At 40.7% G+C, this 144179-nt stretch overlaps 2 protein-coding genes and 1 long non-coding RNA gene across 12 annotated transcripts; 2 read left to right on the plus strand and 1 right to left on the minus strand.

The window, feature by feature from the left end:
• Positions 1-12750: 12750 nt before the first annotated feature.
• On the plus strand, positions 12751-65717 carry rhobtb4 (Rho related BTB domain containing 4). 8 transcript variants are annotated; one of them, XM_054775064.1, is made up of 14 exons: positions 12851-12913; positions 13371-13454; positions 37847-37953; positions 38129-38373; positions 49089-49290; positions 49426-49529; positions 53368-53553; positions 53712-54531; positions 55183-55402; positions 56999-57117; positions 58585-58735; positions 58825-58913; positions 59007-59112; positions 60505-65717. In XM_054775064.1, exons 4-14 carry the CDS (start codon positions 38345-38347, stop codon positions 60681-60683), a joined length of 2205 nt encoding a protein of 734 aa, XP_054631039.1. In that variant the 5' UTR covers positions 12851-12913; positions 13371-13454; positions 37847-37953; positions 38129-38344; the 3' UTR covers positions 60684-65717. The 8 variants fall into 8 exon arrangements, with proteins under 8 accessions (XP_054631037.1, XP_054631038.1, XP_054631039.1 ...); XM_054775062.1 differs by lacking the exons at positions 37847-37953; positions 38129-38373 and adding an exon at positions 26355-26438 and having other exon boundaries at positions 12751-12913; XM_054775063.1 differs by lacking the exons at positions 37847-37953; positions 38129-38373 and having other exon boundaries at positions 12752-12913.
• Positions 13487-24860, minus strand: LOC129180515 (uncharacterized). Its single transcript, XR_008570163.1, has 3 exons — positions 24557-24860; positions 22875-23024; positions 13487-15612 (listed from the first exon to the last, which is right to left on the minus strand). It is a non-coding gene; the product is annotated as an uncharacterized LOC129180515 (long non-coding RNA).
• An 8329-nt stretch (positions 65718-74046) lies between the features above and the next one.
• Positions 74047-111876, plus strand: si:dkey-40c11.2 (drebrin-like protein). Of its 3 annotated transcripts, none has more exons than XM_054775071.1 (16): positions 74049-74440; positions 95946-96001; positions 96131-96243; positions 97772-97846; positions 102658-102795; positions 103534-103611; positions 103699-103850; positions 104045-104099; positions 105575-105649; positions 105729-105837; positions 106236-106763; positions 107106-107540; positions 107632-107727; positions 107811-107938; positions 110672-110723; positions 110824-111876. In XM_054775071.1, the coding sequence occupies exons 1-16, from the start codon at positions 74349-74351 to the stop codon at positions 110958-110960; spliced, it is 2319 nt and encodes a 772-aa protein (XP_054631046.1). In that variant the 5' UTR covers positions 74049-74348; the 3' UTR covers positions 110961-111876. The 3 variants fall into 3 exon arrangements, with proteins under 3 accessions (XP_054631048.1, XP_054631046.1, XP_054631047.1); XM_054775072.1 differs by having other exon boundaries at positions 74051-74440; positions 107109-107540; XM_054775073.1 differs by lacking the exon at positions 97772-97846 and having other exon boundaries at positions 74047-74440.
• The last annotated feature ends 32303 nt before the right edge of the window (positions 111877-144179 follow it).

Here is a 144179-nt window from a genome sequence, read left to right on the forward strand (position 1 = left end):
TTACTGTTTTTCGTGACGACAATATTGGTGTTCTCTTTTTAGCACAATACAGTCATAATTAAATAATAAATGATCGCTGTTGCGTGGTTGACTATGGCGTATTATTATTCCAAAAATATTGAAAGGCAAATGTACATGTAGTATGCTGCCCATTAGCCGTCAGTAATGTTCCATTATTGAGACATGACATTAGAGTACCGTCACAGTGCATGGAGGCGACATAATAGTGTGAAAAGAAGTTCTCCTACCAATCGGTGTGGAAGTGGTACATTTTTGGCTTTTTTTGTCCTTCTTCCTCACTTCGTTTTAAAACCTTTATTAAGAATTAGAATACAGTAAATAAATTGGAGAGTCTAACGATTTAGCTCGCTATCTTGCTAATGGTTAAAGCCATAGCCATCTTTTGGGTCCCTGCAGTGATCCCGTAGCCTGTGCATTACAATTAAGCAATGCGGTGTAAACAAAGAATAATAGGAGTGTAAAGGTGATGACAGGGGTGTTATTACATGTCTACAGAGCTCTAATAATGGTAAAAATTTTATTTACAAAGTCACAAATAGGTTTTCCATGCTCTAACTACAAAAACGTTCCATTTGTTAATAAAATTCCCTTATCGCGTTCGGGTTTGTAACCAATTAACCACAATAAACGAGGATGACTGTATTTAACAAGTATTTAAGTATATAGACAAAAGATAATAATAATCATACAAAATATGAATATTTGTGCGCTATACTATTCTGTGAGTTTTCCAAAGGTTGGCACACTTTGAGCCCCCCTTAGAGAATAGAATAAGGTTTGAGGCTCCCTTATTCCTAGAAAAACTGATTTTCTGAACCATTTTCTGCTCACTCAAGACTCTGTTAGTTACTCTGTTACACTCTTACTATAGGAACTTACTTACTAACTACCCAAGATCGTCCTCTATGGTGAACTCTCCACTGGGCACCGTGACAGAGGAAGACCAAAGTGGTATAAAGACTCTTTGAAAAAATCCCTGTCTACCTGCCACATCGACTATTGACAGTGGTCAATCCTAGCTGCAGACCAAGGGGCTTGGCGGCGCGCTGTCCACCAGTCCGTCTCCTCCTTTGAGAGCAACCGCAGGGCTACCATCAAAGAGAAGCGCAGTAGGAGAAAGAACTGTGTAGTCACAGCACCAACTCCAGATTCGTCATTCCCCTGGCCGAGTGTGCCTGTCACGAATCAGCCTCGTCAGCCACCAGCGCGCCTGCGCTAGACGTGGTCAATACCCCTAAAATCTTCGTTCGCGAAGCCAAGCTAAGAGAGAGACTATAGGAACTAACTATTTTGTTTTTGGTTTGAAAATCTAAAAAGTTTTTTTTTTGCTGTGCCACACTGAAGTCTTCTTGCGCCTCACACTTTTATTGAAATAAATCATACGTTGTACTTTTTACCACTCTGTCATATGTCATCATTCACAGTCAATCAGAGCACTCGACTATATTGAATCTGCGGATTAAGTCTTAGTTAATCAATGTTGACCAATCAGTTGTTTAAAGAAGCACCAAAATTAAGCAAGTACATGTAGATGTATTTTTCACTTTTGAAGCACTTAAAACATTTTAGTAAAAACAAATCAACATAATACAGCAATTTGAGATTCATTATTCATTGATTGCAAAATGAAGGGTAAATAAGATTGTAAAAAGATGTCAAAACATTTACACAGCACTAATTAAAGGGCTTTCTAGGGCACAGCTGGAGCAATCACTTCATGTTCATGTGCAGCAGCTGTGCTATCACTTCACGGCGTCTGCTTGTCTTCAGCAGCCAAAGATGAAATGACGTGCATTTTGTACAGCCGCTTTTGCTTGATAGATATGCTTTGAATAAGACGAAAAGGAGATAGGGAAAACTGTGTTTTTTGCATTTAAAAAAAATGGGGCACCTACTATTTAATATTGATTGAGAAGCACTTAAAATAAACATCCTTAGCGTTAGGAGCTTAGTGAATATGTATACATACTATTTAAAAGATGCACAGTATATAGATATCATTCTACCTATATTATTATTTAGTTTTATCTACACAACCTTTTGTTAGATATTTAACATGATTACATAAAAATTAATTTTCCACACAAGGAAGGTGTTTATTTTTGGTTCAGATCTGGCTAAATGTTGAAATGTTTAATTCCACTGTGACCGTCTTAACTTACAAGCTTAACTTGCAATCCACATTATCGCCACCTACAGGACTGGAGTTGAACGGTATTGTCGTGATCCGTCATGGTTTTTCAAAGAAAGAGGCTAAACTTACATTTATGCCTTGGTGGAGGTCCACACACATTCCCTCCCCACATCAGGGTTGTGATTTTGCAAAAATACATTAATTAATAAATCATGCTCTTATGTGGTTGAATGCATCCTATTAAAAATGCATATTTAAGCAAATTTTACGTATTTTTGCCTTTCCCATTTTTAAAAAAGTTTATTGGGATGTGAAAAGGCTTTTAAATAAGCAAAATAAAACTGAAAGAGAAAAAAATACTTGATGACAGTACAGCAATTGTATTCCCCTGCTGAGTTTGTAACTTAACCCCCTGAGTAAGTGTAATGTCATCTGAAAATTTGGTGGGACACAAATCGGAATCTTGATTGCAATTAGTAAGTAGTAGTGAGTAATTAACATTATTATATGTGCCCTGCGATTGGCTGGCGACCAGTCCAGGGTGTACCCCGCCTGTCGCCCGAAGTCAGCTGGGATGCCTGCGCGACCCTAATGAGGAGAAGCGGCATAGAAAATTGATGGATGGATGGATGGATGGATGGATTTCTTTTACAATTTAGGTTATTTTACGTGTATTTTTATTTCCAAATATTTCAAACAAGATCACAACAGATGAGTCTTGTTTTGGACAGTAATAAATCAGATGATGCTACAGAGCTGTGTTTTACTCCGATGCTTTTGAAGATGCTTTTTCTCTGGTTAGGGAGTACTTGGCTAAAACAAAAACACTGACAAAAGGTTGAGAACCATTGCTCCACATTCAGAAATAATGGGACGTCTACGGAATGCAATATAAGCAGTGAAGGCGCTTAACTGAAGTGTTTAGTGAGACAATGTTGCCATCTAGTGAGGGGTACTGCAATACTTCCTCAAACGCACTAAAGAATGCAGTGTCATGGATAGTGCATGCACAACAACAAATGCACTGTCTTGTACCACTCAAAACAGCCGGCTCATGTTTGCGATTAATAATAGTACAAATAAACCAAAAAAACGATATATTTTTTAGATAAATTCATAGTGATTAGTTTACAGAAACTTGCATTTACAAAACAGATACATCTAACAACAGTATAAATAAAAATATGTATTTCTTTCACGTTTATTTTTAAACAAAATAATAATTCCAAGTAATTTCCTTTTTTAATTTTTTTAATTTAAAAAATAAAACCAATTTATTACAGTGTAATATTAACAGAAAGAAGATGCTTTTGTTTTTAAATGTCACGTTCACTTGTTCATTATCAAAGATGGCTCATCATGCCTATACTAGACGTTTAACTTATCTGTGGACATTTTAAATGTTTTATTGTGTGTTGAGAATACCAATTTATTGTTTTTTTTCTCCCTTAAACTAATAACATACTAAAACCAGAGTCATTCATTATTTAAAATTTGTGCCATACATACAGCATTTGAATCCTAAAATAGATCAAATACTGTAATATTTCCATTCAGACCTTCTCAAACCTATTCAAATAAATTCTTTAAAAGAGAACAGATAATGTGTTTTTTCTGGACTTTTTTTTCTCATTTTTTCTCTCACAGTTGAGGTATATCTGTGATGAAAATTGGAGACGTCACTCATTTGTGAGATGCTCATTCATGTAGACGTTTGTGCCTCTCAGCTTCTTTCCCTGTTTCAGCAGTGCAGTTTTGGATTCCCTGTTGGTGAACTTAATGATGACAGGTATGGTGTTGTTTCTGCCATGGAGTGGGACGCAAGTGTCAATACTGTTGACACCCACCTCCTTTGATTGTAAGAAGTTAGCGATCTGTTGCTTTATTGAAGGACCATCTCTTGACTTGGGTGTGATTTGGAGCCCTGTGAGGACCACATCATTCATTCGTGCGATCTGATCCATCTCGTCAATGAAGTTTTTCATTTGCTCCGTGATATTCTCGTTTGCTTCTTTCTCTTCCTCAAGGGTGGTGCGAAAGGCAGCATTATCCTTCAATAGTGCCTTGATATCATCCTGTAGAATGTTGATATCATTGCATGATGCTCTATTTTCTTCCGTGGGGTCTTTAGCGTCCTTAAGATCAGTACATGAGGCGGCTTCTATAGGGTTTATAGCCTCCTTGAGAGCAGTGCGCAAGGCAGCGTTATTTTCCAATAAAGCCCTGATATCATCCTGCAGAACCCTAACATCCTTGCATAATGCTGTATTTTCTTTAGGGTTTTATAGCTTCCTTAAGAGCAGAGCGCAAGGCGGCATTGTCATTCAACAGTTCCTTAATATCGTCCTGCAGAGCCTTTGCGCATGCATGTCACTTCCCGGACTCTTTGTATTCACGCTGACAAGTGGCATTTTTTTTGGTAATATGAACGGCCACAAAAAAATTGGATTTCAACAAAAAATCCAAATTGGGCATTATACCCTACAGTGTGAACGTAGCCTTTGTCTCCCAGACGTCTACTTGGGATGTTCCTCTGATTTCCTTATTTTAATTTTTAAGTGTCGACGTCACTTGCTCCTCCTCCTCCAAACCCGGGAGAACTGCCAAAATTTGAAAAAAATTGTAAATATCTAAATATTTGAGTGCACATCTAACAAGGGGTATATGCCTTTCAATGTTATTTTTGACAGCAGAAATAACAAAGTTAACGTGTTTGGTGTCATAGGTACTTTCATTAAATTGGTGGGCTAATTTTAATCAAAAAAATGCTTTTTCGAGTAACACTAAAAATACAAATTTCTGCTGATTGCAATGCAATGCAATTATTTTTGTAGGAAATTCTACGAAAATATTGCGAGAACAAGTTGTCTTAATGTAAGCATATTTTTCTGGATATTTTACAGAATTTTGCACATTTTTAAAATCATTTTCAAACATCAGGTCAGCAATTTCATTTAAATTCACAGCACATCAAACAGTGTCCTCTCAAACATCGCAATAAAGACATTTCATAGCTGGTTTAAGGCAGCAATCACATTGTGCAACACACTATGGAATAAAAGCAGTGTCAAATATAGTTGTAGTGGGGGCCTACTGACCCTATTTGCCCAACACATTCCCCAGCTGTTCTGTCACTCTCACACAAATACACACGTATCACATGTGTGCCTGCAATAAACACACACACATCCATGTTCAAATTAAAGTAGAGTGTGTATTGTAAGCTACTTTTTCACAAAGCGGAACAGTTTAGGGGAATGAAGCTCGTAAAAACAGGCCAAGGATTCAACTAAAGACCATCGTGTATTTTTTGTTTCATTTTGTTAACTTGCTACCTGGTCCGCCATCTGGCTTCCTGCCTGCCCATCAGTGCAGAGTAAATTCTATGTGATCAAACACAAAGTGGTAAATGGAGCAGAAGTACAAACACTGCAATCTGCTCATTTTGTCCTGAGAAGCTTATGAGGGCTTTTGTGAATTACGCAGTGACCCACACACCTTACCATTAGCCTTGCAGACACACAGACAGCAAAGACAGGCACTGATATAGGTTTTAATAACCCCATTGGATTGAAGGGAAAGCAAAGAGTTTGCCTGCGTACCACAACCAACGGGTGTCAGGCCAAGGGTAGCTGTGCTCATCCTTGTTTCCATGGCAACCCCAATGTGCCGCCGGTGCAGCGACACCAGTCAGGAGTACTGCGCTGTGGTCGTGCTGACATGAGACACACGTGCCGATGCCCAGCTGACAGCACTGAGCGTATGCCAGTGTCTATTCATAGCACCTCAGTGATGCCAAACAGGGACACAGGCGGCCCGTTAGCGGGCCGAAGAGGCTGGATCCACGAACTGAGCGGTAACACAAATAGTTACCTGATGAATACGCACGGACAGTCGCTCACACAGAAAGTCATGCTGTGGGTTATGTCATCCTTGTTCTGATCTGAGTCCAGGCGCCGCCATCGTGGCACCTGGCACCATAGTTATCACCATCAATTACACAACTCCCCACTTGTTTGAGGTCCTGGCACATGCTATGTGCATATGTGTGCATACTTGAAGAATCAAGATTTACGTCACTCACTCTTAGCAGCCAGTTCTGTTCTTTTTTTGACCCATGCATCACTCTAACCAAGCACATTCACTTTACTGATCTTTACCAGATGATCATTTTGATCTTTACAGGAGGCCATTAGACATATGCTGTATATGTTACCTCCACCAAAGGTCTCATGTTTTTGTTGAAATGTGTGTATTTACTTTCTTGTGTAGGTTTTCAGGGCCGTAGTAAAAACTTTTTCCACTTTCCACCATTTATGTGTGGGAAGCTCAAGAGACCGACCATGGAAGAACCCATAACATTTTAGTGCAGATCCTGATAACGGTGCATTTCCAAGAATATTTTATTTGCTTAAGCATAAATTCCACAAAAGATGTCTTTTTTTTTCTTTTACCAACCACTTTGTAATGGGCATTATTGCCACCTTCAGCTCTAAATCACAACATGATCAACCACGGGACATTTTTCTTACCCAAAATGGGTTTACTTACACCACACTTAGATGTTCTTTTTTGCAATTCTTTTGCATACACATGTAAGCATGCATGCATACATGTAAAAAAAATTATTATTACTATTTTTTGACTAAATTCTCATGAGAAACTCTATTTTGTGTGTTTCAGGCACATGGCCAAGGAAATTAAAATGTTACAAAGCCATTTCTTTGCATGGAGAACATGGGGAAAAATCCTGATGAGTATGGTATGGTCACAGGTGAGCTGAAATCTATATTTTTACCTTCGCCAAGCACAAGCGCCGAAGCGCCAGCGCTTATCTATTTGTTTGTCTGTTTGTGTTCAAAATAACTTGAAAAGTTCTGAACGGATTTTGGATGAAATTTTCAGGAATCAGCATACTCCTGCGACCTTAATGAGAATTGAGTGGCATGAAAATGAATTTATTGCAAACAACCATTAAACTGAAATGGGCTATTCATCAACCCAAAATAGAAATAAAATGTTAAAAAAATAACTCAGTAGTTAATAGCTGCGCTGTTTGCAGGAGGCTAGTGGAAATGTTGCTCCGGGTGGTGAATATGGTTTCACGAAAGGCATCCGCTGTCTGGAACTGATGTCCATTTTTGTAAACTTCAGCCAGTCATTAACACAGAGATGAGGGCCTTCAGTCATGAGAGATGCCCCCTGCAACATCTCCACATAGCCAGCTGCCATTTGACGCCCCTGCACAACCTGAAGAACTGATTACATTTTTGGGTGTGATATGGATTACCAGCTGGATCCAGGATTTTTTTAAAGGATTCTTTAACATTGCATGATAGGACCATTTTTGCCATTTGTGCATATAACTCCACAAAAAATGGTCAGAGTGCTTGGAAAAAAATACAGAACAAGTTTCCAACAGGTTCTACAAAAAGAATGTAGGAATGTAAAATTTAGGATTATTATTTTATTCAATATGGGGGGGTGGGACTATGGCGCTTGGGGTAGGTCTGCGAGTAGGTCTTAGAGTGCTTTTCTAGTTGTTAATGCATATTTTTTTCATTTTGTTTTGTTTTGTTAGTCTTAAAGACAGAATATGCCAGAGGTGCACAATTTGCTGCTGGTTCAATATAATGAGCCTTGTTGGCGATCAGTGCTTTGCTGACTGCCATTCTAGTTTTCTATAGATGTCTCATTTACGCATAAAAGCTTGCACTCAATTAACACAGACTATCTAAATTATATGGTCAAACAAAGATAAAATCCTCAGGACACAGAGAATTATCATTTACATTCTATAAATCACCCAGATTTGATTGCATGTGTTGCCAATACGCTGTGACACACTGACCATGATGCTGTACAGTTGGCTGCAGACATCAAGTCACTGGCTGCTTTGTGAGCGATTGTTCAGGCTCAATTGGAACTTTTGTGACCTGCTTTGTTCTGGCGATCATCAGAAAGAATAACAGAGGCTCTGAGGCAAATAGAGGCCCATTGTGGTCGCTCAGCTCCCGAACTTGTATGTCATTGTGATGGCTCAATGGTCGGTGTCAAAGACCGCTTTGGCTCCTCACGTGCGTAAGTGAGACTGATCCAAACTGGACCCAGATCACCCCTTTTGTGTGTGTCAATATTGTATTGTGTCCATGTTAAAGGTGCAGTGCAATGGCCAACTGTGTTTGTTTGTTGTCATTCAGCTGATACAGGCTTTTTTATACCCATGGGATCAGCAGTTTGTCCAACTTAGAAGAGGGACTGATCGAGAAGCTGCTTTATGTGTACATCAACCATTATGGCCCTATTGTGCCCTTGTGGCTACATCAGTAGTTGTATGGCCATGGAAAAGTGCTGTATTGGACACTTTGCGATAAAGGTGCATCACACCTACATGTGTGACCTTCAGTATCATTCATTAGTAGAACAATGCCATAATTGGAGATATTCAACTTCCTCTAATCTATTACAAAGTATACTTAAGTCAAAAAATGAATTACTCCTGATGCTGTCACCACCACTATAGAACTCTAATAAAATCAAGTCCCCCTTTCTGCTGTAATGCCCAGAAGTGTTCTACGTCCACATGCTTCATGTGATTATTGCCTAACTAAGTTAGACGCAAGCCCGGGCAGGTCGCTCTGCTCCGTTTCACAGACTATTCTAGGTGCTCGATTGAACAGGAGTCTTGGAGATGCTTGACATTTGTTACGTTTGCTAAATTGATAAAGGGTGCTCATTTCCAGGTGATGCATTCTCATTAAACCTGTTTTGACAGCAATTAAGTAGGAGGGAAAAAAATACTTCTTTGTAGAAAATAGTCACATAGTGGTGGTAAAGGCAGGTGGACCCAAGTTCAGGAAACAGCAGGGAGGAATTAAAAAAGCTTTTGTTTATTAAAAAAAAGTGCTGGAACTATGCACCATGAACAAAAATATGAAAAAATATATACAGGTATATATACTGTATATAAAAAAAATACACACAGACTAATGAGACAAGTCAGTTGGACAGGACATGAGCGGAAGGAGAGCACTGATTGGAGGAGACACTTTTAGGATTTACAGTATAACAAGTCAATAAATGCAAGCACAAGAAAAACCAACAACAAAAAAAATCTCCAAATGTAGACATGAAAACTAACCAAAAAAACCAAAACAATACAAAGCACAAAGGTTCATACTAAAATGAGTCAAACATTAAGCCTTTAACTATTACGACTTTAAAATGATGGCAAAATATAAATAATTGAATATTCTTACTGTAGTATGTTCATGATGTGCATTGAGTTAGATATATTTTTCTATACTATGTTGAACTAATTTGCTGATATTAAGTAATATAATACTGGAGCAATGTGACTTGCGCTTTGAAACAAGTAAAAGGGATTTTGGCCAGTCACAAATGATTTATCTTATTTTAAGAAGCATATCCCAGATTTGAGTACATATTACTTGAGATTGGAAAATAGTCTAGAAAATGCTTTAATTAATCTTGGATTTCAGTTTTTGCATTTCAGAAATTAATTTTTCATCATTTATGCAGGCGCAATGGGCCCTGTTTAAACATGATTAAGATTCTAATTCTTTGTACAAGTTTTTGTGAACATGTTGTTTGGTTTCAGTGTGTATGTCCATGGGTATCACTGATAAATTACAATACTTGCTAAAGGGACTATTCCAATTTGCTCCAAATAACATTTTTTGAAGCAAAAAAAATGTAAGAACACCACCATCGGCTAGCATATGTCATCAATAGTGGTTTAAAAGACCAGATTGTACAAAAAAATGCAGTTTTTTCTTTTACAATTACAATTTAAACTGCATACAAATTGTCATAAATTTCCCTATTCACATAAAGTCTGTAGCGTGTGTACAAGAAGTCTCAGCGAGGAGATTACACATTTTGTTGTTACGATCGGCTATACATTAAATGCTAGCTAACATTAGTCGCTAAATGTTGCCAAATTGCATGCTATCATTAGCTGACAAACGTAACTAGTGCGCGTGCGTGCGTTACGTCAGGTTGAAGCAGGTTGTAGTACGTTTGAAAGGTGCCACCTTCTCGGCAGCCAGAGGAACCCACTGCATACATTCCCTTTATTGTGTAGGGAGCATTTCCATGTGTATCAGTGGAAATTAAAGTAGTAGGTGTAGCAAACTTCCATGTGATTTATGCTTACGAATTTTATCGGACGAGGCAAGATGCTACTAAAATCCACATATTTTAAAAGTTTTTTTTCCAACAAACCTTAAATAATATTTTTGACATTATTTCAAAATCGCTAATTATTATTTCTGTCCTGATAGCTCAGTCACAAATCTCAGCTGCTCTCACTGAGGTTATGAGTGTAGATGGCTCTTACATAGATGATGCAATTGTCTGAAAGTATTCAAAAGCTTTAAAGGGGGGAGTCATAGTGACTTGGAAAATCAATAAAAAGTTATACAATTGAAGCACACTTGCACAAACAAATGTCATCCAGTACTTTACAGCAAGAATAATTCTTTTTTGATTGATACTTGGAGGTATTAATTTAACAATGTGTTTTTATTATTGTGGTTGTGTTGCACTGGATCTCACTGTGAGGCGTTTCTAATACGGTGATTACCTTATTTACACGAGAGGGCCATGTCTCACCATGCAACTACCACAATCAGATGCACATGCACTCCTGATCAAAATTTTAAGACCAGTTGAAAAATTGTAACAATTTATTGCTCTGAAATTGCTGTGAAACCACTCCAAAATGTAAAAGTAGAAATGAGAGTGAGAAAAAAAAATAAAGCAATTCAAAAGTAGCACTTTATTGCAGCTGCATGGTGGCCAAATGGTTAGCATGTTGGCCACGCAGTCAGGATATCTGGAAGATCTGCGTTCAACTCTCCATTGGACATCTCTGTGTGAAGTTGACATCTTCTTCCCTCCACTTTCCAAAAACATGCATGTTAGGTTAATTGGCAACTCTAAATTGTCCATAGGTATGAATGTGAGTGGGAATGGTTGTTTGTCTTGTGCCCTGCCAGCGTCCCTCACCTCCCTCCCAAAGTCAGCTGGGATAGGCTCCAGCAGACTCCTGCGACCTTAATGAGAATTGAGCGGCATAAAATATGAATTTATTGCAAACAACCATTAAACTGAAATGGGCTATTCATCAACCTAAAATAGAAATAAAATGTTAAAAAAATAACTCAGTAGTTAATAGCGGCACTGTTTCCAGGCGGCTAGTGGAAATGTTGCTCCGGGTGGTGAATATGGTTTCACGAAAGGCATCCGCTGTCTGGAACTGATGTCCATTTTTGTAAACTTCAGCCAGTCATTAACACAGAGATGAGGGCCTTCAGTCATGAGAGATGCCCCCTGCAACATCTCCACATAGCCAGCTGCCATTTGACGGCCCTGCACAACCTGAAGCTCTTGTTCCATTGAAAGAAATAGCAGCCCACATCATGATGGTGCCCCCTCCACTGTGCCGTGTGGAAAACATCTCAGTTGGGCTCTCCTCATCAGGCCAGTAATGTTGGAAGCCATCAGGACCGTCAAGGTTACATTTTTTTCTTGTCAGAGAATAAAACTTTCTTTCACCTTTCAATGTCCTATGTTTGGTGCTCTTCTGCAAATTCCAAACAGGAAATTTTGTGGCGTTGAAGGAGACGAGGCCTTTGAAGATGTTTTTTGTTCTTAAAACCCTTCTCCCGCAGTCACCGTCTGATGGTTATTTGACTACACTCAGCACAACTAACAACATCATTTGGGCCGAGGATGGGCCGTCCCATCCTCTGGCTCAGGGCCGGTGACATTTTTTTTGAGTCTACCTGTTATGGGTGGACAAGTGTTGGACCCCAGGTGCAGAGGCAGGAGGCAGGTGAACAGGTGAAAGTCATTTAATCAAGTCTGTATGGAATCAATCCAACAAAGGGCGATGGTACGTACAGGGCAGAAACTAAAAGCACCATGAACAAAGGTACACAAGTAGGGGTAGCCAAGCTGGAGAGCCGTGAGTACAGAGTGTACCTTCTCTGAAAAAGAAAGGACAACCAGGAGAACGCAGGGTGAAAAGGGAGGAGCAACCCTCAGGATCTTTTAAGAATTTCAATATGATTGTTTTACTGCATCCAACCTCGGCAGCAATGACGAGCTGCGAGAGGCCTTGCTTTTTATGCAACTCAACAATCATAGAGAGGAAGCTTTTTGGCCTTTGCCATCAAGAGACCATGATAGTGTGAATACCTGCCAGAAAATTACTTTAAACCCACATTTTTGCCAAGATTCTGGCTTTTAAAGTCTGTGGTCTTAAACTTTTGATCAGCTGATCAACAGCCTATTTCATTTTAATTGTTGTTTGTAATAAACTGTTTACTCAAAGAAAATTCTCACTCCCATTTCTTCTTTTTGCATTTTGAAGCTCTACTTAGAACTGCAAAATGCCATTTTTCAACGGGTCTTACAATTTAGATCCGGAATGTATCATTAACATGGAAGTCATCTATATTCTGTATCTCATGCGGGTCCTTATGGTGCATTTCATCAGCAACTATTGCATGTACGCGCACACGCTGGCACACTGCACTTTATGAATGGATGGGTGTGGCTTTAAACCACGCTAGAGATGAGGCTGACGTCTAACGCTGCTGCTGCTGCTGCTGCTGCTGAAGGCTGGCCCAGACTAGAGTGGAACATCAACATAAGTGGGCGCAACCGCCACGGAGAGAGAAGGACAGGAGAGACAGAGGACTGTAACTTCTGCAGGGACACTACACGGTGAGGAGAGCGCACACGCACACAGGGTTGAAACAAAAGACACCAACATCAGGACTTTTTCGCGCATGTGAGACGTTATTTCTAAAGCAAAACGTACCTTTAACAAAACAAAACAAAACAAAAGTGTCGGCGTGGATCCACTTTTGCATTGCTTTGTAGAAACAAACGGGGACGTGGAAAAAACTCGCATCAGGACCACACGCCAGCCCAGTCAGTGGAGCTCCACAATAGGGTTCTGCACACGCCGAGTGTGCGCGCGTGCGTGCGTGTGTTGGGAGTGTTCTTGAAACAAACAAGAGCATGTGTGCAGCGTTTGCCGTCAAATTACATTCCTATTGGCGCCGCTCGGCTTTATCCGAAGCGGAACAACTGTTGAAAGATTCTGATTTGCATCTTCATCATCATCATCATCGTCGTCATCATCCTCATCATCATCAGTGCATGTCGCTTTTTGCAGGGAGAGGCAGAGCCGAGGGGTGATAACTGTAAAGTGGACGTCGAGGAGAAAGGGAAGCGAACTCATTCCAGAAATCGTTTCAAGGTAGGAAGCATTGTAAAACAATGTTGCTGGGATTGTGCAGGCAGCAAAACTTTGCAGAGGGCGGGCGAAGGTTGCGTAACCGTTCGGCTGGTTTGAGTTACTAAAGACAAAAAAAGTTTTGGTCTTATCGACAACCTTGAACTTGATCTTTAAAAGATAACGTTTCTCGGCATGTATGTATGCTGCCATAGTATATTTTTGTTGTTGTCGCCGCTTTACTGTTAACATGAAAACACATTTCATAAAACTTTAGTGGGTGTGTCACTTTAAACAGCTGACTAAATGTCTTGTGTCTATACCCCCAAGGCGTTTATCTAGTGCAACCTGGTGAGTGCAGAGACGATCAGAGGAGAGGTTTTTCTTCACATGTTTACATGCAGAAGATCTTTAATCACCTTTTTAATGATCTGGTCTGCAACTGTCCTGCAGTGCTGGCTGCTGGACAAAGAAGTCAGACTCGTTATGTGAGTTAGCCTGGGTTGATTTGTTATCAAAATGCAAAAAAACTGAGAACTCCAACACCCGAGGTCACCTGAAAAGCAGAAAAGTTGGTGCAGTACACTCAGGAAAAAAATGCAGCACTGCAGGGTGGAACCCTCAAAACTCTTGAAAACATTAGTGATGAATGTACATTCAGAAATGTGACTGATTGACTGATTGACTCCAATGTAAATATGTGTACTTTGTACAGGTGAATGCACATGTATGCTCCATGGCCCCCCTAACATCCCTTGGAACAAAACATTTATTTAAAATACTTTGTTGAAAAGTATTCAAAGTGCCATAAATGCATCTATTTTCTGCCACCATGTACAGTATTTTCTGTCAGTTGGAGCCGACCCCAACTGACTGTCGGCAAGGAGAAGACTACACCCTTGACAGGCCAATCACAGGGTACTGAAAATGACTTCGGATGCCGAAAACTGCAATGTCAAACGTTTAAATTGATAGTTTCTTACAGTATGTCAACTTTTGGGGGCCCACAAAAAACAACTGCTTTTCCCCAAGAGGTAAAAGTCAAGGGTACCCCGTAAGAGCCCTGTAAAGTGCAATGTAACCTAGTAAACTGACCACATAATTATTAACTTTGTCTAGAAAGGCACATTTTGTTCCTTTTTGTGTTTAGTTGCGCTGCTTCGCTCAGTAGTCCGTTTGCTTATATTGCTGTGAACAGTAAGAAAAGAGAGTGATTTCAGGAAGTGGTGGCTTTACAAACCCTGAAATTCATTTGGAGCAAGTGAACTATCAGTGTGAAAGTACACAAAGTAAAGCTGGTTATTGTGAAGCATCCAGGTATGTCTCAATGAGGACTCATGAATGTTAATACAGTGATGGAGGTCCTCTGTTTGTATAAAGTTGACATCAGTTCATCCATTCCGTCTTGCTCATGTGTTTTTCTATCACATGTGAAATTTTAACCATTCTACTTTTGGGGTGAGGCACTACATCTGTCTGCCCCTGTGCAGGGGGCTGGTATTGTATGTTTGGTTTCCATATGCATAAATATATGTGGACAAAAAAGACATTCAAAAGCAAGGTCACTGCATGATTTAAGAAAGAGCAATATAACAAAGATACTGCACAACATGGGTTCCTCTTCCCAGCACCACATGATGTTTGTCCTCTTGAGAAAGTTTTGCAGACAGAGAAAATTAAGTGGTGGGTGAATGGAGAGAGCGCTATTCTGCTTGGGCGATGGCTCCTCCCGCTGACTGGCTGCCTCTCGCCTGCGTAGTTTTTAAACAGGCTGTCAATGAGCACAGAATAAGCAGTGGGGATTAGAAGAGATGGGAGGGAGAGAGCGAGAATGCATAAGCAAAAGGGACTTTTGGTTTAGATCAAATTGCATGGAGCAATGCATTCTGGGAGATGGAGGAGGAGGGACGTGTCAGCTGCTAGTTTGCAGATTTTCTTGTCAAACTGTTGTGTGTATCAATACTATTATAGGCCTTGAGATCACTCCATGTATGCTTAACAGCTCGTGGGTGTGCTGAGAGACGCGGATAAGAAGGTGTCACCAGTGAAGACAGGAGAGGGCAGGGCAGGGCTGAGCAGGACAGGACCAAGAGGGTGCAGGGAGATAAGAAGATCAGGAGAACCACAGGGCAAGTGTGACTGCTGGATCCGGGCCAGAGGCGGGAGGAGGGAGCGTGGGGGGCTGGCGGTGATAGAGAAACATATTACACAACTTCACTGTTGACAGAATGTGGTGAAAGAGAACAAAGTTTCTGGGGCCAGAGGTTGGGCACCTCAGCCACTTCATGTGCAGTCGTAACTTTAAGCCTCCTCTGAGTTTTACACAAAAAGTATAACGAGTAGAAAATAGATGGATTGTTTCGACTACTTGAAACAGTGTCTGTATCTACCTGATAATATAAAGTTGTCTGAAACAAGGGCAGACATCGAGGGCAGGTTACTTCCTGGTTACTAGGAGACAAATAACCATTTTGATTCTAGGGGGTGAATGGTCACATTCAGTGGCCCCCAACCCCTGGGCCGCGGCCCGGTACCGGGCTGTGGGTCATTTGGTACCGGGCCACACAGAAAAAAAATAAATTCCATTTTCATTTTTTTTTAAATGTTTTATTTTGAAAAGTGGTCGGATTCTCTCTGTTACATCCGTCTCACTTGACGCATGTCCATTGTGCGTGTGCTAACTTTATCTCATGCCACACAGATGGACTACTACTGTATTTTTACCATTTTTCTTTCACCTCATATTTGGTGTCAAATGCTGATACTATGTGGGAATGCATAAAGGTAAGTTTTGATGACTTATTGAGTGCTAATGTGCACATTTGTCTCAAGTTAATTCATGCTAGCACACTGCCTTTTACCATACATGTCAAACAGCGATGTAATAATCTCTCTGGAAAAACATCCCCCACATCCCCACCCCCCACCCTCCAGTCCGCGGGAGATTTGTGGGAACACAAGCTGGTCCGTGGGTCAAAAAAGGTTGGGGACCACTGGTCACATTGATAGTTTTGACTTGAATTAATTTCTGTATTGGCAACTTTATTCAGATGTTCACCGAAATTGAACTAGTACTTCTTTTGCCCATAGAGTCGAACCGTGCATTGCGTATATTACAGTATGTTGCGTCTTGTTGTGTTATTGTGAGCCCAACTGTGTTCTTAATGTTTTGTTTTTTATTTTTTTCACAAAACATCCTTCCTTGTTAGCATCCTACTAGCTAGCTAAACAAAATGGCAACCAGAACCGGAAGTTTTGTCGCTCGCCTATGATGTCATCAGCAGATGACTCAAAAATGTTAACACAAAACACGTTTTTATAGTTTTCCATGCAGAAAACCATTCCAAATGCATATAAATGACAAATAAAAGGGATAAATGAACATTTAAAGGAAAAACTGCACTTTTTTTGGAATTTTGCCCATCATCCGCATTCCTTATGTAAGACATGAACACATACTGTGAGTCTTTCTCTTTTCTGGGCATTCTAAAGATATAAAAACAGATAAAGAGAGGCACCTCATTGTTGCACGGAATAGGACACACCTACGGCACCTACAAAGATCGCTATGAAAAACACCTCCAAAAGGTTTTATGATTTCATATACATGCTGTGACCATGAGGTAACAGGCACATTCATGATAACATGTAATACTTACAGTATTTTGCTGTATTTTGGTTGAGTTTAAGCATTACCCAAATTTCCTTCCTGGGCGCATTGATTTCGCATTGCAACATAGAAACAAACTCTACCCCTAGCATTAACATTTCCAGACTCAAAAACAAAAACACAGCAGCAGCAGCGGCGGCTCCGGTATGTAGCATAACCTTTTAAAAGTGGCGTGAGGCATTGTGAGCAGCGCTGCAGGAGAGTGTGTGGCGAAGCTAGTCGCTAGTCGGTGTGGTGTGGCAAGGTGTCAATACGCCAGTAAAGTAGTTCTTCAACATAACGATTTTAATAATAATAACAATGTCGCTGTATCTTAGTTAATATGCACGTCACGTTATATGTAAATGGAGCATTGTTGGCGATTTTCAGAGTTTTTTTTCTAAAGGATTTATAGCTGATTCCCATTACGCGCATTCTTAGCTGCGTCTTTTAGCTTAGCTGTTTTTATATCTTTAGAACACACAGAAAAGAGAAAGACTTAGACGATGCATTCATGTCTCCCATAAGGATTGTGGATGATGGGCAAAATTATTTTAAGGTTACTTTTACCTTCAATGAAGACGTGACTGTTCCCAAAGACACAAATTGGCAGCGAAATCATTTAAATAATTAATTAATTTATTTATTTTTACTCAAAATGTTCACTCTCTCTGCACAATTTCCTAATCAATTCTTGTAAAATAAATGCTGTTTGTGTTTTGTTGTCAAGTTTTTGCGAATCGACATTCATTCTCTGTGGTCTTTTTCCATACACTGTCACCAGTAGAGAAATCTGCTTTGACATCGCTTAGCTTCAAATGACGGATAAACAAACCTGAGGCGGGACAGGGTCAGCTAACGTTCCAGCTGAGGAAGTTGACAAAGCTCTCGCTTAAAGTTATTGTGTTAGCACATTTTTGCGTTTGCTGCTACCTCCCTCTTTCATGCAAGTACCACTTCCTGGTTTCTTTGTAGGTTTGTTCTATTTTTGAAGAATGGCAAGCATATTATGTCACATGGGTTTTGTTTTTGTTTGAATCTGTGTACAAGCGTGTTTTAATAGATGAGCATCTGCTCTTCTTGTTCAAACCTGAAAGTTGACCTTCTTAGCCCTGTAATCTAAAACTGTATGGCCTTCAATCTCAGACTGCACATCTCACTGGGAAAGTTTTCAGAGTGTTTTGCATTTTTTTGTGATGAGTTTTTGTGGGAACAGGTGTCGTTGTTTTTGACAGAACCAGCAGCCTGAGTTGACCACTTCCCTTGTCTGACGGAAGCATATACAGCTCAAGTGTTTTTAGCAATGTGATTGCTGTGCGTTCCTTGGTCCTTCTGCATGTTTGGCTTTTAATACACTTGCGAGAGCATCTCCAATTGCGTTGCACGTCATTCAGTGTCATTTACTTCTTTGAATTGAGAAATAATACTCCCCAGGTAGCACTCTTTTGCTTCACTTTAATAGAGACCATGTTGGTCCTCATGGATGTAATTTTCCTACAGCCAATAGCCTCTTTCACATTGCCTGTAAAAGCTGGTACCACATTTTTTCCCTTTTGAATGGTGAGAAATAGTCTGCCTTCTGCCAGAGGCGGGCAGGGCTTCGGTGGTTGTTGATGGCATTGCTGTACCTGTACAGTGGTGGGACATGCTTGACACGAACTTGTCCTGTTCTGTCCTGTTGTGTTGAAAGTCCGAGAAGTATTTTGTATGTCACGCCAGACGCTGGAGCTGATGTAGGGTTTTTGTTGGGTTTTGACGGATAAATGCCAGATTTTCTGCTTCAGCTCCGATGTTGCAGTTTTGTGGGATTTCTATGTCTTTCGCTGTTTTAGTTTTTGAAAAACTACTTCTAGACTGCATTTACACTGTATGTGTGAAAAGTCCTTTGTTGTACAACATTGACTTCACTTGTAAGGGTAACAATATGTGTCTCTGGAGCATTTTCATGGACACCAAATGTGACAACAATTTTTCATCTTCCTCACTTGTTTGCTCCACTTTTGAGGGGCAAAAATGGTCATTTTGAACTTCTGGGTTTTCTTGAGATCATGAAGAAAACGGACCAATACCTATGGCCCTATGAAATCCTTATTTTTTCTTCTGTTTTATTTTTGTCCAGAGTCAGTGTTTTCCATTAAAAAAAAATTGTAATTCCGTTTTTTACCTTTTACACTTATGTTACCAGCATAGTGTGTACTTTTGCGACAGTCAATAAAATGTCAGTTAATTAAATGCAATTCCAATTGCGTTATTAATGTAAGATATTTTTTGTAACACCCATATTTTGTTTACACAATTAGACAGTATATGGCGAACAGCGCTCTTACTTTGAAGACCAGAAGTGTGTTGTGTGTGTTGAGAATGTCTGTTGATGGTTCAGACGAGCTGGGAGCAAGAATAAACGTGTCTCTCGTCCTTATTTCACTCAAAACTTGCACGATGTCAGCGGACATCCTAAACTGCTCGTTTGCATTAACAAGTGATAAAACACAACAAACACTCATACAGCCTGAGTCACACACACACAGCCGCACATGCATGCTCTGCTAAACTAAGCTAACCCCGCTAGCTTCCAGTTACGCTGCGTAAGAGGAGTTTCAAAGTGTTTTTGCCAACTTTTGCCAGTGTTTCAGGTTGCCGTATCGACATGTTTAGTTAGGGACGGGGTAGGCTAGTGTTTGCAATGAAATTCCGCCACGATTGAGCGGTCCACCGGGGAAATGCTCGCCCACACAAATGTTCCTTCTGCTGACAATGACAGCATTTCATTCACATTACATCAATTTCCAAGTGATTCCGCATTTAACGGTAAATTCCATTTTTACTGGCCAACTCTACAATTCCGTCCACGATTCTGTTAACGCGGAAATCATAGGGTCCTATCTACCACCTCAGACCCGTCCCTAGCAAGGTGAGCCCACCCTGTGTACCACTACCCATCACTTCACGGAGGACAGCTTAAAAATATTTTAAAAAAAACAGGCTTCACTACACATCTTAAAATAGAGTTTGTTCAACATAGCACGATGTTGCTGTTAAAATGTGTAATGTTAGCACAAAGTTATGCCTCCGTTTGTGTCCCTCCTCACTCACTAACGTATACATTGTTGTATCTGATATATGACGTCTAATACTGTCCAGAGTATACGTCCAGAGTTACACTGTATATGTAAAACGTGGATAAAGTGCACAAGAGCGCTTCTTGGAGCCACACACTCTGTCGGAGACAGGCGGGGACAAACACAGCTCATTACAGATACACAAAATTACATGTTCCCTGTAGGATTTACTAAAAGCATTTTTAAACTACGTAAATTCCAGCATGAAGGATTGCCTTACACTATTGCATGACCTCTGGGACATATTTAAAATTGATTACAAAATATATATATTTATATATATACAGTTTATATGTACTTCAGAGTATTCCTCTAGGTTTCATATGCTGGGTGTGTTGTTGGGTAGACAATTGTGTATATATGATCATATGGCATATTTTGATGATGTCCACCCCACGATGATGTAAAGTATGATATTAGTCTGCTTACACTCAGTTCATAGTTTATTTTTATCCACACATGATAGAGGCCTGATTCGGATCTGATTCCATGCCGTCGTCATACATATCCTAACTGGCCCAAATGGGAGGAAAAAAAATTAGGTCACTAGCCTTAAGACATTTCTGGTATTGTAGAGAATGCTTGCCACTGTGCTCACCCCCCTGAAAAATCATCACGAAAACACAGACTTCCCTCTTATTAACAGACACACACATACAGACACAATCACTCATATAGAGAAGCATGAACTCCTGAACCGGCACGTGCACTTGTGGCAAGCATACTGACATACAGTACGTACGTGCGTCTGGCCTGGTAAGAGCTGCAGGCTTTAACCCTAATCCAGAGTGAGAGAAATCCCCATGGGTGCCATTCCTGCTAATCAGGGTCAAACCAGTTTCATCCTGGGCCACATAAGTCAACCTAAGGCTCGAAGGTGTTTCCCTTCACATATATATTCATACACACAATGTTATCTGGGTGAAAGATTGCACCTTCTTTGCAGTTACGGGAGGCTGATGCAAGCTGACTGACACCCTCTGTCTCTCAGCCAGCACACGCGCACGCACACACTCACACAAATGAAAGAATCTGATATATCAAGTCTGGGTGCAGTATGGCAAGTTGCAAGTGAGATCTGCCATGATCTTAGTCAGTGTTTGTCTTAGTGGTTTTGATCCCACATGGAAATCTGGAACTGACTCACCACGTGCTACGCAGTTCGGTTCGCCACTTTCAGCCCGTTTGGTCCCATTTTTAGTCACCGCTTACTTCAGGGACCCTCTTTAAAAATAAACTGGTGATTAAGTCGCACAGCCTCACTCAGTAAATAACGGTAACGCATAACATAATGACAGAATGATCATAGAATCCTGCATCCTGTTTTTGTCTCTGCCTCTCACATGATTACATCACCCTCAAATCAGCGTTAATAATTAATCAATATCATCAGTATCATTCTTGTTCATGAAACTGGAGCCACTTAATGCTAATGCATTTTCAGCAGGGGTGATGTTCTGCTAAAATACTGACTTCCTGTGTGTTGTTATGCCCCATTATCGTCGTGATTTTTTTATTCCATTTCCTTTTGATGCATTTGACCAATAATACATCTGGGACATAATGTGCAGCTACTGTAAATAGTTAAAATGGATGTTGCGTTTTTGAGTAAGCACAGAGTACTTGGTGTAGAGAGTATTTATCTGGTCTGTGTGACCTCTGATCACTGCTGGATTAGCTTGGATCAACAACCATGCACCATCACAGAGAGCCTTTACCCACTTGACCTTTCACCTTACTCCCCGGCTTTAAGCCTTATGTGGTGGCTGTGCTGCAGCTTGGTTGGTGAATGACACGTGGTCACAGTCAGTGACTATGATACCCCAGTTGTTACAACATTGCAGCAGTGAGGCTATAACCCGACACCGGTATAGATTTTTCCATGACACTATTTTTGGACACCTACTGTGCAGCTATATGTGTGTTTGTGTGTTTAATGATATTCCTGCAAGTCATGTTGTATACTGACCTTCATACGACTGGTTCAAGCAGTAGGAACAGTAGGGCTTTGCATGATATCTCTGAATTTGGTTATTTTTTCTAGGCCATCCAAAAGGATTACATGAGAAAGTGCAGGATTATAAAACCCACTCAAAAGTGTATTAGATCAAATTAAAAGTGCATTTGCATTCATACATGTGGGGAATACGTCTTTGGGCTTTGCTTGCACAAGTGCAATACAATGTGAGGAACAAACAGCCCAAGTGGATAAACAACATGCAAGCTATTTGAAGTAAACACAAAGCAGCGACTTCCTGCAATGCCTCAGCCCGCATGTAATGTGATTTACTTGTCCATCTTTGTGATTTTTGCTTTTACACTCAAGTTCTTTCCCTCCCTTTCCTTCTCTCCTCTCTATTTCTGTATGTGTGAGCAATGTCTAAATAGAGGCAGACACATACTGGTGTGCTAGAGCCTGACAAATGATAGATTTTAGCACAACGGAAAGTATTAGCTGCTATTTGGAGCTTGCATTGAAGCACAAGTGACTCTCAACCTGCTGGTTGGAAGTCACAAAAAAAAAATTAAGAAATGGTTCAGCTGAAGTTTAGAAAGATGTCTTTCAAAGTAGAACTTATTGCTAAAAGACAGTGACAGCAGTTGACATATAGGGTTATGGGGTTTATTTTAGGGCAGTTTATTTTGCAATTAGTGTCTGTCAACACGGAAACGTACCTGGGATTTTTTTTTTTGTGGGTCAAAAAAAATTTGTGTCCACACTGTGCCGGATTAGTAAATAGTTGCATCCAGACGTGACCAGTCCAGGGTGTACCCCGCCTCTTGCCGGAAGTCAGCTGGGATAGACTTCAGCAGACCCCTGCGACCCTGGTGAGGATAAGTGGCATAGAAAATGGATGGATGGATGCTTACAGATGGGAAAGGATCACTGGGGGGAAATGATGTAATACACAAGGCACACCTATGTCTGGTGCTGTGAACAGACATGCAGACGGAACTATGTGACACACCAAACAACAGAAGAAGAAAGAACGCATGCGCATAAGTCCGTCGTCTTCCGCTTTCAAGGGCTCGTCTAGACTTACAACAAAGTGGACTTTCTTCTGCGAGTCATTTTCAAGTTTGAGACAACAAAATATCAGGAGAATGGCGACTGGGGTGAGTCAACGACAGATTTTCAGAATCCTGTATCAGGTCGCCCAGAACGTCATTTCCATGTGGATAAAAAGGCTGAAATGATAAAATACTTTGCCGTTTTGACCTGAAAACTTTTCTGTGTGGATACCCCCTTAGAGGTTGCTTGTGATCCTTGGAGAGAATTCTTCATGTTGTCTTTATGGGAAAATTAGTTACCAAAGCCTAAATGCATACTTTAGTCACTCTCTGAAAACATAGCCTCAACGGCTTAGATAAAGTTATCCTATCATTAAGATTGTTTTGTCTCTCTAGTTTATTTTAAGGGAATTCTGCAGCCAAGTCATTTAAAATTTCGTGGAAACCCAAAAGTCCAGTCTCCCTGTGGTTATAACGTTGGAAAAAAGACAAAAACTTCAGGAGAACCAACACTCCAAATTTGCATGAAACTTTAAAAAGCACGTTGAGCAAGACTTCAGATGATTAACTCTGCATGTGTGCTTTTTCTTTGACTTTTTTTCCAATGCTTATTCCACGTTTTAAGAGAAGAAGAACAATATACACAAGTTACGTGAAGATGCGACAGCCTCTGAGGTCATACAATTTGTGTTTTCGTCAACGTTTTCTTGAAAAACATGCTTCTGAAGTTACACAAAATGTTCACTTTCAACTTTAAAACACGGTTTTGGATGAACTCATGAAGACCTAAGGGTGCTGCGCTAGACTTCAGTTAAGCCATCATAAAGTGATTAGCTTGAATGTGTAGTTTTGTCCTTGTAGTTTTTTGGTGTGTCATTATTTGCTATCAAAGTTAAAGCAGTGTTTGTTTTTTATATTTGAGTGGTTAACTTCTTTTTGCATGTGTGCAACAATTGATTATGTTAAATAATTAGGGTGCTTGAGGAAATCCTGTGGCATGAATCAGCTTTTTATTACACCTTCAATATTCATTAAAGAAGACCTATGATACTAATTTTCGGGCCTTTGTATTGAGTTCTGGACTCCTATAGAGCACTTACACACGATAACCTGCAGAGAAAGCTTTCTAGATCTTCCAGACTCTGGACCTCTTCCTGCACGGTCTGTGTAATTTACTCGACCCCCGGCCCTCCTCCAGGTACGCCTCCCGCCGAGCCCACTCCGCTGTGATTGGTCACACTCCCAAGCGTTCCCGAGGCACTTCCTGACAGCTGCCGAACCCTTTTTGTCCGATTACTTACACAAAACAAACAACACAGTTAGGACACTGATAAATTGTTACTTACAGCTTGCTCTTCTGGCTCTTCAAGTCGACAAAGTAAAGCTGGAAAGGCGTTGAACTTCAGCACCAGTTTGGCAGATAGTCCAGCTTCGTACTGGCCCATGTTCACAAAACAGTCCCGTGTGAAGTTCCGTTGACAGATGAGCACATTTTTCTCTTGCCGGCCGGGAATCAACAACTCCAACCACTTCAGTCTGATGCTTGCCTCTTTAGGCACACCCGAACAAGCATTTCCTGGGAGCCATTGCTCGACGTGTTAACACTGTGAACAGAGCGAAGCAGAGCGGGGGTGCTGGGCAAAGAAGGAAGTCCGGGTTGCATTGACCTCAATGGAACTCTGTGTTAACAAAAACTTTGTAAAACGCAGCGTGCAGAGCCATCCAAAACTGCCTTCAGGGCTCACTTCCAAATGCGCAAACTCATTATCTCATGCGTTGGCATTGTTTAACACAACATTGTAACAATATTTATAGGTCAGAAAAGAGGAAAAGCATAATAGGTTCCATTTAAGTTTCAGGATGGTTGTATTATAGTGTGCTATCATGCCGTGATGGCACATGCATGGCACAGCATGATAGAACTGGTCCAGTGTGAGTGCTTTATTGTTTTTACATTTTACCGTTACCAGTTGTTGACTTATGTTTACAGTTGTATGACACATTGGGATGTTAAAACTGACTTTGGGAAGGGTTTTATGATAGCGGCAGCTTGACCACCTTATTTCTTTTTCCATTGTTCTTTTTTTCCTATAATTTTTGAGGTTGCACTGTAACCTGTAAAATATCACACAGATGTACAAACCTCAACCAGGGTCCAGGTTATGTTTACATTATTTTAGAGTCTGTGGACTAGAAATGTAGGTACCCGTTGCTACGTGCAGGTATGATGTGTGTGCTGATGTACTGACATACAGTTTGTCTGAACCAGACTGAAGTCCAGAGGTATTTGACTTGGCTTTCCTTTTTGTTTGATCAGGCTGTTCTGGAATTCTGAATGACCTGCACTGAGCACACAAAAATCTTTCTCATAGTCCGACTTTTTAACACTTTTGTAATGTAACATATTTAAAAAAAAACATTTTTAAATACAGCAATAGAAACGTTTTCCTACTTGCAGTAGAATACATTTATCTCTCTTGTCCTCTCACTCTTGCTCCATTTGCCCTTTCTGACCTTTTCCTGTTTGCCGTCTGCTGTTAATCCCTGTCCAAAGTTAAGAATGTGACAGTAGCTGCTATGGGTGCTTGACAGCATTATTACTCACATCACGACAGGTAGCAGTCCAGTGACAAAACCTAAGACTAGATTAGCATAAATGCTGGAAAAAGTAAGCCTGACAAATAATAAATTAATGTGCTTTATTGAAGGGCTTGTCAACTACTATAAAATACATTTACACAACATTATTCACACTAGTCCAGTCATAGAATCCTGTCTTATTTGTGCTGATTTGGAAATGATCAAATAATAGACTGTACGCAGTATATAACAGCTTAAAAATGTGACACGTTCTTCGAACCTGCTAACTAAAAATCTGACAAGGGAGTCAAAAGTTGAGGTAGAAGTTGAATTTTTGCAGTGTACAATTACTGCCACATCATAAAAAAAAAAATTGTAAAAAGATAACTGCGCAATGTTAAGTTCATTAAAAAAACACACACAAAACATTCACGTCAGTTATAACAATTGTGATGCTTAGACAAGACATGATTTTTACCTATCAATACATAATGAACTTAATAACGTTTTATTCATGTGGAGTATTTTGGCTCCGTAACTATAGCTTAGCTTTTTGCTTTGCAGCTGGTGTGTGTTACAAGGAAAACAGAAGGCTTTCAAGGTGCTTCCCACGCTATTTAACTCGCATGATGGCAACAGACGTGAAAGGTAACGGTTGCTTTTTGGATTTCCGAAATTCCTGTACTTTGTCAATATTATCTGTGTAGCTGAAATTGTGTTCATATTTTGCAAACAGCACATCAATAATGACTTCTACTGGAAATCATTTTACAGAATGCAATTACAGTTAATATCAGAGGCACTCAATAAAACCACGATATTCCTGTCGGGTTTTTGTGTCCTTTTTTTTCTCCATTATTCAGGATTAAATCATCAATCAAGAAAAGACCAAATGTTATCCAAAATTCATTTTATCATCACTATACCTCAATAATATAGCAATTACAATCATACAACTAACATAGAATAGAAGATCCTTGTAAAAATTGCAGCAGGTTCGGCGAACATGTTATATCCGCCTATTGATTTTGATGTATTTTTTTAAACTACCGTAAAGTGTGATTTTTACCTTGAGGTCTTTTTAAATATGGTATTACATTTTGCCCTGCACTAATTAAAATCATATTTTACTAACTGTCATGATGATCTTTGCCTAGATTTGTCTGTGGAAATTCTTTACGTTCATTTATTGAAGAGACTAATATTGTGGTGAATCCATTCATGTTGCCATGTTGCTCCAGGGTAAACTGTGCGCAAATAAACTTACCTGCCAAAAGTTGCTCTTTATGGAACAACTTTACTAGCCAAAGTGAATTAGTGCTTTAGGAAAATGAGAGAATATTAATAAGATTAGCACTGCCGCTTGGCAGCAAATGTGTTTTGAACACCTGTGCTGACTTCTGTGTCACTGTCCAACAGGGAGAGTATATTTGGAGTGTATGTGAGATTATTTTTAAAGCAAAAACACCAGATCTGTGCATGGAATTGTGTGCTATGAAGCAAAGCTTTGCATGGCAATCTCACTGCAACATTACCTCACCAGAATTTACTAGCAAACTGCACTAAAAATGAAGTGGTACGGTGCATGCTTATGGTGAATGCTGCAAAATGTGTCCTCCTGATGGCGGCATGGTGGTACAGTGGTGAATGGTTGTTTTCTTATGTGTCCTGTGACTGACCGCGGACCATCCAGACTGCCTCTTGCCCAAAGTCAGCTGAGATACACTCCATCCTCGCTGTGACCCTGAACAGGAAAACTGGTATAGAAAATGGACCGATGGATGCCTTTCTGACATGCAAGATTATACTGTACCACTCCAGACCTGGAGGTGCAGCTCCACCTGCTGGATCTGGTGGGTCACTTCCCCATTTTTCCCCAATGCAAGTGGACTGTGATGGCAAAAAGTGAAAAAAATATATTGTACTTGCACTTTCATTTACAGCCTCCGAAATACAGTGGAGCCTTGGTTAGTGTCATTTGTTCTAGAACAGTGGTTGGCAACCCGCGGCTCCGGAGCCGCATGCGGCTCTTCAGCCTTTTTGTTTCAGCTCAGATGCCAAGCTCTGTGAATTTTTTTAAGGTGAGGAAGCTGAGGAAATGTGCAATTTTGAAAAGAGTAATACTCTCCGCAAGTCCGTGAATGCATCTACTACCCTGCGTTCTGACTGCTGATTGGATGAGCAAGGGAAGGGAGAGGGGGACTAGTGTGTTCAGTCAGTGAGACAGAAAAAAGATGTCTTGACAGTGTGCTACTCCTGTGGTAATCTATCCATAACCATGAATACGTCCTTAAAGTTACCCAAAACCCGACCGGAGGCATCAGCACACGTACACCGGATCACCTCATCGCACAAGTGAGGGAGAGAGAGTGACTGACAGAGCACAGCAATGTGCCTGTGAACACATTATTACATATATACGGCTCAAAATTTGCCTTTTCTTTCTCAAAATTAAGGCACCTCGTAACCAAGGGTGCAGTGTTGGAGTGTGTTGGATTTCATAGTATCAGTGGGTAGTCTGCTATGCACAGTGTCTTTATCACAGTCTATCACAGTGAGTGGTGCCACTCAGGAATGTAAAGCACTCACTGGGCCTGTCAGCTATGAGTACTAAGAGAGTAAAGCTCTCTGCACATTGTCCACTCTGCACTTTGCTGTCTTAGACCTCAGACCTAATTTAATCAGCGATCCACAGTAACTTGAATGTGGCATGGGCTGATGTTGGCAGATGTGTTCTGGGGGGCTTGGTTGCACCACATGTCACATGACTAAAATGGGAAACGTGCAACTCACAACGTAACTGTATACAAAAATTCTTATCTGTTTATTCTAAGTTAAACATAGATATCGTCCCAACTTCCCATTTGTGCACTTGACATCCTGCCCTTCCTCTTTCCCTCCTGTTAAGTTATTCCTTCCTTTATCCAGCCTTTGCCCCAGCGGCCACTTTACATTCCTGACATTTCCTTCCATCAGGACTTGCCCCATTCGTCCATCGTCATAAGAACTGTTCCCATGGATGCTTGGAATTCTTTAAAATATTGAAAACATTGAACTGTACATACAGGATAAGAAAGATAAATTGCACAACATACATTAATATTACAACACATACAGTGATGTGAAAAAGTGTTTGACCTCCTCCCGATTTCTTTTTTTTTTTTCATGTTTGTCACACTTAAATGTTTCAGATCACCAAACAAATTTAAATATTATTCAGTGACAACACAATTGAACACCAAATGCAGTTTTGAAATGAAACTTTTTATTATTAAGTGAGAAAAAAAATCCAAACCTACATCGCCCTATGTGAAAAAGTGACCCTATTGCACACCCCAGAAAGAAAGTAATTGAGATCTATCAGTATGGAAAAGGTTATGAAGCCATTTCTAAAGAAATACTCTGTGGTCTGACGAGACAAAAGTTAAAATTTTTGGAAGGTGTGTTTCCCATTACATCTGGCATAAAAGTACCAAGGCATTTCAAAAAAAGAACATCATACCGACAGTAAAATATGGTGGTGGTAGTGTGATGGTCTGGGGCTTTTTTGCTGCTTCAGGACCTGGAAGACTTGCTGTGATAAATGGAACCATAAATTCAGTTGTCTACCAAAAAATCCTGAAGGAGAATGTCCGGCCATCTGTTCATGACCTCAAGCTGAAACCAACTTGGGTTCAGCAGCAGGGCAATGATCTACTGTAAAACACACCAGCAAGTCCACCTCTGAATGGAACAAAATGAAGACTTTGGTGTGGCCTCGTCAAAGTCCTGACCTGAATCCTATTGAGATGCTGTGACATGACCTTAAAAAGACGCTTCATGCTGGAAAACCCTCCAATGTGGCTGAATTACAACAATTCTGCAAAGATGAGTGGTCCAAAATTCCTCCACAGCGCTGTAAGAGACTCATTGCAAGCTATCACAAACGCTTGATTGCAGTTGTTGCTGCTAAGGATGGCCCAACCAGTAATTAGGTTTAGGGGGCATCACTTTTTCACACAGTGCCATGTAGCTTTGGATTTTTTCAAGGGTTTCATTTAAAAACTGAATTTTGTGTTCAGTTGTGTTGCCATTAACTAATATTTAGATTTGTTTGATGATCTGAAGTGTTGATTTATGTGTGACAAACATGCAAAAAAATAAGAAATGAGGAAGGGGGCAAACATTTTTTCACACCACTGTATGTTAAATGCAGTCTGCAGTTGAGACGTGTGATGCATTTTGACAGCTCATAACAGCTGCATTTGGGAAGAAAATATGGCGATGTGCTGTTTTCTTTGGAAGGGCTTGGCTGTGCCACTATTTTTGACATAGACATACAATACATGGACTGCTTGGGAAGAGTTTATCAAGCAGGAAACATGCATCTCCACAAGCGTAAAATCCTAATAAGTAGCACATTGAGTAGCTTTGACACAAACCCCACTCTAGTGTTTTTGTTTTTTTTTGTCAGGAATAACACAGTGATATGTCTTCATTAGGATGTAATGAGGAAACAACAGCTGACTTCACACACGCACTGAGCTTCCCAAATGATTGTGGGTACAATCTATAGATAACACAAGAATTAAACAATACTGTTTCTCCTCCTTTCTCTCAGGCCTGATTGAGCCTTCAGTGCTTTTCACTTAAAATCATACTCATCACCAATTGCCAAATAGGCCGACTATTACAAAACACACACTGTGTTTCATGCGAGCGTGGCGGATCTGACATCCACCTCGCAAAGTGCACGTGTGTAAGAGAGAGAGGAAGATTTCGAATGAATTTAAGAGATTCAGATATTGCAACAGATGTGCATTTGCCAGTATTCAGCTATTTTCCATCAGCTCTTTGAAGAATGCCAATATCAGTGTTTCCCACAGATCGCTCTGTGTTGCCCTTCGGACATTCCATTCATACCCTTGACCTTTGACCTGAGAATGTTCCTCTCAGGGGAAGACTTTGAAATTCTTGCAATGTCTGCAAAACAAAAATGCAAGCCAAACTCCTCCAGCTCAACAAAAAAGGTAATGATCTCATACTGTAGTTATAATACTACTTTGCATTGTATGTGTATCAGGACTGAAGGTAGAATTCAATCCTTGATACTGTTATCCCTTTCATAGTGCTGGAACTGTTTTTAAGACCCACTGCAGCTCTGACCTACTTGTGTCAGTGCACACAGTACACATGTACATGTTTTTTTTCCCTTTTTCATCGAGTGTGTGTGTAGAGTCTGTATATGTTTGTTAGAGCTCATGGCGGTGTGGGTTGGAGGCAAACTCTCTGTGGAAGTGTGCAGTGTGAGAAGCTGGCTGTTTGGACAGCTTTAGGACCACGGTAGGCTAGTTGGATGTAGAATCAGTGGAGGTGTGGCCAGGATGCAAGGAAACGCGATGAACAGTGGAGTGTTGCGTACATAAAATTACAAGTTAGGTCTCTAATTTTTGAGTCATTGATGAAACTGTAATTTACCATTTCCTCACTTAGTGGTGGAGTCAGGGTCTTGGGCTGCATGAGTGCTGCTGGTACTGGGGGAGCTGCGGTTCAGTGAAGGAAGCATGACTTTCAACATGTACTGGGACAGCCATCAGCTCCATGATATTATCATAGAGAACTGGAAGAGGATTCTAATAACAACCTCTACAGCTAAGAGGGTTAAGGCAGTGCTAGCTAACAATGGTGCTCAAACTAAATATTGACACGTTGGACACAATTTGGATATGTTCACTGTAAGGTCTAGTCACTTGTGTTTTTTGCTATTTAGATAATAATGGCTGTGTGTTGAGTCATTCTCAGAGGACAGTAAATCTATACAAGTTGTACACAGACTACACAGACTATGATAATATGATAATAACAATAATAATAAAATGTGAGCGGTGTACTCACTTTTGTGAGATTTATTGTGTTTTCATTTGCTTACGTACTGGAATGCTTGAGAAAATCCACACATTGCATACGTCATGGTTGTCTACAGCTAAGCATTTGTCTTACATGCTCCCGTGTTTGTTCCCCCGTGACCATAAAAGGTAAAATAATGGACCACTTGCGGTTTCTCGGTTAGATTAGTCCAAAATAATTACACAGGGGTGCTGTTCCTAAGATGGCGTCAAAGCAGTGCTGATGTGTCCAGTTGTCGTTTACACATTCACCCCGTCTAAAGAACAGGTTTTAGTAAAGTCGTCATGCCAAACACTAAAGAGCACTGGAAGCAAATTTCCCACACAGTGAGTAAAAGAGCAAGAACGTCGCACATTCCACTTTTTTTCAGTAGTGCCGTGACTGAAAAGGCCAGACGTCCCATCAGGCTGTGCTGCTTGATAGTTCACTCACAAGTGTTCCTCCCCGAAACAAAGAGGCAGACTCTCCACATTTCTCAGCCCTCTCAGTGCCAGTGCTGTTGAACCCCTACTTTATCCTGTGGCATTCCAGACCATCTTTCATGCTGCTTCTTTCTGACAATGCCAGACGGGTCAGGGGGCACTGTTTTCTCAGGGAGGGAAAGACCAAGCTGGTAAAAAAAAGAAAAAAAACTAAACAACAACACTTCAACACTACGAGGTGGATATCACATTCATGGGGTACGTACTAACTTTTTCAAGTTTCACTTTACACACTAGTTGTTATTATACTAATTATGTATTGTCCTCAAAACACCATTTGTGTGTGGTCGTTTGATGAACATAAACACATAGTGTGTCCAGCCTTATGATGGTGATACTATCACAGGGGTCTCCTAGCTCACTAGCTGATTTTGAGTCGCACGCAAAGGGTCAAAGAATATTTGCTTCAACCCTTTTTTATTAGAACTGTTCAATTCAGGCTTTATGCCTTAATATAATGACAAATGAGCACAAAATAGCATAAACACGATGCCCACACTGTTTGAGTGGAGATGTGCTTTGTAAATAAAGTAAAATAAATAATTGTAAATAAAACACAATAATTGACAGCTCTAATCGTGATGAAAGTTGGAGACCCCTGCAACCTGGGTGCTGAATTTATTCTCTTTCAAGTTAAGCAGCACAGATTACTATTTAATAAAGATATTTATTTGTATTATCTTATTCTGTTAATTTTGTTATCGTGAGCTAAAAAATAATTATTGAACAGTTTATCTCCCATGTATCCGTATTACTCCAAAACATGCATCAAATTAAATTAAAGTTTGTGTCAAAAAGTGTTTCGCACAAATAAAGCCAAAAAAAAGACAATCTGGCCAAACGTTTTTGTTTTATTAATGACCTATTTGCCATGGGCCCTTGGAATTGGAAGGAATACATTTAGAAATGTACAGTTAATCCATGCAATCGGTATCTCGCTCATTGATGATCTGTATCGGAATCGGCAGCATATAACCCTGATCGAAGCATCCCTAAAATAAAATAATAAATAAAATAAAAAAGGATATCAAATACTGTATTTACAACAATATTTAAAAACGACCTTGACTCCTCCATGAAGTGGCTGGCTTACACTCTTCTGGGATGTGGGAATTTTTCTCCATTCAACCAGAAGGACGTTTGTGAGGTACTAGTTCATTCAAAATGTGGGCTTGATGTGTCAGTTCTTTTTATGGACGTTGCCGGAACAGAAAAGGGCCTTTCCCCGAAACCTTTCCACAAAACTGAAGATTGTCAAGGAGGCTTAATATGCAACTGATGAATAAATCAATTAGAAAGTGTGTCCCAAAACTTTTGTCTGTATGGCATGTAAGAGCAGATGTCACCAGCAGAAAGAAAGCCGAAGATCAAATATTTAATCTCACTCTTGGCTTTTAGCCCACTATAAGCAAGAAGAATATACTGTATTTGCAGTGCACTTTGTGACAGAGACAGAAGCCCTTGATGCTTTGGCCTTGAAAAACTGCATCGACTCAGGGTGAGGGAGTTTATTGCGTCCTTTGTTGTCAGAGATCAGTACCAACACCTGCCAGTAGATGTCTGTCTTCAGTATTCTCCACTGGCACAAGGAAATATCAGTGTTACATGAGCAGTATCTGCCCAAGGTCCTAGTTAGATACATTGCAAAGCATCCACAAATTTCATGTCTGGTATGAAGGACTGACGGCTACCTCAAAGCAAATGTGGGCTCAATAATGCATCTTACCTTGGAAAGCATGCCCAAGCAATGTTGCATACCAACATAGATTTAAAAATTCAGAAATAGCTTTTCAGGCAACACAGCAATATTTCTTCTCCAGAACAGCTTAAAATTCCTGGAATTAATTCCACAAGATGGAAAATTATGAGCACAAAGGTACTGGAATTTTATATATATATATATATATATGTATGTATATATACACTAGGTCCCCAACTTACGAACACCCGACTAGCGAACACTTGCGGATACGATCACAAGCCGACTGGTCAATATTTTATTTTATTTTGCCTTGTAGTCAGTCGCTCAATCAGTGTTTATACTGCTACTGTACATGCTTGACCAGTAGAGGGCACTGTGACACTGCTAATGCAGCCTTAGAGCTAATGAGACCAACAGAGGACGAGTTAGACGCTGAGGAGATACAGTGTAAAGCTAAATGGAAAGCTAAATTGTACAACCCGGACAGAGCGTGTGATTAAAGTTTATGAAGAGTTAATAGGCCTGCTTAATTCTACACCACCCACAGAACACTACCTCTTTTAGAAGAGTCTAACGACGACGATGATTTGTCCTTTTTTTTTTCAATATCTCCTCCTCTAACTCCACCACAACGACGTATATTTTTTCATTAATTATCCTTGTTTAATATTACTACTGCATCCAAACTCAAATTTACATATATACACATATACTGTATATGTATACACGTACATGTAGTACCTATATAATTGGTAATATTACCTTTTCCCCTACTTAAGAACGATTCAACATAAGAACGGTCGTCTGGAACCAATTGTGTTCGTGAGTTGGGGACTTAGTGTGTATATATATATATATATGTATACATATATTGTATTTTTTATGCCTTTGTCAGTGTTATATGTATGATTCATGTTATATGATAGCGCCATATTTGTTTAGATGCAAGCCATCTTCCTCTACTGCTGCTTCAATGTGATGTGCACGTCTTGCTGTTGCCCCCTGCAGAGCAGAGGAAGTATTGCCTGACTGAATGGTTTACATTATTTGGGTGATGTTTGGGGGACCAAATGAAAAGCTTTGATGGGTCGGATGTGGCCTGCAGGCCATTTATTGACCACCACTGATTTATACCGTCTATGTGTATTTTTGGGTCAATAGTTGGAAAAAAAAATAATTTTATGATAGTCATAACCTTTATTCTTTTTTCTTATAAATGCACATAATCAACATTGAAATTTGACTTCTGACATGATAGCATTAATAGTGAAAAATATAAGAAAAACAAATCTCGAGTGTAGCCTAAAACCAGGCAATAAATAGGTAGCTGCCAAAATAGACCTTTGCTTTGTTTCTCGTTGTTTGCTCTGTAAATACGGAAGGCGCTTTCTGGTATGGTTGGATGTAGTACTGTTGTGGAATGCCAGCTGTGTTTGACGGTGCAAAGTGCACTACGTTGTCTGTCTTTCTGAGCTTGAAATCATCCCAAACTTTTGACAGCTTCTGCCATTTCCTTTGGGCCCTTTCCTCTCTTTCCCCTCTTTGCTGTTTTGGTTTCATTGAGCCATCTCTCTCCATTGCCACTCTCCGCTGTTCCAGAGAACACAACACCACAACACTGCTCTCATGTGCACTTAGGGCCCTTTGAAATTGTGTGTTTTTTTTTTTTTTTAATTTTAACTTTTACACATTTAACCATCATAGTATGTGTGCTTTTTGGGTCAATGAGTAAAATATCTGTTAAATGCAAAAATCCTTACATTTATTTATGCAACACATCACTTTACAATTTTGCATAGTATTTCCAAAATGATGTAACTTGGCTAACTTTACGAATGGAATGTTAGCCTCTGCACACATTGCTACAAAATCCTCAACAAGCTGTAATTAAGGAAGGAAGACAAAGGGGATATTGTGCGAATGTGGCTCAACAAACCCAGGCTTTGTGCTCAAGATGCAACTCAATAAAACCTAAATTCCCCACACAGAATTGAAAGGTACCTCGTTGGGTCCAGTTTTCGGCGCGTTCACGTGAAAGGGGGCGTTTGACGTCATATTATTCTACTTCCGCTCAAAAATGTAGCCATCCCGGCTGGTGTATTTTACAAATAATTTACATGTAATTATTGTGGAGCGTTATGAGGAGTTCCCAAAAGATTATTACTGGCAAAAGCAACACTGTTGCCGCCAATAGAGCGAGGGAGGACCGCTGGCATGTCAGCATGCAGCGCGTGAATGCGCAAGTTAACGCTGATTATTATACTAACTATACCCTACTAGTCTTTACATTTACCAACGTTCAACATTGCATACTTTTGTTTTTCATGTTATATTTTATGAAATATTTTTAAAATGCTGTATCTCGTTGTGATCACTAGATGGCAGTGTTTTGTGTGTGACGTGTTTTGTGATTATTTTTTTTTCCTTTTTATTGCAGTTCATTGATGCATCAGCATGTTTATTCCTCCAGCAAATATTGTAATATAAGAAGACAAACGGGTTGTGTACAGTGGCACTTTCATAGCTTTTTTAAGATGAAAGCCTGGACATAACCTGGTCGTGACCTGGCATGGTGATACAGCTGCTTTAAAAGAGAGATGCATTTGCTGAACACATAAGTCCGGCTTTCTGCTCAATGTAGCTCGCTAACCCACTAAACTTGCACAATACCCCTATAGTTGCTAATGCAATTCCAATGGCTATATTTACAAACGGTAAAAATGTCATGTTCCACGTGACAGGTTAGATTTATGGGTTTGGTTTTCCTTTGGTGACTGATATTTCCTTTAGTTGTGGTCATATTTTGGTATATCCATTTCCTGTTTTGCACAGTTTTTAGTTCTTTTGACCTTGTTCTGAGGCAACTACCGGTCTCAGCTGTTCCTCCTTAGTAATCAGCAGGCTTCTTAAACACAACATTGTCATTGGGACAATTTTGGACCATTATTGGAAGTGATTTCAATGGTGAGTTTAAGACATTATTTAACATTATCTAAGCCATTATTTATGTTGCGTACTATAGCTTGTGCCCGAACGCTGAGAGAATGACGAAGGTGCTCAATCACCAATCACTTGACTGAAATGAACAACCACGCAAAACGAGTCATATTTGCATGCGTCTGCCGCACTCTATTCCTTGCTCATCTACTCATCAGTCAGGACACATTAACGGCCCTGGAGACTGGATCGGAACGTTGACATTTGAAGTAGGAATTAACAGACACGAATATTTTCAAAAAAATGCACATTTCCCCCCACCCCAATGTTAAAGTATTGTTCGGCCTGCGACCTATAGTCGGCTTTGAGTTTGACAGCACTGCTCTATGCGGTACAGATTTGATAACTTTTTTTTAGTTACACTCACTACAATCATCAAGACAACAGAATAAAACTCAAAGCTTTTTTTCTACTCGAATTAATCGATTGTTTACTGAACCATTGTGACATTTTTATATAAAGTGGAACCTTGGTTAGAGTCATTATAGATGGGTAGGTAGATACTTTATTAATCTCCAAGAGAAATTCACAATTAATCCGTTCCAGAAGGAAGAACTCTAACTGAAACAGATGCTAACTGAAAATTTTTTTCCTCAATAGACATAATGTAAATCCAATTAATCTGTTCCAGGAAGCCAAAAATGTGAACACACGTTTTTATACGATTTTTATACAATATTTTACAATTTTAGTTTTACATGCAGAAAACTGACAAATGCATATAAATACTGAAATTTCCGTTGTATAAGCCGCTGCTTTTTTCATAAACTTTGAACCCTGCGGCTTATCCAGTGGTGCGGCTAATTTACCCCTGTATTATGCAAAGGAGTGTTTCTAATTCTTTAATGAATACTGTAAATAACAATAAAAAGAAAATAAATGCACATTACAACACATGTATTGAGAGTTGTACTAAAAATCAAACATTTTTAATGCTCTTAAACGCAGAATATATAATATCTTCTTTATGATCTTGTTACATTATTCAGGTGTACAGTACCTTTACAATACTGTGGCGCGGAAGTGTGGGATTGCCCTGAATCTGAGGTGTCTTGCTGTTTCGGACAGCACCTGAACGCCGCACGGCAGCAGCTGGGTGAGTAGCCTTGTGACGTCACGGCGCGGAGGCGTGTCCTTTGATGAAATCAGCTGGGAAACAACAACAGAAAAGGAGGTGGCTCAGACTGGAACCGAGTGTCTGGACCACTTATGTGTACATTTCACCATAAAAAGTGTTCATTTCAGCTCCAAAAGATGTGTTTTATCAACAGCGGATGGTTTAAACGGAACTGAGGGGCGTGAAGCTCTAAGAAGGTGGCAAGGGGAAGCAGGAAGAGGGGGATGTAAGAGGGGCAGAGGTGCTTGCTTTGTGGCGCCTTGCAGATACATGCTCTTTGTGCTTAACGGGACCTCAACACAAGCACCTACTTGTTCTCCTTGCGTCCTTGCCCGGTTTCTGAGACCGGGTTTAACGCCAGCAGAGTGGCATGTGGGTCAATTCCGGAACCGTCGGAAGGTAGGGACCCCTTCTCCCAAAAATAACACACATTCTTCCAATTGCATTCCATCAATCCGCTCATTTGCCACATGAAAGTTGACGAAGTTAAAATAGCACCATTCTCTTGCACTTAATGGGGTTTAATCTCGTTTGAGGTTACGAATACCCCACTCGTAGATGCATCACGTTTTATTACAAGCAGATATGTTTACAGTGAAGGATATGTTTACAGTGAAGGATTATTGTGTCATAGTTTGCTTTTACTGAGGTGTTACGTGTCTTAGTGCAGCGGATGGGCTTGGCGCTGTTATGCAAGACTTATCAGCCGCATCTTTTGGCATGTGGAATGATGGTATCTACCTTTTCTTCAGTATTAGATGTTTTTTAGCGTCTTTTTGTGGCGTATGCGCCCCTCTTTGTCTCCCTCCACATGAGTGCATTTACCTGCTTTGCACACGCTGTTTCCAAAAAAATATGAATGAGTCAGGTGCCTATGAACGGGAGGGGTGCGCTCCATTGATAAGTGTGAGCTCACAGAACGTCAATAAATAGCAACGTGTAAGTCCCAGTTGTGACAAGAGCGGACAATTTCTGCAGGAAATGTTAGTTTGACAGCACATGCACGCTCAACACGCACGGAGTAATGCTGGTCCTGTGGCCGTGACGTCAGTCGAGGGCTTGCCTTACACAGGTAGCTGTGAGGATGACAAAGCATGCATGCTGAGTGGAATGAACAGAGCATGTTCTATCATAACAATCTATCATACCCAGATTATTGGGTGCTAATCAAAATATTGGGAGAGTGTTTTGCAATCATGCTCCTAAACATAGAATAGTCTATTTATTGTGTCTTTAGTGGCACTCATTCACAATAACAGGCCACAACATTATGTACAGCCGTACAACCCTCTGTTCCAATCCAAAAGTTGTGACAGAAATGCAAAGATAAAAGTGTTCTATTTTGATTGACTGTCACAGACGGATTAATTTAACGATATGTTGCAAACTATATATATATATATATATATATATATATATATATATATATATATATATATATATATATATATATATATAGTCAAACCTGTCTTAGCGGCCACCTTTATAGAACAGCAGCCACTGAAAAATCCCCCGCAGCAAATTTACATGTTATAGACCCTGTGTATAGCAGTCACCTGTCTAATGCGGCCAGCGTCCACCCATTTTGTCTCCCTTGGTCAATATCTGACTGCATATAGTGGCCAAATTACCGACTCAAGTAGAAGCTTCATGCACGAAAAGTTTCGTTTTTCAATCAATGAATCCGTCGTGTGTAGACTTTAATTACTGAGTCCTAGCTCAGTCACAACCATTCACAAGATCCACACAAACTGTCAGTTGTTCCACATAAAACTTTACATCCACGCCAACATAAACACACTTCCCAACTCTCTCGAAACTCACAGCTAGCACTGAGCCTAGCTCTCCTGCTCGGGATGCCCACCGTCACTTCCCGTCACTCCCTGATGAACTAAAGCTGTAATGACACTCTGCCGTATAAAAAGTAAAATATTAAAAACAAGCGTAAGACATTACTAGCACAGCTTTGTTCTGTGGGTCGTGGATATATTCTATCAGTTATTATTAAGCCTCTAGCTTCCTTTTAGTAAGTAAAAACCTTGGCTATGATTGCACTACATTGTCATGTAGACCTACAAAGTACACTTGGAAGAACAAGATGTGAATAAATGTATTGCAACTGATGTGAAACTGATGGGGGGTAGGATTAAATAAGCTTTGCTTCTTCCTACTCCTTTTTGGACATGCAAAATTGTGAATTGTACTATGTGATGTGCTACTGTTTGACTCATATGCATGTTCAGGATGAATTAAAACCATGAACCATGATAATAACAAGCCTAGTAGTGCTGTACAACTTTTATCCGCAGTCCCACAGTGCCCTCTACTGGTCAACATTATTATTAAATCCCCCCCCACCCCCCCCCCCCCCACCCCCCCTTTTTAATTTTTTTTTCCTCTACTGGTCAAAATTCAAACTGGACGCCAACCTGTCTATAGAGGCCACCTGTCTATAGCGGCCACTTTTGCAGAATCCCTCTAGTGGCCACTATAGACAAGTTTGACTGTATATATATACAGATCCTCTGGATCTATTTCCCATCTATGGGCTATTCTATGGGTTGTTTATGTTCCACATGGACCACAACTAGAGTTTCCTTAAAGGAAACATGCACTTTTTTTATTTTCTTTTTTTTTTTAATTTTGCCCATCATCCACATGTCTTTCACTTTTCTGTGTGTTCTAAAGAGAGAAAAACACTCAGCATGTGGGAGCTAACAATGCACATAACAGGGTACACCAATTTCGACTATAAATCCCTAAAAACACCCTCCAAAAAAACGTCAACAATGTTCCATTTACATAACCGACCTGTATATTAACCAAGCTACAGCAATATTGTTATTGTAGCAGCTAAGACAAATAACTATTTTTCTGGCGTAGTAATGCAACGCCTGGCTAGTCTCAACGTCACCACCAATGCCTCAGGCCACTAGCTAGGGGTAACGCTACCTACTGGAGCTGCTGCTGTGTTGTCTGTGAGTTTGGAAAAGTTAACGCTAGATTATATATCATGCCTTGCATGTGTATTGTAGAAGGTTGTGGCAATAAGCTGAAAAGTTGCTCTACTTTGAGATTCTACCAACTACATCGGGACAGACTGAAGCAGTGGATACAGGCTCTCAACTTAGACCCGACAACATTGCTACGAAGACATGGCAAGATGCTTGTTTGCTCTAAGCATTTTTTAACCTGAGGACTATGCAAAATTTACCAGCTCAACGGGGGCGGGGGGGGGGGGGGGGGGGGGGGGCACATGTCTTGTGCTGAAAGATAAAGCCATCCCATTGGTCAGCATCCCAATGAGCGGACATTGTAAGTCACTGTTTCCATTACACTGCTATTTTGTCCATGAAACATTTAGCACTAGTGCTACATGATAACGCTATGAGAGTGCCCTAGTGTTTCACTATAGCTGGATCCGCCTAGCACCCAGCAACATTATTCTCTGCCTGGGAGGAGGGGGGCATCTTACCTGATAACTTGTAGCTCATCCTCCGTATATTCAGGCGCAGAAAGATAGGTTTCTGGATCCTCATTTGTCCAAAAGTAGTCGTCGTTGGCAAAGTCTGCGATGTTTACTAATAACAGATTCTCTGTCTCTCGCTCTTTCAGTGCTGTTGTTGACAGAAGTAGCGTTATTTCCCATCTATGGGCTATTCTATGGGCTGTTTATGTTCCACATATTGTGGATGATGGGCAAAATTTTCCTTAAAAGTTTTCCTTTTAAGTTTTGATGAATTGATCAAAGTTTTTTCTCAAGGAGTTAAAAGGAACCCTTTTTTGAAGTGTCCCTCTTTAGCTTCAAGATTCAAGAGTTTTATTGTCATGTGCATAGTAAAACAGCAGTTATACTATGCAATGAAATTCTTATTCTGTTCATTCTCCCAAGAAAAGAAAGAAAACACAAGAAAAAGAATAAGAACATAAGAAACATAAGAAACTGTAGTGTCATCCGCAAATTTAATGATGCTGGTGTTGTTGTGGGAGGCCACGCAATCGTAGGTGAAGAGCGTGTAGAGGAGCGGACTCAGCACACACACCTGTGGGGTCCCAGTGCTCACAATTCTTGAGCTGGATGTGCGATTGTGGACTCTGACTGACTGGGGCCTGCCTGTTAGAAAGTTAAACACCCAGTTACAGAGGGAGGGTGACAGGCCAAGTGTGAGGAGCTTATTTGTGAGTTTGTGGGGGCTGACTTGTATTAAAAGCAGAGCTATAGTCTATAAATAGCATTCTGACATATGTGTCCTGGCCCTGTAGGTGAGAAAGGGCTGTGTGGATGGCAGTGTTGACTGCATCATCCGTGGACCGGTTCTAGCGATATGCAAACTGTAGAGGGTCCACAGTTGCCGGGATGCTCTTTTTGATGTGGGTCATGACTATTCTTTCAAAGCACTTCATAACAATAGGAGTGAGTGCTATAGGGCGATAGTCATTCAAGCATGTCACGTTGCTCTTCTTGGGTACGGGCACTTTGGTGGTGGACTTAAAGCAGGTCGGTACAGATGCTTGTGCAAGCGACAGGTTAAATATGTCAGCAAGCACATCAGCTAGCTCTGATGAGCAAACCCAAAGTGCACGGCCTGAGATGTTGTCTGGGCACAACCATCTAGCATGTGTTAGCAACAGTGGTTTAAAAAACAGATTGAACACATGTCTACATTTGTCACAATTCAAAGTTAAATACTGTAAAAAAATGTGTTTGCCCCGAATAAAATCAGTGGCGGCTCCTGTTTGCGTACACGTCCGTCTCGCGTGCACATACACTTAAGTCTCAGAGGAGCGACTGACAATTTGGATCTTTTGTGGTTATGATAGGCAATACATTCAATGATAGCTAATGTAGTAGCTAAACTTTGTCAAGGTTGCTGACAACAAATGCAACTCATGTTCATGCGTGTATTAAGTGGGTCATGGCTTGTAAAGTTGGCGCAGGAAGAGGGCGAAATATACACATTCAAAAGTTAGCGCCCCCCCCATGCGGTACCTAACCAAGTCAGACAGCACCTTTTAATATGAGTTAATGAGTTTGCGTTCTCTTTTTGCTGTTGTGTACAACTACACTGCATCATACTGAATTGCGTGTATTACACACAACTTTCGGTGTGGTACTAAGTAGGGGTGTCACAAGATCGTGAGATTAAAATGTGACAAGATTTCTTGTTCAGAAAAAAACTGGCACTAGGCCTGGGATGACCATAAATTAGCTAATTAATCACATAATAAATAAAGATGAACTTGATCATTTTGCCGGTTTCAATATATTGCCATGTGCATGTTTGCCTGTTTTCACTCTGCATTGAGGTTTCACTCTGCATTGGTTTCTGCACCTTGACGTGTTCAATAGAACAACTGCATGAACGGAGTGACCCCTTTTGTCAGTCATACAGTCTTTTTGTCTCGGTGGGTGGAGGCGGGGCCGGTAGCATGTAACGTAGTAGAAATTAAATCAGCTGATTGCAATATATTGTCATATTTTTTTATTGTACTTTTCTTAAAAGTAATGTTAAATTCACGTCTTGTTTTCGTAGACCCAATCTCATGTATTGTCTTGTCTCGTGACACTCCTAGTACTACGCTTATATTGGATGCAGGTGTACCTAATGCCATCCATCCATCTTTCTTCTTCCGCTTATCTGAGGTCTGGTCGGGGGGCAGCAGCCTAAGCAGGGAAGCCTAGACTTTCCTCTCCCCGGCTACTTCGTCCAGCTCCTCTTGGCGGATCCCGAGGCGTTCCCAGGCCAGTTGAGAGACACAGTCTCTCCAACGTGTCCTGAGTCTTCCTCGAGGCCTCCTACCAGTTCGACACCTCCCCTGGGAGGCGTCCTGACCAGATTCCCAAGCCGATACCCAATTTACCCAATGTTTGCTCTTAAAATTATGATTTTTTTTGTGTTGACACTAAATATTGTTTGATGCTTAAAATTAAGTCTTTTTTTATGAATAAGCATTTTATTTTTGCCTCACAATACTACTGGTACTAGTGAACCCTATTAAACAGTCAGATGTATCTGGAACACAACGACCTATTGTCACAGGCACAATGCCCAGTGTTTTTATTTTATTTTTTTTTATTTTTTTAGTGTGTCAACAGCTTTAGATAACGTAGCCCTGCATGATCCTGGCAGACCCTGCAGCCTGCATTACATGACTGTGTGAATGTTGTCAGTGTCCCTGTATCAGGTCAAGGTGGAAGGTAAACTCAGGTAATGGAGCGTGTGCTTTATTATGTGCACATCATCTTTGGACTGAACACACCTTGTCAGAGCAGGGATACATAAGTAATGGTTGGTAAGAAAAAACAATGCCCCCTCGGACTATTTCCAGTTCAAGATATCAAAGCTACAACATATGCTATTGCTCCCATTTTTTTTTTTTTTTAAGCAGAATGAAATGTATGACTGTCAGAATATTGCATGCACACAAAAAACTCAACTTAAGGTGGCCATAAAATACCACATTTTAAAGCATCAAATAACTAGTGCATTACATTTGTTACACAAAAATGTACCTTTTAACCAAGCGAACAAAGCAAGGACACACCATTGGTGCAATAGGAAACTTTCCAGTGCATAGTCATCAATTGGAGAGTTAGGTGCCTTGCTTAAAAGCACTTTAGCCGGGAGTTTACACGCTGTAACCTTAACCATTTGCCCATCAGCTGACCCATGTGCACTCATAACATATTTCAAATAGTGGCCTCTTCACTAACCATCTCCACCATAGACATAACCCATAAACACCAGACCTCAAATAGATGCTACGCCGCTAGGCTAAAAAATATTTTCAAAAATAGAATGTTAATACCTTCTACTGTAATATATGACTAACACCACCATGTGTCGAAGTGTAAGTCACACAAGGTGTTTAAAGACAAAATACGGCTGTATGGAACAAAATCTGTTCAATATTGACCCCCCTCAAAAAAGTGAAAAGAACAACAGATGTCGTCTGACAAGAGCAGAACACACTTTCTGTGTTTTTGTTTTTGAGGTCTACCGTCAGCCATTGGGGGAGCCAAGCAGAGGCTACAGACCCGATTATGTAACCAGTCTGTGCCAGTTGCGCCCCTGGCAGTCACTGTCTCAAACTCCTAGATAACATAAACAAAGGGTAGTAAGACACTTGTCGCCAAATAAAAAAAAAAAAAATAGCGTGCAGATTTGATTACACGTGTTTTACCCCATTTCTTCCAACAGTCCAAATAGAAGGCAACCCTGTGATATTTTCAGCCGTGTGAGACTATTAGCATAACGAGAGACTGGCTTTTGCGGTCATGTCTTACTAGGCAGAGAAGGAGAGTCATGTGATCAGGATCAACTCTAGGCCAAAGAAAATGGACCCAAAAAAGGGGGTGGGTTTTGGGATGTTTGCTTTCAGTGGATCCCGAAAGGTGTTACATAACAGAGAGAGACAGAAGGGGGAGCAAAAACTGGGTGTGGGAGGGGGGGGCTATCTGCTCAATGCTGCTTCTTGACTGTCATCAAGTGTGAGGTCACAGATAGATGGATGAAGGACAGAATAAGCAGCTGTGCAAGAACATTACAATGGTAGAAAATATCCAAAAAAGAGAGGGAGTTATTCTGTGGGAGAGAAGGTGTGGTTGAGTGGGCACAGCTGGGAAGAAGCCAGACAAAGCTCAGCAGAGGGATGAATTAAATGATTTAACAAGGAAGAGCAAATGATGCAGAGCTATGGGAAGAGATTTGAAACTCAACACCTTTATAATTCAACAAAATATTTGCACTTACATACAAAGCTTAAAATATATTATCTATGCACAATTACTCAAAATGTTAAAACACAATTTATTATTAGTGCCCATAGCCATTACTAGAATTATAAAAAACTTGGAGTCCTCCCGGTGGAACTGGAAGAGGTGGCTGGAGACTGGGAAGTCTGGACTTCCCTACTGAAACTGCTGCCCCCGTGACCCAGACCCGGATAAGCGGAAGAAAATAGATGGAAAGATTGATGGATGCAATAAAAGCACATTAATACAGAATGAAACAAAAATAAATAAAAAAATTTAGTGCATGTTTACAAAGAATGCATGCTAAATAATCTTTTACCATGCATGCAAATATATATACAAATATCTGTATTCTGCATGCGTTATATGCAACGTTAAAACAATAAGTAATGGTGCATATGTTCTCACAGGAAATTTAAACACAAAATATACATGGTGATGTACCTAGTGTTGACAAATGAATAATATGCATGGATATTTACACAAAAATAAATACAAAAATGTCTCAAAATAGTATGCATCCAGAGTTGTAAACAAATAAAGAGCAAGCACACAAATAATCCTGAATTTGACATCTTGCCCTTTTGTATTCAGTATAAATGACAAACTGTTGAAATTTCTTCTTGTCTTTTTACTGTACACATTCCAGCAGTCTTCTTTACTGCCATTCTGAGGAGATGAGACTGGCAAGCACATCAAGTCTAGACTCTTGTGTGCAGTTCACAATCGGTCATTGGTTAAAAATGAAACCTGAGCTTTGTGGCTTCTCTTTCCGCTTCTCTGAGCTGCTACTCCTGCTCCCTCACTGTGTCCCACTCCTCTTGCATCTCTCTGCTGAGTACTTATAAATAATTGTGGAAGCCTTGTTTAAGCTCATTACAACTCAAACACAAACCAGAAAGCAGCTGCATTCAATGTCGGTGATGTGTGAGGAGATAATTCTATTATGGCTGTTGACCAACACATGACCAGAGTCGATGTAGAACCACAGATGGGCTGGTTGCTTTGGATCCTCTTGAGTATGTGTCCACACCACCAGCAGCTGCTTCATCCACAGTCTATGTATAAACAGCAGGCCCTTTACATGCTCAAAATGTACACACTTCTTGTCTTTTAGCCTTTTGTCACTCTTACTTCCTCTCTCCAAAACCAAAACATCAGCAGGATAAGGGCATAATTCATACCAGAGCATCTTTGGTTATTGTTGACTTTGCCCTTTTGATCCCTGTGACATGACCGACTGGTTCAAATACTGGCTGACAGTCCTTCTCCTCCTCCCTAAGACTCAACAAATCCCCTCCCTGCCTGTCTCTCTGGAAATCTCCCTCACACATCTGATCTTACATAGGAAACACTGAGAATTATCCATTTCCATCCATCCATTTTCTATACCGCTTCTCCTCATTAGGGTCTCGGGTCTGACGGCGTGCACCCTGGACTGGTCACCAGACAATCGCAGGGCACATATAGACAAACAAGCATTCACACTCACATTCATACCTATGGACAATTTAGAGTCTCCAATTTGAAATGTGGAAACTGGAGTACCCGGAGAAAACCCACGCACACACGGGGTGAACATGCAAACTCCACACAGAAATGCCCAGGGTGGAATCGAAACCAGGTCTTCCCCATCTCCAGACAGTGACTGTGTGGTCATCATGCTAACAATAAGCAACGACATCAGAGTAAGGGAGCTGTGTTCTTTGTGGTGTGATTGTGGTGAATGGTTGTCTGCCTCTCTACCCTATGATCGAGAGTCGATCAGTCCAGTGTGTACCTTGCCAAAGTCAGCTGGGATAGACTCCAGCTCCCCTCTGAACCTGAACAGGCTACATTAAGGCTACAAAAATAGTACCACTGTACCCTTTGGCACCCTGGAATTGGGATGCATTAGGACGCAAACAGTACACAAAACACAGTCAGGTCATCCATGCCTCCTCATATCACATAATATATGTTCCTGATTGATAAGCTAGGCCATTAATCTAAATTGCTTTAATTACCATTCATGTAGAATCCAATGCAAAACCATTGTCATGTAGAGCATAAAGATGATTTTGACCTTGGCATTAGGGTGGTTAGATGGCTACATCTTAATACAATACAGCTCTTATTGAATATTTTTATCTCTGATCTACATGGAATGTGTGCTAGTGAGGGGAAATGTTATTTGTAATGTCGCAAAGACAGTTATTCTTTTTTTTTTTAGCACAACGACAGACATAGGTGGGCCGCCTGGTTGATGTAATTGGGGCTCCTTTTGCATATAAATGAGGATGATTTTCATGTGAAGTCTGTGGGGTGTTTCTGTACAGGCACAGTTGTCATATGAACAGGTTAGCGATGTGTGACATGTGATGTGAGTGCAGGTCAGGGCTCAATGTGTGGCTCATGTGTCTAGTGAATAGATGCCATTTATAGCTGATCGTATCAGTCGGTGCTGTACTGAAAGCGACCATGTCAATGGAATACCAAGCAGAGGCCTTTTATGAATGTTTCATAGACTATATTTATGAGTCTGACGAGCGGTTCTTTGAAAAAGTTTCAGGGATTATTGGATTGGTGAAACTGTGCGTGGGGGATGGTTATGCAACAGAGAAGCTTGTACAAGGACTGTGCGTGTAAAAACAATTGGCATTAAAAAAAATTTGCTTTTGTTTAAGCAAGTAAAATAATGGGCATGCTGTCTTTAGAAAAAAAGTTCAATTTGAAAAGAGGAAGTCACTTGAACTGCAGACCTGATCACTTCCTTGCACTTCCAAATTATCATACAGTATGTAAATCTTTGACCCCCTCAAAATAAATTTTCTGACCCCTCTTATACCTGTTATTTATTATTTCTGATATTGTATTGTATTAGATAGTGTACCAAATGAAGTGACCAGTGAGTGTAATCACTACATTGGCTAGCGAAAGACCTAAAGTTTTAATGTATATTTTTTCAACATGTAATCGGAAAGATTTTTAAAGCAAAGATGCTGTCAAGCATAGAGAAGGTGATGAGGTATAAGGAAAGACGTGGTGCAAGGTGAGAAAAGGACAGCAAGCTCAGAGGACGTCACTCCCTTTCTTTGTCCCTCTGTCCTTCTCTGGGTACTGTTACAGAAATAGCTCGGCTCTGCAGTCCCTCCATGTGTTCTGTAGAGGAGTTGGCAGAGTCTTCCAAACACTGGTCAGTGACGCTCAGAGCTTGGACAAAGCCACCCTAGCTGGATCGTAACTAGAAGCTACTGTGCAGCCATGCCAGAAGCCTTAACTGTCCCATTGATGACTCACTCCTTTTGGGAAGCCTTATCAATAGAACTGTAATTTTCCATAAATTGACCTCTTTTCCTACTCTCCTCTTCTTTTTTAGGGCCCTCTCCATGGATATAGACACAGATTATGAGCGGCCCAATGTGGAAACCATTAAATGTGTGGTGGTAGGGGACAATGCAGTGGGAAAGACCAGGCTTATATGTGCCCGGGCTTGCAATGCCACCCTCACACAGTATCAGCTGCTTGCCACCCACGTGCCAACCGTTTGGGCCATCGACCAGTATCGTGTATGCCAGGAGGTGGGCACACACATACTCAATAAAAGTGTAAATGCAATAACTAGTCTATTTGTTTAGTAGAAGAAAAGTGCCACTAAAAACAATGCAATGATATTGTTGTCCTGTTTGTGAGGATATATGTGTTTTGTATTGTAGGTGTTAGAAAGATCTCGTGATGTTGTGGATGAGGTCAGTGTGTCCCTTAGGCTCTGGGACACATTCGGGGACCATCACAAGGACAGACGATTCGCCTATGGCAGGTAAGCCAATACACACTCATTATGTTACATATTACTCAATACATTCAAACAACCTCACCCGCAGAACTTACACATACTGAAGCAAAACTATAATCATGGCGCTTTGCCAAGGGGGTTATCAAATACACAAACACTTTTCACATTAAAAACCAAGGTATCACAAATGCAAAATACCTGGAACAGGTGCTGTTGACTCATGGAGCAAAACTTAAGTCTGTAAGGGACTGAACAACCAACATGTGTATCTGCTTTATACACAATCTCACTAAAATGCAACAATGAAAAAATCTTACTACTTCCTTGTTATCAACCACAGTTGATATTGTGTGCCATGTACCATTCTGGAGCAGGTGGTTTGCTTTCCCATTGAGAGCAACTGGTGACCAGAGAAAATAAATTCCCCTCCATGTTTTTATTCTGATGTGCTTTTGGCTTAGGTAACACACTGACCACTAGTTTAGCCATCATTTTTATACGGAGTACAGATTTTACATTGACTGCAGATATGGTCAGGTCTTGAAGCTCTGAATTGGGAGAAAAAAACTGGTGGGCTTGAGAACATTATGACATAACGCAACAGTCAATCCCACACCAGCACGGCTACAGAATTTACAAGGTTTTTTTTTGTGTGACCAAACCACTAGCGCTTTTAGCTGAACTCTGCCCCCAGGCTGTTGCATCCTTCCTCCACCAGACATGATTGGATCATAGCTTTATCCTCTTACTCGCTGTGCTTGGATCAAGGCTGCTTTATTGGCATGAAATGCAAAAGTAATTATGCAAAACCAGCAAATAGAATGTCAAAATACAGTGACAAATTTTGATTTCATACATTTCATGTTGTCTTATGTTCATAAGCAAGCAACATGTTCTTTTAGTAGGAAATTATACAAATCGTTGAGCACTTTACTTTAAGTTCATGAATGCTAACCCTCAAAACAGTGACTCCTTGAGCACAACTTATTTTTGTTATATTAATATTTACACATCTATTAACCCTCATTAACATACATCATTACCGGTGTATTTTAGTATAATTCAGTGTTGTTACAGTAGTTTTATTGCCTCCGACAAGCCCAAATGTCAGAGGTTGTTTTGGCCATTTGTTGGTTGGTTTCTTAGTTGGAAGGAGCCAAAAATTATATAACATAACTTTTCTTTTCTGACTATTTGGTAGAAACCAGGCAGTTCTATTTCGCGTAAGGAGACATTTGGTACTATATAATAAAGTTACTATATACGGTTCCCTGACCAATAAAGGCTGACTGGAAAATGAATTGTCAAAAATGTATTTCCTACTAATTCCCACACTTTTCACAAAAGTAGCATACAGAATGACACAGAGTCAATCTACCTCCTCCCTCGACACGCTCCCTTTATTTGGCAAGTCCAAAGTCACAACAACAACACACTATGGTATCGCACAGCCATTCTTGTTCAGAACAATATGCAGCTATTTCACAAATTTAGGTTGATGCACTTTGTGTATGGTGGCTTTTTGGCTCCTTTTGGCAAGTGTCGCCAAGCAACAGACTGTATGTGTTTGTGCATCCATTTGTGTCACCAATTACGTCGTCTTAGTTGTGTTATTCTATTCTTATTGAGTGTGTGTTTACCCAGTTGTCTGCCCCTCTGTTTGTGTGTGCAGTTTGTGTGTATGTTTCCACGCCTTCCCTAATGTTCAGCATGCTTTGTCAGCCTGCAGTCAGCTGATAAAGATGCAGCACCAGCTCAGCTGTTTTCTGCCTTGTCTGTCTCCCTGACGTCTGTAGCTGCATACATCAACATCCTTTCCTCCTCCCATTTTTGTCCATTCACTTGTTCATGGCCTCATGTCTCACCTCCCTCTCCTCATTAACTCGTGACTCAGCTCGCAGCTTCTCACCCCTGAAACCATCATCCTCCTCTTAAGGCTTCTTGTTGATACCAAAACTCAAAACATGACATCAAGCAGTTCCACATGCCTTATCGGGGTGGACTATTCTGGTTGGAAAAAGCACAATCACCTCCTGAAAATAGGCTAAGCCACACTTAACCTGAGCCTCAACTATTGCATTTTTCAACCTGCAAAAATATAATTAAGAAAGAAAATGTTTTCTTCTGCCAATTAAAGCAATTTCTTACCAAGCATTGTTTTTGTAAGCTGATTTAGAAGCATGACATTTTTTGTACTAAATGGAGAGCAATTATGTGAGACTAGACTAATATACATGGAGATATTTGTTTCCTATTCTGATATGATATAAATTATAGGATAGGATATATCTAATGTGCTTGTGTGTGCATGTCTGTGTCTCTTCTTACATAATCAGGGAACTGGTGACCTTTGTCATCTGAATGCACCACATAAACACATGCAACACTGGCAGGCACATTTATATCACATAATAGCTGGAGGTAAATGATTAGCAGTCTACTGTATATACAGTATCTACACAGCCCATTCACATTGCTCCTGAAAAATCACCAACCTTTAAGTCACATGTAACACTATGTAAACCTTGCTGTAAACAAAGAATTTCAAGTCATTTTGTCAGCTAATTTGATATTATAAATATTTCTGTCTCTTTCCCTGAAATGTGACCACACAATCCTACACTACAGACAATATAACCACAGTACTGGTACAGTAATGCATTGGCACTAATAGTACACTGGCCCAATCCACTGTGGTAAGACTTGGCTGTGTGTCCATGTGTGATGTAATGGCTTGCGAGTGTATATTATGTCAAAGGGAAAAGGAGCTTAGGTGAGATTACCGGTGGGGAAGTAAAGAAACAGTGTGTACACAGCAAAAATGTTTTGTTTTTTTCATACAGCTTGTCACGAGGCACACTTGAACACAGGACAATTTCTTTGATCCACACAAGTAAATCATTAGCAAGTTAAGTTAAAACCGCAGGCCATATCAACACAGGTATATTTAGGTACTGTAGACTTATTCTTTTATGCATTTTGGGCTTTGAGCCACATGAACTATTGTTGCCTATTGTTTCTGTGTCATTACAGTTAAGTGTGATATACAGGAGTAATTCAACTCTGAGTCCATACCTACAGCTTTTTCCTCAATTGGCTGTTGCTAAATAAGCAACATAAACAAAAATGGCTTCTGTGTTAGAGGTAATGTAGTTACCTTTTACTTTGGCACCTGCTTGATAGCCGTGGAATACATTTTTATGTAGACTAACCACCCAAAATGTACCGGTACATAAAAATACCTGTTTATGTTCAGTGATTGCTAAAAATGCATATACTGTATTTTTGACAAATATACGGTAGATGTGTGTGTCAAATGATACTGATTGCAGAATGTGGCACTGTCAGCCTTGTACTTGTGTTACTAAATGATCAGAATGAGTCACAACAGCTCCATTAAACATTAGCTTGAAGCATGTATGAACATGGTGCTGATACTATCTTAACACTGGAGATCAACCAAAGGTGTGTGTCTGTGTGGATATTTGTGTGTGCATGTGTTTGTCCAGAGATATTACTGCCCTTATTTTGGAGATGTATTCTTGGGGCCTTAGGAGAGAACAAGATGGGTCAATCAGATCACAGGCCCTAGATACATACACTCTTTAGGCACCGCACATTTCTCAATGCCACTGTCGTGTACCCACAATTCCTTGCAGCTGGAGCTCCCAGATCGTGCAGATTTTTACAGAAGCTGACAATGCTCAGCAGCTCAGTGGCGTTTTCCTCCTGCCATCAAAGGTTGCATTGACACACAAAGCAACTCTTATTCGCCATCTTTTTCCTGTCTTAACTCTGATATCAGTTCAGTTTAAGCAGAAAAAGCAAAGCCCGTTTTGAATTTTCCTTCCTTGTCCTCCAGGTCGGATGTCGTGGTGCTTTGCTTCTCTCTAGCTAATCCCAATTCCCTGCGCCATGTCCGCACCATGTGGTTTCCGGAGATCAAGCACTTCTGTCCACGGACACCCATCATCCTGGTTGGCTGCCAGCTGGATCTCCGCTATGCTGACCTCGATGCAGTTAATCGTGCACGCCGACCTCTTGCCAAGTGAGAAGCCTTCTATATCCGTCCCTAATGGACTGATTCTGATTTGAATCAAACTTTTTAGGACTTTTTTGCGGTTTTAGGGGAGTAATCCACCATCATTTGCATTGCATTACTATCTTTAAAACCTTAATAACGTCATCATCTTTTCCAACCCGCAGACCCATAAAACCAACAGATATTCTTCCTCCCGAGAGAGGCCATGAGGTGGCAAAGGAGCTTGGGATACCCTACTATGAAACCAGCATAGTTGCCCAGTTTGGAGTTAAGGATGTTTTTGACAATGCGATCCGAGCTGCCCTCATCTCCCGTCGTCACCTACAATTTTGGAAGTCCCACCTGAAAAAAGTCCAGAGACCCCTTCTCCAAGCACCCTTCCTGCCTCCTCGCCCACCACGCCCCATCGTGGGAATTCCTGACCCTCCTCCCACTGACGGCGAGGGCCCTGATTCCCTCTTCTGTCACCCACTTTGTGCAGATGTTGTTTTTCTGCTGCAGGGTGGCACCACTCGTGTATTTGCACACAAAGTTTATCTGGCTACTTCCTGCTCCAAGTTCTACGACCTCTTCACCCTCGATCTAGGTGCAGCCTGCATGGGGCCACAGGGAGAGCAGGACAAAAGCAAGGAAAGCTCTGACAGTGGAGAGGAAGATGAGCTCAGTAGAAGAGGAGCCAAGGAGCAAGCTGGCCGCACCAAGAGCCTGGACATTGATAAAGACGGAGTTGATGGCTGTGTGCGAGGTCTGAGTCGACCCCCGCTGCTACAGCACGGCTCACTGCGGACTTCCCAGAGTGATAATGCTCTCCCCTCTCGAGCCCAGTACGCTCTAGGAGCTCCTGGGAGTGGCCGGGCACTTTCGGGATGGGGAAGAGGGTTCTTGAGTGTTTGTCTGGAGCATGTTGATGACCCCATGACTGGACGGCCACGACTAATGACTGTGGTAGTCATGGATGCACTCATACAGGAGGAGCCATTCAAGGTGATGGACTTCAAATTCAATTTGTATTAGATGAACTGCACATTAGACATTTTCATGTACAATTTAGTTGCGCTCTCACCACTCTGACTCAGCTAAGGCATACTAGTACAGTGGAACCGTGGTTTTCGTCATTAATCTTTTCCAAAAGGTCAGACGAAACCAAAACATACAAAGACCAGATCAATGTTTAAAATAATGTAAATCTAGCTCATCTGTTCTAGACACCCCAAAAAAACCCAAACAGAATCCTCATCTATCCATAGTGTCCCAATTCTAAAAGAACCACCCATTCTTCACTGTCACCAATGTGTTGCTGCTTTTTTGTGCGCACTCAATTCCAGTGACTACTTTCGTGCATTGTTTGTCCATACGATAACAGAATCCGGTGAAAACTGGGGCATACGAAAATTGAGGTTCCACTGTATATTTGAATTACTTGCCTTGCCCCAGTGTACATATAGGGAACAAGGATTGATTTATTTACCAAAGTCTTTTCACCTCTGCTGCTACAGGTGATGCAATGTCCCCATTCAGCTGCTTAGTAATAGTTTCTTTCTTTTTGGCCAATGTATGCTGCATTACTAATTTCTACAAATCGGAAGGGGGGACAGGTAGCAGTTAATTTGACCTCCTGACCTGCTCTTGCTTCAGGCGGTGCTTCAGTACCTGTACACCGGCAGCCTGAATGAGGGTCGAGGCGACCTGATGCAGGTGGCCACCATCGCAGAGCTACTTGAGGTGTTCGACCTGCGGATGATGGTGGCCAATGTACTCAACAGAGAGAGTTTCATGAACCAGGAGATAACCAAGGCGTTCCATGTCCGCAGAGCCAACCGCATCAAGGAGTGTCTCAGCAAAGGCACCTTTGCTGGTAATCTTCTGTGCCGAGTCTTCTATTAGCATTGGTGATTTTGCAGCCGTTTTCCATGGATGCATCAGTTAATGTTTGTGTGTTCGAGTGAGAGAGTGAGCGTGAAGACAACTCCAGGCATTCTCTTTTAGTCTTTAAGAATGTACACTCAGTGTACATTTGCTACCATTGTATACTGGATTTACTAGAGATGCATGATATCATTTTTTCCAAACTGATAGAACTTTCTATTTCTCAAGACCAATAAGATACAGATAACCTATAACTTTTTTGTATTTACTTTAACTTTAACTTTTACTTTTACTTTTAGTTTTAAGTGTAGTTTGTGCACACCTGGAGGTAAGAAGGACTTGAACACATTTGGATTTAAGCAAATCTATCTGTTGATTTGACCCAATCAAATATCATGACATTGCTACTACCACATCACTACTATCAGGAGAACCACAGTATAGAGCGGAGGGAACCACCTGCTGTGGCCCAGCAAAGTGCATTAATTTCAAACACATGCTCAGAGCAGCCAATGTGCTGCTACGGAGGTCAGGAGAATCGGAGTATAGAGCTTTTTTTTCTTTGTGTGCTTGATGGGGTTTTTTTCCCCCTCATTGCGGAGCATTTGGTAAAACATCCTTCCTTTTTAAAGTGACTGTTTATTTACAAGTGAACAAAGGGGAAGTCACGACAGTCTGTAAACGTCACAGGCAGGAGAAAATATGAGCGCTTGATTTGCTCACCCACACAATACGGGTAATCTCACCTAATTGGAGCTTTTTTTTAAAAATGATCGGTTATGAGAGCTATTTTTAATGTTATCGGGTTTGTCAGTATGACATCATAATTTCCTCATATCGGCCCGATAATTATCGGTCCGATAATTATCGTGCACCACTAATATTTACCATTTGATTTCTGCTAGGGAATGAGCATTTTGTTGTTTTCCTTGTATTTGAAGTCTTTTTAAAGTCATCAAATGACATGATGACTGTCTGCCACTTCAGTCTGCTTGGTCGTCTTGTCTCGGTCCTTGCGTGCCTCCTTTGTCTTTGTGTGGTGTTGTCTGCCCCCAAGCTGTTGTGTTTGCATGCTATCAAAGCCAATGCCATGCATCCGCTGTGTCTCAACAAAGCCTGTCTCCCATTCACTTATCCCATTCTCAGTTGTCCTCATCGTCGTCATGATGGGAGTCCTATTAATAGTGCTAATGAATATATTGAATTGTTATTTGATGATTTGTATAAAAAGGTATCCATATTGAATTCAAGATAGACAAAAATCTTTTTCTTTTGACATAGATACCAAAATGAAATTACTACATTAGCATAGTTGTTTTGATTCCTATCAACACAAGTCCTATACGTGATTTATTCCATTTCCTTTACTTTACATCTGTTCTCCTTCCCTTACTCTTTGTCAAAAGCTGTTTTGTCCCTCTGTCAATTTATCTCTCTGTTTGTCTACATGTGTCTGTGTGTCTCTGTGTGTGTCTGTCTGTCTGTCCTCTCTGGCTTTGTCTGCCTTGTCTGTCTTTCCCCCTCTGTAGCTTGGGCTTCTGTGGCATTCCACCAGATGAATGCTCTTTTCCCACCCCGGTTTTAGATGTGGTGTTCCGGTTAGATGATGGCTACCTCCCGGCCCACAAGCCCCTGCTCATTTCCAGCTGTGACTGGATGGCTGCCATGTTTCGTGGATCTTTCATGGAAAGCTACATTGAGGAGGTGAGGTTAAAAAAAAAAAAGCTCAAGAATGGAGATGTTATCAGTCATACACTGTCACTCGTCATGTTAATATTTTATTTGAGTAGATATAACTGTGTAGTGTCGTGTGAAGCTATTGCTATTAAGTGAATAAGTATACAGGCTGGTGAAATGAATGAAGACCAAGGGAATATTTGTTTTATGTATTTCCACATTATATGCATGGATTTTATTCCACACCCATGCTTGTGAAAATAAGATTTAATGCACAAAGTATGTTTATTCTTGGAACTGTCTTGACAGTATTCATGGTGAAAGTGCATGACAGCATGTCATCAACTTCAATTCCAATGGTATGGGAGTCATTTTAGATTTGAGTGGAGCATCCCCTCAGAGGAAAAAGAGCCTGAAACTCAGAAAATGTGAGAGTAGCATGTGATCAGCCAGCCTTGTTCTATTTTCATGTTTATGTCACACTTCCTTTTGTGCGTATGTATTTTTAGATTCACACGTTTCACTGTTCATGTTGTTGTATGATAACATGACTTTACACCATCTGTGTGAAACAAACTAATGGAAATTGTCTTAATCTTTTAGATTGATGAAATATTTAAGATAAATTGTGAGCAAAATGAGCATTTGAATATACTAGCATAGTAAAAAAAAAATGTTAGAGTGACAATATAAAGTATTGGTCTGTTCAGAGGTGACTTGTTAGACACAAATTGGGCACACCTGGAATGTTTCTCTGTGTGGTCTTTATTATCTAAGTGAATTATAATACACTGTGAGCAAAAAAAGTGGCGTTTTCTCTGAAACATCTTTTTCTGCTACTTTACTGCTGACAAATTTTCCCCATGTGTGCTGCTTGGGCCTACCATTTCATCATAGGTTTTTCGCTTACTTGGCCCATACAATTGCAGGTTAAAACAGCAGAGTACCTGTCAATACATTGCCGGCAGGTGTTAGCCATAAATGTCCCATTGCCATGAATGTGACCACTCATTAACACTTCCTGACCTCAGCTGGGGTTCTCGGGACCACCCTAGTCTCAGTGTTGTGGCTTTTATTCATAACGAGAGGTCTGCCACGCTGACATTCTCTTAATTGGTTCTCGAAGTGGCGGTTGAAGAGTGTCTCAGTGGGTACACTAGGAGTGCTCCTGGTAGGGTTCAGGTGGTCTCTCGCATCAATCGTCTTCTTTCCGGCCTTGCTTCCAGGGATGAGACTGCATAAACTGTAATTAAATACAGGATTGCTCATTTATATGCATTTATTTATACAACGCTGACTAGTTTTCAGTGTCTTCAGTGGGCAAGTCTTATGACTTGCATGTATATAGTACATAAACAATTTGAGGATTCCTGGTGGGAGACACAACATTCAAATCCCTTCCTCGTGGTTCCTGTTGCAGTGATGCTCTGTGTATCACTACATGCATACTTTTCACTGCTCACTGCATGTGTGTTAATTTTGTCACATATCCAGGTGTCCATTCCCACCACGACTACAGCATGTATGCAAGGTGTATTGGAGTTTTTGTACTGCGGCATGCTGACACCTTGTCCTTATCTGGAGTCCATAGAACTAATTGTGGTGGCCAACCGTCTTTGTTTACCACGCCTGGTTGCCCTCACTGGTAAGGACTCTCAGCAGTCATAGTGGAAAGTCAGATCGCTACAAACTGCACATACTAACATCCTTTCATATATATTTCTGCATCCTCAGAGCAGCACGCAGTTGAAGAGCTCCTGCAGTTGGCAGTAAAAGGAGTGGACATTGATGGGCAGGTTTTGGCATACTTGGAGCTGGCACAGGTCTGTTACTGCCATCTTTCAAACATGCATTCATAAAATTCAGTGACTGTGGCTGTGGGTGCCAAATGTTCTGCTGTTGCCCTCCACTTTCAGTTCCACAATGCCAAGCAGCTATCAACCTGGTGTCTCCATCACATCTGCACTAATTATAATAGCATCTGCCGCAAGTTTCCCAAAGACATGAAGGCCATGTCTCCAGGTAAACACACTTAATGTCTTTCTTTGCTGAAATTATCAGGAAGCCAAACCATTTGTGACACTGTTTTAGCAAAAGCAAACATGAGCTTCTAAGAATATTTTCTCACAATATAATTAACAATAATAATTGCCTGGCAGTTGTCAGGCGACAACTGTTGTAGGACTCAGTAATGTACACAAAATCTTTTGTGTACGGGTGTCACGAGATGGACGTGGAAGTGTGCTAGGCATTATTGGAACCGTACATTGAGTGCTTTACACACACCTATCTTGGTGTTGCCAGCATCAAACTCTCTAACTCGGGAGAAACACTTCCCTCAAGCATGTTGTACCTCAGTGATTCCCAAAGTTTTTACAGTCACGTACCCCTTCAGACATTTGACCTGAAGCCATGCACCCCGTACTCCTGCACACTTAAAAAAAACATACACAATTTTATCATAACCTTTAAATATTTAACCCAACTGGCCCGGGAACGCCTCGGGATCCGCCTGGAGGAGCTTCACAATGTAGCTGGGGAGAGACTTCCCTGCTTAGGCCGCTGCCCCCGCGACCCGACCTCGGATAAGCGGAAGAAGATGGATGGATGGATGGATGGATAGATGGATGGATATTTAAACCAATTAATTGGTTAATTAAATTTATAGTAACTCCGGGTCAAAAATGTGTGTGTTGCATGGTCATATTTTGATAAGGTTTCACATGAGCACTAATAAATAGATAAGTTATCATCCTACATATCTTTTATTCCTAATGCATCCTTCCGTTTGAATGGGTTGAATTTGAGTATCACTTTTTTTGTCCGATCTGCATATTTATTTAATACCAAATTCAAGGGGAAAGTTTAACATAACATGCACCCAACAATAAAGCCTAATTTTGGGGGGAATCCCCACTCACAGTGACGGGTTTTCACCGCCCCACTGTGCCGTGTGAGAATTGTAACACCAATATAAAAGAAATCTTCAAGATTAAACACACTCAATGCACAAAATAATCATCAAACCTACAGAACTTATTTGTTCATATAATGCACACAGAGCAATGAACAACTTCATGCGCTGGCTCCTTTCTGCTCCGTTCTCCTTGCGCAGTGAGGCGTTGATTGTTTTTCATTTTCCTTCACCTCCTATTACAATTGGTGTACCCTGCTTGGGAAACGAGGTCATACCTGTATTGAGTGCCATCTGCTGTGGACCCACCAGGTCGAGCAGATGGAACTGTGGTGAAAAAAGCTTGCTGTGCAGCAGTAGAATTGCAGTGTAATGTGTATTGTCCAGCAGATTTTTCCCCCCCACAAAAAACGTCAGGCTAACATATTTAAAATGAATTTTCCTTGGCAGTGATTAATTTCCAATCATTCAGCTTCTTGTACCTGTGTGGTTTTGTGCAGAGAACCAGAGACACTTTGAGAAGCAGCGCTGGCCACCCGTGTGGTTCCTGAAGGAGGAGGACCGCTACTTGCGCTCTCAGAAGGAGCGTGAGCACGAGGAGGAGATCTTGCGCAAGCAGCACACCAAACGAGGCTGGTGTTTCTGGAGACACCCGTCCTCTTCGCCACACGTCTCTTAGGCATCCTGCCCCTTCGTTGGGACTGTCAAACCCCCTTTTTTAAACGAAAGAGGTTGGAAGCCTCACTTTGTCTCTCAATGCAAACCTGACTCAGTGTTACTCAGCTTGGATGTCAGCATGTGGCGAGGGAATGTACTGTATGTGCCTCTTTACAACCACGGGAGTGCAGTTTTGCCTACATAATGGTGGTGATAGAGCGAAGCGCTTCCCTGACACCCTGACCCATGAGGGCCTGTGGGGGGCAGCAGCATACTTCCTTGGTCCCCCACACGCCAGAACTTCAAGGGCTTTCTATCTCTCCCTGTCTCCATCCTCCATGTTGACCACTTGCAGCGCCGGTGTTTTTTGTTTTTTTTACGTGGGGGTCACCTTTGCCTTCACTTCTACACAGACTGTTAGCTTGCACACACACAGACCCGTGCCCAGGATCTACCTATCTACAACCAGCACTGGATATCCAGGAATTGACTCAATGTAACTAATTATTTTGATATAAATTGTCCATTTTATAATTCCCTTGCACCTTTTTACATGACTCTTATCAGAAGGGGAGTGGAGCACCTTCTCCTAGGATGAGTTCATCAATCCAACTACCAAGATTAGACTGTTAATTTGAAGCACATTTTTGGATGCTGCAGTTAGGAGGCTTAACCACACCTATTGACCTATACAGTCTGTCTGCATCCTGCACCTTTTGACCATTTCCACACCCAAGCTCACCTTGATGACACGGACTCGCCAAACTGCACTTCGGAGACATTCAAGTGACCACTCAATAGCAATGACGGGATTACGGAGCCTTACTTGATGCCTCTTCTTGGAGGAAAGACGCATACAGTATTAAACAAAACCACCTGCAACGTCCATGACCACTAGGCTGCATGGAAGCGCCTCAGCAAGTCTGCCTTTACACCACTGCACCACTAGAGGTAGCAGTGCTCAGGGCTCCTGCACTACACATTAACATGTTTTTATACCTGTGACTTGGGTTGGTATCTCTACCATGTAGGAGTATTGGGGCCACACTGACAATGATCCTACAAGAATAAAGTGAGTTACGTGAATAATTTTGCGAGCGAAAAGGTATACATGTGTGACATTCACTCATTACAATTATGCTGATAAACATTTTTTTCTGAAAAAATACTTTATTTTACCATCACAGCTTTTTTTCTCGTAATGTGACAACTTTTTTTCTTCAGAATTGTAATATTTTTCTCCAACTTTTTTTGCGTAATATTGTGACTATTTTCACATGATCAAGTTTTTCCTCATAATATGACTTTCTCATACTAATTATGAATTTATATTTTTTAACATTCTGACTTGTTTCTTGTCATGGTGGCATAATCTCAACATTATGACTAGTTTAATACAAAGACTGGGACTATTGCAGCATTATGACTTTTTATGGTTTTACAGTTAAGTTTTTTTTCTCACTATCAAAATGTTTTTCCTTATTTTGACAACTTTTATGGCTTTTTTTCTGTGATCTTACTACTATATTCAAATAATATTACAACTATTGACATATTGCAGCTTTTTTCTGCTAATATTACACACTTTTTCCCCCCATGCATTACGTCTTTTTGGTCAAAATATGACTTTTCTCAGGACGTTTTGTTTTTTTTTTCATTACATTGCAGTAGCGTTTGAGTTTTTTCTCGCAGTATTACAACATTAACTTTAGAACTTTTGTAATACAACTTGTCACAATATGACTTTTTTTTTCTCTCAAAATATGACTAACATCACAGCTGTTTTCTTGTAATAGTACATACAAATTTATTCTTGCAACATTATGACTCTACTCGTATTAGAACTTTTTTTTTCTCACCATTTTTTTGTGGCCCTAATACTCCTTAATACGCATGTATCCCAATGAGTGTTAAAAGGAAGCAAATGTTCATGCAATGTGTCATTTAGTGCATTTATTAACTATGGTCACCTCACTTTGAATACCAAAGCTGTGATACTCTCTTCTTCCACACTGCTTCAGTTCTGCTTCCCTGTGCACCCTTGTTGAAAAGATGGCAATGTGATGGTCGAGCGGTTTGGAGGGCAAAGCACGTGTTGGTTTTTGAAACCCACCTCTTGGCGGTGCATTCTGAAGAAAAAAAAAAAGTCCCTTTTGCCTTCCGTTTCTTTTTGCTGGAATTGAAATTGGTGCTCAATACACAGTGGGTTCTCAGTCGTCACAGTGCAGCAAGTCTCCAAGAAGGTCATTCAGTTGAACATGTGCTAACAGTGAGGAAAAGGTCATTGGCTTTTACAATGCGTAGCATCCTTTTACACACACGGCATGTGTTTTTGCTACTTTGGGAGATTCTTTTGGATTTGCAATTAACCCCTCCCGTCACACATGGCTTGATGTATACACGTATGTTAGGGTGCTAATTTCTTTGGGGCTTTAGGAATCTTTTGTGGAAATGGGACTTTCTATTAGCATGCTGTTCTATTTGGAGGTGTGTGTGTGTGTGTGTCCCTCAGCTTCAGCTTTAGGAAAGGGGGATAGATTGTATGAGTCATGTGGCGTGTGTCGCCTTTTCTCGACAGGAGCTGCGATAATATCCTGAAATAGAAGCGGTATCGACTCTCACGAGAGCCGAGTGAGAATCGAGACAATTTTTCACCGACAATGGTGAACGTGGAGTTAAAGTACAACCTGCCTGGATTTGGGAGTTTTGAAAGGCGACCCAAAGAGGTGGGAACAGATTTGGGTGGACTTAACTAGACATTTTTATTATGAATTGTTGCTTTGGCCCAAAATAGCCTCTTCTCTCAGTCCATGTGCCTTATAGTTGGACAAATGTAGTCAAAATCTGGCTTCCAGGCTCTTACTGTCAAAGCAGACAAGTTTTGGGTTTAATGCTTGTATTTTCCAAGCAGATGGCTTTGAATTGAACTCCAGTGTGTTGGTATGACCACATGGCCTCAGATTATTTCTTTTTGTGTGGATGATGTGGACGTTGAAAAAGACTCAAACTATATGGTTAGCGCACATAGAGAGATTGTGATAAAGACGGCAGGTGGCTTCCTGCGGTGTATTGTACATGGTGTGTACTGTATTGAGGGGAAATGAACACGGTTAAGTAGGATGCAGCCACTTGTTGGGATGAGGTGCATTTGCATGGTGTATGTAGGAATGCACTTTTTTTTTCTTTTTTTTTGGTCTTATGACCTTTTTGTGCTTAGCATGAATTGTTACAGATGATTGTAGCAAATGTCTTCACTTCTTGAGCTTAATTGAACCCTGTCAGCAGCGCTCTGACCTTTTTTATATACCGATCACAGGTTAAACACTCATAATATGCAGGGACATTTATACACAAAAACAATCACCGGGCTTATTTTATATAATATTTGTGGAATTTCTACACTTAATACAGGGTGTAAAACTCTTTTACATTAAAAGTGACTTGATAACGAAATATACACTTTTATGAATGTTCTCAATGGTTGAATGGCAAGTTCCATTGGGTTTAGCATGCATGCAATCAATGATATTGGACTTGATGGGAAAACATTATGCATGTGTCTGGGGCTATTTCAGCTACACCAGAACTTATTTGTTTAAAATGGGGACCCAATGTCAATAATGCTTTTAGTTATAAAAAAAAAGTGATAATTCTGAATTGTAAGTTTTTTTTAAGAAAAGCTGACCTCCCATAGGCCAAAGTTCTACTCAGTCACACACTGATGTCATGTTTTAGTTCTTCTTGTGCTTAATTTCTGCCAGCGGTTTCCCAAGTGTGCAGTGGGCCTCCCCCTAGAGAGTTCAGGAGAGGTGTAGCAGCTTGATAAAAACAAAGAAAAACATAGGTTTCAAACTCTATTAAACTAACTTCAGTTATATTTGAAGGCAAATTGAAATTGTTTTTCATAGTCTGGGGCAAAATATGCACTAGAAAATAATTTTTGGGGGGGAGGGAATATTGGAGGCACCAACCTTCTTATAATCTTTGTGGGGAGGCTCACAGTGTCACACTGAAACCCTCTGATCAGTGCTATTACATCCACTTTTCAATGTCACATTCTTCCCAGTATGTGGAGTCTTTGAGAGAGAACACTTGCTTGTGCCTTCAGTGAACTCTTCACACCTGTTGTAGCCCTGTACAGGCTGACCACACTGCACCTGCAGCCCTACAATATGCTTCTATTCAAGTTAATTAAGCCAAAAAAAAAGTAATCACACACAAGAATAACATTAGGCAGCTTTGAATATGTTTTTTGCAGTGATAACACGTGTAACCAAGCTTTAGGGGGTTTACTATGTGGGATTATCAAATGCTCAAGTTACGCAACAATTGAATTGTGAAGCAACCCTGCACACCAGCAGTTTTAAAAATGAGGTTGGTGCACTTTTATTAGGTGCCTGTACTTTCTTTTATGTAGCCTATAATGAAACATTTTGTGATAAATACGCCGAAGTCTTTATATTTACCAGAATTCATCTTATTCCTGTTGTCACTCTCTCATGTGGTCACCAGATTCAGTATTATACGCTTCCACTATTCACATGCAGACTAATTCTGTTGCATTGATGCATAATAAAATCAGTAAACCTGGTTGGATAAAACAAGTACAGATGCGATGCTTTAATTTAGATAGTTGTTATCCAAAGTTCAGTCCAGTATTTTGGATGGTTGATGTAGAGCTGCAACGTCCTGTATTTGTCATATTGAGCTGTTGAACTGTCTGAATAGTGTTCTTGTGCACTTTTGTTTTCATGTGACTTTTATTATTAACCTTCACTGCTCATGTGTATGACCATAAAACAAATAGCACACCCTCACCGACTATTAAGGGCTTTCTAAAAAAAAAAAAAAAAAAAAAAAAAACAATCAGAATGTTTGCTGCTGTTTGCAAAAAAATGTTTTGAAACAGTTTGGAATACTTTTTGAACCTCTATGATTTGTACAAAAAAATTCCCCCCAAAAAATGAAAAAGTTTTTTTGTTTTTTTTTCTTTTTGCCATTTCAGTATTTGATGTTTGACATGGATTTTATTAAAATTGATAATCTTTTGAACGGGTTTCTCGTGTTACTTGTTTTGCTGCACATCAAAAATAGAAAGAAGCCACTGTCATTACACGCATAACACCATTAAACCCGTACACTGTAGTCTACATAAGGGGTGTCCAAACTGCAGTCCGCGATTTTTTTCCCTTTAAATATATTTTACCACTTTGCATATCTTCGCCTACAGTGGATGAAGACATCCTTCCAAATTTTCTGTATGCAGGCCTCAGTGGAAAATGTTTGAATGCTGCTTAAAAAAAAACATTTAACTAGTGTTTGGTGTTCTTTTAATTCAGTGCTTTTTAACATATTTATCAACGGAAAAAATGTATTATATATATATATATATATATATATATGACAGAAATTCTTTTTTCCGGGCTCCTAAACACATTCATACATTCCCATCAAGACACATTTTACATGAGAAACACGATAAAAACAAAGATTAAGACACATAGTGCACATAGTGCTAGTGCACGTTGAAAAGTGCATTCTACTTTTATATTATCACTATCACCACCCTCTATTGTTGTAACTTAAACTTTAAGCTTAGTTACTAAATATGGTTCCTTTACCTATAAAGGTCTACACGGTACATATTCACTTGATACATAATAATAATAATAATAATAATAATAATAATAATAATAAAGCTACTGTTTATGCGTATTCTTTGCAGCGTTCTCATCTTTCATGCAGATGCTGCACGGTAGAACAGTGATACAACAGCGTCCTCTAGTGGAAAAAAAATGATGTATCCATTCTTCAAATAAAGAAAAAGTTAACAACGGAACTCAAGTGTCAAATCTGCCTTTATTAATATAATACTGCTTAGTTTAGATTGACACTTTGATTGAACAATTTGCTATTATCGTGGCTGCAGTTTGCAGTGGTGTACATTTTGAAAAAGCTCTTTAATGAGTTGCAAGTGTACCTGATGTAGTGGCTAATGACGCATCTAAATGACAGGGTGTCAGCTACATGTGGAATTGATCGTGGCGGTGCGCCACTGCAAAATAAAAGCCGCCACACCTTAAAAATGAGTGAAAATGTAAGTGTTTTTTTTTTTTTTACTTGAAAACAATTTTAAGTAATATATTGTATGAATGGATATATATGCTATGGTAGTGTCCAAGCAATACCAAATTATAGACTTAAGTGTTTCTTTTAAATGTGGGAGAGAGTGAGTCAGCAAAAAAAAGCATCTCCCTGAAGTGATGAATCATCAAGCTGAACCTCATAGTGAGCTGGAACTTTTAATTAAGTCGGTCTGGTCAGGGACCAGAGAAAGCCACATGGGGAACATGCCTGAGTGTTGCCATGGTGATGGTTAGTGAGGTGGCCGATGATGATGACGATGATCAGCGTAAGATGGGTGACGAGAGAAGGTAGCAGTTGTGGGCTGTGGAACATCTGTGCCATCCTGACTTGTTCCACATGTGTGCACTTCAATGACACCATCTTTAGAGGGGTTGCTCATAACCTTTTCGGTACCTAAAAGTTCATGAAGTATGAACTGAAACATTTTACAAGCTGTTTGTGGCAGCCACCTCAGCGTCTTCCATGGGTCTCGGTATGAAAGAAGGGTGACTCGTTCTTGACTGTTAAAGCGTCCCGCCCACCTTTTCTGCTGACGTCACAGCAGATGTGTGCTGACATCAGCACATCTGGCTCTCATTGGCAGCAGTTGCCTCAGCAGGAAATAAAAGACGTTGACTTGCAGAGCAAAGAACCAAAGAAATCAATGCATGATTAGGATTTAAACAACAGTGTAACATCAAGTGGTTTGGAAGTGTAAGTCGCAATTAAATATATGGACAAGTATTGGGACACACCTCCTAATCCTTCAACGCAAGACCTTTTGGACAAGGACCTTTTCTGTGCCCAAAGCAATAAAGGCAAAAACGCATGCTTGGATGACTTTGGTACGCAAGAACTGGACCTAAACCCCATCTGTGACCTTTGACCTTACACAAAAGGCCAAATCCATATTGTAGCTGTATGTCCAGGTGTCCCAACACTTTTGTCCATAAGTGTTTCTATTGTCACCCTGTCTCCAAATAAGTCATTCCATTTTTCTTCATTGTTCTCAAGCTACTGCTCCTCCTCACAAGGTCCCCTGGCACCACCAAGGGATGTCCCAGTCTGATGCTATTCCAGCCAATCTACAACAGAGGGCAGTCTGCTCCACTTCCCGTCCAGGTCTTCACTCATGATATATGGAGTCACACCCTAACACCAATAAAACAAATAAAGTCAACCTGGCATCGCACGTTGCCTCCTTCAGCTTTACGACCTGATGAAATACAAATAGCATGACAACTTTTGCCTTGCTTGCTGCTAGTTCAGTCCCTGTAATTAAACTTGGCTGCCATCTAACTGTGGAAACGTGGCTAGAAAACAGTTATTACTGTGGTTGCCGTGGAAATGCTGATTGAAGAGGGAGTGTGTACTGTAGTGACAATATTTGCGCGGAATAACTAACAGCACCTGAAATGATGCAAATATACCGTCTTGTGTTATTAGACCGATGATGCAGATTTCACCTCCCCTCCTAAGTGTGTGTCTCATCATCTACAGGCGGAGCCCCGCGTTCACACACACGCACCACAAAAAATGCTGGGATGAAATCCAACGGTGTGCAGTGGTTCCATCTGAATAAAGAAAAACAAGTGAAGCAGTGAGTGTTATTCATGTTTCCAGAGTGTGATACCAACTGGCAGGAGGTGCAACTGCATTCATATACTGCACACATATCGTGGCCCAAGGGGAAGATATCGCAAGGTTGCTGTCATGGCACATAGATAAGCAGTGACCTCATCTGAAGGCCTGCTGCAAAGACACACCGAACATGTTGGCCTCTCTCACTCCACACGCGCACACGCAAACACGCACACTCCTTAATATGCATTTTCTGTTCTCGTGTATAAAAACTCCACTTCCGCTATGCTTCATGGCGATTGCTGGCACTGAGCTGTAGATATAGAACATGAATGAGATGAACATGTTTACAGTCCTTTCTTATCAGTTGGGACTAATTGTCCGTGTGTTTCCTGTGTGGCTGTGCTGCATGACCCAGTGACCACCCCTTAATGGTTTCTATCATAGCACTTACGCCCTTGAGCACCTCCCCAGGGAGGCTTCCGGGAGGCATCCTGACCAGACTCATCCAGCTCCTCTCAATGCAGTGGCCACCCAGCTCACTCTGCAACCTACACCTTTGGCCCCTCCTATGAGTGGTGAGCTCATTGGAGGGGGGAGCCCATGTTGCCTCTTCGGGCTGTGCCCGGTGGGGCCCCATGGGTACAGGCCTGGCCAAAAGACACTCGCCATCTTGCCCCACCTTCAGGCCTGGCTCCAGTGATACAATAGTAGAGTTTTTTTGCAATATGATGTGACACATACCATACAATGTTGTGATATGATATGTAGTGGAACAGTACAATATGAGAATACAGCGTCATATCATTAGCATACCATACAATTTTATGGCACAATACAATGCCATAACATACAATTCTACATTATATCATATTGTACAACGATCGCGTTTAAAAAAAAAAATCATGCTGTTTTGTGGTTGAATATGTCCTATTATTAGTCAAAAAATATGCATATTGAAGCAAATTTTATGTATTTGTTGCCCAAATTAACCATTTTTGAGCATACAAATGACCAAATGAACTAAAATACTGATATAGGGCATTCAGGCCCATGAGATAACGTCACATTAGGAAGGCTACATTTACAACATGCAGAAGATTACAATCACCTCACACCAGCAAATATGAAAGCACTGACCATGAGGTGCATGCCGGCCTCTCATGGGGACCAATGGAGAACATATTCCTAGTGAAGTATAATGACAACAGCAGGCCCTGACCTCTGACCCCAACACATCTTTCACCTTTTGACTGTAAACTTACTTTAAGCTTGACTTCACATAAACCTGCCATGCAAAATGACACATGCCTCAGGACACCAAGATCTGGACACATCCCAAGGAAGTGGTTTATTTAGCATTCGGAGGTACGTTTGGGGCGTGCGCCAGCTTGATAAAAGTCACTGGATGATCTAAGAGACTTATTGGTGAATGGACTGAGAATTAAGTGTACTTTAAGAAGCTAGGAGAGGATTTTGTGAGTTAGTGGAGCTCTCAACAAGCTGTCAAGCACAGTCTGTTAGTCTAGACTCTCAGCAAGGCCGAAGGGGGCTGGACACAAAAAGCTTGGGGCAATTAGCGAAGGACTCATTTAGAAGAAAACGTCCATTTCAACACATTCACACACAAACATGGACATCAAGACACACTCCCACATTTAGTCCCCATGGCCAATAACCGCCGCGCCCTTGCAGAGGAAATGCCAAAGTCCTCTAAAGTGGAGCTGTTCACATGTCCAGATATGGACCAAGAGGGGCGGGAGAGACTCTAATAACAGGAAGTTGTAAGAATAATAGCGGCATGAGGATGTCACGGCCTCCCGCGACTCTGGCATGCAAGCTTGATTCAGAACAGCAGCATGTGCCTGTGATGTATTATTTGTTCATGTAACACACATGAAAAAAATATGGTATCACAAGGAGTTATTCACAATCGTATGCATTCTTTTTAGTTGTTAAAAATACTTAAAATAGCTCATCTCTGCCACATGCTTGGATACCATGATGTTAAATGAAGCAAAACAAGATTGAGGATTTTGTTTGACGACAACTTGTTCTTTATTTGTACTACAGTCATTGCCGAAAATATTGGCATGCCAAAGATGTCAATGTTTTTGGCATGTTTTTAAAATATCGAAAAAAAAATAAAAAGAATAGTTAATATATTTATTTTATATTGAAAGGGATTTTTCTAAATGTAGTACTCGTTTAAGTGTCATTTTCCAAAATAGGAAGGCCACTTCATACATTTAAATTAGGGCTGTCAATTGGTTAAAATATGTAATCGCGATTAATCACATATTGTCCATAGTTAACTCATGCAGATAGAAATACTGTATGTTTTTGTCATAATACGAAGGGATGTAAATCTCTTTGTGGTAAACAATTTGATAACAATAACTATATCAAATTTAACCATTTCCGAAATATGGGCCATTAGTTTATTCAAAAAATAATATACAGTTAGAAATCCCCCAGTTGTTGCAAGTTTTATGTGAGCGGCGTTTTGTCCCACTTTGTTTGACCATCCTTAACGCACCTTCTAACTTTGTCCCATGCTGCACAGATTACTACTATACTGACTACTATACTGAATTTTTCCCCTTTTTCTTTCACCTCAAATTTGGTCCCAAATGCTGATACTATGTGGGAATTCATAAAGGTAAGATTTGATGACCTTATTGAGTGCTAATGTGCATATTTGTATGGTGCACTTTTTTGTACCGGTTGGTGGATGGCGGGTCTGTATTCATTTCGTGCTTTTAATTTGATGTTGTTCCTGTCATAGTTTTACACAATACATAATAAATAAGACAAATTAGATTGCTATAATGTACGTATGTTTTACTGATGTCTTCAAAATCTTTACCAGTCGACTAGCTAGTGCGCTGCTAATGCTAACGCTAATACATCCATTCTCATCTTGAACCATGGTCACAGTGACACAAGCCCCAAATGGCTGTCCTCGGCTATGCCTGCCATTAAAAGGGATAGTTTAGATTTTTTGACATGAAGTTGTATGACATCCCCATCAGCATTGTAGTGCATCAACAGTGACCTACCCCCCACTTCTTTCCGTGTGCCGAGTTCTGGTCGGATTTTGGTGATGAGGAACATAATTCCGGTTAGTTGGTGGGGCCACTTGAGTGAAGAGTTTGGCTTCTCAAAACAATATGCGTTCAAAAGTGTAGTACATTTGCATCACAAAAATGCCTCCTCGAAAAACATTCATTTTATTTTAATATTGCAAAATAAGAAGGGCACTAAATACAGTATATTTACAACAATACAACTAATATTTAACATATTTGTAATATGTTTGTTATACACGGTGTTTAGGGGGATATTTTTACATTAAATATCAAATTAAGTTTAATTATATTTTAAGTGTGTATTTAATATATTCATTACATATTTATATTTATTTATAATTACAAATGTTGATTATTGAAACAAACTCAACATTATGTACACTTGCGCAACCTAATGCTAACCTAAGTGAAACTAATCTCGACAGAATTGCACAAAACGTACTGAATAATATTTGTTATATTATAGATTTTTTAAAATGATTATTAAAGAAATAAAAACGTGTTACTTTTGTCTTCCACCTTTACCCTGAATTACGCAAGACTTACCTCGATAAAATAATAAAGCCTACTGTTTCCACCATGCATGATTGTGTGCGTTTGCGCCACTTGCAGTGAGTTTGTCTAAAGTTCACAGTCTATGTGTGCTCACAGATGCATGTCTGAGATCAATTCATGACAGTGTTTGTGTGTCATTGTGCGACCGGTTTCCCTGTGCATGTGTCACAATCAGAGCACCATTGAGCAGAACCACCAGCGTGCTCAAACGCTCTCACAGACTCCACTTGCTCTGTTTTTTTAGTTCACACACAGCCTTCTTCAGATTCAGTTCCCATGAAATCGGTCCTTCTTCTGCAGTAAATGGCTTCATTTGGACATGTGTGTGTGTGTGTTTGTGTGTGTGGTGGTGGAGGGTGTTAAAAAAGACAAAAAGAGAAACAAAGACTGGCAGTTTGAAAGTTGACACATTGGTCCCGTTCTCCTTTAAAACACAATGTGTGACAAGTGTGTGGCATACGGGAATATAGCACAACACACACTTAACCACAGGCCAAGCAACAGATACAGGATGTGGTACCTGGATTGACCTGTGAGAGGAAGCAGCTTGCTGCACGGCACCCAGGCCGCTTGAAAATAAAAAGAAGAAGAGATATGCTAACAGATTCTGCGGCAACTTCATTGCGGTGGTCATTTGTTCTTCACAACATCTTCTGTTGTGGTAAGGCTTGTAAGATACTGACCAATGTGGAAATTAAGAAATTCTCACTCTTTGTTGTTGCAGTCCACTTACATCGGGGGCAAAATGGAGTGTCATTACACAAGCCGTCCCGATTGGTTCTGCGCGTCACTTCCTTTATCAAATTTTTATGACAGCGCTTCTGCGACACCACGTGCTGTGGCAGTTATTTGACAGTTTGACAAAAAAATAATCTGAGATTTTGAGAATAAAGTCGCAAATGCAGCAACGTACAGTGCGCACACCTCGAATGTGCATTACTGTCACTTTCAGAACTGGAGTAGAACAGTAACGACCATAATTGCTGTAATTATAGCCGGGGTGTTTATTTACCTAAAACCACAAGCAGATTTGAAGCTTGTTATTTCTGAAATTTAAAACACTCATCATATGTAACAACTTTACTAACTTAATAATAAATGTAATAATAATTTGGTGGGCAGGGGAAAGGAAAACGTATCTAATTAATAAACCACAGGGTCGTTTAATATACAACACTGCAGCAACAGAACCAGAGTTGTCATACAGGTACGAGGCAAACTGCTCATTAAACTACATTGATACTGCTGATGAGTGATTTAAGTGGTGCATCACAGTAATATCCATTCATCCATCTTCTATGCCGCTTGTCCTGGAGCCTATCCCAGCTAACTTTGAGAGGCGGGGTACACCCTGGACTGGTCGCCAGCCAATCGCAGCGCACATAGAGACAAACAACCATTCACTCTTACATTCACACCTATATGGACAATTTAGTGTCGCCAAACATCCACATTTTGGAATGCGGGAGAAAACCGGCGCACCCGGTTTTAAATTCAATAACCTTAATGTGTTAGTTATTGGCTCAGAATGTTTGTTTATTGGCCTATTGGTTCCTATTCATAGTTATTCACTTTTTAACAATAGACCACAACTTAAACTTATTGCCAAAAAAAAAAATAATTGTGGACCCCAACCTATGGCCCGCAGAACCAAATCCCAGTTTGAGAATCCCGGTTGTAAATATGGCAAGTGTAGCACGCATGAGTTTCACACCAAAAGCTGAATAGCAACACTTTAAAGCGCATGCAGAGGTAGATAAAAAGAATATTCTAATATTACAGTAGCCTATTCTTTTTCTACCATTTTCTCTCTTGCAGTCTGGCTGGTCGATGCAGACACTGTGTCTTCTTTTCCTTCACCACTGTAGCCTAAATTGTTGTTTTTGTGTGTATATGAAAATGGTCTTGTGTTAATTGGTTGTACACTGCATCGTCCAGAAAGTGCAGCAAGCAACGCGGTCATAAAGGTGTGTATCATGATGCATGACCTAAGCTGTGAAGTCATTATGCTTTCCACTCACTCAACAGGAGGTGGGGCTTTTGCTGAAAACTTATTTCGCTGGCTGCCCCCTCTTTCTGCACAAAGCCAGTGTGCACAGCGTCATCCACGTTGGGACTACGTAGTGCAGCCTCTTCCACTTTGAAATTTGAGCCCAAGTTGCATGCAACCTGCGTGTAGGCTTTCGTGGACGTATTTTGTTTTCCTTCGCTGAGGGCGAGAACGACCGTGGTGGTTGTTCCGCTGTGGCTTCCAGGAAATAGTCGGACCCCTATCACAAGTAAGGGGACCCAGCGAGCCTGCCGGAGTGGTCTTGGAGACTTGAGGCACCACCATGAGCATGCAAACGGTCAACCTTGATACCTATAGCCTGTCGCTGCTCACGGCCAAGGAGGACATCCTCAACCAGCGCGCCTCCACTAACTGGTAAGAACCGCTTAATTACTTACACAAATGCACGAAGTAGAATCAAACTTGTATGCGTTTCATGTTACTGAATGAGGGGTTTGCTGACGTCCACAGTGGCGGTTGCGTAATTGGTGGATTTATTCCCATTAATCCAATGAGCAAAATTGTTGGTCAGCAAGGTGCTGCACGCAACGTGGACTATTTTTATGAGTTGTCACACATATATACTGTAAATGCAACTTAAAGTGTATTTACCAGACATCCTTCTGGACGGCGTATGAGAGGAGGTGATGGTGGTCGTTCATTACGCACGCAGAGCGCAGCCACTGCATGACTCACTTGGCTTCCTCTCCCTCAAGGTAATCTGAGGCTGGATTCTTTACTGCCATGATCAGGTTTCTGGTCCTGTGCAGGCTTTTGGTCATGTTTCATGACACGACCTTTTAATTAAGTTGACAGCCTCCACAAAATGGTCCCTTGTTAATTGGTGCAGAAAAGAAGCAGGACGAAGTACAGTAAATACATTCAGTTTCAATGAATTTACATATGAGAATTTCATTTTAATTTTAGGGCCATGATTACTAAAGCATAACACTTCCCGGTTCAGTACATTAGATACACCTGCACAAATGACCTCCAATATCAGATCTGAAATTGAAATGATCTGAGTGTTTGTTGTTGTTGTTATTATGGGGTGGTAGTCTGCAGTGATGTCAAACTGCACTGTGTCATACTGAGAGCTGGCTCTCTTTAGTGACTGAGAGTTGCAAAATATTAGAAACATCTGTGTGACGCCAAATAAGCAGTACAGCGCTCAGAGGATTAGACTCCACTCTTTTAACGATTGTCTCAGTTCTTTCTCAGGTTGAACACAATCCGTCGTCCTTTCCAGGACACTGCCCGACCGCATAATCTCTTCACCGTCAACTGTCATCACCCCCCCAAAAATGTCTGTCTTAAATGTCAATCTTAAAAATGCCATACAAGAGTAAAAGTCAATTAACCATTGTTAATTGTAAAAGATAAACATCAAATATCTTAATATTAACTTTGAACTACGAAGCCGTATCGCGATCAGTGAACCCTGACTTAATGTAATTTCTAATGTGTGTTTGTCTTCTTTTCTCACTAAGGTCTCATGTGATATGCTGACATCTCTCATGGCGGCAGTTCAAACTTTTGTGTGACGTTAGGGGCCTGTTTTTCTTGGCAATATCGGTCGAATTCCGAATTGCACAACCTCATTGGCATTTGAGATGGTCCACTGTATTGTTAAACTCATACAAAGGGCCTGTTTCTCATTGGTACTGTAGCACCTCCAGGCCAGACAACAGGGTAGGTCTCGCTTTGATAGTGTCTGCATTCATTATACATACTCCCATCCAGCAATAACCAGAGTGCTATTGTCTTTGACTCATGACTTCATTGTGTCGCTAGCAGTTGATAGTGGATGTGTTTATGTATGCAGGTTTGTTTGCCAGGCAGCAGATTGTAAAGCCAAACAATCCAATGAGAGGATTAGTGGAACATCGTTACAAAGGTACTGCATGGGGTCCAATTTCCAACATGATGATGACGATGGATTAAACGCACAAAAGAAAGCAAAATTAACATTGCTCAATGCTTTCTTTTCAGTTTTGAGCTAGCCAAGGTTCATTTATGCAGCTCATGTCTGCATAGCGTCATGGAAAGATGAGTAGAGTGTAGGAAGAATGAGGGCAGTAGGAGATGAAACAGAGCTGGATGTCATCCCATGCTCTACTCCCACATGAGCACACATGTTGGGCTTTGGCTGAGCCACAACTTGTAATTAAGGATACCTTCAGTCATTCAGAAGTATAGCAGGTTTGTGTGTGCCGCATTTAAAATGAAAATAGTACGAAATAAAAAGAGTGTGGAACAGAATTAGTGATGGGTGTTGTTTGGATGTGTCACCATGGTGATGAGCAGGTGTCAGGCGGTCAGGTTGCAGGTCTCACATATGCCACAAGTGACAAAAGATCAGTTGGAGTCTTGTCAGTGATGTACATAGGGCCCTATGATGTCTGCGTTAACGAAATCTCGGAATTGGCCAATAAAAACGGAATTTACAGTTCAGTGCTGAATCCTGCGGAAAGTGACATAATGTGAATGAAATGATGCCATTGTGAAAAGAAGGAATGTTTGTGTAAGGACTGCTCAATCGTGGCGAAATCTCATCCCAAACACTAACCTGTCCCCTCCCAAACTAAACATGTCGAAACAGCGGCCTGAAAGACTGGCATAAGTTGGCGAAAAACCTTGTAAACTCCTCTCTTACAGAGCGTGAATGGAAGCTAGCCGGGTTAGCTTAGTTTAGCAAAGCATGCTAGTGTGTGTGTGCGACTCAGGCCAGATGAGTGTTTACACCGGGTTGTGTTTTCCCGTTTTCAAGTAAGCGCGCGTTTTACAATGCCCACTGATGACGTGCAGTTTCTGAGTGAAAAAAGACGCCAGGCATGTTTTTTCTTGCGCACAGCTCGTCTTAACTGTCACCAGACATTCTCAACACACACAACACACTGCCGGCCTTCAAAATAAGAGCGCTGTTTGTCAGAGCACGGGCATTACAGTTTGTTGAAGATTTTGTAGCAATAGATGCGGAGGCTGACATCACATTAGAAAAGTTAGCCAATGATCCAATGATGTATTGCACCGATTAATGTGAGGATTTTTGCATTTATTATTGGACATTTTATTCACTAACCCAAAAACACATAAAGGTAAAAAAGGTAAAAAACTGAATTTTTAAAAATTTAAACGGAAAAAACTGAATTTGAGAAAAATAAAACGGGTTTCATAGGGTCTTTAGTACACTACAATTACTCATTAAGTAAACTTGCACAATCTAGCGGTATGCATGATAGCTAATGACATACACCTATAATGTTTACATCTTCAGAGACACCCACTTCCTGCTTATGCCTTATTGCCTTTGTCATCAAGATGCTTGCATTATTCGGTGAGAAATTTGCGATGATGGTAGACAAATTAGGAAACAATGTAATGTGCCACCTATCTACGACATGACTGTGAGAATTGGTTTTGTAGTTTTTGTGTAACCAATAAACTAATAAATGGAGCAATGAACATCTAAACTCCTTAGGCAACAGGTTTTCAGAAAGATGTTTTAGCAGTGTTTCCCGTAATTGTTTAGGGACCACCACAAACAGGTTTGGGGCTACCTGATCGTCCTCGCTAATAAACACTTTATAATGGCACTGTCTGTGTACAACTCTGTACAGCAGGTGGTGGTATACCTGTAGTAACTTTGCTTTTGAACACACTTCATAAAAAAGTCTGCTTGAGAATAAGAAGATGTAGCATGAGGAATCAGTGTTGCCAACATAGCAGCATCGTCACTATATTTACTGAGTAGAGCCCTCGAGAGACTCTTATTGGAGAATTTTGGAGACTCTGACATGAAAGCATGTATCGCCCTTCTCAGTGAGCAGTGGATGCTGCTGTGGGCCCCTCCCCGTGCTCCAAACACTCACCGGAGACTCAGTCTTGTTCGTGACTTAAAAGAAATGACAAAAAGAAGTTCATTTCAAGTTTCATGTTTTTTACTCACGTTTTGTTTCTCCACATTATTTTGTTCTACTACAGCCTCCATTACAATTACATGCACATGTGTCACGGCCTGTCACCTAATCAGCGATATTAATGATGCGTGAGCAGTTGCGCTTACAACATTGGTTCTGTTGCTGCTGTGTTGCCCAATATACTTGTTAATAAATGACCATGTGGTTATAGAGAGCTAGTTTTTTCCCACTTCCTCATGCACGCCAAATCATAATTAAAGTTAAAAAATGAAGTTGTTATAGTTAAAGAGTTTTCAAATTTTGTAAAGTTTCTCTCCAATTATGAAATGACCATGTCCCTTCACTATAATTAGAGCATGTGCGGTCCTGATTTGCGGACTGCGGTTTATTTTTTATTGGCCCGCAGCACAATGTAGAAATAAAATCAAACCCCCTCAAAAAAATTGGAAAAATAACAGTAAAAAGGCAGCATTGTGAAGACAAAAGGCTGAAATGTTGATACTAATAATAACACAAAGCTTTGTCCTGATCTAAAAAAAAAAAAATCTAAATATCAGAGTGGCCCTGTATCTTTAGATTTTTCAGTATGCAGCCCTCAGTGGAAAAAGGACACCCTTGATTTACGGTATCTGTAGTTTATACTTGTTTACTTGGATGATTCCGTTTTAAAGGCACAGCGGCGAAAGATTAGCTCCCAAATGCCAAATAACCACATAGTCCCTGCTTTCCATGTTTCTAAAATTCCTCGGAAAGCGGTTATGGTTTGCACATTGTATTAATTTTCAACAGAGCGGCCAGTGAAGGCGTATTCCTGCCAAGATTAGTCAGTCGTGTAAAAATGTGTGTATGTGTGGATCAGCTGAGAAAAATGTTTGCAGCATTGTGTCACTGCTAAGCAGATTTGAGGCCTCTGATTAATTTGACCCTGTAGTCATCACAAATGGGTGTGGGGGGCCTGTTCCGAGGTAACTGGGCCTTTGTGATGTGATTGCTGTGAAAACAGCCCTTTGTGGATGTCTTTTTTCAACAGTACACAGACACACGCACAAACAAAGCTTATGGTGTGCTTGGGTTTCACAAAATTCCAGTTATTATAGTCAGGCAGTCACATTGTAAATATGAGAATCACGATGGTGACGATGTTTATTCCACATAAAGCCTTGAAGATATGAATGAGCATTCATTACCTTTGTCAAGACACCTTATTTTGATGATTAATCTTTTACAGACTCATAAATTATGTTGTGTTGATCATCCTCATGCATGCATTCAATACTCAAGGTTCTATCCGCTTTTGTCCTCCTGTCTGCTGTATTGGCACTCTCATGTTTACATTAATTTGAGCAGAGGTATTGCTGCCAGATTTTCCACATGTCCATGCATGAGTAACCATGAGTGTAAAGTTACGTGTCAGATGAACACACACACACACACACACACACACACCTGTAGAAAAACAGTGACACCAGTGAGTCTAGATACTCATGTAAAGGTGTTTTCCTCACTCCAGGGGGAAGCCAGTGCAGTGAGAAGAAGAAGAAGAAGAAGAAGTAACCAAAACGTTCTTGTGCATATTCTGTTTTTCGTCAGCATCTTAATGACCCACCTGTCAAAAGTGACACGCATGACACACAAGGCTGGTGTGTAATTCTACACTCTTGGCTTAAAGGTTGGCGGCTCTCCGAATCATAATCTATCCTGTGTGACTGTGAGATCAAGAAGAGCGTGTTGGTGTATCATGAATGACAATTCATGATGGCTATAATGTTGTCATAGCTCAGTTTATTTGAGGTGATAAACTGGAGGGATCCGTAATCACTAAACAACCAGTTTCTCTGCCACCTTAAACACAAATTACATTGATCTGGGCTCTGAGTCGAAGGTTTGTGATGACGGTAGGTCTCAGGCATAATCAGCAGAATTTCTGTCAAGTGGGTTTAAGTTCTTACCCACTTACTTCAGACGGGAATACACCAGGATGTCCAACAAGGGAACAGGAATTGAGGAAGACAAAAAAAAGAGGCTCACGGGTGAGCTGGAAAAGACAGAAGAAGTGAAAAGGGGTTTGTGGATTACTTCTCAGCCTGGACATGGATATTATAAAAGGTGTAATGAAGTGCTTATTGAAAAGTTTGACACCATTTACTGATAGTTTAATCCTCAATAATGATCAATTCCCTGGTTGTCATCCTGACACCCTGTGTGCAGCAAAATCAAACTTAAATGTGGCCTCCAAGTAGTCGTGTTTGTTCACTTGCGAGTGGGAAAGGGAGGAGATTTGGGGGTCTCTGTTGTCGTGGCGATCTGGATGGGAACATTAGGTTGTTTGTTAAGGCAGACTCAATGGTGGAGATGAGAGGAGAGGTTGGCAGTGGGTCATAAAATGAAAGGAAAAGCACACTCTTAGTAAAAGATAGGGAAAAGAGGACCACGTGACAAGAAACACTGGGTGGTCCACAGGGAATGTCAGAGAGACGATGATGATGAGGTGGAGGAGGAGCACAGGTGGAGGAGTGAGCAGCAGGAAGGAGATTAAAGCATTGGAGAGAAACATTTGACATTGTTTACATGGAAATAGTTTAAGATAAGATGTTTTAATGATCCTATAATAGACAGAGGATGGGGGCTGTGTGTGTGTGTGTGTGTGTGTGGTGTACCGTGTGGGATAACATGTACAGGAAATGCCAATGTAATCCCAGCAGCCGCAATTTTAGAGAGTTTATCACTCCTTTCTCCTGTTTCCTTCCCCACCACTCCTCCCACCTTTCCTTCTCCCTCCTCATTATTTTATTCTTTTTGTTTCAAGTTAATTCTTCAATCGAGGAAAAGGCTTCTTGAGACGTCATCTGTACTTCTGTGAAGAAGGTGTTGGACGTTTCGCTCCTCATCCGAAGAGCTTCGTCAGCGAACTAATAAGTGCTGGTAGCCTAGGCCTTAAATACAGTAAGAGTGGGCGAAATTGGTGTGCCAACACCCTCCTCCTATTGGTTCCTTACACTAAGCCTGGGCGGAGTAGTGGAATAATCCTTTCCTGCTATTAACACCTCCGATAAAAGGGAAGTGTCGCTCCCTGAGTTGGGTATGAACGACTATGATACTGGCTCGTTAGCATCTATTGTTCTGGCTCGGCCCTGGCTTCACCTCATTCTTCAATCAAAATTTAAACCCACATTCTCTTCTCTTTACCTCTGCTCCATGTTAGAGTAAGGACAATGCGGCCCCTTTACAGCATCTCCTGTCACACTTGCCCTAAAATAATCACATACTCCTTTTCCCCCCTTGGCAACCATCCATTCACTGCTGTCAGCATCACCATTTATACTCCTTACCCTCTTTCCAGCTCCCGCTGGTCTTCATCATTTTCTCCCAGTTTGAACCCCATCAGGCATATAGCCCCTCCCCCTCTGGCACACTCCCATGCGCCTCATCAATTGTAAAGCGCACACGCTCATGGCACTGGACCTCATGTAGACTCAATTTTTAACTTTTTCACTTTTTTAATAAACAAGAGTGACTGATATGACTAACTTCATGCTTTATGTTTGGGATGTAGAATCTCTGTTGAGCTGTGTACTCTTATAACAAATAACAAAATTGTATTTCTCTCTGAAGTGCATCATGAGACGGATCCTATATTTTAAACAACTTTTTACATTTCTCAATATATGGAATGGAATGGAATGGAAGCAGTACAATGCACAACCAAGCTGACAACGTGACGTTAGTGTAAGATGGCGGTCCCCTGTGTTTGTGGCTTCAGTAGCACTAACTTCCACAGTTAACTTGTTACAATCCGGCCTCAAACCTTGGCCTCAAAGCGAAGTGGACAAGGCGATGACGTGTGCCATCTCCGAGAACCAACAGACCACTTCGAGAATCACCATGTTGCCCCTTGAAGGCGGGAGGCCAGTGATCAAGTCCAGCGGCATTTATAACTAAGGACATGGTGGGAAGGGCAGTGGCTGCAGGAGCCCAGCAGGTGGGAAGACTTGTTCGTGGTGCAGACCGAGCAGGCCGTGACAAATTCCTTGATGTCAGAGGTCATCGACGGCCACCAAAACCTCTGAATGACTGCGAACTGGGTGTGTATACTCATCCAGCCTGAGTCGCGCACACACATACAGCTGCACTAGCTAAACTAAGCGAACCCCGCTAGCTTCCATCCACGCCACCGTTTCGACATGTTTCGTAGTGTTTATGCGACCCCTATTATAAGCAACCGGTGGTGAGAGCGGCACTTCCCGTGCGAGCTCCGTGTGTACCTCCCGCTGTAGCTACGGAGCCGAATATCCAACATCCAAGGTCAAACTAACTTCGCCATGGTACACCGCGGACACGTCTGCATGGTGGTGTGGTGTTTTCTTCTTTTTGCGCGTGCCGTGAGTCGAAACCAGCTTTGAGACGCATTTCAGCACCTACCATGTTGGAGTGTGGCTCAGAGTTACGAACGTGATACGGCAACCGGGTCAACTGAGACAATAGAGCTGGAGCTGCGCAGTGGAAAAGCAGCTTTATCTTATATAATATAAATCTTAATCAATGTAGATCCGAACATGTACTGTATGTGAGTTAAATTGTACCTTTGAAGGAACCTACTTGGCTTTTGACATGTGGAAATTCTGGACTGCTGAATAAGCCAGCTTTATTTAATCCTGCTTCCAATCCTGTCAGCAATGATGTACTGGTCAATTCCTGGAATCAAATTCCTCCCTGAGACCAAATATGCTGTGTTTAGCACTACACTACATTACACAGAAAGAAATGTGTTCGCTAATTAGTCCATTGGAGCTCTTCTTACGCAACATCTGTTATCTGCAGATTAACTCACAACAGCACACACTGTTGTGTGAACAATCCACCTTGGCATACACGATTTGTCAGCTGATTATGTCATTAAGTGCAGGTCTCATCTCCATTGGCAGCAAGTTTGACCTTTGTTTGAACACAGTGACCATTCTAAAACATTATTTATTACAAACATGCATTCTTTCCCTTTGCGTCCCCCATTTTTTTTTCCCGCCCGCCTCAGTGTCAAGTGGGCTGTTGTCCTCTCACTGGACCTTGGCACTGATTTAATTACTTATTTGTTTTGTTTGTCCACTCCTAAACATTTTCCTGCTGAGAAAGTTTCTTTCCCTCCCATCAGCATTCCAGGCAAGCCCCTTCAGTACTTCAACCCACGCAGCACAATATTATTATTTTTCTTCAGTAGGTTTTTTTTCACTTGCTGTTCTTGCTTTTTGCAGCAGTTTTGTAAATAAAATTAAAATCTCTTTGGTCGGTAATCATCTCCAGGGGAGGATGATACGTGCCCCACCCTGACGAATGTCATGTTTATCAGTCAGTATTCAACAACGCATCAACCGCTGCTCTCATGGGCCGCATAGCCACTTATACAGTACTAAAAACAGACTAATCTGGTTTCCTATTCCCGCTATGTATTTGAGTAAACCGTCATGGAAAATAATTCCAAATTTGAACGACTGAGATCACCCGTAACTCCAAATGTGTCAATGTTCTGCGGTTAAGATGATTGTGAATCATGCATAAGTTATCAATGATTCATTTTTTTTTTGCATTTAGTTAGTTCATTGATATTTTTCACAATGAAAAGCAGAACATTTGTCTGTTTTTGTTTTTTTGTTTAGTTTTTTTTAATGTGACAATAATGGTTCAATTAACATTTTAAAATTTCTAATATAATTTGTAGATTTAGCTTTTATAATTTTAATTCACTATGAAAATACTGTATAAGTAATATATCATAAAACCTTGAATCATATTTACTGCTAATACTTAAGTTCCACTTCAGCATTATCTTTTAGGTGCAATAAGTTTTTCATACGAAGCCGTTTCTTCTATTTTAGATCTAGGGTCGCCATTGCTCTTTGGCTTATCATCACTGAACAGTTTTTGTGTGGGTACTGGAGCCTTTCTCGTTCCATAAATCCTAACCCTGAAACCCGAGAACTGCATAGAAATGACAGCAAACTGTAAAACTCCAGTATATAAAAGTCCAGTATATGAAGATTGTTAATCTTTAACTTTTCATGCGATTTCCTACCAAATTTCCATGAGAACATGTTGCTTGATACACAATGCTCAGCACTGTTCAGAAAGAGGGGTACATTTTGTTCCTCTTTGCTGACTGATACATCATTTTGAGTTGTCCCTTGGAAGTTCACTGCGGTGTGTTTTCTTCACTCATGCCTTCTCAGTAGCTCTGACTAAGAGGCCTTGTTTCTTGGCTTGTGTGGATGACTGTTTTTGCCCCCTCGTTGCGGGGCACCTGACTCAGTGCTAAGCGACCCAACACTCTTCACCGGTGTGCTCTCTTCCTCTCTCTCCTTAGCAACCTTTCTATTTACCTGCACATTCTGTCTTCTCCAGCACAGATTCTGACTTGTTGTCCGGTCGTCTGGCCGTCACTCACTGGATCTGAGTCAGCTTGTTTAACACATGAACTCCATCTACTAGCAGTCATATTTTGAGAGAATGTGATAGACGGACAGACAATGACTGACTTCAGTACCTTACACTGTAACACATGGAACGTGTCTATAATTTACAATGGCCGACATATATAGTTTGGGTACATATTCTAAGCAGTTTCGGTTTAGGCTTCATGGCAGTCATTAATCTCATTAAACCAAGTGGAATTTCCCCTTCCATAGGAAATACCAGGACTAGAAAGCATCGGTTCCAGGTTCGAACTGTTGCCACCATGCCATTTTACTTTTGGGTCCATAAACAATGTTTAATATGCTGACATTGTTAACTGTAAACTAGAAAGGCACTCACATGTACAGTGCAGACCTCCACCAAGGTATGGTCTGTACAGTATATCAACACAACACGTGTCTGTCAAAGAACACTCTTAAACTATTGTGTGCACTTCGTTACATGTTTAAAAGTGTACAGTAATTCCCCACCATGCGGTTTGAATTCTGCGGCTTCACTCTGTCACGTTTCAAAAATAAAAAATAAATTAATAAATCATGCGATTGAATTATTAGTCATTATTGTTAGCTAAAAATATGCATATTGAAGGAAATGTTGCATATTTTTTGCCTAAATTAAGCATTTTTCAACATTAAAATGGCTAAATCAACTAAAATACACACATAAGGAATTCAGAAGTCACATTCAAAGATGCTGTGAATGATATGTAGCAGTGGTGTTTAAAATAATCGATTCGGCGATATATCGCGATACTACATCGCACGATTCTCATATCGATTGAAAAGACGTTCAAATCGATGTTTTTATATGTATTTTGGGGGTACTGTATTCATTGCAGCGCCTTTTGTCCTGCACTTACACTCCCGCTCACTAGCTGGCAGCGTCGGCAGCACACCAGAGTAATAATAGCATCTCGCCAGAGTTATTCCAGGGCGGTATTTATAAATCTGCAATTTGGACTCATTTTGGCTCTTACGGCACCACAGACGGGGGCCCAGATTATGACAAAAGCGAAGCCATTTGCAAAATGTGTTACGGGAGAATCAAATACTGCGGAAACACCACGAACCTCCGTGCACATGTTGCCAGACATCACGGCGAAGTGGAGGCAAAGGGAAAACAAGCGACTCGTCTCAACTAACTCTTGAACAAGCTAATTTAGCCAGATTGTCTTCAAGCTCCCCGCGTGCCACCAAAATACCAAAATGAGCTCGTTGGAAGGTGATGGCTTTCGTTACGTGATGAACACTTTACATCCCTGTTATTCCATACCGTCTCGCCAACACTTCACTGACGTCGCTTTGCCCCGATTGTACAAAAAAGTAAAAAACGATGTGCTGGATGATCTTCATTTTGCGGAGCGAGTTGCGTTAACGTGTGATGCCTGGACTTCCGGGGCCACCGAGTCATACATAACAGCAACAGCGCATCACATCGACGACATGTGGAAGATGCGTTCTCATGTGTTACTAACACTTCCAATGGATGTCAGTCACACGGGAGAGAATATTGCGGCTTTGCTGCGTGAAGTTGTGGCCGATTGGGGCGTAAGTGCAAAAAAATCCACAAAACCCAGTCTGCAACTTGTTAAATACATTTGCTGCTGACATTTCAGATAATAAAATACTTCATACAAATTTTCTTTTGAACGTGTACTACTTTAGTCATTAGTTGTTTCCAGAATCATATATTTTAAAAAATCCTATTACTATATTTGGACGTTTTTGGAGGTGTTTTAATTAATGAAAACATCATTTTATCTGTTTTTATATCTTTACAACGCACATAAAAGAGAAAGACACGTGTGTTCATGTCTCACGTAAAGATCACGCTTGATTTTTGAAAAAAAGTGCAGTTTTCCTTCAAGTTGGCGCCTGGTGCCTCTGCTCATGCATGAGAAAGTCATTTGCAAGCTCTCCTCAGCCAGTCTTCCAGAAAGCCAGGGATTGATAGCATATGGTGGGCTTCAGTGTGTATGAGACTGTACCATTTGCCTTCTTGGGGGGGGAGGTTGAAGGTTCCCTTGTGTGTGAGCAGTGATGAAAGAAATGTTTCTAATTCTGATGTGCACCACAATGCACGATGCCACTCTTATCCACAAAGTGTCACGGAATTAACTGCTGCTAACATGCAGACCAACAAACTAACAATACCTCTAGCATTTGACTGACATATAAGGCGAGCATTTCATGTCTGATACATTTAATCTTCTAATACAGTCGTCCCTCACCACCTGCGGTTCCAACATCGCTCACTCACTCTATCAATTTTTTTAAATTAATCATAAAACTGTTGAAAGACAAGTAATATGTTGTATTTTGGTCACTAGGTGACAGTAATGTTACCATGAAGAGATACTACATTAGCTTAACACTGCATGGAGTCAGCCTTGCACATGACATGAATAGTTAAAACAAGTTCTCTTCCTTATTCGCGTGGAAGCGGTAAGTTGTTGGCTTCTTACTTTGTTCTTCTTTCCCACTCCGTTTAAAACCCTTTTATTAAGTATAGAATAAACAAATTGGAGGCTGACTAGTTAGCCCGGCAGCATGCTAATGCTTAAAGCGCCATCCGTCTCTTGTGTCCCTGTAGTGATCCCATGGCTTGTGATGTAAGAAAATACGAAAATATTTCATTTATTAATTTTGAATCATACTTTGCGGAAATTCACTTATCACGGTCGGGTTTGGAGCCAATTAACAGTGATAAACGAGGGGTGACTGTATTGTCAATTAAGTGTAAAAAGAAGCTAACCTCTGCAAAACCAATAAAAAAAAAAACTTCAGTCTGCTTACTTCCGGTGTTTATTATTTGTTATCTTGTTATGTTCTACTTCTCTTAACACACCTTGTTAAGGCTCCCTCTTGTTTTTTTTTTCAGAAGTATTGCAAAAAAGCCATAAAAAGCCACAGAAAACCAAAGGAAAACCATTACTCCTTTGGTACTTCAAATTCTGGCCTTTTATGATATTTTTCTGAAATATCTTCATTGGATTCCAAATTGTATGACCAAAGGGGGCATTCAACTTTGGCGTTTCCACCGTAGAAATCTGTTTTCTACTAGGTTACTGCATTATTATTGGTACAAAATCCTTCTGCCACTATCTTCTTCCATATATTACCCAAGTTGACTCTTGTTCAGTAGCATTTCTCCAACTCATCCATATTTCTCTTCAGTCCAGATAGAGGAATTCATCCGCCACTGGTCTTGCCACATAGACACTAAACTCTTATGAGTCACAGGGGGTATGATGTGAGTAGCACACTGGACAAAAAGAGGAAAGAGACTTTTTTTCACCATGCTGGATTTTGGCAGGATTTCTTTTGCCCATGTTTGGAGAGAGGAAATGAGCACCGAGTGCCGTGGGGACGTCTCCGACTTCTTACTTCAACACAGACAGACACAGAGGTAGACTCAAGGCTAAAAATAGCACCGGGCTCTCAGGTCAGCCCTAAACCAAATGAAGGGGTGACGGGGTTTAGAAGGATAGAGGAGAAAAGATAATTGTGCTCCGGTGGATGTAATAGAATTGTAAAAATGTGAACATGTCAACGTAAAATAAGATTGCATTGTTTAATTCAGCGAAAAAACAGACATGGAAACAAGTCAAATTTGTTGAAATTTCAAAACAAAATCTGAAAACCTTTGTTAAACGTGCTATCTTTCTTTGGCTCCAAATGACACATTTTTCATCCAAAAAATATGAGAACACCGCCACTGGCTAGTATATGTTACCAATAGTGGTTTCAGAGTACAAAACAGTGTTTGTATTCTTCACAATTAGGAGTTAAACTGAATGATATTGAGTCATTCACCCCGGAAATGGGTAGCGGAGTCGCTCACGGACTCGTGCACAGCCACACGTTCGTAGTGTGCGCACACGTACGCATACACACAGTCTCAGAGAAGTTATGGACAGTTAGCAAACTGAAATGACCATAAATGGTTGCTTATCTTCTCCAGGAGTAAAGAAATGATAGACGAACATCAATTTTCTCAAGTCTTTCTTTTCATGTACACTTAATCAATCAGTACAACCGTTTACATAACCACACAGATTTCATTCTTCCCCTGCCCGGCACACACAGCATCAATTAATAATACTGTCGATCCTGAAGGATTTTCCTGCCATAGAAGATAAATGGATTTCAAAGTATTCACATGAGGAGTTGCTTTATTTGTGCAGAGCGAGAATTTAAAGCAGGATCATGGACCATGAATATGACATTGTGCAGCTTATATATGAAGACAAATGATTAGCAACGTAGTTTGGTATGATGGCGCTCTCCCCATTGTTACGAGAGCGTGGCTTACACTAAACTGTGCCTGTTTCTGTTTTATTTTCTTGTTTATGTTTTCAGAGCTGCATTCAAGGCTTGGCAGCTGTAGCCATGCATGCACAGGTTTCATTTATCATTGTTAAGACCATGACATCATGGTGTTTTCCTCACTTCAGCTCCTCCCCTGTCTCTTCTGTTTCCCTCTTCTGAAGTCGTACTGTAGCTGGCCCAGTTAAAGCTGCATGGATGCAATACAGAAATGACTCATTTTTCCCCATTAAGAAAGCTGCATTTGCAGAAATAAGTGAGTTGGGTCTACCGTCCTTGCATTGTCATGTCTGCTTCTGCACATATCTTATTGAAGCAGGCTTCTTCAGATGTACCCAGCAGGGTTAAATTTGGCGACAACGTTTGACATAATGCATTGGTACTGTAATATAAGCACGCAGTGATGAAACGGAAATACTTGGCTTGATTTATTAATGGCAATGTTTCTTGCATGGTTGGACACATGGAATTTATTTTCCATCATCATTGAATATGTTTTATATCTGCAACACTAGACAGAACACATAATGACAGATTTATTTAAAAGGTATGCAAACTACTTTTGTTGAAGAACTGTTTCAAAATGTTTCATATACGTGATATAGGAAAGCAAAGAAACTGATAAAATAATGACACAAAACATTGTCTGCTTATACACATCTGCCACCTTCAGGGATTATATCAGAAATAAGAATATGCCACAAATGGTGTGTGGGTTCTAGATAGCGTTGGGTCAGAAACATTGGTGTGAACAGCTGTGGCTGTAGGCAACTTCTCGATGGGGTCTTTATCAACTCCACAAGATGGCAGTAGCTGCATTTGAAGAATCATGAGTGGTCAGCATCCAGCAGCTTTATTTACCTCTGCATGCGCTTTAAACATGTTTTCTTAGTTGTTGGTGTGAAACGCATGACCTCAACTGCAAACCAGGGAAAGTTACACAGAAACCCAATTAACACCTCAGGAAAATACTTGACCTGCATTGTTTGACCTGCATTGTGGAAATGTGGTTACAACATTTGCCTCCCAACCAGGTGGTTCCAGGTTTGAACCTGGACGTGTTTGAGTGGAGTTTGCATTTTATCCCCATGCTTGTGTGGGTTTTCTCTGGCAGGACTAACTTTTTCTGCAAGCAGCACAGTGGCCTCTAACTTTTAGGAGCGCACTCTGAAAATTTAGGGGCTCACCCGGAAATCAACTTGCAAAGTAAATATTCACATTTCCTCTTAATTTTCCCCTCATTACTGATAAATACTTCAACTATAAATGGCAACTGTCTTCTCTAACCATTAGAGCTCGAAATGTCAGGGTACCTCACGACACAATATGATTTGCAACAAAAATGAACGAAAAAATTAATTTTGTAGTTTGTATTTTGCAGTATAATTAAGGCAGAGTACAAACAGCTATACTGTAGTGCAAAAACAATGACACCGTGTTATGAGAGCTACTTTTACAAAATGAGAACGACCAAGACGTACTTCTTTTGTAACATGTTTTTGTAACATGTTACAAGGATGTTTATGGCAAGAGCTCCACTTTTGCTAGTAGAGCTTTGAACTATTTTATTGAGGGAAAGGCTTCTTGAGACATCATCTGTACTTCTGTGAAGAAGGTGTCGGACGTTTTGCTCCTCATCCGAAGAGCTTCGTCAGCGAACTAAAAAGTGCTGGTAGCCTAGGCCTTAAATACAGTAAGAGTGGGCGGAATTGGTGTGCCAACCCCGTCCTTCTATTGGTTCCTTACACTAAGCCTGGGCGGAGTAGGTCTAATCCTCTCCTGCCATTAGCACCTCCGATAAAAGGGAAGTGTCGCTCCCTGAGTTGGGTATAAACGACTCTGATACTGGCATCTCAGGGACAAAACCAAGGCGCTGGTTTAGATACGTGGATGACACCTTTGTCATAATCAAAAAACAAGAAATTCAGTCTTTCACGGATCACATCAATGCGGTGGACACCAATATCAAATTTACTCGCGAGGATGCTAAAGAGAACCAACTAGCCTTCTTAGACTGCAAGGTAATTATAGGAGAGGACAGACAGCTACTTACAGAGGTCTTTAGAAAGGCCACACACACTGACCAATACCTGCTTTTTGAATCAAAACCATCCACTACAACATAAACTAGGGGTTATTAGGACCCTCCAACATAGAGCGGAACAAATACCAACTAGTGCTGAGGGAAGGAAAAAGGAGACACAACATGTCCAGAGAGCGCTCTCAACCTGTGGGTACCCGCGGTGGGCTTTTAACAAATGTGAAAAGAAGAGAGTAGGGAAAGAAACCCAAAAACTCTCAGAAGCAAAAAGGAGAGGAGTGGTAGTCCCTTATGTAGCTGGGGTCTCCGAAAAACTCCAGAGGATCTTATGGCAACACAAAATTCCTACCTATTTCAAACCAGTAAATACCCTGAGACAAAAATTAGTGCATCCTAAAGACAAGGCTCCAAACCAAAAACAGAGCAATGTGGTCTATTCCATCCACTGTAAAGATGAGGAATGCAAAGAGCACTACATTGGGGAAACTAAGCAAATGCTCCAAAAAAGGCTTTATCAACATAGCAGGGACAATTCGAGTGGGCCTCAATCAACAGTACATCTACACCTTAAAGCAACCAATCACTCTTTTGAGGACAGCGATGTAAAGATTTTGGCCAAAGAAAACAGATGGTTTGAAAGAGGAATAAAGGAAGCTATTTTTGTCAAACAACAGAACCCATCATTGAATCGGAATGGTGGTTTGAGGTTTAATTTGGACCCTGTGTTCAGCAGGTTACTGAGACCAAAACCCACAGCTCCTAGTCTTGCAAATGAGGTGGAGCCAGGGCCGAGCCAGAACAATAGATGCTAATGAGCCAGTATCAGAGTCGTTCATACCCAACTCAGGGAGCGACACTTCCCTTTTATCGGAGGTGCTAATGGCAGGAGAGGATTAGACCACAACTCCTCCCAGTCTTAGTGTAAGGAACCAATAGGAGGAGGGCATTGGCACACCAATTCCGCCCACTCTTACTGTATTTAAGGCCTAGGCTACCAGCACTTATTAGTTCGCTGACGAAGCTCTTCGGATGAGAAGCGAAACGTCCGACACCTTCTTCACAGAAGTACAGATGACGTCTCAAGAAGCCTTTCCCTCGATGGACAACTCCTGTACGACTGAGAGCCTACACAGACGCTTTGAACTATTTTGTCATCTTCCTGACCAAACTTTGTGATCACAAGAGAAATAAACGAATTATAAGCGCCGACAGCCGTTAGCAAGGCAAGCTAACCAGCTAACCCCCGAAGCTTAAGGCGGTTGCTAGCACCATGCCAAGAAAAAAAGAATTTGCTTCAGACCTCGGGTCCAGCCAGATACACCGGAAAGGCCACTCCTGGAAAGAAAGCTACCACCAATAGAGCCGTTAAAAGCCTTAAAAGATGCAGGAAGACGGGGCCGTTTTTATTTCTGCCGTCTCCGCCGTTGACCCAAGTGGAGCTCTCAATATATAACGGCTTGAGGAATCTATTGATGGCGCAAATGAAAGAGCTACAGCAGGAAATCGCAGCACATGCTGCGGCACATGCTGTGGCACAAGTACGGCATGATCTAAAAGGCCTGCAAAAACAGATTGCTACTCTGCGACATCAGAACGACAGCCTCAAAGCGTTTTTGTTAACTTCTCTGCAATTCATGAGGCGGTTAAACACCTAGGGAGGAGCATAAACACCTCAGGGATGAAAATAGAGCACAGCGCAATGAAATCAAGGTATTACAGGATAGTAATGCTGCCTTGAGCGCTGCTCTTAAAGAACATAAAGAAGCAAAATAAAAAGTAATTGGGCAAATGAAGAACACAATCGATGAGATGGACCAGAATACACGAATGAACAATGTGATCTTGACGTGGGTTTCGATTAAACCCAGGTCGTATGCCAGGGGAGGCAGTTAGGAACAAAGAGGAACCAGATGAAATGGATGTTGCTTCAACAGAGCAACAATTTGCCAACTTTATAGATTCAAAGGAGCTGGATGTAGACATCCAGACCATGGATACTTGCGTAGAAACAACGCCACACCCCTCATCCTTAAGTTCTCCCACAGGAAATTAAAAACCACACTGCTGAAACAAGGAAAGAAGCAGAAAGGAACAAACTTCTACATGAATGAGCATCTGACACAACGCAACGCTGACATCGCCAAGAAAGCACGCGACTTTGCAAACTACAAAGTCGAAAAACATGCATTCCCTCGCTCAAATTCTGCTGGGATAGGTTCCAGCTCACCCGTGACACTGAACAGGATGCGCTTTGCAAAATGAAAGAAAGTTAAAAAAATTAAGCAAGAGTCTCCTCTCCAGAGCCAAAAACTACCCAAGCCAGTTCTGGAAGATAAATACCTGCAGACCTGACTTCGGTCAAGTCTCAACATCACATTGTACCCTCATGTGCAAGCTTGTTGGCTGTGGGTGGAGAATTTGCACATGGACTTAAGACCATGCTGACCTCTGGCCATGACTGACCATGACTGCATGTCTGTAGTGAGCTTTGGAATGTCTCGAATTGCAAAAATCAGTAAAAGTCGATTTGAGTCCTAACTGGTTGCTGTTAAGACTAATGCTTTACTGTTGTGTCGTTGTTTATGGCTGACCTCTGGAAACATGAGATTAGTTAAGCTTACCTATAATGCTGGAGACCCCTGGAGAATGGGTTTCACTAAAGTGCATGGCATTTACTTGGTTATACTTGATCCTTGGTTAATGCCCAAGGAATGATCATTGTTTAATCCTGTAAATTCCTTCTGTAACCTTCTGTAACATTGTCTTCTTGTTAGTTTTTACTTTTGGCATACTTGCTTACCTGGGCTTGTGCTATCCAACATCACATACATACTTGTGAAAGAGCATCAGCATGATCATTTTGTACTTTACCTCGTACCTTATTGACGGTTTTACACACGGGACAGCATTACATAATTTTTCCGTTCAGGTATATGTAACGGTTGGGCAGCACTGCAAATTGTAGTCTCCAAAACATCTAATAAAATGAATCAACATCTGTCTGGAAGACATTCCATACAATTGTACCAGTCCTCCATGCAAGATTTATTGCAGTGCTGTTGTGTAACAACATATTTTTACGTATTAACCTGCTCTATAAATCTCTGTACTCAGTAAATATCTAAACAATTACCAGCATGGTAAAAAGTCAGGGACAAGTGGCCTGCCTCTTCATGCTCTGTGCATGCATTGCGTTCAGTAGAGCAAACAATACTATAATTGTGTGGTCAGAACACACACACACATACACATACTGATTGACTTTGACCGGCCTTTGTTCATTGTGCGGACACTGACCTTTTATATCAAGATGCTAATTAGACTGGCTCTTTTGTGAGCTGTTATTGTGCAAATGCGCGGAGACCTGGATATTGCTGTGTCTCAAATAATATTTTTATGCCCTCTAGTAATATTATTACACTTACTGATTTTAATCAGGCTAAATAGCAATGGCATCGCTTATGCAGACAAAGTGACAATGTGTTTTTTATGGAAGGACGAGCAACTGTTGCTGTTATTATACTACTCGCAGACTCGCGGGAGCATATTTTTATGGGGTTTGGAGATTGATGTGAAAGAAAGGCATGATACCATAAACGCTATAAATTAAGCCTGGTCTTTTTTATACCTTAAGTGCAAAGAGCACGGGGTTAAATAGAGGCAGGCAATAATTTGAGAGAGGTATTTGAAAACTCATTATATGTAGTAATGTCATCTTTTAACTTTAATAATGAATGGAAATGTAAAGGAAAACATACCATAACTACACCTATGTACACAAGTACAGCAAGTACATCAGCAACAGAACCAATGTTTTGAAACCAGTGAGGAGCCAACTGCCAAAACAGCATTAATATGGCTGATGAGTCTATTGTAAACAACAGCACTGCAAGTGTAACACGCATGAGTTGCACACCAGCAGCGCAACCAACATTTTAAAGTGCATATAGAGGTCCATAAAGCTGCTGGATGTTGACCACTCATGATACTGCAAATGCTGCTACTGACATCTCGTAGAGTTAATAAAAACTATACTACACTCTGTGCTTTCTGATCATCTATACACAATTTCTGATAGAATTGCAGTCTCTTGTGATACAAGTTTTGGAACGTTACTTTTACAAGGCAAAATATTTAACAAATACTTTCTCATTCACACGCACACACACGCAGACGCACACAGAGCTCGTTCACCTTTGGCCTGTCGTAATAGCTGCTGGTGGCCCTGTGCAGTCACTACCCATCTCCAGATGTTATTGACATTCCCTCAGGAGTCAGAGGGAAACATTTACAGAGACATGCAGTCAGACGCAGACACACGCACATTCCAATGAGTGTTCAACCCCAAAATTAATCAGTTTAGATTCATTTACGTGCTCAGTATGCGAGGATTACCTGATGAACACACATTCATTCTCACATACACATAGTTTTTTTAAAGGGCGGACACTTCATGTCTCTGCTGGACAATTTATAAGGTCATATAAATAAATCAGGTTGGCTGAACGTGTGCTTGTCCAGGCATGCGGGTGGGTGTCAGCTTGGACTCAACCTGTGTGATGCCTGACATCTGACCAAGGAGATGTTTGACAGAAAAGATTGTTCAAAAGAGAGAAGCAGCGGTTTTACTCACTGGTATGCATTTTGATGTTTTGTTGCATCACATCAACGAGAGGGAGTAAGAGCTCCCCCTTTGGCCTGCTGTATGACAGACTGAAGGGTGTGGTTGAAACACATTTTCACTTGCAAGATGTCATAACCTGGCTTTACCACCTGCTCTTTCGCTTGATTTATGTCACTTTTAGGACTCATCTGTCTATGAAGCAAATGCATAGTTCTTCTGATTATCATCTTGCAAAGTGCACACTGCAAGAAAGGGTGCAAGTCATTGTCATTGTGTTTTGATACTTTTGGCACAATATGCACACATGCACATGTAATAGACAACACACATGCTGGACCCGTATGTTTCCTTTTAGTTTGGGATGTGACGGCAATGACGAATTGTTGACCATGTGAGTTTTTGAGCTGTCACTCTGATCTATTCAGTCTGTCAATACAACAGATGTGTGTGCCATGTCTTGGTGTCACATCCTGACCTCTCTGCGTTTGTCTTTATGTGTCCTCAGGGCATTATTTGTGTACGAGGGACTGACAAACAAGCTGAAACTCGCTGACTCAGGAGGTAAGTTAGACAAAATCTTCAACATGCACATTGGTAATCAATTTAATGTACTCACATGTTTTACAAACATCCTCTATTTGTAAGGATGACAACATACTGTAGTGTGAAAATGTGTCTTTCTGTGAAAAGTGGGCGGTGTTACAGAGTTGGTCAGCAAGTTCCATGCATCCAAACCACAATATGGACTATGCAGAGTGGGAAGTGCAGACACAGGAAGCCCCCGCATTGCAATGATTGTCTGGGTAAGACACACACAGTTTGCACTCAAATTAGCACTAGTCTTAAAAAGGTTGTCCATATAGACAAATGAATAAAAGGACAAACAATACAATTACTGTATACAAAAGCTGTATCGCATGGAGGTTTTATAAAATGATATAAAATAGGAAATGGATGGATAAAATAATATAATATAATCTTAAATAGTTAATTATGTAGTACGTTGCAAATTATTGACCTCATCACTCTTGTTGCATTCCATAACGTTTAGCACTTTTCAGTAGCATGAAATAACTGGCTTTTAAATAAAAAAAAAGCCAAATAATTAAAAATACTATTAAATAAATATACATCTCATCAAATAATGAAAAAGATCATGAAATATATAAACCGGTCCTAAAATAAATGAATTGGTCATGAACTAAATAAGTCATAGTCTGAATTTAATTACATTAACATTATATTTTACAATTTAATTAATTAATAGACCATTTCATAAAATATTTAATACATATAATATCCTTGTACGTTGCAAACATCAACAGTTTGTATTGTCTCTTGAAATCGCCCATCTTGGTTCTTTGTTTGAGTTCCTTGCTCAGTCTGTTCCATAATTTGATTTCACATACTGAAATGCTGTGGCTTTTTAGCGTTGTTGTTGCACATAAGTATTTTTAAGTTTAGTTTTTACCTGAGAATATATTTCTTCTCTCTTGTTGAAAAGCAAATGTTGCACTGTGCTGACTGTGCCGACACACAGTGTCGTTGGTTGAAATGGATGAACACAAACGCTTCCTGACGCATCTTCTTTGTTGGTGTTCAGCTGCTTCTTCTTCCTTGGTGTTATGCGGCAATTTTTTACGGTCGGTGGGCTGGTCGGTCATCGAAAGTAGTAAAAGAAATTTTTTTAAATTCACGATCCTGGGAGAAGGGGAACGTTAGTCCTGGTTTCCATTGATGCTCGATGCTCAATGCCCAACCCTAACAAGTGACATAGCCGGTTCAGAGTTGAGTTTCAGCTTACTGTGTTTGTATTAGGGATTTTTATTAGGGAGTATTGCGCCTGTTTTGAGATTATTAAAACCTGCAATAAAAGCTTGTTGTTCTAGGCGGTCAAGTCTGTTGTGTGTGTCTCACTGAACATTACAGTAAAATTACTGACACCTAGTGACCAGTGTAGAATACTATGTAGCTTCACCATCTTTGACTGCGTGTACGTTCATTTCACCATTTTTATGCTTGAAAATGCTTGATTTAGGCAAAAAATACATAAGATTTGTTTAAATATGAATATTTTCTGACTGATAATAGGTAACATTCTACCACGAAACAGCATGATTTATCAGTATATTTTTGAAAAACCCTGATAGAGTGAAGCTGCGAAATTCAAACCGCGAAGCGGCGAGGTATGACTGTAAAGTGTTAAATCATCTGTTTGTAATCTAAATGCTTACAATGTTAGCATTGTGATTCTCATTGTCTCTAGGTCTGTCTCCCCAGGAGAGAGGTACGGAATGAACACAAGTGTTTGTATCCTGTGTTTGTTTGCAGGTCGGTGAACATGTGGAAGAATACCGCAAGACAGAATGTGCCGGACACATTCCAGCCATCAAACAATTCTTCAAGGTTGAGTAGAGCAGATTATTTTTAGGTTTTAAACATTTCAGGGTGACAACTGTCAAACCAATATAGTAGTTTCTTACTTTTGTTGTAAACTGTGCAGAAATACACCAAACTGCTGTTTTCCCCAAAATTCCCACCAAAGGAAATTTTTTAAGGCTTTGTGCACTATATTTACACACTCAAGTTGACTTAGTATTGTTTTGTAAGTTTCCTGTGCTCACTGCGCTTCCTGTCTTATTCCTGTGTTGGTTGTTTGTGGCCACGTTGATACCAGGAGAAAATTTAGGCTAGCCTTGGTGTTAAAAGATTTATTGTTTATGCTGCTTCATGGAGGAGGCCAGTGGTGACAGGCCGGGGAGGAAACGTTCTTGTGAGGAAGAAGCGTCAGGAGGGACTACTCCTATAGTTGCTATAGTAGAGCGTCTCCTCTGTGATCACTGTTTGTTTAGTGGTAAGAGTGGCTGACCCCAAGGTTTACGAGTTTCCATATAAAGGCATCACCAAGTCGACTGTGTGGAATGTTTGTTGTTGTTCTTTTCTAACTGGGAATGTCAAGTCTGGGCTTTTGTGAGCCACCGTCTGAGACCCCCAAACTTCTTTTGTGTGCGTGTGTGCGTATCTGTCTGTGTGCACGGGACATTTGCAAAACCATTGTGACCTGTGGAGATAGTTATCTTCTATACCGCGAAACTTGAAAATGAATGTAAACTGATGTTATCATTATCTAGTGCAACTAAGATTCAAACACAATCTCTGTTTTGTTCAGATTTCAAAACGATTATTCCCACAGGAAACAGCAGAGAGAGAAACAATCTGACCAGGATAAAACCTTCTTGTGTTTTAAGTACACTTTTACGTTGATAAATGTTATTCACTTGTAAAAAGTTAACCACTGTTAAATGGAAAAACATCCAAAAACTTTGATAAAAAGAACCATGGAGCGATGTTGCACAGTAGGGGTGTCACGAGACAGTCAGTTCACGAGACGAGACGGTTTACGCGAGAGATGCAATTTTTAACCAAAGTAGAATGAAAAAATTTGAGAAAAATATGACCACATATTGCAATCTACTAATTTCATTTCTACTACGTTATACGCTTCTGCACTCTCTGTGTGTATGCCCCCAGCCCCACCTGCGCCCACCCGGACAAAGAGACTATATGATTGACAGAAAGGGTTCACTCCGTTAATGCCGTTGTTAATGCCGCGCCAGGGTGCTGAAACCAATGCACAGATTGAATCCGCTTCCTGCCTGACATCTTGTGTCATGTCATACATGACTGCATGTCCCAAGACATGCATGTTAGGCTAATTGGAGATTAATTAGCTAAATTGTCCATAGGTATGAATGTGAGCGTGAGTGGTTGTTTGTCTATATGTGTACTGTGATTGGTTGGTGACCAGTCCAGGGTGTACCCCACCTCTCACCCGAAGTCAGCTGGGATAGGCTCCAGCTCACCTGCGATACTGAATGCGAAAGCGCTAGAAAATGTGAATATTTTTAGATATTTTTAGAACACTGAGTTTTTACTCAGTCCTCAAGTCTATCTTCTGTATCTATCTGTCTCTCTTTATGTCTGCCTTTCTGTATAATGCATGTCTCAGCTGGCTAAAGGGGGTTTTTGTCAAGGCGAGTCCTGGGTGTGTTCCATACTCTCCAGTGTGGCAGTGAGTTATGAAAGCTAACATATGAATAGAGTGCAGATGTTTCCATTGTTGCACATTTACGCTCAAATAACAGACGCAATCCTGGGACAAGAGGTGGGAGATGAGAAGGTAGATACAAAAAAGGGTAAAGAAACAAGCAATGACGCCATGGGACGACTTGAATGCTTTTATAACATTTGACTTTATGTTGGACTTGTATTAGGCCTCATGACAGCCTGGCTGGCACTAGGCCACAGGTACTGCAGGCGGAGGATTTAGTTCCCAACAAAAAAAACCACAAAGCCGGAAGCGCTTTGTAACAAGCTTTAGTGTCCTCTATTGCTTGTTTGGAACGTCAGTTAAAGAACTCTTGAGATTCCTGCCAAGGAACCTACGTTTTATCGCCAGTTGTTAGTTAGTCTGTGGGGAAAAACTATGCTGAAACTTGCTGGCTGGTTTTCATGAGGTGGATCACATGCCAAGCATGAACCAATTTGAGCACAGACATACTTGTAGATGCTTTGTAAATATTCTTTCATTTTGAGGACATTTTCAGTAAAGTAAACACACAGGTGTTATGTTAAAGTTGCTAACCCTCCTTGGGATTGATTGTACAAAAAATGTCTGTATTCTTCATTGAATGAGATTTGTCATTCGACCCTAAAAAGGGGGAGTGGCGTTAATGGCTGTCACTCACTCATATTACGAGTTAGTATGAACATGTATATTTCATAGTTTTAATGAGCACATTTGCATATTTAAGTTTCTCACAGTTGTATCCTACTAACACATGTCAATCAGTCCCACAAATACGAAATATAGACAAAAGTTTTTGGACACATGGCCATTAAAACAAAGTTGGAAGCATCTTATTGTCCAAAATGACTTCATATGATGAAAATAAGAAGGCTAGCCCAACTCCAGACTGTTTAATTAATAAAGAGACGCCACCCAAGACATTTGTCCACACAGTGAAAAATAGAATTTTTTATTGTATTTAGAGTGACACAAATTAAAGACTGAAATACTGCAAAACCCAGTTAAAGTACAGTGAAACTTAAACAGTTTGTCGACACTTGTTGACCTCCGCATTTGTTTGCATTTGTAAAAAATGTTTCCTGTAGTAATTAATGAAAATTTAAATAATCAGGTGCTGGGTTCGAGCTGTTACCACCAAAAAGTCTTTATTAACTCTACAGGCAATTTTTAAATAATATTTATTTGACATAACTATCATAAAAGTGGCCAAATATGGAAGCCAGTTAGTAAAATTGAGTTGGTAAAAAAAAATAATGAAATGCAAAAAACAAGTCACAGATGCACCTGACACAACTCATATTTTTGTGAAGTTGTAAAAAGCTCACCAATGTCACTCAGGACAACTCAGTAATGATGCACTTGGCTCTCGAGCCTGAATGGGAGTGCCCTTCATGTAACCTCCAGAGTACAGTGGTCCCCTGCCACTTTACGGTTTGAACATCACCCCCTCACTCAATCACATTTTTTCAAAAATTAACTAATTAATAAACGATTGCTGTTTCATGGCTGACTATGGCCTATCAGTGAAAAAAATATTTTCAAATCAGTGGGGCAAAAAAGGACACTACCGTCCTTGTTTCATGAAGGTAAGTATCTTCGAGTCTTGCAACAGGAGAAATACCCGTTTGTAGGTTTGTGGAACATTGCGTCGCATTAGTTCCGCTCTTATCAGCCGTCGGATTAACAAAAAGGCAGATGCCGCTATGTGTCAAAATGACAAATACTGGCACCGATAATCAGCCCGGCCGGTAATTGGTCAATCACCAGTCCCTTCAGCGCTCTCATACAGTAGCCTGCGTGTAAGAGGTGTGCAATGTGGTGTAAACAAAGAATAATAGGAGTGTAAAGGTGACTACAGGGTGTAATTTCATGTCTCCAGGGCTCTAATAATGGTAAAAACTGTCTTTAGAAGGTCATCAAAGGCTTTTCTATGCTGTAACTACAACACTATTGCATTTATTAATATTGAATCCAACTTTGCGGAAATTCACTTTTGCGGTAGGGTCTGGAAACAATTAACCACGATAAAGGAGGGAGGACTGCATATTCTTCTTCTCTTCTCACCTTCTTGTTTTCTTATCATCTTTTATTGAGGCTGGCCCTTCTTTTGGAAAAGGTGTTGCAAAAAATAAATAAAAATCTCCTGAAAATGCAAAATGTACAACAATGCTACCATTTGATACTCACTGAGTACTCCCAAGACAATGGGTGTGTACTCCAAAGTTTTTTTATGCGACTTTTGATGCATATTTTTCCAAATTGTACCACCTCAGGGGCATTCACCTCTCGCGGTTCCACTGTATTTGTCATGATTTGAAACCCAGGGCGAAATTCGTTTTGACAGTTGCTGACAGTTTCTCTGAGTTGATCATCTGACTTCTGTTCTGCTATCTCAAATATGTCAACGTCAAGCTGCAACGCATCATACCGTTATGTGAACATTATGTCGTTAACACCCATGTTACACCTGATAATTGGTTCTAGCCTGCCTAAAGGATTTATACCCCCTACAATTAATGGATCATACAAAGATACTGCTGTCAACTGGGAGCAAACATCGTCATATTTTACTTTAGTACTTTGAACTGCTTCATGCCGCTCGTAGTTTTGTCTGCAGATTTGCAGATTTCATGTGTGTCAACTGGATTGTGCACAGTTGGCAGGTGACAATGAATTGTTTTAAAGCGCAAGTAATCATTGTTATTGTCAGTTGCCTTCAACTTAAAGCTGTGATTCACTGCCGTGGCCTTCCATCAACAAGCCTGGCCTACCTCTCCAGAGCTGATATCTTTGAATATCTGCATACAGAACAGGAGTTCAACCCATGTCTAACCTGCTGTCTTCTGTTGCTCCCTCTGCTGTCTGTATCCAAATCTCAGCGCTCACAACTCAGGGAGACTTTATTTTCTTTCTCTCTCCCACCATCCTCACCACTGAAGCAGTTGCACAACAGTTTGGCTCCATGTCGAGTGCATAACTTCAAATCCGTTCAAATGAAAACCACCAGAGGCCCCCTTGCGCACCCGTATATGGGACTGTTGTGTGCGAGCAAGAGGAGCTATAGTATGTAACATTATCTTCACATTTGTCATACCCTAATTGCTGTCCTGCATTCTCCATGTGTCAGGAGGCGCACGCTTTCATTAGTGCACACAAAGCAGATGACGTGACAGAGGAGAGGATAAGAGCTGAGCTCAGCAAGACCCATGCTCCTCCTCAGTGGGCCAAGAAGAGCTCCAGGTCCTCGGAGAGGGAGGACATTGTTGTGAGTAGCGTGCAATACCTCTTGTGTCCAGTAGATGGTAGCAGAGACTTTTAGTTTGTAAAACATTGCCATTTCTGTTGTGTATTTTCATGTTAAAACACAGACACGTGTATCGTTGCAATCAACATCATTCAACCCCCATTGTGGATTACATGCATTTGCATCCTTTCAATAAATACTAAACTGCTGTAACATTTTTAACCTTTCCAAAGAAGTACAATTGACTAGTTTTGAGGACAGGCGTACACGTGTGTCTATTCATTTACTGGCCACTTTGTTAGGTACAGCCATACATTCTAAGAGCGCTTTCACAAAAGACGTCTTTACAAAATAATAATGCACTGACAGAGAGATATTCATTTAAAATGATATTATTGTGGTTACACATAAGCTGGCTAAGATAAAACACAATATGACAAACACCTCTCAGTATTATGCAAAATAAAGTATTATTGAGGCACCTTTTTTCGTGGTGGTTGCAATGATATGCTGTGATGTATAGGCCAGTGTTAAAGAGTCGATTCATTTGTTTTCTTACACTGCATACTATCTCCTACAGGTGAGTAAAATATTAGACAATCAGTGTAATGCAATGCACTTTTGGCACACAAATTAATAAAATAATAAACAGCTGTCTAACAGTGTCAACCAAAATTGAGCATTATTATTGTATGTGGCTTGTTAATGGTATATAGTACTGTTTATAATATATATATATATATATTTTTAACTGTGTAGGGTACAAACTACAGAAAGACAAATGCTGCAATGGAGATGAGACTCATAAACAGAGATTCCTTCTGGGCACGTGCAGAGGTAATTTTCCTAAATAGCCTGTTTCATATACAATACTCTGTTGTTGACTGGCGTGGTCATATTCTCCTTCATTTTGTCGTTTTTCAGCGAGAGGAAGAACAGAGGAAGGAAGAGGAGAGGAGACGCGCTGCAGAGGAGAGACGGCGGCTTGAGAGGGAACGAGTTTTGAAGGAACGGAAGGATGCAGAAGAAAGAGATCGGAAAATGAATGAGAAACTACGGATGATTGAGGAGCAAAGGTGAGAACAATGCCTGTCTCTACTCACTATAGCCTCCCAGTGGAAACATTTTTTACAAATGTTAGTGTCTAACTTGATCAAATCAGTTCAATCGCGAAATGTATTAAATCCTGCTAAAATGAAAATGAATTGGTGTTAATCTAACAAATGTTTTGCTTCTTTTACAACACGTGTTGTTCCACATTGTCTCTTAGGCGGAAGCAAGCAGAACAAGAGGAAGAACTGCACAGAAAGGAGAAATTAAGATGGGTTAGTCATGAAATTGCAAAGAAATTATGAAAGAAATGGTGCCGAATCTAATGAGATGTATTTGAGTAACATAATGACTGTATTGCTATTATATTGCAGAATACAAATAACTAATAACTATGTGGACCGATAATTCATTTGATGAGTGTGAACGGCAATGTATTGTGTTAAAATGGTTATTTTCAAAATATGTGGATTTATGTTGGGTCCACGTAATATTAGCATCAGGCTGCTTCTTGAGGCAGTTGTTAAGCACCTCCGTATTAAGTCTGAATCAATTTTTCCCAAGAAATAATGTAAATCCAATGAATCTGTCTCAGGCACCCGGAAATGTTAACACAAAACACATTTTATAGAGGATAATTATAGTTTTACATGCAGAAAACAAAGCGGAATACATATCAATTACGAATTCACTGGATGAATGAACATTTAACATAACGCTTTTGTCTTTATTGAACATTTGTTGGTGAACACGGTGATGAGCGGAGGGAGGAGAGGAGCCGTTGGAAGAGCCATGTGGCCGCCATTTCACTCTCGTCCGTTACAAATTTAACTTTCAAGATAGGACAGTTAAAGCTGTACACTTGCTGACTTGAATTTTACTGTAAACTTCAGCAGCAGGTGCAATCATCATAACACACACTGGTACGGCTCACTTTGTGTGTCTCCATGAAACAGTTCCCTCTGCAACATGTGTTAACTAGGAACCTTTACATTACAATTCTATTGTAATAGACGCTACCGTTGTACTTTGCTACGACTTAGTTCTTGAATTTAATAGTGTCTCTCACCTTATTTATCAAAGTTCTAGCAGTAGCAACTTTTTTGTAGCCATGTTTTTTTTTAAAAAGCACAGATTTCTCTAACAATCAGAAATATGCAGAGTCACAGATACAGAGTTGTTCATTGTTACGTGTATGTTCTATGAACAAGTACACCATCCACACACACACATTATAAAGATGGTTAAAGGACTCCCTGGCTGAAATTTGTCTATAGTGTTCCAACTCTAAAAGACCCACTATATCTATTCTTCACAGAGATAGAGTCACCAACGTGTGGATGCTTTGTTTGGGCGCTCGATTCCGCGGACTAGTTTGTTAGGCGCACTAACAAACTGAGACATTTCTTTAACAATCATTTTTGTGAAAAGTCAAACTCTACGAAAACCATGACGTACGAAAAGTGAGGTTCCACTGTGCTCTAAATGATAAGTCGTAATGGTTACTAAGTATGCACAATTAATAGCAAGGGATAAAACAATCTCCGGTTTTCAGTGATTTGCTTTGTTAATGTAGCATAAAGCTTACTTTCTTTTCTGTCTGACATTTTCAAGAAAGTACATACATTTCATAATAACAAAACACTTCAAATGTCACGGAAATTCTCTCACATTCATTTGGCATTTTAACCCTAGCACTAACCTACCTCTCCATATATGTATAAAGAAGCTCTTGTTTCCACCATGACAGGAGCAAGAGAAGAGGGAGCATGAGGAGGATATGAGGGCTTGTCTAAGGAGGAGTGAGTCCATCGAGAAGGCAGCTGTAAGTAGAAAGTCAATTACTTGCCACTAACATTACAAGCTCCAACATTTACATTTAATTATGACTCATGTACTCATAGGAGGCAGCAGTGTTAGTGTCCCAACGCTCCATGAACCCTAGGGAGTTCTTCAGGCAGCTGTCGTCATCATCGTCACAAAGTCCGACCAGCCCTGGATCATCGCGCTCTGGTTTGTATTCACTTAGAATGTCCAGTGGAACACAATGTTTGGGAAATAATTCAATTCTTCAGTGTAAATATAAGTTAAGCACTTTCACTAGTAAAACAAACACTCTCTTAACTTTGATAACATATGACGAGGCTGAACATGGTACATTCCACACAGGAAGACCACTTTGTGTGTCTATGTTGGTTTGATTGTGCCCCTGCCAGATATCCTTGTCCTCCTGTTCACAACTGCCAAGAAGACTATATAGTGGGTCTGACTGCAATTTATTAGACTTCGGGGCACATTGATGGTGCATCGTACATTCTGCCTAGCAACAGTCGTCCGTGCAAAGATGCAATAAATCGAGCAAGTGTGATAATAGTTCAAACATTGCAAATCTTTGTTTGTCTTTCCTCCAGGTAAACCATTCAGACGATACCAACGCAGCCTGACCGACACCGCTTTCATCTTCTCCAGAGCAGACAACAGCACACCATCCTCCCCTCGCAGCTCGCCCATTGTCTCCCCCTTCTCACGGGCCTCTCCCTCCCCGATAGGTGCCACATCTCCTCCAACAAGCCCCATTTTCCGCCCTCTCACCTCTCCTTCCATGACCAAAGCCCCCGTTTCAACGCCCACGTCCCCTATCCGTGACAGCCCTCCGGCTTCAGCCATGCCTGTGAAACCCCCGCCAAACCAGCAGCCTGTTTTTGAGACCAAAGCTCCATCACCTACAGAGCCCTCTGCACTGCCAGCCTCCTTCAATCTGGAAGTTTGCTCATTCGCTGGCTTGGAAGCACGAAACCCGTTACAGTCACACCATGCGGTTCTGCCACCCTCACCCCCAAATACACCGACCGAGCCAGAGTGCTCAACTTTCTGCTTTGAGGGTCCGCCTCCACAGCCCCCAACATCTCCTCTTCCTGAGATACCACAGTCTAACACTGGTGAGGTGATGAGCTTGATTAAAAACAGCAAAAAAAAAGCAAACTTCTTACTGCCTTAATCTGTTTGGTAAAGATGTCACCTATTTTTGTTTTTTAAAATAAATTAAACGTTGCATGGGTGCTTTTGCCAAAGTTGACTCCACAACATTCCAGACAGTTAATGCTGCCAACAGACTATGAATCAGAGTTCTGCTCCACAGAGCCATATTGCTACAGGCCAGGCACAATTAAAGATTACTTTTGAACCTTAAAGTATAACCCTATATACACCTATAATACTAAACTTCAAAGAGACTGGCGTTTAACCATGTTTTGTTTTTTAATACATTGCTTATCCCCCAGCAGACCTCCATACTGCCATGCTGGTGCACACTGATCTGCTCTCAAATACTGGCTACAAAGCACAAGCTGTACTGCTCGAAGAAGACGAGGAAGAAGAGGAGCAGGAGGAGAAGGAGGAGGAAGAAGACATGGAGGTGAACAATGAGGAGGAAGCTGAGGTACAGCTACAACCTTGTGCCTGCCCTGAAGAACAAGTCCAGGCTGAGCCAGAGGGGCAGCTGCAGGAGGAGGAGAAGGCGGAGCAGATGGAGCAGCAGGAGGAAATATCAGAGCAGCAGGTGGAGCCTGTATCCCCAGTGGACGCAATTGAAGAGGTCCAGGAGGATGAAGAGGAGGCCACTCAATACAAAGAGCAGAATGACCAATTTGAAGACGGCCAAACCGCAGATGAACCTGTTGAGCTTTCTGAAAAAGAAGAAGAGTCAGATCCCGCAGGTGAAGGATAACTCATTTGTACAAATTTTAGTCATGACATTATCTGTTTTTTATACTATTAAAACAATATAAAACATACTCATAATTCCAGATGAGGAACACATTTGTCAGACAGTCAAGCTTGAGACAGTGGTTCTACCAACCAATGGGTTCACAAATGGAGAAGAACAAGATCACAATGGCATCGGTTCGTTGTACATACACGCCATTATCATATCAAGATGATCAGTTCATTTGATGATCAATGATTCCTGCTCTCATCTCCTTCAGAGAGATCTTTAAGCCCGTCCGATGCTGAAATCAGCTCACCAGAGTTGAGCGGGTGCTATGACCTTCATAAAGCTGCAGAGAGCGATGACATCATTGAAGAGAAAGAGATCTCCGAAAATGGACAAGCGGTAAGACGCTGACGCTCAACAGGATAAAAACACGTCACAGCATTTAAAGGAAGTCCACACAAAAATGCACGGCTGTCTGGTGCATGACATACCAGCAGGTGGCGTTACAACAACTACTACATCAAAAGTGAATAGAAGCTAACAAAACTATTTTTTAAAAAATGTGTTGTTTACATAAAAAAATAAATAGAATTAATTCGTAATGCATTAACCACAGAAACAAATAGTAGTAATAGTGTAGAATTATAAAACAATAAACAAAGCATTTTTTAAATACCCAGGACCTTGTGAATGTACCAAGAGAGGACAAGTTCATATAATAAAAGTGATAAGCAATGATTTCATTCTTGTTGACATGATAAGTAATGTAAATTTCAAAGTATTGCTGCTTTTAAATAAATCCTGAAAAGAAAATGATACAGTAGATGGGCAATTTAGAATGAAAAGATCATTATTGAGTAAATGAATAATGTTTTATGTGTCACCCTAAGAAAAGGGATACATTTGGGTGAAGGACTTTTTTAAAAGATAAAGATGGACTCTTGTCAATTTCATTTGCTGTAAAAGGAGCAAAAACCACTAAAATGATTCCCTTATTATAATTCTGCCGACTCTCTGTTGGATTTTGCTGCCATAGTTACGCTTTATGTGTGTTACTGTGTTTTCTTTACCTGGTCTGATCAGTCATTGCCTGCATGGCTCACCCGTGTCTATTTAGTTTTTAGTTTAAAGTGCTTTTTTAAATCTTTGTTAGTGTTTTTCCTGAGAGTGAGACTGAGACGTCCAATTATTTTGCCACTAAAAAGTTTCTTTGGCTTTTCTGCCTGCGCTGGTGGCTGCTTTTCCACCTGCTTCAACCAGTTACGCCATAATTGTCACAGTCCTGCAGGCTGTTAAGTTCCAGATGTGAATCAATGACCGACATGCTCACTAATAAACTCTTCTTTTAGAACGGGTTGTTAAACTGCTGCTCACTTTATCTGAATGCAAACCTTATGCAAGTAACACTTGTGTTTTCGTCCGTAGTTGTCTCTTTGGATTTATATACTACCTATCCACTACTGAGTGAATATGTAGTTATACCGTAAGCGGAAGAGTTATTATTTTTCCTTTTTTGGAAATAATGGATATAAAAATCATATTTTCTAAACATTCGCCTTTTGTGGTATCACAATGAGAAAGTCAAATGAAAAAAAACCTTGCATTCTTTAGATCAGGGGTGTCCAAAGTGCTGCACGGGGGCCATTTATGGCTCACTGTAGTTTTTTTATTGGCCTACGGCACATTAAAAAGTAATTTTACGACAATAGCGTAATAATATGAGGAAAAATCATTAATCAAAGTCATTTTTATAGCATAAAGTTTAAATATTAAAGAAAAAATACATTTTTTTAAAAGACGTACTATTATGATAAACAAACAAAATTACAAATAAAGTTGTAATTTTTTTTTTAAATTAGGTTGTAGAAAAAGTTCTACAGTCATCCCTCGTTTATCGCAGTTAATTGGTTCCAGACCCGCAATAAGTGATTTTCTGATAAGTAGGATTGAATATTAATACATGGAATCTTTTTGTAGTTAGAACATAGAAAACCTGTTTATGACTAAATACAATCTTTACCTTTATTAGAGCCCTGTAGACATGAAATAACACCCCGATAATCAGTCACATTTACACTCCTATTATTGTTTGTTCACACCACATTGCTCAACTGTAATGCACAGGTTACGGGATCAGTACAGGAACATGAGACGCCCCATGGCTTTAAACATTAACAAGGTACCGAGCTAACTAGTTAGCCCCCGATTTATTTACTGTATTCTGAACTTAGGAAAGGGTTTAAAACGGATGGGGAAGAAGGACAAAGAAGCCAAAAACTTACCACTTCCACAGTGAATGGGAGGAGAACTTCTTTTCAGACCATCATGTCAGACATGACATGGCTGACTCCATGCGATATGACATAATCTGATTTCATGTCTCAATAATGGAACGCTACTGATACCTAGTGGCCAGAATACTTCATATGCATTTGTCGTTCAATGTTTTTTTTTACTAATAATAGTCAACCATGAAACAGGGATCCATTATTCATTTTTTAAAAACCGGGATCGAGCAAGTGAGCGAAAATCAAACCGCAATATTGCGAGCGACGACTGTAATGTTTCAGACAATAACGAAAAAATATTACGGGAATGAAGTCACAATTATGAGAAGAAAATTTACAATAAGAAAGTTGAAATAGCAGCAGGAGAAATTGAAAAAATAGCTGTAATTTTGCAAGAATAAAGCCAAAATATTAGGAGAAAAAGTTGTGTTGTAAGGAGAAAAAAGGTCCCAAGAATGAAAATAATGTCATTTTAAAATGTATTTTTGAAACGTCACAATATTGTGAGAAACAAGTCATAATATTGAAAAAGAAAGTTGAACTATTTGGAGGCAAAATAAACAGGGAAGCAACACACACTTCTTCACCTTTACCACAAAGCTGAGATGCAGTTTACTTCTTAGCATATCAAATACCAAGGTGGCCCTTGCATCCTTTCATTTTTCAGTGTGCAAGATTTTCTGTCATCTCACAGGTTTGCGCTCTTTTTACTGGAAAGGTCAAATTGTGAGGTTCTATTTTATCATGAATTTTCTATTGTAGCAAAGAAGAACACAATCTTCAGATACGTTATCCATGTAATTTCATGGTTATTTTTAATTACAATGTCTGTTTTCCTCCCAAGGTTTTATCTGAGCAACAAATGTGTGTCCGAGCTCTGTACGACTACCAAGCAGGTAAGATTCCCTCCGCCTGTGCACATGAAGTGCCTCCACTTATCGTAATTACCGTGTGATTAGCGGGTTTTCACAGCATATTATCTTGCGGTTCCCACAGAGGACGAATCAGAGATCTCCTTTGAACCTGGTGACATCATCCGGGACGTGGAAACGGTGGACAAAGCTTGGTGGAGGGGGTGGAGCAAAGATGGCCGCCAAGGATTGTTCCCCGCCAATTATGTAGAGACCATATAACATGCACACGCGCACACACACATATTCACACTCTCAGGGACGCCATCATCCCTCACAGTTTAACCGTCTTCTTCCCACTGAATCTTTGTATTTTCCACAAAGTGTTTATTTTGATATTCTCTTAATAAAAAAAAAAAAAAAACTCAATATTTTAACAATTGTGGCAATATTACAACACTCTCATTTTTTTTTCCAGATGAAACAATCAGGAGTTTTTTTTCTTGGACCAAAATAACTTATTTCCTGTGGAGTTACTGAAGGAATGTTGGTGGGCGGGATCACATCACAATAGCAACCTGATCACAAACCTGCTTTGCTTGTAAGAAGAGATCTTCATCGTGTATAGTTATGTTTTGATCCAAACATATAAGAAGCATTCCCTTCTCTTCTTTGTGTCTTACATTACAAAAACATACTTCTCTGCTCTTGACTGGTAATATACACTATAAGATGTACACCTCGACTTATAATCATCTCCCTTGGCTTTCCTGCGGTATTTTCTAGCACTATATTTGTTACTGACAGCCTTTCAACATATCTTGATTAACCGCCAAGAAAGACTACCGTGGATAAACAAGCAGAGTTGAAAGCCTCCGTATTTACCTGTGTCACTCTTTGAGGCCATGCTGTTTTGTTGTCATGGTGATGTCTAGACTTACATTGTTTCATTAAGTTTTCTTTTTGCCCCTCCTGGATTTTAATTACATTTTGTTAACACAAATATAATACAGAGTGTAATCAGCTAAAATATCCTAATCATACACTGTATATAAAAATGTATAGCGACAACAATTATTCCTTTCGCGGTTGTGTCATGTGTGTTTCATGGTTGTTTGAGTGTGCTTTGTATTTACTCCAGACTTGCAAAGAATAGAGCATCTACAACCAATTTTATTAAAATGGTTTTCTCCTAATATCCCATGTTCAATGTCTTCATTCACCGAATCCAACTATATGTCCCAAAGGTGCTTTGAAGGCTGTTCCAAGTCCCCATTTTGGAAAAGCTAATGTCTCTTCTGTTGTTGTTGCTTAATTTATTGGTAGTAATGTTTCTTCTGTTCTTTTTCTGTTTCATTTTCTTGTGTTTTTCTTTCTTTCTTGGGAGAATGAACAGAACAAGAATTTCATTGCATAGCAGAACTACCTGTTTTACTGTGCATATAAACGTTTCGGTAACCCCTGTGTTGGCTTTCGGGAAACACAGTATGAAGTTTGAATTTGTAGTTCCGTGTTTCTACCAACAGGTGGTGACAATGGCTTATCCACAAAGTGCCCCCTGCACTGTAATGAGCTCACCAAATTGAAAAGATTTCCTCAGGACAAAAAAAGCCAAATATTTAGACAAGCAATAACGTATTCCTTTTGTTCGACGCACGTTAGAAGTGGTATATCCAGACATTCTCAAAGCTAAAAATTGCTAATGCCGCCACACCTCAAATAGGATTTCCCCCCCGGTAATAATGATTGACTGAATGTGACGTTAATTTTTCTTAACCATACACCTTTCACATTTATGGGAAGTGGGGCGGAGGGGGGTTAGCTTATGATGCCAGTTCAATAAGAGTGTTAGCAGATGCTTCTGTGTTTGCGAAAGAGAAAGTCAATGTTTGACATGGGCCTCATCCTGCATGAAATGATGCCTGTTGACACGCTGAATAAATCTATCTTGGAGACTATTCTGTCGCGGTTATCCCACAAGGCTAATCGTCAGCGATGAGTGTGAAAAGGTGATGAGCCTCCTATTAAACACTAATTGGTTTGCAAGGAGAAGACTGTGAAAACCTCAAATGAGCAAGATTCAGTAAGAGTGGAAAGGCAGTTTATTTTTAACAGGGCTTGAGAGATGCACGTCATAGCACGTTAACAACAATTTCATTGAAACTATATGGATCATCTTCAGCATACCAACACATTTTCACACTGCAAACTTTGTTAGAGCAGGTTGTGTAAGGCGTAGAAAAGCGTCTGCAAAACACGCATGAAAACAAACGGACTAAAAACTGCAACCGATTGTAAAACACACAAAATATAAACGCATCGCTTTGGTTTTTGCTCCCATTTTTTCTCCCATTCAGTCTTTTTCTGTGTATATGTAGACGTATTACTCAAATATTGTTCACAGATCTGCCTAAATCTGTGTTAGTGAGCTTTCATAATTTAAAATCCACCCACCTCACAATATCAAGATGCTGATCAGACAGCACGGTTATTGCACAGGTGTGCCTTACGTTGGCCACAATAAAAGGCCACGCCTAAATGTGCAGTCTTACTGTATTGGGGATAACCACTCAGTATCTGGTGTGACCACCATTGCCTCAAATGCCATAAACGCCGATATAGAGCATCCCAAACATGCTCAGTAGGTGACATGTCCGTCTTTTGTTGCAGCTCGGGTGGCCCATGGTGGCGGTGGGGTAATTGTATGGGCAGGTGTATGTTATGAACAACGAAGACTGGCACATTTTGAATAAACTTGCTGTGCCAAAACATTAACCAAAAGCTGATATCCACCACTCACATTTTGTACTAAAACATCAACAACAATAAATGCAATGTTTTTAGTGCAGAGATCTCGGAGGTGTCCAAACGTTTTCCACAAAGGGCCGCATACAGAAAAATCAAATGATATACGGGGCCACGTTGATATTTGTGTGTATGTTTTTAATTTATAAAAAGGATGAAAAAACCTAGTTACATACGTATATTTAAAGTCCAAGCTTTGTGTTATTCATTATTAGTATCAGCGTTTGAGTTTTTTTCTTTACATTCCGCCTTTGTGCTGTTTTTTTACTGTTTAATTTTATTTCTACAACGTGTCGAGGGCCGCAAATGCCCCCCGAGTCACAATTTGGACTCGTATGCCCTAGATGTGCTTTGACAAAACGACCACTCAAACAGTGTGGTCATTGTCTTTACGCTGTTTTGTGGTTAGTTATCATTAAACAGAGATAGAACGTCTGAATTTAACAGTTCTAAAAATACTAAAAGTTAAAGTAAATATTCTTCGACCCTTTGGTGAGCTACTCAAAATCAGATGGCCATCTACTGGAAGCTCATCAGCTACCTGTTGGAGACCCCTGGTCTAGACATAGCAGCATTGCACAGGCTTGACTAGAGTGTGAACAACAGACATGTTTATGGGCGTCTCAGTTACTCAATTGCCTTTGCCATTCACGGGTGGTCTTCGAATGTAAAACCAGTGATTATTGTGAAAATGTTCACTTTTGTAAACTTCTGGTGTCACGCTTAAACAGCAAATTAACCACAAAGGCTTCCTGAGCCTTTAACAGTATTTTAGTGTGAATGGAACTCCTGAAATAAGTTAACTTTTGCACGATATTCTCATTTATTGTGATGCACCTGTCAAATGTATTTGTACGGTGCATGCTGAGTTTCAAACAATGGAGGGAGATAGAGAGGGCATAGAGACAAAGAATGTAAAGGCAAATTGGTCTGGACAGTTGTGTCCTCCTCCTGAGGATCCCTATTCCCATGGTCATCCCCACAACCAAAAGATCTCTTGTCTCTTTTGATTAAACCCTCTGATAGGGAGACACTAGCTAATGTGCCAGTCAATTTCCCCTTCCCCTTTCTTTGTCCACAGGCTCTTCCTTCATTCTGTTGCAAAAATCCTTCAACTGAACCACACACACACACACACACCCCTGACTTTTCCGTTATCTCTTACTTAACTGTCAAAGCCTATCTGGCCGGTGGAGGGCTGACAAGTGTGGGATGACCGGGGTGAAGTGGTGGTTGGGAAGTGCCACTCATTGCTGTGTTTATCAGCACAAAGGCCAACGACAGCAACCTAATCTGACCTGGCTGCTGATGGCTCGTGGCTCTCTGGCTACATCTCTGCTCTCAAACAGACCCCAGAAGCCTCAAAGATACCCTCAAGGGGGAGGATAAGCATATACGTATGCACATTACCACACACACACATATGCAACACATGTATGTACACACAACCGCGATACTATTCTTAGCTCCCATTTCAGATGTGACCTCCTTCTCCTTGCCACTCCTCAACCCCTGCCTGTCATCGTCTTTGGAATGTTTTACTGCAACTTTTGGTGATTAATTATGTTTGGGAGAAGCGTCAGCAGCATCTTACAACGGCACTCTCATAACTCAGTGCTCATCCTCTCTTCTTTGCTGGCTGAAACGCTTGTTTTCTTTTGGGCCAGAAGCAAGGGTCAGTCTTGGCCCGCATCCCTTTCAAAGTTTTAGCCCACTTCAGCAGGCTCTATTCTACCGCCCCAATCTAAAATACTCTGGAATTGTACAGTTGTACTATGCTGGGTTGTTGTTTGGCAGTAGATATGCAACACTATTCCTAAAATACCTACGAAAGTTCCTGTTTTGTTCTTTTCCCTCACTGGAGTAAAGGTTGGTGTTTGCAAGCAGGCACCTGCATTTCAGAGTGCTCACGAAGAAAATTTGATCTCGTTTTCTTTTTGGCTGGTTGTTGTGCCGGGGCAATGTTTACCTCAGGCAACATGTCATCCATTGGATCAAAGATTACCCAACCAATAGGAGCTGCATTTCAGAGATGCTGCTGCAAAATCCACCGCAGTTTGTTTACTTTTGACACAATCTCAAGGCTATGTAACATTTATCCCGGAAGAATATTGTCCAAACTATCATGCCTCCTTCAACACAAATCTGCTTGAGCTTGGTGATAATTCCATATGGTTTAAGGCTTGATCAAACCTTTGCTTTTAGACGTCTCTCTTGTTCTTCACATTGTCATTCCTCTGTGTTCCCTTTTAAAGTTAATCTTCAAAACGGCTGAATTAGATAACGCTCCACATGGCTCTATACCCGTGATTTTACTGTCAGCATTGAAATCGGCCCATTAACTTTTGAAGCCCTCTTTGGCAAAGCTCTCTTTCCTCCTCCAATGCCATCAAAACCACTATTATCCTTGGCCAGTCTCGTACAGCGCTGACAATGAACGGAGGATTAGAACATCTCGCTATCTTCAAGCGAAGGAGAGAAATCTTCCTTATGGTGAACACTGTTTGGCAGCATTTCCTCGTCAGATTCCCGAGAGGCATTTATTTATTTATTTATTTTGCTTTTATGACAGAATTCCTGCGCTTGCAATCAGCCAACATGTGGCATTGTGATCCAATCACAGGATTTCATCCCCCCTCAGTGCATACATGGTTAAGTCTCTCATTCTATTGTGGAGAAATCTTCAAAGCCGTTGCAAACCACAGGGGAACATTGGGAGATGTTAATTAATACAACAGACTCTGTACAAATGATTTATTTTCCTGATTCCAAAGATGAAAACAAACTTTTTTTTTTTTTTTCATTGAATCCACCGACAACAGCATCCGCTTCCCACTTCGTCTTGGATGGTAAAAAGTTGCTCCTCTGAGAAACTAAAAGAGGAGAATTTGATTAACGTTGCCGTGGTTCCAGTCACACACAAAAAAATCTTTCTCTTAACTCATTGGGATTTTGTCTATAACGATCGTTTATGTTTCCATGCAGTAAATCGACATCAAATGCCGAAGCAGAACCTTTTTGACTGTCACTGAATTTGAAAAGGATTGGCATACACGACAGAGACGGCGGTAACCACTGAAAGCCAATAAACGATGGATGATAGTGTGTAATCTTAAGATTTTCTAAATGGCTTTCTATCCTGTAAATGACTTTAAAGGTTCTAAATCCCCCGTGATTACACACAGTTTACGCTGTTTTAATGTACTGTGGAAATTTGAAAAGGTACGGCGAATGCAGTCATGTTAAAGCCCGAGTTAAGAATTTAAGACTAAATTGTTGACAGAAGTCAGGAGCGGAGTCCTGGAGGTGCATAATAGGGCCAATTGTGTCTTGAATGTCTTCCTCTAAAGACCAGCAGGGTTAATCACTCCTGTCCTCCTGTGACACGCTCACCGAGCCTCATACATACTGCCTGTGGCATCACAATCACTGCCAGATGCTGTGACTTTCTCTAAGACAATTCATTTCACAAGTACATCCGAAGGGGCAATGCCGACGGTGGCATTGGAGGGAGACAAATGGACACAAACGAGCGTGTGTTCGTGAATGATGACTGTACGCCAATGGCGGTGCGGGAAAAGGACACATGGGATGAGGTTGAATTGAGTCTAATTCACAGCCTTGCCCGAGGACACCGAGATAATGTGAGACATCTTTTTCACACCATTTAAGCAACGCCCGAAGGGACACATTGTTTTTATTATTTTTTTTATTGTGTTTGAACTACATAACCTCAGGCTGTATACTGTATGTACGTGTTTTTTTTTTTTTAACAGAATAATCGCTTCTAACATAAAAACAAAAGAACAACAATAAATACATAAACACTGAAGCAAAGACTGGGATTGCAATACATTTGAGTATTGTAAAAAATGCTGACAAGCTTTATATTATGAAAGCTTCTAATGCTATACAATGGAACCTCAAAAAAATACAACCAAATATGCCACAAAATATGCCAAAAAAAAAAAAAAACACAAGATGTCAGCATACTTTTTGCCAGACTTTAGCGTACCTCACTGGACCTCAGTTCCACTACCATCAAATATGCTTTTTCTTTGGCTTTTTGTGGCATTTTTTGCTGCGTATTTTCCAAAAAAGGAAACATTTTTGAGGCGTGACGGGAAGAATTTCCAAAAGCTGCTATCCCATCATTGTTCATTACGTTATATACGTTATATTACGAGTATTTATAGGCAGTGGCTCTCAGTTATTTTCTGTCATGCCCCCCCAGGGGACAAAAATGTTTTCACACCCCCCAAATTGTAGCATTTATACCTGTGGTGTTTATTTATTTATTTATCTGCTATTGTTGGCACCTGCATCATCCAAGAATGAATAAAAACACAAACAAACCTGCCAACCTTGCAGAAATTCAAACCTACTTTAGTGTATAGTACAGTATAGAGTATATATAGTGTGTTGAATCAAATGTGTCACATTCAAAGTATTAACTTACCTGACCATTGTTATATCATTCCCAGCAAGACAACACATTTTGCCACAGAATCTACCGCATTGAATGCATCTATTAACGTCCAATCAGGATTAAGAACAAACAAGGGCGTGGCTTTCATTTCTGTGAGGGCCAGGCTGCTGGAGAGTGGTCATCCACATGCACATGCGCCTGACAATATGAACTATGTATGATAAAACATTGGATCTCAGGAGCATGTGAAAGTCTCTCCTTGTTTATTTCCTGACGACCTCCTCAACATGTTTTGCAATCAAGCAAAACCGCAACAAAGAGAGTGCCACAAGCTACCCAGCATGCCTTGCGGCAGCAATATATGGGTGTGATTTTGGCACGGGTGTTGTGCGTAGACGTTTATTTGTATGCCCACATGGTGCAGTAGGTGGGTTACATTGTGTGTCACGTGTGTGTCGATGCTTTGTGTTGTTTGTTCGCTTTTTTGTACAAGTTACAGATTGCGTCTGACTATTTTCCTCAAGCGTGCCACAGTAGCACTGCGAGTCATGTTGCCAGCTACAGTTTTAATGTTAAAGACGTTTAGCGGGCCTGATGTGGCCCGTGGGCCGCAGTTTGCTCGCCCCTGATCTAGGGATTTCTACAGTATGCTGTGATGTACTGTTTTAACCAGCATTATAGTCTTCAATTCATTTTATTTGGAACCAAACATCTACATCAGTAATTATATTTCTATGGATTTTGTATATTTGTTATAAACTGCTGTGGTGGTGATACAGATGTTAATGGTGCAGATTTATAGTGGATAAGACACCCAGAGCGAGCCCCTGGCAGCCCAGGCATGGTGCCCCGCCCCGAGGGAGGAGGATGATGGAGAGCAAACAGCTAATAATTAATACCCTGATTACACAGGCTGCAACAACATGGGGAGACAAACCTCCGCACAGCCGAGCGAGGACCTGACCAAGACAGATAGCGCAGGATCATGCAAGTACACACACAGATGCACAAACACACACATCCTGAACGCAATCAAGGGCAGCACTCACACCCTTATTACCATGGCATCCACATTTCCCCACTTTGCAAGTATGAAACTAGAGCAGAGAGCAATAAACACTCGCCTGCTACGATGGCATGTTGAAATGTTGTCATGAGATGGTTTGAATTTTCACAGTAAACACACTGCAGGTCCTCCTGTCAGTGTTAGCTACTGTGCTACTGTGACACATTTAAAGTAAATAAATCCAGCTAGGCAACTGCTAAACCCAACCTGCCACATATAGAACTGATACCATGATTCAAATGAGAAAAGAGCGTTAAATATGTTTGGGCTGTAACAATACCGCTCAGACCCCCGGTGGGTGTGTAGATGAATCCCCCCTGCCATTACCTAAGCCACACAGTAGGATAACAACGTAAAAACGTCATGGTCACCCTCATTAGCGGCCAGACTGCAGTTGCTTTGATTTGGAGGTGCATGCACACGGCCTGCAATGACTTCCATATGGACAACCCTCCACTTTTTAATATAACCAGCATCGTGTTACTCCGAGATGAGGTGATCCCAATTTCTCCCAAACCTCAAGTATGTTTCTAAATGTGCCCGACATGTCCAGGATTTCCTTCCATTTGAAAGGATGCAGGGTTGATGTGTGTTTTCACTACAGTGCGGCTTTCCTCTCATAATGGCGTGTGTGGGTATGTCAGAGAGCAAGAGAGTGAGAGAGACAGTTGTGTCTAAGTTTGAGACAGTAATGAGATGCCAACCATGGAGGGACCATCCAGGACTCAGGGCCCACAGCCCTTGGCCACCACTTCCTTTCCTCCATGCCACATTGACTGCGTTTCCATTACCACAGTGGAAGGAACAATAAAGAGCTGATGTGTGGATGTGTGGTCTGCTCACAGAGCAGAAGCTTGGACACCACAGGACGGATTGGACTAAGCTACTGGAACATCAAGAGCTTTGAGCGTGTGTATGGGTCCATGCTTTATTTGTATTACCTCACTACTGAAGAAAGAGAAAACTGGTGTAATATTTAGAATAAAAAAAAGTAAAAACCACATCCCTGAACAGGGTAAGTGGCATAGAAAGTAAATGAACGACAATGAGTGAATGGCTACCATTGAGGATCTGTTTCATTATTCCTTAACCCTGTCACACCCTGGCCCACTCTCACATCGCTCCACAGCGTTCAGACTTTGGTCCAATTACTGTACAATCGTCCCTCACCACCTTGTGGTTTGGATATTGTCTAAATATATTAATTAATAAATAATACTGTTTCATGTTGGAATATGGCCTATTAGGAGAAAAAAGTATCCTTATTTAAGCGAATTGTATGGTATTTTTGCCTAAATGAAGCATTTTCAAGCATAAATATGGCTAAATGAACTGAAAATATAAGAATACACTGGTCAGTAGGCTTCAGTAGGTGAAACATACTAGCGCCAGACTTGATCGCAGGCACAATAGGCTTTTATTGCAGGGTTCAATTACCTCACAACATAATATAATATAAAAATATAATTATATTATATCAATAATATAATAATAACCATGATACAATATAATAACACAGCTATGATTGTGGCCGCTATCCTGCTAAAAATCAACTCTGAACTCCCGATGTCACTTTCTGTGCACTGAATAGAGTATCGTTCCATCCAATAAGTAGTTTCAGGCAAACATTTTATACGGCTCAACAAGAGATAGGCTTGACACATTGCACGTCTCAATGGCAGTAGCTACTTGCGGTAGCTAATGCACATCCCTGTGAATCATTTGCACTTTTTCCTCTGTTTTGAGAATCACACAGACTGAGCAGCCTTGTTATACAAATTGAGTTAGTAAACTTGGAAATTGCTTTAAGTTGTTGCAGCTGTTATCTCATCTTCGTTTTTGATAATCAGGTGATTGTATGCAGAAGGATGGTGCCAGCAACTCATACAGTGCTTTGTACAGATAAATAAATGAATAGTATTGCCCCCCCCCCCCCCCCCCCCCCCCCCAAACTCTGTCCCTTAGGAGGGGTATTGCCGAAAATAATTGAGAACAACGCCACTACATAATTCAAGTGACACAACTGCAACTTTTTTCTTTCAAGTGGCACAATTCAGATACACGTCATGATGGTGTAATTGGAAAAGAAAGGCCTGAACTTGGATATCCTTAGATCAGAACCGGGCCTCTTCCAAATGTGGATAAACATCTGATATGTATTGGATATCTGCCAGTGCAGCCACAGCGTTGTCAAAATTCCAAATTGTTGTCACTGCATGTTGGGCATCTGTGACATGCAGGTTGTTTCATGCGTGCAGTGAATCTAAACAGTGATATTGGATATGTATGATATATACTTGGGAAACTAGTCTGACCTGCAGTGTAAATCCAAGGGGCCAAGTTTCATTCAGAACTTCTGATGGGATGAAACGTATTAGCAAAAGTCTTTGCCTTGCAATGTATCTTTATAAGTAAGCAAAGACGTGTCCTCCGTTGTTTACTCCAGCAAAATCTCATCAATTATGTGAACAGTAAAAAAAAAAAAACAGATATTTTGCTTTCAAGACAAATCCCTTACTCTTGACTCCCGAGTATTCCCTGTAAAACAGCCAAGTCAAGGGTGAAACTAGTTCGAGCAGGAAGAAAAAACATTAACTTGGTGTGGATGTTTCAAGCACGCATTTGCTTAAGGTACTGAAAGGAATGTCTCATTTATTTCTTCCTTTGTATGAGAAGACGATGACACATTTGATCGTGTCTCGCAGCATCACATGTCAGCCTCCTCATGCCCTGTCAGTCTGACAGCTCATAGCCCGTGAGGCAAAGGATCATGGGTGCTGTGTCAGACACAGTGGCGAGGTCGGAGAAAGGCAAGTTAAATGCATGCATGATGTGTGTGTGTGAAGACGTGTCAGTCTGAAGGGATGGATGCATGCCAAAGGCAAGAGCAACACCATGTCAGAGTGATAGCAGACGATGCCCATTGCAGATAAACTAATCCAAACAGTCAGCTCAGCCATGAAACCATTTCCTCCCTTGATTCCAAAACTCTCCCGCCTCCCCGCTGTGAGTGTGTGTCAGCAGGGCATCCCAAAGTGTAGCATACCTCAGTCTGCATGAGTCTACATTTCATTATGCTGCCTTTTATCAGGTTGGTGCAACCCAAACAAAGTGAATATTGAGCTTTCAGATTTTCATTCCTGTCAAAAATCATCCCATCCCGTTGCGCTAGTGTAATCATAAATGTTTAAAAATCATATTTATAACCGCAGAATTGTCATCTTTGTACACAATGTGTTGTTTTTACCGCACCTGCAATGCAAGTGTACCATGTTTACTAAGCTGGGACTTTATTTGTGCTGCCTGCGGTGCCAGCATCAAGTAGTGATGAAGAATAGCAAGAGATTCTTTCATTTAAATACGACGGTTTGTTTCTTTTTTAGGCGGGTGCCATAGACATTGCCTTAAGTTACACATTTGTATACAATTTAACCACCCAAATGTTTTTTTGTGACAGCAAATAATTCACATTAGTCTTTCAGTTGATTTTTTTGTACGGAGGCAAACAAAGCAGAATGTTTTTTGTTTATTTCCAAGCCTTTACGTTATGAAGGAAGCAGCATGTCAAGCCCAGTTAAGATTGCAGAAGTTTGCTTGACATATAGAAAAACACTCAGTTATACGTTTATTGTAAAACTACTGTGTATAACATGGAGTTAGCATAGCTGCATATCACCATCAAGTCATCTGGCCATGATGTCATGTTATGCTGTGTGGTGTATGACTAATAAAATAGAACTATATCCTATGGAGTGTTAACAAGTGAAGATACCGATAGTTTCTATACTCATTTAGCAGTTCTTCCTTACTTAATGCCGATACAGTATGCATGTGGAGACTGTGTGTGTTCAGACTTGCTTCGTGTTAAATGTGCATTAACTGACATGTGACAGTGTTACATTGTCTGATTAATTTAGTGTGGGTGTCTGATGTCTTTAACAACTCTCTGTTTACAATGCTTGCTTCACTGCTGTCCAGTTTGACCCACAAGTTCATATCTATGTGGGGTTTTGCCATTTCCTTAATATAACTTCTAATAGTTTCCTCTTATTGGTGGGTTTATACCTAGCTACATTGGAGACTGAAGACGTGTTTTTCTTGGCCTTTAGATGTTGATGCTCAATTACAGCGTGCATGTGACATGTTCTCCGAACCTGCTGACTAAAAATGTGACAAGGGAGTCAAAATTTCAAGTTGAGCTGCACTCAAAACGTATTTTCTTCAGTGGCTAATCACTGCTACATCATAAAAAATCATGTTAAAAGATAACTGTACAGTACAATGTTAGATATATTTTAAAAAATAGTGGCAATTAAAACCTTGTCAGTGATAACAATTGTGATGGCGTGGACACCACATCATTTTTAGATATCAATATATGATTAAATGAATAACTTTTTGTTCACGTGGAGTCTATGACTATGGTTGAGCTTATGCTTTGCAGCTGGTGTGTGTGTGTGTGTGTGTGTGTGTGTGTGTGTGTGTGTGTGTGTGTGTGTGTGTGAAAAAGCAGATCGCCGATCACCTACGCTAATCACCGAGCATGATGGTGGAGGACACCAAACGTAGCGATTGTTATTGGATTTCCAAATGTCCCGTACTTCATCAATGTTATCTGTATTGCAGAAGTTGTGTGCTTATTTTGCAAACTTCCGCTATCGTTTCACAGGAGGCAATTACAGTTAATATCACAGCCACTCAATAAAACAATATCCAAGATTATAGATTCAATTTAAAAAAAGACCAAACTCATCCAATATTCATTTTTACAATCACTATACCTCAATAATGTAACAATTACAACAATGGAATTTCCATTTCACCTATGATTAACTATTTCAAAATATACTTAGAAGATTTTTGTAAAGCTCTCTGCAGGTTCAGAGAACGTGTCATACACTGTACGAATGTGACAAATGTCATTGCCATGGTGGCGCTCGTCTTTAAAAAAACAAACGATGTGTGTTTATGTTGCAATTGCCCATCAGAGCTTGGAATGTTGCACGATTTCCAGAGCCGCCCAACAAGGAACATTCTGTCATTGAAACCATAGAGAAGTTCTACTACATTGATGCCGAGTACAGAAATCGTCTTGAAGATATGAATAGTAGCCTTATAATAGTTGTGGCTTTTCCTGAACCATCTCTTTTGGAACAGTAGTTGGTTATGGTGTTGCCCCCAAATCACCTGAACTGTCCACTGCTGTCAAGACCAAAAGCGTCCCACATACAAACGTCCACTTTTAATGCGTTTTACAGATGTAACTGAGTATCGGGATAATTGGCAATGGGCAGTGGCAGCAGGGCCTCCTCATGCCACCTGGAGAATCATACAGCTCCTTCAAACCACCGACTCTTTACTCCTTGTGCACACACACACACACACACACACACACACACACGCACGCACACACACAATGATGTTCCTTGGAAGCGGGAGCTGGCTCTCAATGGAGATGTATAAATAGTCCTCACACTACACATGTTCTGTTTTGATGTAATTATGGTGCAGGAAAAGCCTGGTTTAGCAAGGTGTGGGGGGCTCTCGGGTAACTGTTAAACTCTTTAACGGAGGGATTTGCTGTTGCAAGCGGTTGCACCTGGCTGAGCTTCATGTGTTTTTGGACCCGTGAGGATGAGGAGACAGGCATAAAGATGTAGACATGGAAGGGGTGAGGGACAGAGAAGCCACTCTAAGTAAGACAAGCGCTGCTACAGCCATACACGTCCTGTTGCCAGGAACACCTGGACATGATGAGGGCCAGATGTTCTGGCCGGTTAAGTTGACTGTAAAGTGGAAACAAAGAGGATTGAAGCTTTACACAAGTTGGATCAGGGAGCTGTCTTTATCTGTAATCTCATTCTAATGCATCACTGAGACATCTCACGCCACCTGTGGCCTCCTGCCAACAACATGGATTGTTTAAATCACTCAATTCTGTAGAGAATGATTATCTTGAGTCGATGAACATTTCAATTCTTGACTTAAACTCACGGTTTTATAAAATAGAGCAGTAGCAACTGAAAACTATAAACAGAAAAGTATTCCATCCCTAGAGTTTCATTTGCTTAGTGTGAGTGATCAAATTAAATCAACCCAAGGCACAAGTAAGGGCAGCAGAAGTGTAACAGTTTGTAAACACAAGGGGGCGCACTTATCCTTTCCCTGGTGCTGCCCATGAGTTGTCACGGTAAAGCAAAGCAATATTTGTCAGGCTATTGTTCCGTCTTATAAATCATGAAGTCTACATGTGAGGAAATACACTGAACTCCAAGTCTATCAAATCCTAAAAGTCACACACACCTGCACACAGAGTAGCATTGCACCTTTAAAGAAAGTCTCCAAAAAGTGTCTTTTAATTTTTGTAAAAAGAAAAAAAAAAAAAGACACAATTTCCTTTTCAGAAGATGCTAGGGAACGGTTATAATTCCAAAACACAGTAGTGCTCTACATGCTCTGTCTCAACACTTGTACAGGCCTGTGGCGTTGAAGGATTTGAATTCTTACTCTGGTGAGTTTCCCCCCTCTGTGAATTAATTAGTCTTTGCCAAAGCGGGCCACATTTGTCATTTGAATTTATGCTAATGAGTGCCAAGATCTCGTGGAGGCACTGATAGGCCAGAGCAGCTGCTCTGTCCTTGCGGGGCCTAACTGTCTCCCTCTTTTTGACTGCTGCATCTCTCCATCTTCTCCTGGCTCCCCATATCTCTTTTCCCTTTTCTCCTCTCCTCGTCTCCCTTCAGCCCTCTTTCTTGCTCTTTGCTGCTTGTCTCTGCTTGTGTGGCCTTATCATCACACCACCTCCCTTGCTTCTTACCTCCTGCTGGTCCTGGGCTGCATGACCTGTCAGTTGGGAGGAGAATGGTCATGTCCCAGGCCGATAAGGCGGCTAATTATCCAAAACGTCTGCACACTCAGCGAAGTGGATGGAGCTAACACAAAGCTGCACTCATGCAAAACTACACTTAACAAAAATATAAACCATATAAACCCATTTTTCATTTAAGATTTACATTTTTTAATGTACACAAAAGGTCTATCGCTTTTAAATATTCTTCACAAATCTGTCTACATCTGTTTTAGTGAGCATTCATGATTCATAATCTATCCACCTAACAGGTGTGGCATATCAAGATGCTGATGAGACAGCATGATTATTGCACGGGTGTGCCTGAGGTTGGCCACAATAAAAGGCCACTCCAAAATGTGTTTAACTGTAATGGGGGTGGTCCGGTAGGGTCCGAATACCTGTCAGTGTTTGGTGTGACCACCATCTGCCTCAAATTCCATATACGCCGATCCAAAGCATCCCAAACATCTTCAAAATGTCATCAATAAAATGCACCTGTGTGTGTTGTCCATAACATACGTGCCTGCCCATACCGTAACCCCACCGCCACCATGGGCTACTCCATCCACAACACAGGTGCATTTTACTGTATTGATGGCATTCTGAATGCATAGAGAGCCTGAGGCCCATTCTTGCGTCATTCATTCACAAGCATCACCTCATGTTGCAGCATGATAATGCATGGCCCCATGTTGCAAGGATCTGTACACAATTCCTGGAAGCTGGCCAGCATACTCACCAGACATGTCACGAACTGAGCATGTTTGGGATGCTCTGGATCGGGGTATACGGCGTCTGAGGCAAATGTTGGTCACAGAAGATACAGACAGGTTTTCGGAATCCTCCGGACCACCCCCATTTCAGTTAAACAGCACATTTTGGAGTGGTCTTTTATTGTGGCCAACCTAAGGCACACCTGTGCAATAATCATGCTGTCTCATCAGCATCTTCATATGACACACCTGTGAGATGAATAAATTATGAATCATAAATGATGAATGCTCACTAACACTGATCTAGACAGATTTATGAACAATATTTGAGAGAGATCAGCCTTTTGTGTACATAGAAAACGTTTAGATCTTTGAGTTCAGCTCATGAAAAATGCTAGCAAAAACAATATTTGTATACGACCTCGGCCTTGTTGCACAAAAGTAAGATTCCAACATCCGGGATAAATGACTAAGCTCAGTTCAACCATTGGTTGCACAAAGACCAAATCGGGATGAGCAGACACAGATTCACCAAGCCAGGTAAAACCAATCCCAGATTAGTGCGTGGATGCAGATTCACTGATTCATCATGGCAACGAGAGCGGCGTCCTTTTCCCGTTGGAAATGGAAATCCTCATGAAGGCTTACGAGGAGGTAAAAGAGCAAAAAAAAAAAAAAGAAAAGCAATACTGCCACCCTTACTCACCCTCACCCTTACTCGCTTGTAGCTTCAAAGATAGTATATACTTCCAGTTTCCCCCGGAAACAATTAACGTCTCCAAAAACGTAGTTGTGCTCTGATTAGGAATTTGTTGAAATTGTAGGTGATACTGACTAATGATGTGAGTGAAATTGTGTAAATGTAACTCAATCAGACCGTATAACTCTTTTATCATGTAGATATGTATTTGTATTCATATGGTATGTGTATATTTGATATATAGTATGTGGGAGACTGTAAATTATGTAACAATTATGCAACATCATCTACAATGATTGAAATGAATGATCACAAAGTGGATTAACGTTGGTTTCTATTTATGGTGACTGCTGACTGAGATAAGAAATGAGATTAAATATATCCTGGACCTTAGCCTGGTCTGGAGCAGGCTAGGTCCACAGAATAAATCTCCATGGTAACCTATGTCAGAACATATCCCACTCTCCACTATCCCATTTTTGTGCAACCTGATCGCAGATAACCAAGATATCCCGGCTTAATCTCTTATCCTAGTTTTGTGCAACTGGCCACCGGTGTAAGGACATTGTCCCATGTGAGCCGGGCAGGTTGCTAGGTAAGCACATATTTACATAAACAATAATCAAAGAGAGAGGTCAGTGCATTATTATTTTGAGGCGCGGGCTCGTCATTTGATGGAGTACAACTGAGCACTTTGGTGCACTTTCTGCAATGTTCATTTGGAGGGAGGGAAAAGTCTGTATTCTGTAATGCTCTATTTTGAAATATGTTTCAAGTAGTGGTCAAGTGGCTGAGACAATGTGTCAGAGGACAATCCAACTGGGCAGCATGAAGCCTTTTCCACTTTTCCTATGCGGTAATATTTAAATGCGGTAGACATTCAGGCCTCAGGGTAAGGCACGGAAAAGTAGCACTATCAGGACTTTAAAACCTGAAGCATTTAAAGTGGATTGGAAGCAAGTGTTGTATGTGTACATAGGTGACATTTTGATTACTGAGAAAGTCAAACTATCACATGAGCTGAAATTCAGTTACTGTAGTGCCTCTAATTGGCTTAGCACGGAGTTCCGAAAAGATGCCATATTTATAGTTTTTAGACTTAATCAAATTACGTTGGTAACTTTATGTGTTTATCACATCGCTCCCAACACCCTAGAGTGTCTTCAGTAATTTGGCTCGGATACATTCCACCTACTCAAAGAGGAAAGTAAGGACTAATGTCATTTCGAGGGGATTATTGTGATCATTCAACACATCTTTGGGGAGTTAACCATGGTGAAATATTGAGAGAGGAAGGCAAGAGCAAAAAAAGTGATAAAACCACACCATCAAGCCTCTTTTTTAACGTTCACATATTCTCTCCTCTGTCTCTCCCTCTCTCTTCTCCAATCTCGCTCATTTCCTCCCTCACAGCAGCAAAAGCCATATTATGTGCTTGTCAAGATGGATAAACCCCTCAGCCAAATGTTCAGATGAAAACAAATAAGTAGGAGACGTTCATGTAATCGCTTCTGCCAGAGAAAGGCTTTAAGAAGAACATAAACACTTTCTGGAAATGTGCCTCACATGCACTAATTCCCTCCTGCTTTTGTTTGAGTCTCATTCAACTTCAGGACCATTTTATACTGCGCCGTGATGAGATGTCACTGCTGAAGACACGCTTAAAACTACTTTGCAACATGGTTAGCATCACGAAACAAAAATATGATCTTGTATTACCTTGCTGCTTGTATAACTGCCAAGATTATATTCTGGGGAATTAGGAAGGGGGAAAAAAATCCTTAATTAACCTGGCTGCTAATCTGAATGCAGCGAAAAAGGTGGCACTGACGCTACTTTTTCAAATGAACAAACTCAGAGTGCCTTATTATTATCAGGTCATGGATGTTCTTTGTTTGGAGTGGTGTGTTTTTCTATGGCATGACTGGGTCGTTTTCACATGAGAAAAGTCCCCCAACTGTCACTGCACTCCCACAATCCTCGTAGCCAACCCTTCGGATAAAATTCCCAGGGTGGTGGTCCTTGGACGACTCACAGACGCATGTTCCAACTTCCTCAGCCTGATCCAGAGTTTGCTTTGCTTGTCACACTGCAGTATGGCTTCTAACGCTGATACAGATAGGGCAAATACCATGAAAATAAATGTCTTTCCATTCACCAAACCACCCTTTTTATGTTAACTTGTCATTATTGTTCAATGATGTATTATATGCACAGTTTTTAATCACCATTAAGTAGAAATTCTTTAGGTATTTGAAGTTTTGGCGGGGCGTTTCGATTTTGATCGCCGTCACATCTTTTTTAGACTTTGATCAGGAAATCCTCTGACCAATGCGAGTTAAGCAGTCCCACATGACACTACTCAGCCAATCAAATCTGTGCATATATAAGACGACTCGCCCATTTACTACTGCCACCCTCCCTCGCCCGGACCTGTGTTAGTCTGGATGTTAGCTTGAGGACGTTTTTTTTGTATCTGGACTTACTAGAATTGAAGTTGAATACCCCCGATCTATAACAAAAGAGAGAGAGTGGGGTGAGTGATGTCTTGGTAACATGAGAAAAAAAAGTCTCCAAAAATGTCCAAAAGGATGGCCTGAAAGTTTGAAAGGAAAAGCTCTACTCTTTTTAAATATTGAAGTGTGAGGACACTTCCCAACAACCACTCAGCTCACAAGTCCATTTCTCCTCTCTATCTTGGCCTTGAACTAAAAGGTCTGCCTTAGTGGTCGCAGTCTAAGCTATAAAGCAATGTTTCAGCTTAATGTCACATCTATAACAACAAATCATGGCGACCTCAAATGACCTCCCAAACTAAGTCCTTGTTTCTCCCAAGCAGTACAGTTCACTCCAGGTCCCCTAAGTGGTAAACCCTGATCATCGTTTCCACTGCGGAGTATGTATGCAATTAGTGTGACATCATATCATACCAGTGAGACGGTGTGTAGCTCTCAAAAGAAAACACAAGTTAACGGTGCTGTGTGCGGAGTGGCTGTAAAGAGGAAACACTGTTTTGAATCTTTTTGCCGTAATCGCCCTTTTATTTTAAATTGCACTTTTCTTTTCATCCAATCAATTTGTTGAAGAAGGTGGACAACAATTTGGACCATTCAGTTGGACAGCAACTAGTTGAAGTCTGCCTGTGGCCTTGATCTGTGTCCAAGCAAGCATGGTAAGGTGTGGGAGGAGACAACCCTACCATAGCATGGCCCGCCAGTAAAATAGACAGTGCTGTGTAAATACACTGAGGAAATATTTGCAGTGTTTCCCCTACCATTATATTTATTCAAAAAGTAATTAATTAGTAAATGATCGCTTTTTCAAGGTTGACTATGCCTATTATTAGTCAAAAAATATTAAAAGATAAATTATATGTACTATTCTGGTCACTAGGCCCCAGTAATGTTACATTCATGAGACATGACGTTATGTATTACCTTCGCACTGCATGGAGTCAGCCATGGCATGTCCGAAATGAAAGCGTGAAAAAAACGTTTTCTCCCATTCTGTGTGGAAGTGGTAAGATGTTTGCTTCTTGCTTTGTCCGTCTTCCTCACTCCATTTGAAACATGTTCTTAAGTTTAGAATAAGTAAATTGCAGAAGCTAACTAGTTAGCTTGGTAGCTTGCTATGCTAGTGGCGGCCGCCTCTTATGTTCATGCAGTGATCCCGTAGCCTTCGCAATGTGGCGAAAACAAAGAATAACAGGAGTGTAAAGGTGACTATAGGGCTCTTACTTCATTTGTACGGAGCTCTAAAAATTAAAAAAAAAACATATTTAGAAATTCCTAAACATGACAGTATTCAGTTGATTAATTATTCAATTATTTATTCAATCATTATTATTGAATCTTGTTATGTTTTGTCATGGTGTGCGGCCGACAGCTTTTGCCTGGGCATGCCCATATAAGGAAGTCCAGGTTGCGTTGTTGTCAGTGGAACTCGATGTTAAAAACAACAGCGTGCAGAGCCATCCAAAACTGCTTTCAGGTCTCACTTCCAAATGCACAAACCTCACGATTTGACGTGTTGGCATCGTTTAACACAGTTTTATTGTGCCTCGTAGCCTGAGCTGCTTGTACATTCTTGGTACAAATGACCACATGAAATGATTTTGCAGACATCCATGTCGGCCTTGTTTCAGTGTTGAAGCACCAAAATAGATAAGCAGGTACAGCATGCTAGGTCGTTGGGTCAGCTAGCAGATTTCCAGCTGTAAAGTTCGGGCTACGGTGTATGTTTGGGCGGTCGAGGGGCTACCAAATGACCAGGCCTCCTGTAGACCTAGTTGCCCCAACTAAATGGGCCAGATCAATCACACTGTGCCATGTGACAGTGAGTTAAGGATCTGTGGCATGGCACAGTGTTTTGGGCCAGACCAGTTTTGTGAGGCTGGCTTGCTGACTGGCAGACACACACACAGACACACACGCACACACACGCACGCACGCACACACAATCGTTCCTCTCTATTTCCTTTGGCCCCACCAAGCAGATGGCGATGGCAAGGACGGAGGCGGAAAGTTTGCTTTCAATCTGGAGACACTAGTGACAAGAGATTAGGGTGAGTGAGATCTGGAGCAGGATTCTCAAGCAGCTGATGAGGATGGAGGGTGGACGTGAGTCAGCCCGGTCTGGGTTGCATCACAGGACTGGTCTGGCCAGAGGCAGGGTCTTTGAGGCGTGGCTTTGGGTAGTGGTTGGGGATACAGTGGCAGTGGAGGTTCCAGACAGTGATGCAGTATGGTAACATGTCTGAGTCTTCCCTGGCTCAACTTCTGTTAGAATGCATGTGTGTGTGTGTCCCATGAGGTAGTGTAAACTCTGTGTTTAGTGGCATGCTAAGATGGGGCCAGTCTAGCCTCAACACTCCAGTCTAACACTCAAGAGGCCTAGTTGGAGGAAAATGTGACCTACATTGCTGCAGTATACAGGAAAGGATGTATACAATCTAAATACTTTGGTTACAATATGCATAACTTTATCTAAATTGCTTTTCAATTCTGTGAATTTCAAATGTTTATCTAATTATCGCTCACAGACTTTAGGCCCTCTATAACTACAGTATATAATTTAATAGTTCAGTGTTTTGGAAGGTGTGTTAAGAAGCAGAGTTATGACAAGCTACACAGACAGCCCCATTATATGTAGCGCAAAATGTAACTATGGCGGTCCATGTTGATGTGTGGTGGGCCGCCACAAATAAATGAATCAATGGGAAACACTGTAGTTTCTCAATGTAGTTTCTCCACTGTTGTGTAGATTACACGTCACAAAATTTCTGTACAAGTCAGCAACACTTTTATTTTGCAGTTTGTCTTAAATTAGCTGAAATCATTTTTTCAGAATACAATCAAATAATTGCATCCAAATGCATTTTTCAGAGGTTTTTCCTTTTCTCTGTGTGACTAAAATCTTTAGAGTTGTTTTTATACCAGTAAATACTCTTGTCCTCTAGTTTTAACATGATCAGGTATCTTATACCAATTATTATTCCTGTGTTTTCACAGCCAATGTTAATGTACAAAATAATCTAACAAATAGGGCCCTGATGAGACATAATCTGCAGTCTTTTATCTAACTAAACCTTCAGTGTGTCCCTTTCCCTCCCTGTGTAGTATTAGGCCAGTGAGGAGGCCCTCTGTAAAAATATTCAACTCATCTCTTCCAATAAACTTGGATGATGACCAGCACGGACCAATGACATGTATAACACATTACAACTATTTATCAGTGCCTTCACAGTAGCCTGTGCTCTGGACACTGTAACTAATTGGAGATCCTTTTTTGTTATCACTCCTCTTTTGGTGGATGAAATGTAAACACGGGTGTTATGAAAGTGCCCTTATGGCATGAAGGGAAGCGAGCGAGGCCACTCCGGCACTTACACGGCATGCCTTATGAATAAGAAATGGTACTGGACATGTAGCGGTTAGTCGTAGAGGAGCAAGGTCCGCGCATCAACCCCACCTCTGTTTGCCTTGTACATATTTCATAGGATTCGGGGTGGAGGGAAGTTATATGGTGGTGGGGGGGGTTTGAAATAAAAAGCAGCTCGCACAGGCTCTCTTCTGTTCACTGTCATAGGTCTGCAACTATTACAATACCAAGTGTCCTCTCCCTTTCGCCAGCGTTACAAGTTCATGTTGTTTTTCTCCTCTGTGTCTTCCTGCACTTGACAACAAAATAGAGCCGACTGCCTGTGTGCTAACTGCAAGCCAGGGAGGACACAGCACAGGTTGTTAGTGTTAGTTTTAACAATTAAGACAAGTTTTCCTTACAGTGTCCAGATGACCATTTCCTCGAGGACTCTGATTAAACCTGGCATGGAAATGTACACATAAGCTTCCATGCTTCAGGCTGAGAAATAAAACAGTTAAAGTTGTTTTACCTAAAATGTTTATATGATGTCACTCATTCACCGTTTGATGTTTTGCCTTAGCTGTGGTGCCTCTCTTAAAACTGTCTTTAAATAGTGTGATACAGCTCAGTGTATCGATTATATGCAATGGGGGCTAGTTGATCTATCCACTCCTCCATTCACTGCCATAATGTTTAAAAGTAGCGGGTGATGAATGTACTTGACAGTTGCTGATGGTGTTTCACCAATCAATGACCTTCATGATGTCATAATGGAGGTCGTGTTATCCGATTATATCTGGTTTCTATTTACTCTCTGCTTAAACAACACCTTGAATTATTGATTGCAAGTAAAAAATATGTCCTTCAGAGCAATATTACACGCAAGGCTAGTAAGAACGGAACAAACAGTCAGACCCTCATTAATGAATTGTCCCTGTTATGTGTTAACCCCTTCCTTCACAGCTAGTAATGGTGATTTATTTCTACAAAGGTACAGTATATGGACAGTAGATGCAAATTGCAGCATGTGTATTTATGTATATCTGACGAATATGTCCATGAATGAGTTGGACTAGTTGCAAGCAGACATTTTATCATTCGGCTCTAGGAGCACGTGAGAGACCGAGACAGGGTTACTTTTGAATGGTACCATATTTTGCAAGTGGCAGACAGACAGCATTGAACATTTACAGTAGTGAATGGCCATTCATAGTTCAGAGGCCAAAACATCCATATTTGCAATACATTTATAGCAACAGACCAAGCATGAGTCTTTATGTCTTAAATGGCTTATTTGCTCTGATTATGTCTACTATATTGGGTAATACGAGTGCAAAGGTGACTATAGGGGTGTCATTTCTTATCTAGAGGGCTCTAATAATGTTTAATAAACATATTTATAGGGTCGTAAACATGCCCTCTATGATCTTCCATCCATCCATCCATGTTGATTGTCGCTTATCCTAATTAGGGTCGCGGGGGTATGCTGGAGCCTATCCCAGCTGACTTCTGGTGAGAGCCGGGGTACACCCTGGACTGGTTGCCAGCCAATCGCAGGGCAGATCTATGATCTTATCTACAAAAATACTCCATTTATAAAGAAGGAATCCTACTTCGCGGAAAATTCACTTATCACTGCCAGGTCTGGAACCAATTAACCGCGATAAATGAGGGATTACTGTATTCCTCAAACATACTTAAAACTTCAGTCCCTTGGCATAAAAGTAAAGAAAATATTTTTTTAGGTCACAGAGGCAGACAAAAACAGTGATCAGCGGGGTAGTTTCTAGGGATGGGAGAGTACACCATTATCTGTATCTGTATCTGTTCACCCATCTAAATTATCTATATTCATCTGTACTCGGAATGGACGGGGTATAAACCCGAAGTCGGCATGGTTTAATCAGAAATGGGCGGGGTTTAAATCAGTACACTATTTTAAGTCTGAATTTGACATGGGTTTATTGTTTATTATTCAGCTATATGTGTACTGTGTATGTGATCTGTAAGACTTTATTATTATCCGTTTACACCTCTGTCTTGTCAAATGCACTGCATACGCTGAGCTGAGGAAAACCTAAAAAAACCTGTCCGGAGTCGAGGCAGCGATCAACACGACACGAGCCATTTTCAACTCTGTCTTGTCAAATGCACCGCGTATGTAACAAAACAAATCTACCGGCTAACTTTAAATGCCATACAAACTGAAATGCAGCGAAATAGCGAATGTGAGCTGGAGTCGAGCCAAGCAAGCAGAGCGTCACTGTTTGTATCGTGTTTGTGTGTGAAAGAGAGACAGGCATGGCTCCTCTCGCCGGCTGTCGCGAGTCTGTCTAGGGAGGGGCGGTCGCTGTGTGTGACTGGCCAGTCACAGAGCGTAAAGAGTGAATACATGAGTGAGTAAGTAAGCCCAATGAGGATTTTCCTTCATCACAATTACAGATTATGACGAGCTGTACACGTTTCATGCTCGTACACGGCAAAAATGCATTATCCGTAACTCGTTTTAGACGAGTATCCGGCTCATCCCTAGTAGTTTCCCGTGAAGAGGAGACCGAGAAAGAACCACAACACTCTTAAGTGCTCATATCTAGGCCACAGCTTCAATCTCACAGGCCAGATCTGTAAATGCAAGAAAAATATCTGTCCTCTTTCCTTCCACCAGGCTTTTGTGTGGAAAGTGCTCCAATTAACCTTTAACCTCCTGGTTCCCACCTGCCTCAATCTACAGTCTGGACTGTTCAACCATTAACACAGACAGGGTCTTTGCCCGGAGAGTGAGTGTAACTGAACTGAGGCACACAGGCAAATATTTTCTTAACAAAAGAACCTAACCTGTTGCCAGGTTACAGTCAGCCTACAAGCACTGCTTTTTAAGGTGGAGGGAAAATATCGCTAGCAGAGCCTCGGAAGCACACCTCTAAATATAAAATATTTAGCCCTTGTCTGTTTGCTGTTTTCTCCCCATTTTGGAAGAGGTTAATTGAAGGCGATAGTTGTGTGGTCAGTCGCCTCAGGCAAGACAGCCTCCGGCCACACATCTGCCTCCCGCCTCGTCTAAGCCTATGTGCCATTCAGCACTATGTGGCCAATAAACAGTAATTCAGGGTAAATGGAAGCCAATTTACTCAATTAATAGTAAGCTCCAAACACCAGCTAGGCTGAAGGACATTAGAATGATTCTGTGCAAATCAGATGAACTCTCTAACTGAAAGGGTCACATGAGGAGAGTGTCTAAGTCCGCTCCCTACTCCCAAAATGTAACTCAAAGCTCAGCTTGTTATTTGAAGCAGAGCCATGTTTTAGTTTAACTTCAAGGAAGGTATTGTGTTAATTGCGCTGCACTATGCCTCACATGGAGTTATGTGGGTCAGACTGTGTTCCTGGAGGCTAGTTGCAGGCTGCAATTGAGGGATTTGGCTGAGTCAGCATCTCTGTGGGACCAGGATGCAGGCAGCGGCTTTGTTCCGCTGTGACCAGGCAACCAGCCTCAATGTTTTGTGCATGCATGCAACTGTTGTCCCTCTCTTTAATTTAAGTTGGACTCTGTCCCACTTACAACCCGTGGAGTCAGGACAACACAGTTGTACTTCATAATACCACTCTGCAAAAGTCCCTATGCAAATGCCCAATTAGTTTTGATAAACAACTGACATGGAGGACATTCACACATTTTTTTTTAATATACACCTTTCCTCTTAATTATTGAGGCACACATCCTACATTATTCGAAATATATGAAACTCTTTACATTTATGATTCATTTATGTTAAGTCATTGTATTTTTCATTTTAATGACTAGATGTCAGGTTTAAAGTCCCTGAAGGCCAATGTGAAGTTGGGCTGCAACTAACAACTGTTTTCTTAGTCAATTAATCTGAAGCTTGTTGTTTCGATTCATCGAGTAATCGGTTAGGTCCTAGACAGACCAAATCAACATGAGCCAAACACAAACAGTTAATGTAGTAGTTTGGTCTCACAACACCCAACAAATTATGAAGAAGTCCCAAAGGAGACTGTACTTTCTGAGAACTGAGGAAATTTGGCATGTCCTCCACACTCCTGAGTTGCTTCTACAGATGCACTATTGAAAGTGTCCTTACCGCCTCCATCACTGTTTGGTACGGTAACTGTACAACACGTGATAGGAAGGCACTCCAGCGGGTGATCAAGACCTCACAGCACATTGTTGGGGCAGCCCTCCCCTCACTGCAAGACATTTATAAAACTAGAGTCCTACGCAGAACACACAACCTCATCAAGGACAGCACACATCCACAACACTCATTATTCACACTCCTACCGTCAGGCAGACGCTACAGGAGTTTGAAGTCCAGGACCACAAGGCTGGCAAACAGCTTTTACCCACAGGCCATCAGGCTTCTCAACGAAGCACTCACACACGCCGCACGCAACACACGCACACACTCATAGCACTTTATTTATTTATTTATTTATTTATTTATTTGTATTAATGTCTCTTCTGTTGTTGTTGCTTAATTTATTGGTATATATGTTTATGTGTTTATGTTTCTTATGTTCTTATTCTTTCTTGTGTTTTCTTTCTTTTCGTGGGAAAATGAACAGAATAAGATTTTCATTGCATGGTATAACTGCTGTTTTACTGTGCACATGACAATAAAACTCTCTTGAATCTTGAATCTTGAATCTTGAACATATCAGAAGAGATGCAAAAACGTTGATCACTGTTTTCCAAAGTCTGCATTCATGGATGACTAAGGAAATTAAAAATATTGAGAGGTTGAAATTAGAACATGAAATACCAAAACAGTTGTCAATTAATTAGATAATTGATGTATTTCTTGTATTATAATTATGCAAGAACCTCTAAGCGGTGTGCAGCCTAAATGCAAGAAATGATCTGCTGTATTTTCACCCACACAAACAAGCCTTCTCCATCAAGCCAGAGTAAAATGAAAAGCTTTGTCTTGACGATGCAGAGATTCAAAAGGTGTTGACCAGGACGGATAGAGAGCTCAATACTTAATGCTAGAATGACAGAAGATGTTGCAAATGGATATACTGTGTTCACAATTTCGCACTGCCAACCTTGTGATGAATAATAAAATTGTATTCATTTCTTCCATCTCTGGTTGATGTGATGTAACCCTATAAGCTTTCTCGTGGGCATCACGGGCATCGCTACAAGTAGCACAGAAGTTGGAGGGTACCTCATGCTTACCTCAACTGTTTTGATTATAAGTCACCTCTTTGTGAACACATCACATTGTTTAGTGACCAAATGGAGCTATATCACTAGGGGTGTCACGAGACACCCAACTCACTAGACGGTGCATGAGACTGGGTCCACAATAAGGAGACAATGCAAGATTTGAACATTTTTAAAAAAGTACATTGACAAAATATGACTGGACAAACATTTTATTTAACAATCACAAAACAATGCGGGTGCATTGAAGTTTATTGTCCGACAAAGTTTAACAATAGCTAAACAGCAAAAGCTAAACAATATTATTGTCAATATTTTTGAGACCAAATAAACCACTGTTATAAATGATAATAATAATAAATAATAATATATCATAATAATGCAATATTTCCTTTATTATGTCATCTTTCACTCTGTAAAGCTGAATTGAATTGAATGAATTGGTGTTTGTATTTTCTCACAGGCACATTTTCTCACATACTGTCTGTCAAACAATTCAATGGGGGTGTCACAAATAGTTCCACCTTGTAGTTGAACAATGCCAGCTCACTGTTTTTGTCTTATCGACTTGTCTTTGTCTTTGTCTGTTCACATCAAGGCTGTCCTTTGATATTTATAATACAAACAATTTCAAATTAAAAACAAAATTATCCATATATTTAACGACAAATCTTTTTGCTTTTATTAGTTATTAGCAACAACATTTTAGCTTTTTCTAGTTACATTATGCCCTTTTGCTTTATTTTTCCACTTTTGTTGGGTTTTTGTTTATTTTATTTGTAAAAGTGAAATAATTTAAGTGTCAACAAGTAAAAGTTATTGTGTGAATGAAATATCAATAATAGACATGGATTAAATATGAGCTCTGCTTTTTCCCCCTCCTTTTCAGACATGTTCCATTTATCCATCTTCTATGGCCAAGGTCGCGGGTATGCTGGAGCCTGTCTTAGCTGACTTCGGGCGAGAGGCAGGGTACAGCCTAGGCTGGTCGCACATGTAGGCAAACAGCAATTCACACTCACATTCATACCTATGGACAATTTTTATGGACAAATGAACCTAACACGCATGTTTTTGGAATGTGGGAGGAAATCAGAGTAACTGGAGAAAACCCACGCATGCGCAGGAAAACTGTGTGGCCAACATGCTAAGCGCCCGGCCACCGTACGGCCCTTCATACATGTTGAGTTGTGCAAATATAACCATGTGATGTTCCTTCATGTAACTTGTTACACATGTCTGAAACAAATAAACACATCATACCATGAGCCACGTTCCACAGATGGCGGAGGAGTGTGTCCAAGCTCTGCTTTCTTGGCTATGTCGCTGGTCAGGGGTTAGGCTGCATTGTGGAGAGGTTTACGCAGCTTCCAGACCCACATAGCCTGGTTATGGTTGTGCACAATCGGAGGTAAAGCTCCACCCCTGCTCGCCTGCGCAGCGGATACGTCACCTTTGTTGACCACTTCTATTTAATTACCAAATAAATGCATGATTCACAAAACACTCGCTGTCTTTCACATTTAATGCTCACCCCTACTCGCTAAATATAGCGACCATGTTCAATCTTCTTTGAACTGTGATTCAAATAATGGCATGGAGTACTTAAGATAATGCTCTGGGTCACTGTGATCAAGAGTAACTGAGTAATGGTGGGTCAAGTGTGTTTGTCCCCCATCAAAAACTGGGATCACTAGAAGACACTGGCAGGATTATGAAGGATCCCTGCTGGGCAAATATTTGTGTGCTGCAGTGACCACATTAGGGTGAGATAAATTAGGAAAACAGCAGACACTTCATAAGCAGAACTGAACCGTGTATTGAATCAGTTGAGAAGATAGAAGTTGACCAAGTAATTTCATTTTCTTTCTTCACTACATTCACAGACGGCTGCAAATGTAAGTACACAGAACAACTCCCTGTATAGAGTATCTCCACATAGATCATCATCGTTTGCTGTTTGAAAGGCAATTAAAATATTTCACACATTACTTTCATTATGCAGTGATCCCTTGTACCTCTAGGGGTACGCCAATTGTCACGGGGGTATGCGGATAAAAAAAAATAGCGCTTAACACTCACAATTACGAGTGCACTTGAATGCATCACAGCACAGAGCACACAGCAAGAGCAGAAAGAACGAACGAGAAGGAGCATGAAGTACTTTGTGTGAGTTATACGAACAAGTAATTAACTTTGATGATTATTATGTGGATTAAGAGTGTTTAATCTTCAAGATTTAATTTATATTGGTGTTCCAATCCCCGCACTCTGAAAACCTGTCAATATATGTGCGTGTCGGGATAATAGAGTGTGGATTCCCCCGAAAATTAGGCTTCATCGCTGGTTGTATGTATTTTTGAAATTCGGATGCTGTTTCAGCGTGTTTGTTAAACTTTCCCTGTCAATTTGGTGGCAAATTAATATGCAGACTTAAATCATAGCGATTGCAAATGGACAAAAGTGAAGATCAAGTTCAACCCATTCAAACAAGGATCCCAACATCCAGTTGAAATAGAAGTTATGAAGGACGAATATGTATCTATTTAATGGTGCTCATGTAAAACTTTAATCTAAATTGGACCATGCAAAATACACATTTTTGAACCAGAGGGTACATTGCTTCAAGTCAAACGTCTGAAGGGGTACGTGACTTTGAAAAATTTGGGAAGCACTGCATTACAGTAACATTACAATAACATTACAGACACCTTGTGACCAGTGTAGGGTACGACATATTATTGCGACTTTGATTGTGCCTTCTGAATGCCTTATATTTGTACATTTAGCTATTTTATATGCTGGAAAATCCTGAATTTAGACCAAAAATATGTACAATTTGCTTAAATATGCATTTTTTTTGTTGCTAAAAATAAAGCGTATAAAACCTTGAACTGGCATGATTTATTAATTAATTTCTTTTTGAAAAGCTGTAAAAGAGTGAAGCTGCGCAATTCGAACCGCAATGTGGCGAGGGACTGCTGTATAGCTCAATTAAAGACATGGATCACATATTGACTCAAAAAGCACAAGTTCATAACATATAACTGCTTGTTGTGAATTACCAGACTGCAATGTGACAGCACTTTATCCAAGAAACATGGATTAGTGTCTGTGTTAAACTCCCAGTAGACTTGTTGATATAAATCAGAGGAAGTTGCGCTTCCTCTTATCGCCGCCTCTAAGCCCTCAGTAGCTTCAGCTGGCAGAAGCAAGAGTCTACTTGCTTTAATGCTTTTCAGTGGAGAATTTATTTTAGTAGAAACACATGCATCGTGCCAAAGGAAAGGTTCCCCTACCCATAATCTGCTTAAACATCAATGAAATGCACAGTGAGTTCAGGCTCCCCCCAGCATACTGCAAAGAGAAGCACTGAGAAGCAAAGATCTGATGACCAGTGAAGTATGTGGAAATTGATTCCTCAACATTTCTCTAGCAATTCCTTCACCACCCTCAGTCTTTTGTCTTTACTCCAAAGCAGTTCATTTATCCAGTTTGATCTCTCAGTGTCCTTTTACTGTATTGCAGTTATTTCAGTTTTAGGTCTGGTGAGGTCACTGAGCAGTGTTGTCAAATTCCGGTCAGTCAATCTGTGTGATTCCGGCTTGACCTAGCCTAATTAAACACCGTTAGACAAATCTTATGAACTCCAGCATAATCCTCTGGACTGCAGTGAGAGCAAAAGAGGAGTTGGAGTGGGGAGACTGTCAAAAGACAAAACAAGACTTGGCAGAAGAAGGGACAACACATCCCAGTCGAGCAAAGCCAAGCAGAGCGTCGTCTAATGTATCAAACACATGGATTAGCGGTTAGCCTGTGGTTTCTAGCTTTCTTGGAGGCTGACTCGGCCCTGGGAAAGACAGGGGGCCTACTTGGTCTTGTGGGAAACTGTAAGTGTAAATTGACATCTGAATAAAGATAAGTAAATATGTTATAAATCTGTCAAAGAAAGTGCATTTTTGTCTGAACAGACAGGTGTCATGATTATTAGTGTTCCCCTTCCAAGTAAACAGACTCCCTTCATGAAACATGGAAAGGAGAAACTACAAAATAAGGTCCGTGTATGCCACGCTGCACTGATGATACAAAGTCAATCTAGAATTTGTTTTTTTTCCTCACATTTTGATGTCAGAAATAAGCAGCAGTTTGATTCCCTTCTGCCTAATCTCTTATTTATAGCAAAAATCAGTGGTGTTTCAAGGTTGTGTAGGGTCCTGCCTGAATCCCATCTTCAGCCATGCATTTTTGACCCCCTCCCCAGAGCTCACAAACTGTCATCAGGGTATCCATATCATTAACTTGGAAATAAGAAATAAAATGCCCCATGGATCTTTCCTACTAAACTCAAAAATCTGAATGGAACATTTTTGTGCGGCACGTGTTGACGACAAACAGTAACTGTAAATTACTTTCGTACCAAAATTGTCTTACCTTTCCAATTGTGCTATAAAGACCGTAATATTTTCATAACCATGGAAAGATAATCTTGCACTTGACTCTCCGTATTGAGTCATTTCGACAGACCCACTTTTGGCCATGTATTATTCACGGGTATTCAAGCCCCACTCTGGCCCAGGGAGGAAGTGCTTTCTCCCAGTCTTCGTCACAGGATATCAGCCTCTAATTCATTATTCAACGGGCTGGAGCATGGCCACTCAGTCTAACTCATGCTGCTTGGACAGGGGAGCATAGTTAGGGACTACAGAAGATGCTTCAGCCTCTTGCGGTTTCTCACTCCTTTCTAAATAGTTTTTTTCTCCAAAAATGGACAAACCGGTGGATTGAAAAGGAGTAGCATGTTAAATAATAAAAAAACGGTGTTGTCCAGCAATTAGAGATTACTTAACACCTGGTGACAACAACCGTCATTCGTGACTGATGCTGACAATTAGCTGCTCTTCAGTAATATAGAAATTGCTGCTGTGGTACTAGGACACATCTTCAACATATCTGCAAATGTGATGGTGTGTAATGAAGATCAAATCTCCCATCAATCAGCAAAGTCTATCCCAGAAAAAATTGGAACCAGAAGTCCTGTATAATTTTGTACTGCACTATTATGGCTAGGGTTTGCGCAGGCTGAGCAAAACTGTCATTTTCTTATTTACAGTGTGGTTCCAACTGTCTAGTACAGTAACATAGTGTGGCAGGAACGCTTCACAAAAATAACAATGCTGTTTGCTTCCCAAACACCCCTGATACAGCCTTTTCTGAAACGCTGTCTTCATTCAACACAGTTAACCTTGTTAAAGAGTGATTTGATCATTTTCTGTATTAATTTGTGTTGTGTTGTATGGATAATAGATTGGTTGAAACCTCACTAAGTAAGTTTTCGGTTCAGATTTGTGGGGTAGTGAAAAGTGGCGCAGAGATCACATTGAGAACTGGAAGAGGATCAATCTTTAATAAAGTGGGTCAGTGGACTGGAGGTCTCGAGAGGTGGACGACAGCAGGGAAAAAATCTGGTTTTGGGTCACATGTGCCCCTGACGCAGGCAACCGCAGACCAGTGGGCAAAAACACTGAGCGCCATTCATCCTTCCTGATATTTCCCTTCCATTCCTTGTCATAAAGCTTTGATGTGATGGGTCAAAATCATCATTGACATTGTTTCCTGGGTTTTAGCGATAAAACTATTGAAAAGCGGATTGGAATGTGAATTGAATATATTATAATAGATTTATTTAGACAAATGCTATTGGTTATAGATTGAATTTGCAATTATTTGCCCCATTGCTCTCTCTGAGCATCTCAAGCACAGGTGCTGTGGGGAGGGGGCTACCAGATGCGTTCTAACCAGTATTGGGCATTGAGTCTCCAGCATTGATTGGAACCGGGACTAACATTTCGATTCCCCCGGAATTGTTCACATTTTTTAAATTTTGA

Source organism: Dunckerocampus dactyliophorus, chromosome 4 (assembly GCF_027744805.1).
Source record: "Dunckerocampus dactyliophorus isolate RoL2022-P2 chromosome 4, RoL_Ddac_1.1, whole genome shotgun sequence".
NCBI classification, from domain to species: domain Eukaryota; kingdom Metazoa; phylum Chordata; class Actinopteri; order Syngnathiformes; family Syngnathidae; genus Dunckerocampus; species Dunckerocampus dactyliophorus.

What these genes read in the sequence shown, in the direction of transcription:
- rhobtb4 (XM_054775062.1), top strand. Translation starts at nt 12,762, where the DNA reads ATGAGGCTGACGTCTAACGCTGCTGCTGCTGCTGCTGCTGCTGAAGGC. An exon ending in ATTCCAGAAATCGTTTCAAG is followed by an intron (nt 13,455 to 26,354) that starts GTAGGAAGCATT and finishes TTTGCTTTGCAG; the next exon opens with CTGGTGTGTGTTACAAGGAA. An exon ending in GATGGCAACAGACGTGAAAG is followed by an intron (nt 26,439 to 49,088) that starts GTAACGGTTGCT and finishes CTTCTTTTTTAG; the next exon opens with GGCCCTCTCCATGGATATAG.
- si:dkey-40c11.2 (XM_054775071.1), top strand. Translation starts at nt 74,349, where the DNA reads ATGAGCATGCAAACGGTCAACCTTGATACCTATAGCCTGTCGCTGCTC. An exon ending in CAGCGCGCCTCCACTAACTG is followed by an intron (nt 74,441 to 95,945) that starts GTAAGAACCGCT and finishes ATGTGTCCTCAG; the next exon opens with GGCATTATTTGTGTACGAGG. An exon ending in GAAACTCGCTGACTCAGGAG is followed by an intron (nt 96,002 to 96,130) that starts GTAAGTTAGACA and finishes TTCTGTGAAAAG; the next exon opens with TGGGCGGTGTTACAGAGTTG.